Source organism: Adiantum capillus-veneris, chromosome 27, assembly GCF_014529385.1.
Source record: "Adiantum capillus-veneris isolate H3 chromosome 27, ASM1452938v2, whole genome shotgun sequence".
In the NCBI taxonomy this organism is placed as follows: Eukaryota; Viridiplantae; Streptophyta; class Polypodiopsida; order Polypodiales; family Pteridaceae; genus Adiantum; species Adiantum capillus-veneris.
This window is the reverse complement of record NC_140957.1, coordinates 128,582,577-128,726,755: the sequence shown is the minus strand read 5'-3', so window position 1 is coordinate 128,726,755 and position 144,179 is coordinate 128,582,577. Positions and strand designations below refer to the sequence as shown.

The 144,179-nt window shown below is 42.9% G+C and overlaps 3 protein-coding genes and 1 long non-coding RNA gene across 6 annotated transcripts; 3 read left to right on the top strand and 1 right to left on the bottom strand.

Moving 5' to 3' along the window:
• Window positions 1-1,183: 1,183 nt before the first annotated feature.
• On the top strand, window positions 1,184-1,668 carry LOC147422749 (uncharacterized). Its single transcript, XM_086503476.1, has 2 exons — window positions 1,184-1,386; window positions 1,479-1,668. The coding sequence occupies exons 1-2, from the start codon at window positions 1,184-1,186 to the stop codon at window positions 1,666-1,668; spliced, it is 393 nt and encodes a 130-aa protein (XP_086359602.1).
• Window positions 1,669-3,498: 1,830 nt separating this feature from the next.
• Window positions 3,499-5,589, bottom strand: LOC147422748 (O-fucosyltransferase family protein). 2 transcript variants are annotated; one of them, XM_086503486.1, is made up of 3 exons: window positions 4,827-5,589; window positions 4,510-4,730; window positions 3,499-4,380 (listed from the first exon to the last, which is right to left on the bottom strand). In XM_086503486.1, exons 1-3 carry the CDS (start codon window positions 5,501-5,503, stop codon window positions 4,136-4,138), a joined length of 1,143 nt encoding a protein of 380 aa, XP_086359612.1. In that variant the 5' UTR covers window positions 5,504-5,589; the 3' UTR covers window positions 3,499-4,135. The 2 variants fall into 2 exon arrangements, with proteins under 2 accessions (XP_086359612.1, XP_086359611.1); XM_086503485.1 differs by having other exon boundaries at window positions 3,499-4,730; window positions 4,827-5,585.
• A 22,079-nt stretch (window positions 5,590-27,668) lies between these two features.
• LOC147422747 (uncharacterized) lies at window positions 27,669-49,009 on the top strand. Its single transcript, XR_015186750.1, has 3 exons — window positions 27,669-28,028; window positions 48,509-48,610; window positions 48,723-49,009. It is a non-coding gene; the product is annotated as an uncharacterized LOC147422747 (long non-coding RNA).
• An 18,636-nt stretch (window positions 49,010-67,645) lies between these two features.
• Window positions 67,646-132,401, top strand: ATERDJ2A (DnaJ / Sec63 Brl domains-containing protein). 2 transcript variants are annotated; one of them, XM_086503700.1, is made up of 11 exons: window positions 67,646-67,803; window positions 67,969-68,163; window positions 68,340-68,435; window positions 87,586-87,706; window positions 87,787-87,893; window positions 88,044-88,264; window positions 103,685-103,862; window positions 130,628-130,747; window positions 130,818-130,904; window positions 131,021-131,134; window positions 131,227-132,401. In XM_086503700.1, exons 2-11 carry the CDS (start codon window positions 67,978-67,980, stop codon window positions 132,046-132,048), a joined length of 2,052 nt encoding a protein of 683 aa, XP_086359826.1. In that variant the 5' UTR covers window positions 67,646-67,803; window positions 67,969-67,977; the 3' UTR covers window positions 132,049-132,401. The 2 variants fall into 2 exon arrangements, with proteins under 2 accessions (XP_086359826.1, XP_086359827.1); XM_086503701.1 differs by having other exon boundaries at window positions 67,660-67,803; window positions 67,966-68,163.
• Window positions 132,402-144,179: the final 11,778 nt, after the last annotated feature.

Below are 144,179 nucleotides of genomic sequence, written 5' to 3'. Positions count from 1 at the left end.
GGCATGATGACATTTTAAGTCCATAAGGTAGGACCATAACTTAGAACCTATCTTAGGCCACTATAATTCTATGGTGGATTTCCTTAGTAAAGTAGGACTTTTAAAGTAGACAGAGGAGCTAATGAAAAGCATACCATTTTTTTGGATATTATCGGATGCCTCTTGTAATACACATAAAAATGTGACATTAGGAGAACGTTGCTTCAATTGAGTGCTCGATAAATGCGGTTGGGAGGCGGTTGTGCAATTGCTTATATATTAATGTCTGGTATCTATGCCAGTGTAGGCATGGAAAAGGATGTGGCAAGAATACAAGCCATGAGAAGGTTCTCAAAAGTATGGAAAAATGATACGACAAGATTTATGTGAATGGTGTATCACCATCAAGATGAATATTGTTTGACCTCCTGCCCATGAGAGACATTTCAGATCAACAAGTGAGGTGAAGGCTTCTCTTTCGACAAAGTCTCTTGTTGAATCTTCAAATGACACAACCATACCCACACAAATGACAAGAATGCAGACAATAGAGTGAGATTGAATCAAAGAATTAATACAATCTAAAAGGTAAGAACATATTTAGACATATCAACATTGGGACATGAAAATCGTGGAGCTGTCAAAATAGGATTATGTCAACTGAAGGTAATAGGATTTGCGGAAAACAAAGCACAAGCTCTCTCGCTCTCTCTATAGTTTTTTCTTCTAGGTTCTTGTTTTCTCTTACCCTCAGACTCACTTCAATTCAATACAAATGCGGCTAACGATGCACTCTAGTTTTTGGTTATTTGAGCCTAGAATCGGCCAGCTATAACCAAAGAAAAAAAGCAACGAGCGGAGGGATAATAAAGACGCACCACAGAGAGTAATTAGTGGGTGTGGGGGGTTTGCAACGGCGAGCGAGCTACTGAGGAGGCCTCTTACAAGGAGGAAGGCTGAGAGGAGAGCCAAGAGGGAGGGCAGGCTTCTGCCATGCTAAAGACGAGGGTTTTCGACAGAGGATAGGAAAAGAAAAAAGAGCAGCTATAGGAAGAGGTGAACGAAACCAAGGTTACTGGGATTTTTTTGGAGGCAAGGACGAGCCTAGCAGAGAGATGTTGGGGGCCGCTACAATACACCAAAGATTAAGGAGTGGCTAGCTGCGAGCAGCACGTGTGAGCATCACTGCCAGGATTGAGAATCGATGAGCTGGCGGTTTTTTTGGAGGAGTTGCAGAAGCCGAGACAGTGCAAGGAAGATTGCAAGGAGCAGCATCGATACATACAAAGAGGGACTAGCAACTGAGAAGATAGCGCAAATAAAGGGGGTTCATGAGCCCGCCAGTACTAGCGCCGCATGCACAGACGATGTGGAGCTACAACTGCAACTGCAAGAGGATTTTGACTTGTTTCTAACGGCTAACATAGATTGGTAGGCTCCTAACAACCACATGCTGCTCGTGAAGAGTGAGGACTTTTTTTGGGTGGTGAATATTGCAGAGGTGATGTCGCCCATGGACATGCTAGAGGAGGTGTTGCTCAAGCACATGTACCTCATGCACCGTTGGAGGTGGGTGTTGCTCGGGCAGAGTCCAGAGGAGGAATTGACAAGCATGACACTCATGAGGTCGTGGAGCTGCAGCTGCAGAAGGATTTTGACTTGTTTCTGACAACCAACATAGATTGGTAGGCTCCAACAACCGTATGCTGTCTATGAAGAGCGAGGATTTCTTCTGGGTGGTGGATATTGCAGAGGTGATGTCACCCGTGGACATGCTAGAGGAGGCGTTGCTCAAGCACATGTACCTCACACACTGTAGGAGGTGGGTGATGCCCGTGCAAAGTCCAGAGGAGGAATTGAAGGTGTTGACAAGCATGACACTCACGGGGTCGATTGCACAACCACGACTCCAACTCGACAACACTGCAAGTTTCATTATCTACATCCACTTCCTCATGTCTATGCATTCACTTGGCGCAACACATAAACGCTACAGGGCAAGGCACGACTTCTATTTCTTATAATTTTTGGAGAGATCACAGTGCCAACTCTCCACCATACTGTTGTATAGCACTTCTGCATGACATGCACTATATACTTTGCACTTTCAGTCTGTTACGTTTCATTGCAAGACGATATGTTCAACTATTCACAATGCTTTTCTAAAGCTTGACTCAAATATCAGCATGTAGATTGGACAATGGAAAAGCACCAATACTACATTGCAAGTTAGTAAAGCACTTCATTTTTTGTAGCAGTTCATTGATGCTTTAAACATTTTCTTCTTTCTTTGGAGCCACGCTCGTAATGAAAATAGCGCTTGGATCAATTTGTCGACAGGATTAACGCAAATAGAATCGAGGATAGACAAGAGGAAGGACTGCAAGGTATGCTGCTACAACTCTCTCTCTCTCTCTCTCTCTCTCTCTCTCTCTCTCTCCAATGTATGGTGCTGCCGTTAGCAAGTTAGTGACAATCTTGTTTACTTTAGTGCTTAATTTGTTTATGTCCTATTACGTTCTATTAGATGTTTTGTAGCTATGCCCACCAAGCAAGACTAGTTTCTACTCTAATTTCTTGATCAACTGTGAGGGATTCCTACCATGCATGTCAATCAGCATAGACAATTAGAAAATATTATAGCTAACAAAAGCACGAGGCCATCAAACTACTCTCACGTAAGAAAGCCAACCTCCCTCCACCACATTCAAAATTGAGGGAGCTAAAACAAGGCGTCTAGAGAGCATTGCCTTCCACTCCGGTTGGGGAGAGAGAGAGAGAGAGAGAGAGAGAGAGAGCGCATAAACAATTTGAAAATGTCATAGCTAACAAAACCATGAGGCCATCAAACGACTCTCACATAAGAAGCCAACCTCCCTCCACCACATTTACACCACCTGACTGAGGGAGCTAAAACAAGGCGTCTGGAGACAGATGCCGGTATTGTCTTCTGCTCCAGTTGGAGAGAGAGAGAGAGAGAGAGAGAGAGTATACCTTTAAAATTTATAAGGGTGTTGTACATGGGCTGAAACCCCCTCGGCATACACACTCCCCTTTCTGCCGAAAACGTAGCGCCAACAAAGATTTTACTAGATTGAAAACGATAACCACCCTGATCTTAGGTATCTTCATGAGAATGTTAGCTGTTATCTATACATCAAATTTCAAAACTTAGTACAGAACTCTAAGCACACAAAATACTACAAAAAAAGAGTCCAGTATGTCTACTATTACCACCAAAGGTTGACTCAAGCTATGCATGTGATCCCCTCTTTCATGGGTCACCAAGCAACCACTGCAAAAGCCATATCTGCAATTTCATCTGATCATTAAACACTCTTTCAAAAACAACTTTAAGCTAGCCCGAGTGTAATTTCAATCAATTCACAGATACTACTTATCAGCATAAAACCAGAGAAGACCAAACCAGAGATTGATGCATGGTTAGCTTTGATGGCAGATAAACACACCCACAGAATTAAGGGGCCCCTCAGAAAGGCCCATTCACTGTCAAGAGTAAGGTACAAACTTGCAGTACAAAGCAGTTGCATTCAAAAAGGTAAAACAGCGGTCTCCTTCCCTCCATGATCACAAATAGGCCACCCACATCGTAGTATCAGGTTTCATCGTTCTTTAGATCTTTGCGTGGTGGAAGACAAAAACGCAACTATAAGAGTCATCCACTTTCACCATCCTTTACTTACCTGTGAGCCACAAGACACAAGCACAGCCAACCGATTTGCTAGAGCGCCAAATTTGTGCATTGCACAGTGGATGCATAAACCTCAGACAACCCATTCTGTGCTCCAAGAAGAGCTTATTGCTACATGTTGGCCTCTAACGGAGCATAGACAAGCCTTTCCGGACCAAGGTTGTAATAACCGCCTAAACCCAAGGGAGGCTGTAAAAAAGCACATATAATTTGAGCAGGGGGTCGTTGCTGCTCACATTCATAGTCAAACAAACCAGCCCGCTCTGCTTTCAGCAGTTTGACAAAGCACCATCATGGAAGACTGGACTTCCATGGACTGGCCTGGCTTTGCATGGGACTGCCCATTGCGAAAAAAAGAAGGTAAAATCCTTGAGCAGCTCCAAAATTGTGTTTCAAGATGGGGCGCATAGTGCCCAAATGTGTAAGTCAGCAAAGCTAATGGTATCAAAAGGATTCCAATGCCAGCATCGACGCATCACAAACTATTTCATTCGTTCCATAGCTGATAGTTTGTAAAGAAACATCGGAAAGGTTAGTAACCCATAGCTGAGGGCCTCCGCTTGCATCCTGCACATTGTACGCAAATGAGAGATATGCATGTCCACTGCATGGATCAGCAGGCCTTGTCGCAAGTATCTTAAGTGTTCTCTCCAGTGCAATGAGGCTTGAAAATGTAGAAAAGCTGTTACCTACAAAAACATCAGCTCTCAGGCATACCTCATAATCTAGGGCTGATTGGATAAGATACGGATATTTCTTGTAAATATGCAGAATTCCTAACATCTTCTTCTCAAAGGGAACGAGGGTATCATCCCAACCTACTAACAGGCTCCTGTCCTCCAGAAGAACATCCGCAACTGCAAGGTAAACCATAGCTGGCCTTTGCAAATCCCGAATTCGATTCACCCTGTTCATGATCTCCTGCTTACTACTGCATATGTTGACAAGCTTCCCTTGTTGGGCTCTCATCCTCTCCTCTGTCTTCCGACAGTGTATCATCCAGTCTACCTCTACTCTCATATGTACAGCAACATATCCACTGTCATGCCCATCAACATGCTGCTTTAAGCTCTCACAATTATGGCCATCGCAAATTCGTGGTTACAGCTAGTATTTTGAGCAAGAAGATGCATACCTTGCACTATGGAGAGACGCAGACTTCTGTTTCAACTTGGAGACTATGTGATCCACCTCTGCAGATAAGTTTTTCACCAAAACGAGGCACTGAAAGATCCTTGCATAGTCCCGAGCTGGCCAATGGTCATGCCACAAGAAAGGATTCTTGCCAGATATCCTAAGAAGAGTATGGCTATGTATTTGAGGGGCCCTGCACTCCAAGAGCTGCTGCAAATCTCGCTCTTTTGTCCATCTTCTGCCAGACCCTTTCGAAACATTGAATGGCGAGTGTCTCTGGAAGAAACCTGCGGAAGGCTTGGTTATGGACACAAAAGCCTTGCAGTGCTTGTTGAAATGAGCCAGAGAAAAGAGGCGATCCAAGGGAAGGGGGGCAATGTGGGTTGTATCTTTGTATGTCAAGGAAGCAGAGAGGGATGGCAAGAGCAGGGAGCGGTTGAGGAAACGAGCTGTCAGCAGAGCACGAGCCAGGGCTATCTTCTGATTGTTAAGACCCCAAGCAATCTGCGGGACCTCCAGAAAACGAATCTCGCCATGATAACTATGTCCACCAGGAAGAGGAGCAGCAGCAGGAGACGAAAAGAAGAGGTAGATGAGACCAGTAGAGGCGAGGAAGGTTAACAACAACCAGCGCAGCGTTAGCCAGTCACTGCGTGAGCTCGAGCTCGAGCTCGTCATGTCGAGCCTTGAGTTTTCGCTGGCTCCGATCGACCACAGAAGCAGCGGCCGGTAAGAGCCCAAAGTTCAATAGGCTAGATGTTTTAACCGAAGAAAACTAGAGTGCTTCCTTAGCTGCGTTCGCATCGAATTAAGATTGACCAGAAACTAAATATGCCACTTCAACACTTCTCAAATGGAAAAAAAAAAAAATCGATTATTTGATGTTATTAATTATGTCTAAGATATTCATTAATTGAGAGGAGAAACATCAGAATGAAGGAGAGAGAGAGAAAGAGAGAGAGAGAGTTTTCATCGAAGGGTGTTAGATTTTTTTACCCGAGAGAGAGAAAATGAGACACACATGCACAGAGAGAGAGAGAGAGAGAGAGAGAGAGATAGAACTTTCTCATCAAAGCATGTTAGATTTTTTTACCTGAGAGTGTGTTTGGAATATCGATCGTCGTGGTTCAAAGATGTACCTCGCAAAAATGGGATAACGATCGTAGTGCTTCAGAGGGGTACCTTGCAAAAACCACGAGGGTTAAAGTTTTGTCAAGATCAATGTTTGTCATCATACAAAATGTCAATGTCATTGATTGTTTGTTGTTCCATTTTTATGTTTCAAAAAAAAAGAAAACATGCAAGTCTCCTTGCATGGGAGAGTTTGCACATTCCTCTCCAATTTTTATAGTGCGAGGAGACATGCCATTCCCACGACAACGTGCAATTTTCAGTGCGTTCATTAACTGCATTCTCAGTGTAAAAAATCGAAAAATGATAGATAATGCTTACTCACCACGCGATTGAATGTCTATCGCCGATGCACTTCCTTACATCAATGATCTCGTCACCAGTGCATTCCAATGCTTTGCATCCGTTGAAAATAGCCTAGAGCTTTTTGGCCCTACTCTTGTTGCGCACATCCCGCAATCGGTGCATTCAAAGAGGCGACATTCCAAGCAAGAAGCTCCTCAGGCACTTTTTGTGCTTTCTCAAGCGCACCACGTCTAGCGTACATATCGACCAAGGCATTGCCAATCACGACATCTTTTTTACTTGGTGAGCCAAAGGCCCTTTCCCCCCTATCTGATCGCACAAGACACCACGTGTCAGCTTCTCACTGGAAGCTTTTACGCTAGCAAAAAGCTTTAAAAAAACAAGTAAATACATAAAAACGCCACAGCACCTTCGCACGTACATTACAACGTTCGCAGACAGAGCAGTTTACCAGTTTGTGCAGTTGCAGTTCGCACAGAGCAGTTCGTGCGTTGCAGTTGTTAGCAGTTCGTGCAGTTTGCAGGTTCTCGACAATTAGCAGTCAAGCAGTTCACAGACAGAGCAGTTTGTGCAGTTCGCATGTTCTTGACAATTAGTAGGCTGTTCTAGTTCGCAGTTTCTCGACAATCAGCAGGCAACTCGCAGGTTCTCAACAATCAGCAGCCGTTCTCGCAGGCACCACAGGTAGCTCGCAGGCTATTCCACTTTGCAGGTTCGCAGAAGCAACAGGTGTGGTGACTCGAGTCCAGATTATGCCAATTGATCATCGATTGAAATCTAATATCTTCTGTTTTAGTAGCACTAGAACAGACCTCTGCCATGGCTTGATCGCACGAAATATCTGATATTTTCTGTTTTAGTAGCACTAGAACAGACATCTACCATGGCTTGATCGCACGAAATATCTAATCTTGATCCACACTCTAGGTCGCTTGTCTATAGCCTACCATCGATGTTCGATGCCATCATGAAAGAAGGCACTACCCCGTTGCAAGCACAAAGAAAGGGGTGGATTACGCAGCTGATTTTAGCGTTTTCACGAGCTTCTGACGACTGGAAGATTTGGTGATGGTGCGGAGGAAGAAAGACGAGCAATATGGAGGAGCCATCGCCACGGTTGATGCAAGAGTGAGGGTGCTGAAGGCGCTGGTGACGAGGAAGGGAGGAGAGAACCAGCAATAGCCAACTGGAAAAGCACCAGTGTCGAATAAGCAGATCATGTCCTATAGGCATTCTTCGCGCCTGGAATTTTCTTGGGTGTTGGTTTTGTCGGTAGTCTATCACGACTTGATGAAGACTCCAAATGAGAAACACGGTCAAATTCATCTTTTTGTGCACTCTATGTCCCTTATGGCAGAAGGAGAGCCAAAGGTATGCAAAACAAGCTTGAGCATGAGGCTGACAAGTAACAAATTAATCATTCAAACTCACTTTTCCTTGGGCTTTTTTAGGGAGAATCAAAGATCTGCAAAATGAGGTTGGACATGAAGCTAAGCTGAAAGAAGAGGAACAAAACATATGTATGGGTGATGGTAGACATGATAGTATAAGTGAAGGCAAAAATCAACACGATACAAAGCTATTGTAGGAGTTTAGTCCACAACAGCAGGTAGGATCTAAATATATACCAGCATGCCATGCGATATGAAAGAGAGTGTGACTAGCTCAACCGCTTACTTGTTTTTTACTTGGTAAGCCTAATCTGCTCTTGTGATTACTTGAGTCCACAAGCAGCCGGTTTGTATGACCAAAGACATTGCCCTTGACCTTAATCAGACAACTTCAAATAATAGGGCATGCTTTTATATTATCTAACGTAAAATCAAACCGGTGACTTGATCTCCTTATCCCACAACTGTCTCCTTTTCTGACCTCCTGCATGGATGACATTGTACGTACTACCCATACACGATTATCAAGTTGGTAGTACAATATAAATTTTCTAATTTGTTGATGCTTTTTATATTTTTCGAGTTTGTAAATGCTCAGTCTTGATCATTGTATCTATTTAAAAGTTTGCCAATGCACTTTGCATTTGTTTACTTAAGTGCTAGATGCTTGATATCAATATGCGTATATTCTATTATGTTGCATTGATGATGATGATGAATATTGTCTAGCATTGTTACGACAAATATGGAGCAACCCCCTACGCTCACCGCCGACATTCATGTTGTGCATCGTCCTAAAAGCAAGGCTCTAGATGAGGAAAAAGTAAGCATTCACATTGAGTGCTTTTTAGTGTCCCTTATGTGTGTGTGTGTGTGTGTGTGTGTGTGTGTGTGTGTGTGTGTGTGTGTGTGTGAGAGAGAGAGAGAGAGAGAAGCTAATATTGATCAAAGGACATAGAACATAAAGTTATATCTGCTTCTCTTTAAGCTTAATCAATATCCTACATCTTCTGTATTTGTCTTAATGTGTGTTCTGTGTATGGCAAGGAGGACATATATTCACAGCACTGGACGTTGTGATTGCAAGTGCGTCTCCATCTCAACAACACTACAAGGTCCGTTATTTGCATCCAATTTCCAATGCGCATGCGTTTGCTTGGCACAACACATAAACGCTACGGGGTAGGGCACGGCTTTTGTTTCTTATAATTTTTTGGAGGGACCACAGTGCCAGCTCTCCACCATACTTTTGTATGGCACCTCTGCATGACGTGCACTATATATTTTGCACTTTCAGTATGTGAGATTTCATTATAAGACAATATGTTTAACTATTCACATCGCTTTTTTGTAGCTTGACTCAAATATCGGCCTATAGATTCGACAATCCACAAAAATCACAAGTACAACATTGCAAGTCAGTAAAGCACCTCATTTCTTGTTGCAATTCATTGATGCACTTTACTTTGTATCCTCCCATGAACACAATAACAATTTTAAAATGTGCGTGCTTCTCTTTAAAAATCAACTGACTCTCTTAAAAATCACCCTATAATCTCTATTAATTAATGCCACTTATTTATCTCTAACCAAAAAGATAATAACATTTTTAAAATGTATTTCCCTCTCAATCCGTTGCCGAGTTAGACGCAATCTTGTTTCCTTTAGTGCTAGATGCTAAATGTCAATTTGCATATGTCCTGTTACATTTTATAGTTTTCGCCTCCTTCTCCCTCTCGTCGGCGCATCTTCGCTTATTCCCTTCAATTGGGAATAAATCAAAATTGAGCACACATACAGCAAGTCCCACCAAGCAAGACTAGTTCATCAATAGCCCCTGACTAACAATATCAACTTGAATTTTGTGTCTATATTAGCATCTTGCGTAGAGCCACGTGTCTTCAAGAGGCACGCGTACTGGAAACAGACTAGAGATTTCTCCTATGGAAAATCCTGCAATCAGTGCATTCTAAGAGTCCACACTCTCATAGCAAGTTGAAAACGGCCTAGAGCTTTTTGGTCTTGTTCCTATTGCATTTCAATGCTTTGCATGCGTTGAAAATAGCCCAAAGCTTTATGGCGCTACTCTTCTTGCACACATCCCGCAATCAGAGCATTCCAAGAGACAACTTTTTGGACAGGAAGCTTCTCGAGCATATTTTGTGCTTTCTCAAGCACACCACATTTGGCATGCATCTCAACCAAGACAGTGCCAAGCACGACATCTTTTTTCCAACACCCTCTGGAGCTGCTCTTGTTCCGCACATCCCGCAATCAGTGCGAGATAGGAAGCAGCATAGGTGATTGCATCTGGAGAGAGGTCCTCGCTTCACATACATATCGACCAAGACAGTGCCAAGCACTACATCTCTTTTCAATGTTACCATATACATGTTGTCATAAATTATAATATCTAACCAACCCAAATGATTTTCTCATATTAAACTGATCATTTAATGTGGGAGAATAAACGGGAATAAGGGTTAGAATATAGACATGTGCTTGCAGATCTATCTCCACATGGGGCCAATGTTAAAGGGGCCCAAATGAGAGATGATTTGTCAAAGAGCAAGGCTAGCCAATGGAGCTTAAAGGGCCTTAGGGTTAGCTTCATTGAAGACCTCCAAAGGTTAGTGTTAAAAGTCATTTGACCTTAGGTAAAGCTTGAGGTGGGAACCCGGCCCAAGCTTTAGGTGCTTGTCGTGCTTGTTGACTAAGGTGCCTGAGGTGTTTGTCATGCTTGCCTACTAAGGTTCTTGAGGTGCTTGTCGTGCTTGCTGACTAAGATGATTGAGGTGCTTTGTCATGCTTGCTGAAAGGTGGTTGAGGGTAAGGTGTTCAAAAAGTCAAATCCAATCCCTACTCAAGAGGGGGCAAGCCCTAAAGCTAGGGGGATGAGAGAAAACACACACACATACACAAGGAAAGCCCAAGCCTCAAGCGGCAGCAAGGACACATGTCAAGCCCCTATCCATGTTGCCCTCATGTTGTGCCTAAAGCCTATTGGTTGGCCTCCCAAGGGGTCCAATGATAAATTAGTTAATTTAATTAATTGTTTTTGCATTTATCAAGTCCTCTCTCTCAAAGGGGAAAGGGGGACACTTGTCCCAAGGCTACCCTTTTTGCTTGATATGCCTCTTGCATGTGATTGGCTAGGCCTGGAAGAGTCCAATGAGCTTCAAGCATGAGCTACAAGCGGGGGGGGGGGGGGGGGGTCGACCAAAGCAAGAAGAGGGGTTGCTTGGGGTGTATACTCTCCCACACACACACTCATTGTGGGGAAGTGTAAAGTGCAAGAGCTCCATCTCCTTCTCCAAGCTAGTAGAGAAGTTTAGAGCCTACACCAACACTCTCGGATATGGAATGCAAATCCAACCAAGTGCCAGGCTTCAATGCTTAAGCTTGCCATCTTCTCCATCTTCATTACTATGCTATTATGTATACTAGCAAGAAGAGTGATGATAAGTGAGGAACTATTTCTTTCTCCTATGGAATGTTTCTTCTTCCTCTTCTCTACCCTCATTCCCCGCTAGCTCTCTCCACCTTCAAAGGTGTTTGAGGCCTTGGAAATGAGGCTTGGGATAGTTAATGTTTTTTGCAAAGTTTATGTTATGCTCGTGATGCATGAAGCTTTCCATCTTCATTGCATCACCTAGGTTGCAAGGAACACAAAGATTGTATTGTACCAAGCCTCTCTTGATGGGAGAATCTATAATACAAATTGCCAGCTCCACATAAATTCGGTCCTCAATTGTTGTCATGTTCTCTAAACTCTCTCTCTTGTATTGTTCATGCCAAGATAACTAAGTACTATGTTTATGTTGCTACAATCAGTTAAGTTCACCCTCTATGCTCTCAAAGTAATCTCACAAAATTGCTTTCTCTAATTTTCCTAATTCCGCTACTCTCATAGTTCATCGGCCATTTCCATTACATTGGTGTCAGAGCATTTGGTTCTCTTTTCTTGCTTAAGAAGAGAGGTCCTTACGTAGCCTAATAATGGTTGATTTTGTTAATTATATTAGGGTGAGTGGGAGTGGGATCTATTATCGGTTTTGTTGAGCCCACTATGTGGGATATGGTGCACACCTCCAGAGCTTTGGTTTTAATAATGGGGTCTTTTTAGACTTGCCTACGGCTTTATTATTATTGAGCCATAAGAAGTCCAAAAGGAGCTATCCCTTGGCAACTTTGCAATATTATACCCACTCCACTACTCTCGATAATTAACCAATTTGAGCCATGGGTGTAGATACTTAAGTGCTGATTTTCAAAGGCTAAGAGGAGTAGCAACTAAGGTTTTGAATTGCTAAAGAATACACTAAGTAAACACATAAGTTTAATTAGCATGGCTGAGAATAACCAAGAGAGTAGAATGAACATTGATAACTTTGATTTTGCACATAAAGGTGCTAATGATGATGCTCCCATGTTTGTCAATTATCTTGTTACTAGGTTGCAGCAAGTTATGGGAAACCTTGCTTTGCAAGCCGAAGTTAACAACTTCGCGCTTATGGGATTTCACTTCCTCTCCAAGAGGAGAGAGATATTAGGAGGCCGCTTGAAGAGACCCCCAAAAGAAGACTCTCTCACATACGAGAGGAGGAATCAAAAGAACAAGAAAGTAATGAATCCCTAAGTTCCTCTGAAGATGTGGCTCCACGAAGATGGCAGTCTAGACGGTCGCCAACTCCTCCCAAGAGGAAAAGATCAACCCACAGACCTTCTCCTCGTCACTCCGAAAGGGAAGAGAGGAAACAAAGGAAGAAAAGGGCAAGAAAGAGGTCACCCTCTTCTCCTTCTTCTTCACCTTCCTCCTCTTTCGTTGAAAGGTATGGCTATTCTCCTAGAGAATACAAGAGGGAAGGCCATCCCAAATCTTACCCTGCATGGCAAAGGTCACAAAAACTCAAGAAGTTCAAAGAGGGTGGAAAGAGTATCTCTTTTCTCACCTATGATGGCACCTTTGGTGCTACCGACAAAGTACTGGCCTTCATCCAGCGATTTGATGCAGCCTTTGGAGAGACGAGGGCTTCACAGAGTCCTCCAAGCTATGCCATGTAGCTATGCACTTCCAAAAATCGGCTCGTCAATGATGGCCTAGCCTTCATGGCAACGGCGAAGCCCCAAACACATGCAAAACTCTACAAGTTTCCATCACGAAGCAATTCCTTGCAAGAGATGCAAAGGACAAAGTGCTTACCGAATGGTGCAGTTTGAAGCTTCTCTCTCATGAGTCTATCCACAAATATGAAGACAAGTTTTGGGATTTACATCTCAAGGCTATTGTCTTTCAAAAGATAGACATCGTCGAGAAAAAGAAACAATTTTGTGCGGGATTACCTGAAGAGATGGTCGAGTACGTCAACTTTCAACGGCCTAGTTCTATCACTGAAGTAATCCACCACACCATGGTTGCTTCACGCATCAATTTCCAACACACAAGGGGCTAGACGGAAAATCAAGCCCATGAAAGACAAAGATAAGAGTGATGCAAAGGGGAAAACCACTGCCCAAAATTCTTCCCAAGGAAATTCCAACAACAACAACAACAACAATCGGTCCAAGGAGAAGGGAGTTTACAAAGGTAAAAACAAACTCTCTCCTGAAGAGCTTGAAGCTTTTTGCAAGGACCATAAGTGTTTTAAGTGTGGGGAGCAAGGACATGGCTATCATTCTTGCCCCAAGAGAAATGCTCACAATGAGACTCCTAAAGCTTCCACCATCGAAGCTCCAAAAGAGGATGCTCATTACAAAGGATCACCTCTCTCGTATGCTTGGGGAAAGGTAAGGGAGCATGATGCCTTCATCTTGTTTGTCCCTAGCTCTACTCACAACTTCATATCAACGGAGTTGGCCACCAAGTTGGACATGATGGGAGATACTGTATTGGCCGACACAGCTTTCAAGGGACAACAAGCCTCCATTACTCCCTTGATTGGGAAGTTGAGGCTTCATGTCCAAAGCTATGTCGACAAAGAAGACTTTTTCATCTCTCCTCTCCAACGTGAGGATGCTATCCTAGGGGCACCATGGTTCAACTGCATCGCTGCCAACATAAAGTTCCCTGAAAGGAGAATCTACTTCATCTACAGGGAAAAGAGCATGTATATAGATGCTAGTGAGTCTGTTCATACTATACCACTTGTAAATTCTCCTGCTTTTGATAAATCAATGAAGAGCTCCGTTTTTGCGTACATGATTTTTTTCAAAGAGTCCCTAAAAGGTCCTAATGTTTCATTAAATGTAAATGGTAGGAATCAAGAAGAGTTAGACTTGTCTAATTTTCTAAAAGGATTCCAAGATGTGTTCATTGATGATATCCCTATGGACTTACCTCCAAAATGAGGGGATGATGACCATCGAATTGAGCTCCTTCTAGGAAGCTCACCGCCTAACAAGCCTCCTTATCAAGTTTCCCAAGCTCAACAAGAGGACATCATGAGGCAAGTACAAGAATTAGTAGACAAAGGGATGGTGAGTCCTAGCTCCTCTCCCTTTTGTTCTCCAGTCCTTTTAGTGCAAAAGAAAGATGGTACATATTGTATGTGTGTGGACTATCGAACACTAAACCATATCACTATCAAAAACAAATTTCTCGTGCCTCAAGTAGAAGATATGTTTGATAAGCTACAAGGCTCTACCTACTTCATAAGGATTGACCTTACAAGTGGCTATCATCAAACAAGGATAGTGGATGAAGATATATAAAAGACCACGTTTTGTACAACGCTTGGTCTTTATGAATATCTAGTCATGCCTTTTGGCTTGACTAATGCACCAGCCGCGTTCAATCGATTAATGGAGAAAATATTTAGACCCTACCGCAAATTCAATGGAGTATTCTAATGATATCATTATCTACTCCAAGTCATTGGAGGAACACAAGAAACATCTCCAAGTGATTTTTCAAGCGTTAAGGGACAACAAACTTTTTCTCAATCAAAAGAAAAGCGAATTTTTCCTTCAAGAGATTCAATACTTAGGTCATATTATCTCTCAAGATGGTATTTTTATGGATCCATCAAAGTTAGAGGTAATAAAAGCATGGCCTAATCCAAGGAATCTACAGCAGCTAAGAAGCTTTATTGGTATGTGTGCATACTATAAACGCTCCATAGAAAAAATTTCTCAAATAGCAAGACCATTACATGACTTAACAAAGAAGAACGTTAAGTATTCATGGACTGCTAAGGAGCAAAATGCTTTTGACAAGCTCAAAGAGAAGCTTACCTCCCAACCATTCCTCATGCTTCCGGATCTCTCAAAGCCATTTGAGGTCCAATGTGATGCTTGTGGTGATTGCCGTGGAGCAGTCTTGCTTCAAGAAGGGCATGCCATAGCATATGAGAGCCAAAGGCTCAATACGGATGAACCAGTCTTAGGCATTTATGAGAAAAGTCTTTCAGCTCTTCTACATGCCCTAGACACATGGAAGCACTATTTATTGGGGACTCCATTGATTTACGAACCGACCACCAAAGTCTCAAGTACTTTATGAGAAAAGTCTTTCAGCTCTTCTACATGCCCTAGACACATGGAAGCACTATTTATTGGGGACTCCATTGATTTACGAACCGACCACCAAAGTCTCAAGTACTTCATGACGTAAACCAAACTTTCTGACAAACAAATGAGGTGGGCCAATTTTCTTTTGCAATTTATTCATATTGCTCACGTTGCTGGTAAGCACAATCAAGTGGCTAATGCACTTTCACGACGACCAAAAGTTAATGCGATGTCTATAGTAACTCACAATGATCCATCTTCTATGATAGATGAGTATGCTACTGACCCTGACTTTAAAGACATAATGTCGGCCCTTGTTTTGGGAAAGAAAGAGGAACTATTCACCTTGCAGGATGGTTACTTACTCCCTTCATGAGAAATTCATGTATGAATCCCATGTTCCTCCCTATGTGGGACATAGAAGCATTCAACCTACTCTCCGAGGAGTAGAAACGTACTTCTATTGGCCTACCATGAAAGTGGACATACAAGAGTAAATTTCAAAATGTGTAGTATGCCAAAAGACAAAGTATGATAGAGGGAAGGAACCTAGATTACTCCAGCCATTGCCTATCCCAAATTCACCATGTAGAGTATGCGTACAATAATAATGTCCATACTTCTACGGGAATAGCACCTTTTGAAATCATTGAGGGGAAGACCTAAAAGTCCCTTGCTACATAAGGTACATGGGAAGATCCTCGTTGTCGATGAGTATAGCCGTGACCTACAAGAATCTTTTCAAAAGATTAAGGAGACTATATCCATCTCTCAACAAAGGAAAAAAGCTGTTGCTGGCAAGCACAGAAGGGCCTTAACGTTCAAAGAAAATGATTGTATCTTACTTAAGTTTCCCAAGGCTCGATTGAAGCAAACGATGGGCAAAAATCCTATGGGCCATCAAAAGTATTATGCTAAATTAGCAAAAAGATACTATGGTCTTTTTCAAATCTTGAAGCCAATCAATGAGATGGCTAATCAACTCAAGTTGCCCAACCATTGGCTCATACACAATGCTTTTCATGTGAGCCTACTTAAGCCCTACAAAGGAGAGCCACCACATGAACCAATTATTGAATACCCTCTCAAAATCAAAGACAAAGAAGAGGTGCTACAACCCGAAGCTATCCTTCAGCATGAAGACAAGGTACTACAACATGGTAAGATTATCCGACGGTATCTTATTAAGTTCAAAAATTATCCTTTTGAAGATGCTAGATGAATGCAAGGAATATAGTTTAAGGATAGTATGAACCTTGTCAATGCTTACAATGCTACATTAGAGTAAGCAAATGTACAAATTTCTTTCAAATGACCAATGTTTTTTTCTTATAAGACTAATTCTCTTTTTATTGTGCACAAATTTAAATAGTGTGCATGCTTAGAATCATGTTTGTGATGACGACGTCTCTCAAACACTAAGTAGAATTTGTCACTCTACTTGGGAGAATGAAATGGACTAGCAGACATGCTTGCAGCAACTAGCCAAGCACCAAATGGATTACTCATTTATCTTGGAAAGATGTTGTAGGGTAAAAAGGGATCCTCTGTCCACTAAGAAAGATTGACTAATGACTAAGGCTTTATCTCTTCTACCTCATAGCCGAGGACGACTATGATTTCAAGAGAGAGGTAATGTTATGAAATCTAATATCTAACCAACCCAAATGATTTTCTCATATTAAATTAATCATTTAATGTGGGAGAATAAACGGGAACAAGGGTTAGAATATAGACATGTGCTTACAAATCTATCTCAACACGGGGCCAATGGTAAAGGGACCCAAATGAGCGATGGTCTATCAAAGAGCAAGGCTAGCCAATGGAGCTTAAAGACCTTAGGGTTAGCTTCATTGAAGACCTCCAAAAGTTAGTGTTAAAAGTCCTTTGACCTTAGATAAGCTAGGGTTGAGCTTGAGGTGGGAGCCCGGCCCAAGCTTGATGTGCTTGTCGTGCTTGGTGACTAAGGTTCTTGAGGTGCTTGTCGTGCTTGCCAACTAAGGTGCTTATCATGCTTGCTGACTAAGATGCTTGAGGTGCTTTGTCATGCTTGCTGATTAAGGTGCTTGAGAGTTAGGTGTTCAAAAAGTCAAATCCAATCCCTACTCAAGAGGGGGGGAGCCCGGAAGCTAGAGGGATGAGAGAAAAAAAAAAAAAAAAAAACACACACACACACAAGGAAAGCCCAAGCCTCAAGATTTTTTATTGTGGCTCATTTCGGCCTCCGTTTCCACTACAGGTAGTATTGTGCAAGCTATTTTGTCATTTTGTGCAAAATTTCTATCAGTGTCGTTTTCTGCAGAACAAGTCCCTTATAGTCTTCTACAATTTTTGCTATAAAGCATGTATGGTTCTCGCTTTGTTTCTCCTCTTTTTGGATAGTTTTCACATCAGGCGCAATATTCTCAATGGCTGGCAACAACACAAATGTGTTCAAGATGTTTGTTGTTGAGGACAGATTGGATGGGGACAATTACCCTATATGGGCTTACATGATGCAACATGTCCTTGTGTCAAAGGGCGTTTAGAACATTGTGCAGGGCATTGATGTACGTCCTGGTTCTAAGGATGTAGACGATATTGAGGATGTTGCAGATTTTGGTGGCAGGATTTTTTCTGTCAGAGTTGTTTTGCCTACGGCTAAGCAAGCTCGTTGGGATGTAAAAGATGCACAGGCTCATGCATTGATTGTGTTGTCTGTGAAGTGAACTATTACTCCTCATATTCTTTCAGCAAAGTCTGCAAAATAAGCTTGGGATATTCTGGCTGGTCTTTATGCAAGTCGCAATGAGGGAAAAATTGCATTGCTACGTAAAGAGCTAGAGTCAAAGATTATGCATGAGGAAGATGATATGGACACTTTCCTTACTGGTGTCAAGGATATCAATGAGCAACTTGTTTTTGCAGGTGAAGTCATTTCAAACAGTTCCCTTGTGCAGACTGTTCTTGATGCTTTGTCAGATTCTTACTAGACTTTTGCTAGTACTTGGAGACTTATGACCCAAGGAAATGTTGAAGTTGTCAACTTTGATTCATTATGCACATTGTTGTTGCAAAAGTCACTTTCCATAAAAAATAGGACTAGACAGTGTGCAACTGAACAAGCTTTTATTCTCTCCATCTGGGCAATCACTAGAAATTGAATTTGCTTATTGAGAGTAAGGCCTCATGCAAATTCGATTTCGACTAACATCAAGTTTACAGATGGCCAGCAAACTGAAACGTTGAACCATAAAAACGAAAAAAGGGGATCCTCAAAAAAGCACACGGCATCCAACAAATGCGAGATCGTTTTGATGCTCGGTGACATGCATAGAGAGGCTTACAAGAAGACTAAGCTTGGCTTTGCTGTGATGGTACTAGCGACATTATTGTTGAGAAAGGAGCATATGTTTGGAAAGAAGGTATACCATACAAGGGCTGAGTTTGAAGAGAGTGGATCTATGTATGATATAACCATAGAGTGTCATGTGGGTGTTGATGCTAAGGACCCGTGGTTGTGTGTGCGAGTTGAAAAGCAAGCTATGGTGCATATCAACCAGCTTATGTGGAAATTTCAAGGCAATCGGATAAAATACCAGGCACTCGCTCATCACAAGAAGCCATGTGCTCTCAATCAAATCACTCTTGCCTCCTTCCCTTAAGGGTAAGGCACAAAAAAATACACTTTATAAAACAGAATCTTCCCAGGTGAACTCATATGTTCAAAATACCAAATTGCAAATGCATTAATACAAATGGAAACCGAATCCTTTAACCCGCACAACGTTTCTTTGAAAAAACTGGTTTTTCACTTAATGGACAGAAGTCTGGAGAGTACCTGTGGACCTGCGGATGTGAGTTAGCCTCTACATATTTGAGCCAAAATGATGCCGACAACCTGAGCCAATGATCTCAGCCAACGATGCCGACGACCTGAGCCAACGACTTAATGCTTGTTTGGTGCGGATCTGAGATTACGACCTAAAACGTGCGCACAAATTGATTTATTCCCACAAGCTCGCAACTCATCGGCACATGCGGACGAGTAGCAAGCTCGCCTCTGTGGGAGAAGGAAGCGGGAAAAAAACTATAATACCTCCAAACCATAGCCAAACACACACAGGTTACCAAAAAACCCTCACAACTCAAAATTCCTAAAGTACCCTTCATATTTTCCCAAAAAATCCCAAAGTACCCTTCATATTTTGTCATAAATTCCCAAAATTCCCTTTATAATTTTCAAAATTGAGATTAAATTCCTTCAAAGTTACCAAAAACCCCTTACATTTCAAAAATTCCTAAAGTACCCTTCATATTTTCCCAAAAATTCCCAAAGTACCCTTCATATTTTGTCATAAATTCCCAAAATGCCCTTCATATTTTTCAGAATTGAGATTAAATTTCTTCAAAGATAGTCTATATCATAGCTTTTCATAAGAAGACTGATTGTCTATCATTACAAACAGATTTTGAGTTTGTTATATAGGCTTTTGAGATGCATTGCTTTATTAATTTTAGACATAATTGCTTATTTACAAGGTAATTTGTCACAAATTATATGCTAAGCACTCAAGAATGGTTCTCAATTGTAAAAAAGGAATAAAAACTTACAAATCTTGAAATATCCAACCAAAATAGATACAAGGGTATTTTGGGAATTTTCACAAATTCTAGGGTTTTTTTTAAAATTACCCCATTAAAAAATCTATTAAGAGCTAGTAAGAAGCCTAAGTTAGAATAAAATCTCTTTTATGACTAATCTCAAAATAAATTAAAAAATTTCCTAGATTAAACAAAACCTTTTTTAAAACCAATCAAAAAAAAGGAGAGTATCCGAAATCTCCTCTTTCAATGAAAATTTAAGGGCTTTGACACAAAAATCCACAAGGTGACCCTACCATTGTGTACTATTTTTTGTGTTTGTGTGTGTGTGTGTGTGTGTGTGTGTGTAGGTGCACGTAAGCACTCTTAAACAATTAAAAATTAATGAAAAAATTATATGCTCCATAAAGTTCTCAAATAAAAAAGAGAAAACAATTTAGTGAATCATTCTCTCTCTATGTTGACGGCTACACAATTAATGTCCATTACTTTTTAGTCATGTCACACAATCACTCATTTTATTCTGTGAGATCTTCCCACTTATTGCATTATGTGAAATGAAATTCATTTTTGTTCCTATCTGTGGTACATATAAATGTACTCACACGATCGATGCTCCAAAACCAAAATTATATTCTTGAAGAAAGAGACACAACATCAATTGCCCAATCTCAGAAGAAGAAGAAAACATGAAAGGAAAAGATCGCAAAAAGAAGCGAAGTCAGACCCTAGTTCAAAGACCAACATAAGGCAGGTGATGACCCCGTATATATGAACGAGGCTGAAGTAGATTCTCATTCAAATGAGACCATGGAGACTAAAGCGACCAATAGAAAAAAAAAAAAAAGGAAGATTGTCATGAGCCACAATGGTCAGAACCCAAGAAGAAGATAGAAATTTACCCAAACCCTATAGAGGAGATCAAGCGAGTCAAGCAACTAATGAGTTTGGTGGAAGAAACCCAAAAGAATCTGGAGCCAGAATCTAGGCAAATCCAAATTACCAACACAGTGTTTCCTACTTGAGGTCAACCTCACAAAGACCATAGACCACTAGCCATACCTAGTGTCATCCAAGAAGAAAGTGACTTCAAGTCATTGGGCATACTCCCTTCTTGTTGGAGAGCATGTTTACAGAGGGATTACCTGACCCTATCAAAGAAGTGGAGATCCCATCTTCCCCATGTCAAGGGACTGAAGCCCAAAAATGCCGTTAAATATTGCCAAATTGATGGATTTCATGGCTTCAAAAGTTAGAACCACCATCATGTCCAAATGGAGACCCCAAGCTATTCTTAGCTCTTTGAGCTTTCCTCAATGGAGAACTGAAAGTCGGCTACCACAATTTGCACAGATGGATGGAGCTAGGGAGGTGCCAATAGAGGAGGAACACTTAGATCCACAATCCAACCTAGATGATAACTCTATTGTTGAAATACATGTTAACAAGTTGGGACAATACTTTGAAGGCGATGAATCTAATGCGACCATACCAATCACTACCAAGGGATTAACTGTGAAGAAAATCCTTGATGGTGGCACTAGGGTTAGCATTGTAACTAAAAATTTCTGGGAAACTATGGGAAGACCCCACCTTGGGACTACAAACATAGTGGTAAAGATGGCCAATGGGACTATTGTTAAACCTATTGGGATGCTAGAAGATCTCAAGATCAAGGTCTTTGGACACAAAATAAGGCATACCTTCATTGTTATATGGATTTTTCCAAGCACACTATGTCATCTAAGGTGATCTTAGGACGTCCTTTCATGAGGGAATCAAAAATGGTGCATGATTGGTCTAAAAACCATGTCTACTTGCAATTCCAAGACTTTGTCATTCAACTTGATCTTGTAATTGGTCGAGCACGTCCTTTAGGAAACAAATTTATAATTGATCATAGATCTGACACCACAATTCACTCGGTCCCATTGCAGTATTGTTCCGTGTAAAAAGGACACTGATGTTGAGGAAGGTTCCCTTTATATGGATGTTCTACCTAGGATGATTGAGTCTGACAATGTGGATTGGGTCCACCTACTAGCAGCAACCATAGACACTTGGGGAAATAGGGGGATGACCTGGGTAACACCTGAGGAGAATGAAATGCCACAACTCGTACCTTTAAATATGATAGGAGCTATGCATATAGCTTCTCATGACCTACTAGATGAAGGTTTGACTGACATTGGGACATATGTACCTATAGCCCACCAACCCTATAGAGCTTCAACTTTTGTAGCTAAAACAAAGCATGAGACACCCAAGACTCATCATAATATGACAAAGATAACATACAAATAGGTCCCTAAGGCTTCTTTAGTGACCATTTTTTATGCTAAAAACCTGCTAAAAAATAGAAGCCTTGTAAGAGACGCCCCACTCGCTCCAAGAAATGTAAGAAAACATTGTGTTGGATTCCTAAACAACTATGCTACTATAAAGGGAATGATCAAATCTGGGTGCCAAAACGTAAATTGTGTTCTTACCTGTCACCTATAGACCCATGTGAGTCAAATCTTGTAACGATTAAGTCGATTGAAGATCGTGGGAAGGGAAAGATCACAAAACAATATACACCTCATTCAAAGCTAGTTTGGGTGCCCAAGCGAGAACGACTTGTTTCGTTCGGCTCAAACATAGAAAAAACAAATGAATCTTCTTGCTCTTCATGTAGTTCTTCTATAGAAACACAAGCTTCTTCACAACCTCCACCTACCCTTGTAAATATCCATACAAACAAGAAAGAATTTGCACCTCCTGTTGTAAGTTCACCACCTACAACAACGTGGCAAGTAAAATCATGGGAGAGTACCTTACCACCATTGCAACTAGATGAAATGCTTAGAGCAGTCGAAAATTATTGGTCAAAGTCTTCACCCATAACAACTTGGAATGATTAGTTTCAAAAGGTGACGACATCGCCCCAAAAGGTATGACCTACCCAAGGAAGGGGGGAGTGTTTGCTGACATCCATCACTCACTTGCTCCCCTCTTAACCTTCCTCCTTAATCTCTCAATCTTAGGGAATGTATATATATAGCCCTATACTCGAGAAAACAAAAATAAAAAAGTAATATAGCAAGAGCCACTAAACAAAAATCTAAAAACCTACAAATTCTAGTACAGGACCCAGAAATCATAAAAACACACTATGCACAAGGACACGACCTTTTGACACGACCCTTATAACATTTGCACACTAACCAAAATCTATTTGTGTGTACAAATATGGCTAGTATGCTAGAGTCATCCACTCCTACCTTGGGTGAGAGGTACCCTCTTTACTTTTCACAAGTGTTTCACATAGTCTACCCAGTGCTTGCGTGTGAATGGGATTTGGTACATACACTAGCGTGTGAGAATAATTTCGAGGAATTAGAATGGTTGATATGTCTCTTGACCACAACTGATCTCTACTTACTAGAGAACGTCTCTCCAATTGCACAAGCTTACCCTTTTGACCAAGATGACTATAGATGCCTAGTGACATTCTTAGTGAACATTTGTGCCTCTAATGATGAGGAAGATCATACATGATTACACAGATGGCACATATGGTCTCACGGATGATGAATTTGGTTTTCTCAATGATGATGAGGATAAGGGTTTAGACTTAGGGCTACCCACCCATCTATTCAATATCCTGTTTCCTTGACTCTCTAGGGGGATGCTAATAATTAGGTTAGGGTTTCTTAGGTTGTTTTGATTGTGTTCAATAAAGGTTGGTGCCTCTTTCCATTGATGTGCCTCCTAGAGCTATTCCTTGTGTTTTCTAGTGTGTGTAGGAATGCATTGTAGTTGTTGGGATTTTGAATATTTGTCTAGTTCACTCTTCGAATCGAGCGCAATCATCAACCCAAACAAGTGTTTCTTGTCCATTATTATTGCCTCCTAATTTTTTTAGCATCCATGTTTGTCTGCTTTAACTGTGGTTGGTAGCATAATATTCATCACATGATTCAATATAATTTTATGTCATAGTCCCTTCTCTAGGTTTGTGAATCAAGCAGTCTAACTAAGCTAGTTTGTTGACCAAGATAGGTGTTAGATATCTTCCCTTAATACCATGGGAAATGCCTTCCTACTTGTCAATGGTTACTTTAGGTTCTTAATCCAATTTAAACAGCATTGTGTGCAATGTACTAGTGCTTTTTAGTGGGCTTAATCCCTCTTGACCTTTAGTTTAACTATTATAAAGGGAGTTTACTATTGTGATGAGCCTGGGGAGGGTAACAATGTCAATATGAACCCCCAAAATTACAAATTGAAAGGCAATGAAAAACAAAAAAACAAACAAAAGTGCTAAGAATGTAAAATTTTAATTTGGTACTTCACTCACATGTATTGCCTATGGTACTAGAGCCCTAGAGGTTCCCAGTGTGGGCGCTTTTCCTTGAAATGCAAAAAGCCCAAAGCATACAAACACACATCAAAAATTGAATCAATGTGAAAAAATTTGGGGGGTCAAAGAAAAGGAAATAATTCAGGCGTTGATTTCATAAGCAATTTCTTTTATCGTAGCTTAACTAGAAGGTCTTCTAGGTATAGCCTCTAGTCAGCCCTCGGACATGAAATACTTTGCTCTCGCGATTAAATAGTTTAATTGACTAGAGAGAATTGAAAATCTTGTCCAAGGTATTAATAGTTGACCTCTTGATCGTTAAATTAGCGACCCCATACTTGTTTATTTTTTGACCTTTACAACAGCTTATGCGTTTGATTATATTATAGTTGAATGTTTACTTTTGACAAATTGGTTAATATTCTGTTACCGATCAATTTGTGTGCCTACTCATTGCATATGCTTTTTAATTGTATATGAGAATGCAATTATTGTGCCATTTTTGGTTGATTTTATAGTGTTTGAAGAAAGCTCAAGACTAAAAACTCAGATGCTCTTCCACCTCGACAAACAGGCTTCATCTCACTAGCTTCCAAGGACGAAATCTACATCAGGAAGGGGGGAATGTTAACCCTCACGAACACCCTATCACCTTCATTGGATACCTTATCATTTATTTGAGCAATGGACCGGGCTTGTCGGTCCAATATGTGTGTAGGTGATTGTCGATGAGAGGCGCACCACTTATCCATTTTTTACATGATTTTTACTACGACCGGCCACTGTGGGCGCCCATGTGTGAATGGGTCAGATTGTTATAAAAGGTCCATTTTGACCTAAAATCCTCATTCTTGGAGGTGCATGCTAAGAAGTGCTCTTGCTCTACCTCTATCTCCTTCTCCTTCGTGTGCTCACGGGTGTGTGTGTGTGTGTGTGTGTGTGTGTGTGTGTGTGTGTTGTATGCTTGAGAGAGAGAGAGAGAGTGTGTGTGTGTGTGTGATTGAGCATTGCGGCAGCATCGGCAGTGGTGGCAAGGCAGTTGAGCGCGGTGGCCACGGTGGCTCCTTCTTCTTCGCGGCACATGATCCTTCACGACGGAAATCATTGAGCGGTGAGTGACACACCATTGCCTCTTTGAGCTTGCTAGGACTGTCTAGTTGTGTGCTTGCATCCGTTCGTGGCTCGCCCTTCGTGGCTCGCACACGGTGTTTGGCAAGTTCCATGCCTCCAACATGTGCGGCAAAGCGCACAGGTGGAAGCAGTGGATTGATTTTGGATCCAACGAGGGCATCAACAATGGATTTTCTTCCCACTCTCAACGAGGAGAGTTGCACGGAGGCGAAGCCGGAGGCTGCCCAATTTCTTCGTGCTCGATGTTGCCATGCAGAGCCGGTTCTCAATAGTAAGTTTTCAAGGTTGTTTGTAGCAAGCATTTTTTGCCATAATCAAAGCAAACCCTATCAATTTTTTGTGTTGTTTCATCCCCTTTCCCCCCTTTTTCTCTTTGCTCTATTCCAACCATCTGGTGCCGGTGTTTCAGATGTGTGTGCCTCCCTGGGCCTCTGAGTGCGTGAGAGAAAGAGAGAGCAGCGTGTGCTATGGCATGGTCATAAACATGCAAAAATTGGTGTGATATACTGTCGATTGTGCTCCCCCTTTCCTCCCATCCGTCGGTGTGGGGGACAGGTAAAGAAGGGGGAGGTAAGGAGCCTCGATGACTATGAGGCGGTGTGGAAGCGTCAATGGTGCCCTTGCCACAGCAGCTGCTGCCTCCACCACTAAAGTGTTGATGCCTAGGGGAGTGTGTAGACCGTCTAGTCAACACCGAGCTCTCGGAGTGTGTTGATCACTCTGAAGTAGACAGAGACTCCGAAGGAGTGGGACGACACGCTTGTGTACTGACACCATGGTGGACGTTGTACCACCTTCTCTACTCGGGGTCCAAGGAAGCGTAAAACGCATCTGGATCCATACCTACATTAAAAAAAACACATTTGAAGTTAAAACATGTTAATGATAACAATTTGGAGTTAAAACATTTTGATTCAAAATTTGAAGATTTACAAGTTTAGTACAAAGACAAAAGGGGGCAAATCCGCTCAAATACAAAGTCTATGACAAAAGGAAGTAAAATTGGTTAGATACAATGTCCGTGACTTTAAGATCGAGGTCTCTCTTTCATCCTCACAAAACTCAACATAACTACAAACCATAAAACGATAGATTTGCATACTGATGACGCCCAGTATTTTGTGCACTTTGGCACAATTTTATAAACTACATCGGCAAACCATTAGCATTTTGGCTACAACCATTCATAAAATGTGATGTAAATTGGCTTGGCATATTTAGCGGGTCCGCAAAGTGTAAAATTCCATGTCCAATATGTAAGGTGTATCTCAAAAATTGAAGGGTTCTAGGAGTTCTTTTTTAGGTGCAACATGAAAGGTCAAAGACCTTAGCCAATATTGTACTCATTTCAAAATTTGAATATCAAGAAAGAAAAGGGAAAGGAGAGGAGCCGTGTGAAGGGTGGTTGAGGAAGTTGGAACCTCCCTCTTCCTTTATCAACCTCTCTCACGGATCTTTCAAACCCTCTTGAATTGGCACAACTCTTGCTTCTCTCTTCTCTGCGTGCTTTCTTGCCATATCCATGGAAGGTGAGGGAGAGAGTGAGGATGATGGGGATGATGATTTTCTGTGTGCCATAGCCAAAGCTTGATCTCTTGAGTGTGTGTGGGGATTTTAATGGTTATGGGAGTCTTTTCTTGCAGTTTTCATGGTGAGAGGCCAAGCCTCACACATACATTTTGCTGCTTGTAACCCGGGTTTTGGGTGCATTGAGAGCATGGGTGAGAGTCGTGTTCATTTTGGTTCCGTTGCCGGGACAAGCTAGCCATGGAAGCTACATTTTCTTGGCGGTTATGAATGCTTTAACAAGTGCAAGTTCCAAATGTTGATGAAGTCTGCGACATGGAAGTCACCAGCTTAGTCAATTGGCTACCCTGGTTTGATATTCTTGAGCCTCAATGGAGGAGGTGGATGGGGTTCTTCAGGTATGGTTGAGTGGGAACTTGCATTCACAAGGAGTATTTGGAGCAGTCAAGAAAAGCTAGAAGATATCCAAGCCAAGTCTGCTGTGAGACCTAGAAGGGAAATTTGAGGAAAGCGAAGCAGATTCGTATTAAGGGGAGCATAACAAGAAGACATAAATTGGGCATGGGTTTTTATTTACTGCAGTACAGGTAAAGGATCCATTTGCAAGGGCATATGAGCATGGCGGATGTGGGGCCGGAGAGAGGGGCAGTGCAGGTTGAGGGTTTGGCCAGTTTGGCAATAATGGGGGGATTGTGAAAGCCTTGTGCCGTAGGTATCGCTGCAGTACGCAGAGGACTTGGAGTCGATGAGAAAGGAGGCATACAGGAGTTTCATGATGAAGTGGTTGACAGGAGCGGCATGTTGCTGTTGTGGGGCAAGTAGATGGTGAACGAGGACTGCTGGAGCCGCGAGCGCTGCAGGGTTTGATGGGCAGACAGTGGGAAAGAGCAAGAAGAAGAAGAAGAAGAAGAAGAAGGGTTTCATGAGCCCAACGTCGTAGAGCGGTGGGTGAAGCAGGGAGGCTGAAGATTTACTAAGGCGGCCGTTTTCTGCATAGATGCATAGCACTGAGGGAGTCTTACACGGAGATCGTGAAGACCTGTGCGAAACAAAGAGATGAGAGAGAGAGAAATCGGCTCTGCACTGGAAGCCCTTTTTCAGAAAGGTTCAGTTTTTTCTATCGAATTATACAATTCATAAGTGGCCCACAGCTGGCTGTTCCCACCAGAAGCAACTACACACACCCATTGGCGTTTTGATGATGCTTCAAATCCTTACGCCCTAATATTTTTCCACAGCAAGGACAAAATTTTCAACAGCGAGATTTTCCATGGCTGAGGTATCTTACCACACACAAAATCAAGGTCAAACTTTGCCTTCAGAAAACGTAAAAAAATTAAATAAAATCCAAGTTCTTTTTGTTTTATTTTCACTTTAATCAATAATAATCTTTTTTATTTGAGAGATACATATACTATAAATATTCGGGTGGAGTGCTTCTAAGTAATATCATTTATGAGGGTGAGCTTTACTATAATATCTTTATTTTGGGAATTTTTGGGCTTCAATGTGGGTTGTTTCATTCGTTTCTCATTTGGGAGTGGTGTGTTTTTGTGTGTTGGGTTGGTGAGGGAACCCTATCATTTTGTGGGCGTTAGTTTAAGTGAGTGTGAGAGACGGTGTGAGAGAAGAAGTGTGAGTTATTGTGTGAGAGTGTGAGTAAGAGATGTGTCTTTGAGTTAAGTGTGGGAGATGAGTGATTTGTGAGTTTGGGTTTGAGTGATGTTCAACAAAGTGAAGCTAAACAGTGGATTCTTCATCAAGCTTGCTCGTGAGGACACTTCGCATTCAAGTGTGGGAGAAATGATGACGCCCAGTATTTTGTGCACTTTGGCACAATTTTATAAACTACATCGGCAAACCATTAGCATTTTGGCTACAACCATTCATAAAATGTGATGTAAATTGGCTTGGCATATTTAGCGGGTCCGCAAAGTGTAAAATTCCATGTCCAATATGTAAGGTGTATCTCAAAAATTGAAGGGTTCTAGGAGTTCTTTTTTAGGTGCAACATGAAAGGTCAAAGACCTTAGCCAATATTGTACTCATTTCAAAATTTGAATATCAAGAAAGAAAAGGGAAAGGAGAGGAGCCGTGTGAAGGGTGGTTGAGGAAGTTGGAACCTCCCTCTTCCTTTATCAACCTCTCTCACGGATCTTTCAAACTCTCTTGAATTGGCACAACTCTTGCTTCTCTCTTCTCTGCGTGCTTTCTTGCCATATCCATGGAAGGTGAGGGAGAGAGTGAGGATGATGGGGATGATGATTTTCTGTGTGCCATAGCCAAAGCTTGATCTCTTGAGTGTGTGTGGGGATTTTCTTGGTTATGGGAGTCTTTTCTTGCAGTTTTCATGGTGAGAGGCCAAGCCTCACACATACATTTTGCTGCTTGTAACCCGGGTTTTGGGTGCATTGAAAGCATGGGTGAGAGTCGTGTTCATTTTGGTTCCGTTGCCGGGACAAGCTAGCCATGGAAGCTACATTTTCTTGGCGGTTATGAATGCTTTAACAAGTGCAAGTTCCAAATGTTGATGAAGTCTGCGACATGGAAGTCACTAGCTTAGTCAATTGGCTACCCTGGTTTGATATTCTTGAGCCTCAATGGAGGAGGTGGATGGGGTTCTTCAGGTATGGTTGAGTGGGAACTTGCATTCACAAGGAGTATTTAGAGCAGTCAAGAAAAGCTAGAAGATATCCAAGCCAAGTCTGCCGTGAGACCTAGAAGGGAAATTTGAGGAAAGCGAAGCAGATTCGTATTAAGGGGAGCATAACAAGAAGACATAAATTGGGCATGGGTTTTTATTTACTGCAGTACAGGTAAAGGATCCATTTGCAAGGGCATATGAGCATGGCGGATGTGGGGCCGGAGAGAGGGGCAGTGGAGGTTGAGGGTTTGGCCAGTTTGGAGATAATGGGGGGATTGTGAAAACCTTGTGCCGTAGGTATCGCTGCAGTACGCAGAGGACTTGGAGTCGATGAGAAAGGAGGCATACAGGAGTTTCATGATGAAGTGGTTGACAGGAGCGGCATGTTGCTGTTGTGGGGCAAGTAGATGGTGGGGTATCATCATCATCATGTTTACCCTCCTGGTGGTTATGTCCCATCCCTTCCTCCTCAGGCTCGTGCTCATCCTTGTCGTAGTCCTCATCTTGGTTCTTTTGATTATTGAGGAACTCAGTGATGGCCTCGTTTACCATTGCAATATTTCACTCCTTTGTCTTATGTTGTAGATCCAATTCAATAGACTCTATGACCATCTATAGGTCCTTCAAATTGAGAGTTAGGTTCCCATCTGCATCCACAATCTTGATCAAGGATTGATAAATATATCTCTCCAAAATAGCCTTTTTCATTAAATTATCGGTGTTGTGCATATTTTTGTAGCCAGTCTTTTGCCATTCAAGATAGCCCTGAAGCGCTTTGCTAATTTCTGGGAAATGTTCTTCTCTTCTTCCATCACAAAATTTTCAGCAATTAAACTGTCTATCTTCCTCTCAAGAGTTGAATTTGTCGAATACTTTGATTTTGCTTGATCTGGTAATGCAAAATCTCTTATACTCATTCAACTTTTTCCTTTTTCAGTGTCTCTACCTCTGCCTTAGTCTGCTAGAGTTCCTTTTCTAGAGCGGCTAGTTATGTGCTAAAAATTGGTGCTTGGGCCTCCATCGTTTTCCCTATAGAATTATCTATTGTATTCCACCCGGACTGGATGGTGGACCCTTGTGTAATGGTATCTGGAGCCATTTGATCAGTTTCACATACTATCCTTGGAAATGAATAGGAAAGTAGAGCTCTATCTGGCCTTTTCATAACTAATCGCCCCTTCAACGACTGTCTTTGTAAGCATTGTAACCTATCCAATTTGACCAATGGAAGTTGTGTTTGGTTTGCATCCTGGGTCCATTCTGTACTGCTACCCAATGCTTGATTTTTCCCTTCATACTGCTGGGTACTGATCTAGGTTGGAATGGTACTAGCTGACTGATGGTTTCCCAAATCAGTTGCATCCTTGGGATCCGCAAGCGTACTGGTTCTCTCATGGGTTGTTGCTGTCGGAGGGGTAGATTGACTCATACTAGCTAATTTCTGTACTCGTACCTAAAATCTCTCCAACAAGGCTGTGGTCTTTGGCTCTTACTAGATAGGCTTGCGTCCATTTGGGAAGATGATTTTTTGGAACCGACTGTTTCTATTCCCTTTCCTTTGCCTTCAACTGTTTGCTCTACTTTTATGTCTTTTGAAATTGATGTTAGACTAATTTTGTGTTTGTTGATACTCTCACCAGCTGCTTTTGCCCAAGTCGTCTGAACATTGGAGTGTGGTGAACAGCAGTGTGCCCAGTAGAGAAATTGCCATACGTACCAGGCCTTGAATAGGTTTTGAGACTGAACCTTAGCTGTCTGTTGCATGACACTTGTGTACAAAAATTGGTTGAAGTTGATATTGGCTTTAAGGTTGAGAATTTTAGCCAAAAGTAAGGTGAACAACTTTTCAAAATGTAGACTAGATTATTCTTCAAGTTGATGCCTTTAGCAACCATGAACCTATACATAGGTGTGCATTCCAATGTTGCTACTAGAATACCCTATCCCCCTGACTTCCTCTTTTTCCTCATCTGCTCATCCTCTTTCATATGTTGACTGACCTGATCAGCCAACTCCCATGTGGTAATTTCCAATGAGATTCCATTGACTTGTGCCATGCCCTTATCCAGGTTGAAGGTGTTGAGGACTTGTGGATAATGTTTGGTTCACAAGGGATTTGTGTAGCCTTGACTACAACCTCCTAACTCCATAACTTGAGCACTTGTTGTTCTTTTTCTTTGAAGACATACTTCCCAATTTTTTTATGTGCAATAAAACACATTTCTTCAGCAATAGATGCCAAGAGAGCCTCATTCAATTCAGTCATTTACTATATATGGTGTCCTTCATTTGATAATATGTTTTCTTCTTGCCCATACAAAAGTGAGGTGAGCAGTCCTATGTGGAAAGAGAGTACTCATGTGTAGATGTAGGAGAGTCAAAGAAGAAACACATGAGGAGTATCGGGCAGAGCAACACCTAATGTTGAAGGAATAGGTGTGAGTGGTTAGAAAGTTTGTTGCTGCAATTGTGAAGTCATCGAAGGGGAAGGAGGAAGCTCTACAAAGTACGGCATGAGTTGCACAGGTTTTTGTGGGTAAAGTGAGGAAATGCGCACCGATCTCATTGTTATATGCACACGCACCATGAATGCTCCACTTTGTGTGCATCATTTGTGATGTGTCATTCATGCATTGGGCGGGCTTGGTCATTCTTACTCACGAGATTTGCTTACTGATTGTTGCATTTATTTCCATTGGGTGACTGTTATATGGTACTCGACTTAATGTCTTTTCCCTTCTTTGGATCTAAAACTTCCCGGCTGGTTCGTCGTGCATCTGATTCTAAGTTGTGTTTTGTCTATGACCGTTGAAAGGGTTAAATTGTATTGTCTTTTCTTGTTGTTGAGTCTAAACCGAAATTGATTTCATACAATCTATTGGTTCTAACATTTGCTATGTCTCTACTAGATTGATATGAAATAAGTCAAGAGGTTCATCTTTTGATTCTAGATGTATGTGGTATTGGTGTCGATTGGAGCTCATCTAACCTAGCATAGTATAATTTGATCTTGGTCCCATTGTATACCCTAGGCAACAATAATCCTGATAAGTCTCTTAGTCTCATTGTGCCATTGAAGAACACTCAGTCAACCTCATAGGGTCCGGACCATGCTATCTTCAAGTTTGATTTCTTCGGTCCCAGCTTTGGCTGATAGAGTAGTACCAGATCACCCTACTTGAACTCTCTGACCTTGATTTTGCTATCATGCCAGTATTTCCTTCTTTTCTAGACAACTTTCCATTCTAGCATGGCTCATTATTTGAGTTCATCAAGCTGTAGCAAATCATCCAACCTTTGTTTTAGATTCTAATTGCAATCCATGCCGTGTTCTACTACCAATCTGAGACTGGAAATTGCAAACTTTATTGGAACTACTGCCTCCATTCCATACACCATCCTGAAGGGTGTCATACCAGTGGTAACCTTGTAGGTAGTCCAATAGGTCCATAATGATGTCTGGAGTTTGGCAGCCCATTGCCGTGGTTCTTTCTAAACAATCTTCATGAGAATTGTCTTAATGGTCTTGTTGCTACTTTTTGTCTGGCCATTACACCTTGGATAATATGGCATTGATTTCTTGCGCTTCACTTTTTGCCTGGCCATTACACCTTGGATAATATGGCATTGATTTCTTGCGCTTCACTTTTTGCTTGGCCATTACACCTTGGATAATATGGCATTGATTTCCCGTGCTTCACTAAGAAGATCTCAATCAGTATCTGAATAGTTTCATTTATGAAATGGGTTCCCTGATCTAGGACAATCTCAAAAGGACATCCATATCTACAAATGATATTCTCATACAAGAAAACAAATGGTAATCTTGCAATGTTATATGGTAAGGCTTTAGCTTCCACCCACTTGCTGACATAACATGTGGCCATAATGATGTACATGTTCTTTCTAGGAGTGATCTTCTTGAATGGCCTCATAAAGTAAAATCCCAATATACACCAAGTGGCTGAATTGGAGTGAGAGGTGTCATGTCAACTGCTATTGTTGGCCTTCCCATCCTCTAAAAAATGTCACAAGTCTTGCAAAATGCCCTGACATCTTCCACCATAGTTTTCCCCTAAACACATGCTTGTAAACTTTTCTTATAAGTGATGTCAATGGAAAAATTTCCACTTGCATCTCCACTATGAGCCTTAGTGGATGACTTGCATCCTTCCTTGCATTAGCACACACCTGTGAAGCACACCATCAATACCTTATCTATAAAGGCCTCCTCCAATGATAGCAAAATTCAGACTCTTTATAATTAGCACCTTTTTCTTTGCTTGATACCAGTCCTCTGGAAATCCTCCCTTCTAAAGGAAATCATATACTTCTTGTCGTTTTGAATCTGGTCCATCTTCAACTGTGCTCTGGAACAATTTTTTTGTCTCTTAATGATATTTCTGAACAACCTTGTATGCTTCTCAAAAGAAAATCAGCACCACAATGGGTATTTCTTGGTTTATGGAAGATTTTGAATTCAAATTCCATTGAAAACATCATCCATCTGATCAATCTTCCCTGAATAATGACCTTGTTGATTAGGGAAAGCAAAGCTTGATGATCTACGTAAAAGTGAAAAGACTTTCCCAGTAAATAATGTCTGAACTTGGTAGCATTGAACACCATTCCCAATGCTTCTCTTTTAGTGGTAGAGTATCCTTGTTCAACTATGCTAAACCTACGAATGAAAAAGTAAACTAGGTAGTCTATCTTCCCATCAGGCTGGGCCAGTATAGCTCCCATCACCATTCCAGATGCATCAACATGCACATGAAAGATCACATCCCAATCTGGCTGACAAAAAATTGGCTTCATGCTGATCACATCCCTTAAACACTGGAAACTTTGATCACATTCCTCGATCCAAATGAACTTATTGCCTTTCTTGGTTTATTCATATAAAGTAAGTGATTTGGCTGCAAACATATGAATAAACCGTCTATAAAAGTTGATGTGTCCTAGAAAAGAGCTTAATTCAGACATTGTGGTTGGCACTCGGGCTTGTTGAACACAAATAACCTAGTCACTTGCCATTTCAATACCATTTTTGGAAACAATATGTCCTGAAAGATCCTTTCTAGACCATGAATATTTACTTGAAAGGATTCAAGCATATCCTTTTCTCTCTTATTCAAAAATAATGGTTAACATTATGTGTCAGAAATATCATGCATCAAAATGAAAAAATTATAAACTTAAATAACTAAATTTTCTTATGCTTGTTGTCATCCACATGGTCTGCTCTTTAGGTGCTATCTTGAGTTGATTGTAGCCATTTTATCTATCCATAAAATAGTGCATTTTGTGGCCTACAATCTTGTCCAATAACATGTCTATGAAAGGTAGTGGGAAAGGGTCCTTGATGGTTTGAGTGTTTAACTTCCTGTAGTCCACACATACCCTCAGTTTTCCATTCTTTTTAGGGACTACCACTATTGGAAACAACCAGTCATTGGTTGCTACCTCTGTTATGAACCCTACCGTGAGAAGATTTTATATCTCCTCCTTGACTCTCTTGGCATGATTTGGGTTCATCCTATACCTTTGTAAGACTGGTCTGGCATCATGCTTCAGTGGCATCCTATGCTAGCACACTTCTGGATCTACTCCTTTTAAATCAGTATGTTTCCATGAAAATACATCCTTGTATTTTTGGAATAGTACCTTTGCTTTCTCCTTGATCTCTGGCTTCATGTGTTATTGATTTTAATCATTTGTGGGTTTTCTTTTGAGCCAAGATTCCACTCTTTGACTTCTTCATGGTCTAGGAGCAACCAGTTTGGGCCTCCTCCCTTTTGTTGAGCCAATGACTTACCTTCTTTATCAGTTCTAATACCATTAGCGTAATTTTTGAAGGGATTGTCAAACTCTAGTAGTCCATTTTGAATCTCTGTTTCCTCAATTGCTAGGTTCCCTTCAATAGAATTCGCTCGAATGGTCTCCCCTTCTGGTCTGAAGTCAAATTTGTTTGGTGCTGGTTTTTGTGGTGGTCGACCATCTAAGTGGACTGATCTTTCCCCAGAGTTCAGATAATTAAATTGGTCTAGGTACTATTTCCTTTATCCTTAGCCTACTCCTTGTCCATCGGCACAGCACTCGGATCATGTTAATGGAAAGATGTTCATTGAAGCAAGCATTCTTTCTATCCTTTTTGTTCCATATTTCTTGCACAGCTCTTTTGGTCTGAAGGCTTTCTTCCTACTTCTTGTGTTATTAGTCTTGATCTAAATTGTCCTACTAGTCCCCAAAATTGTCAATGTCTGGTTCGCATAGTCATGTATGGCTCCAACACTTATGAGCCATGGTCTACCCAAAAGCATTCCATATGCGCCCTGTACATCTAAGACTAAGAAGTTGGTTTTGAATTTTTTTTGCCCACTCTTATCTGCATATTTTTTATTAAGCTAGAAGCTTGAACCACTCTATGGTCAACCATTCTGACCTTGAATGGTGCTAGTTTTAAGTCATTAATTTCCAATTCTTGTCTTAAATGTCCTCCAAGTATATTGACACCAACTCCCCCATCCAATATCACACGTGATAGTGGTTCCCACTGCTTCCTCAACTTAGTCAACCTGAATTATTGAAACCTCATCATCTCTAATGGCCGCCAGGTCTACTGCTCTTGCTTCAACATCTACTTTTCTCTTCTACTATCTGATAAACTTTGTAGCCTCTGGTAATGTGCATCTGATGTTATCTAGCTTCACTGTCAACTTCTAGATGCGTTCATAGACCTTCACATAAATTTTATCTTGTTCATTCCCACAATTGTAGTCTGAGCTGAAAGATTTCTCTTATTGGCTATCTTCACAGTTCCATTCAAGTATCTTCCCTTGTTTGTTTGCTGGCTGAACCTAAGATGGATCCTTTAATTTGTCCTTCATCAATTCAGTGGCTCTAGCCTCAGCCAAGTTTGATCTGACTTGTTGTACTTCATTTTTTAGACTCTATTCTGTAGTGATCATGGACTCATTTGGTCTAGATGATGTTGCCTTCTCTCTATGGTGCTCCTAAATCTGTAAAGACTAGGGCCGTATTTTTTGAAAATTACGAGCTTGAGAACATTATAGCTGTTTTGGTAGTTTCTTGGCCAGATTTTCAGTGATCTTAGCTGCAAGCTCATGTTGTTCCTACCATTCATCCGCTACCTTCTCCTTGCCCTTTGCATTCCATCCTGCTCTCTCCTACTCCCACTTCTTGGTTTCATCAGTTTTCTTTTTTTCATCTGGAATCTCTTCAATGATAGCACCCTTGCCTCTTGTCACAAGCCTGACTGGAACTGGTTCCGGTGGCTTTTGGTCAGGTACTTTTGGTTTTAGAATGTCTAAAAACTGGGATGCAAAGTGACCATACCTTTTGCATGTGTAGTTGTTCAAGCTTCGTTTTGTAAAATCTCCTCTACCCCTCCCCTTGCCAATACCTCCTTGGTACCTACCCCTATGCCAATACCAGTACATATGCTAGTCTCATTTGCCTTGGGCCCTTTGGCCCCATATGATTTTGTTGCCTCGGGGTTAGTTAGCACAATCACTGACATGTCCTTTCCCTTCTTAAAGTGATGAATTTTGATGCCGCAACTGTTCCAGACATGACCATAAGCTTTATAGTAGGTACACTATGAACACTCATTAGACCTATGATCTCTTGACCTGCACTTTGTTGGAATTAGGTTTGCAGGAAAAAATACGCAGCTTGGGGAAGCTCAAGGCACACAATAGAGATTGATAGCCCTAGAATGATGGGCGTATATACAATGGACGGGGGGACAAACCTCCTAGTGAGGGAAAAAATACATCACTACCACATGTATATGGTAACAAGTCCCCCCTGGGAGTGATGCAGTGAACGAGAACTAGCACCTAGGGTAGAGGGAAGTGCCATGGCCTTTGAGGACATGCTCAGTCCACGAAGGGGAGTAAGCCCAAATCTTTGCGGAAAGCTTCGAACTTCTCACAAGACAATGCCTTCCTGAAAAGATCTGCAGGGTTGTCCTATGTGGGCACATAAGCCAAGTTGATCTCTCTTGTTGAGAGCCTCTCCTTGACATAGTGGTTTTGCACCCCATTGGCACCATAATCAATGAAGATACAGTTGTGCAACTTGGGATCTAGCTTCTTGCAACGTTATTTGGAGATGTGTGAGAATGCTTCGTAGCCAAACACACATAATCTATCATAATTTGGCTTCTTGCCAATGTTGGAATTAGGGTTGCAAGAAAATAGACACAGCTTGGGGATAATGAAGGAAGCTTAAGGCACACGACAAAGAGTCTTCTACTTAGTGTGCAATGGAAAGATAGATAGCCCTAGAATGATACGCGTATATACAATGCACGAGGGAAAAAACCTCCTAGAGAGGGAAAAAATGCCTCGGAGGTCCTAAAGTGTGTTTACACACATCACTACCATATGTATATGGTAACAAATCCCCCTTGGAGTGATGCAATGAATGAGAGTTGGCACATAGAGTAAAGGGAAGTGCCATGCCCTGAGACATGATCATTCCACAAAGGGGAGTGCGCCCAAAGCTTTGTGCAAAGCTTCAAACTTATCATGAGATAATGCTTTTGTGAAAAGATCTACAAGGTTGTCCTGTGTTGGCACATAAGCCAAGTTGATCTCTCTTGCTGAGAACCTCTTCTTGACATAGTGGTAATGCACGTCAATGTGCTTTGTGGGAGCATGAAAAACTGGGTTCCTTGCAACTGTCAATACGCTCTGATTGTCAGTGTAGATAGTGTTGGCAGTGTCCTGTCCAACACCCAAATCAGCCATAAGGCGTTTGAGCCATACACACTAAATCGTAGCTGTGAAGACTGTCCTGTACTCAGTCTCACAACTGGAAGTGGACACTCACGTGTCAGAACAACTAGCCCAATCTGTGTCCAAAAAAAACATATAAGTCTGGCAGCAATGATCCCCCATTGGGATAAAACAAGCCAAGATGTAAAGTGCCACTCAAGTAGAAAAAAATACTCTTGATAGCCTTTCAATGCTTAGACCCTGGGCTATGCATAAATCTGCGGACCTCTGAGGTTGTAACCTGAATATCCGGCCTAGTGTTGCATACATAAATGAGGCATTCAACAGTAGTTTGGTAAAGAGTGACATATGTAGGATCACCAGCATCATGAAGACTCAATTTCAAACCTATATCCATGAGAGTGGCAATAGGTTTGCAATCTTCAAGTCCAAACTTACATAGCAATGTCTCTATGCAACTTTTCTAACACAAGGAAATACGACCATCACATTGCTTAAAGTGTATACCCAAGTAATGATGCAACAGCCAATGCTTAGACCCTGGGCTATGCATAACTCTACGGACCTGTGAGGCTGCAACCTGAATATCCGGCCTCATGTTGCATACATAAATGAGGCATCTATTAGCAATTTGGTAAAGAGTGACATCTGCAGGATCACCAGCATCATGAAGACTCAATTTCAAACCTATTTCCATGGGAGTGGCAATAGGTTTGCAATCCTCAAGTCCAAACTTACATAGCAATGTCTCTATGTAACTCTTTTGACACAAGGAAGTACCACCATCACACTGCTTAAATTGTATGCCCAACTAATGATGCAATAGCCCCAAATATTTCATCTTGAAAGTAGCATTCAAATCAGCCTTAGATTCAAAAATATGTCTCTCATTTGGTTCAATGATCAGCAAATCATCCACATAAAGAAACACAATGAGAAGTACATCACCCTCACGCTTTACATACAATGTGCTTTTTGTTGTTCTGTAACAAAAGCCTTGTTTGACCAAATGAGTGTAAACCTTCTCATCCCAAGCACGAGGAGATTGCTTTAACCCATACAAAGCTTTCTTACATATGCACACTTTATCCTCTTGTCCTTTCTTGACAAAATCGTGAGGCTCCACGTTACATAAACTTCCTCAAATATGTCAACATTCAAGAAAACAACAACAATGTCAGCTTCATGTACATCCCGACCAAAATGAGATGCCAATGCACATAGAAAATGTAAAGTAACTATACGACAAGTGGGAGCAAAAGTCTCTTCATAATCTATGCCTTTTTGTTGTGCATAAACCTTTGCAACAAGTCGAGCCCTATAGCGATCAATCTCACCACATGGATTACGTTTCAACTTGTAAACCCACTTCATAACAATGGACTTTTTGCCAGGAGGCAAATCACATAAAGTCCATGTGTCATTTTCTATAAGTGCATCATAATCAGATTGCATGGGAGCCATCCGATTTTTTGAATTCTGTGCTTCATCAAAAGATAGAGGTTCCTTAACATCATGTAAGCTAGACATAGCCAAAGCATAACAATCTGACGCATAAGATGCATGGCAAGAACCTGAATGAGTACGACTAGACAAAGGTGCATCCAATTTACTATCACACAAAGTATGTACTAGCCATTTAGGCATACCTCTAGCCTACTCATTCTCAGCCCTTTCCTCATCAAGTACATCATGTACATCTGCATCAGTAATAGGCTGATTTGTAACATTTTTAGCAACCCCTATAGGCTGTATATTTGCCTCATTGGAATTTACATTTGAACCTCCACCACTGAAAAGAGGCAACAAAGTTTCATAATTGTCCTATGAGCTGACATTATTGTCTCTATTACATGACAACAAGGGCTGAACAGAATCTCTCACAAAAGCAACATCCCATGAGACCAAGATATGCTTTGTTTGTGAATGATACAACCTGTAACCTTTGCTTTCATCACTATAACCGACAAAAATACATTTGAGAGCCTTATCATCCAATTTTCTCTATTGTGTTTGTGGCACCAAAGCATATGCCAAATAGCCAAAAACATGCATGTGCTCAATAAAAGGCTTTCTATCATGCCATGTTGCATATGGAGTAATAGAATACAAAGCTTTCATAGGACACATGTTAAGTACATAAGTGGCACACATGATCGCCTCAAGCCAAAACGAATGCCGCAAAGCTTGACTTTTGACCATACATCGTGCCATTTTCGTAAGTAACCTATTTTTCCTATCAAAACAACACCATTTTGCTGAGGTGTATAAGGCACTATACATTGGGGTTTTATTCCATGACTAGCCAAAAATGCATTAAATTCATGAGACATATGCTCCCCCCTCGATCGGAACGAAGGGTGCCCTTAGTACATTTTGAGACATTTTCAGCCATAGCCAAAAATTGTTTGAAGCACATAAATACTTTGGACTTTGCTTTAAGAGGACTAGTACGGCCAGCCGCCTTCGGCAGCCTCTCTCTCTCCCCCTCTCCCCCTCACTCATATAAACCGAAACTCACCGGATGCAGCAAACTTTGACACGTGGCACTGGAAAACCAGTCTCCTTAATATATAGTAGATATACCCCTGCATGCTTAGAGTAATCATCAATGAAAGTCACAAAGTAAAGGTAATTTCCCAAGGACGGAGTTTGCATGGGCCCACAAACATCACGATGCACAAGCTGCAACCTACATGTGGCCCTAACTAAACCATCCTTTGGAAACTTTGAATGCTGCTACTTACCCAAAATACAGCCTTCACAAACATGTTTGACAAGTGCTTCAAGAGGCGGCAAGGAAGCAACCATATCAGATTTTTGCAAACGTAGTGAACTGGCAAAATTCAGATGTCCAAAATGTGCATGCCAAAATTTTGCATGTGAATTTTTTTAGAAGCCACAATTGCATTTGCAAAATTTTGACCACACTTGTCATATAAAGTGAGCTTATTCAGCCCACGGCATTACCAAAACTAAGATCATGCATGGTACATCTACCATCCACAAATTTGACTACAAGTCCAAGTGCAGATACAGACAAAAGATTCTTCTTAATCCTAGGTACATAAAGTGCATCAACAAGTGTAAAAGAACTGCCATTTGCAACAGTAAGCACAATCTTTCCAACACCCTGAACTAGATAAGATGCATTGTTGGCACAAGTAACTGAATTCCCATGAGGGACAGACTCAAGAGAGCTGAACAAATCATGATTTGAGGTAATGTTCTTTGTAGCACCACTATCAAAATACCACACATGTGAATCAGCAGCAACTGACATGCATGCATCATGGACATCATGCTTATAGGTACACTCTGCACTAAAAGCCCATTCTGCATCAACATCAACATTACAGTCTCCTTTCGCAGAAAACGCAACAATAGTTGCATTTGTAGTGGAACTAGTATTAGTAGTGGAACCAACCTCTTTGGCCTTCAACTTAGGACACTGCTTGATCAAGTGAACATTAGCTTTACAATAATGTCAATGCATCTTCTTTTTGCCCTTATCACCAGAATTCCAAGACGAATTGCTTCCGGTAGAAGCATTAGGAACATGTGATTTTCCACTCACAAAAGAACCATAAGAAGTGGTTGCAATACTGTTACCACCTTTTCTTTGAGCAGCAATAAAGGCATGTTCAACTGCACGCTGTCTAGTCCCTTTTTTTTTTGGAAAGAAACTCTTGCAAGAACGATGTGCATTATTTATCAAACTTGACAACTTCAGGATTTCCTTGGGTCATAAGTCCCCAAGTACTAGCAAAAGTCTCGTAAGAATCTGGCAAGGCATCAAGACTGTCTGCATAAGGGAACTGTCTAAAATGACATTTCTATAGAAATAAGTTGCTCATTGATATATTTGACACTAGCTGTCCATGTCATCTTCCTCATGCACAATATTTGACTCAAGCTCTTTACGCAGCAATGCAGTTTCTACCTCATTACGACTTGCATAAAGACCACCCAGAATATCCCAAGCCTTTTGCAGATTTTGTTGAACAAATGTGAGCAGTAATGGTGCGCTTCAGAGACAACACAATCAATGCATGAGCATGTGTATCCTTTACATCCCAACGAGCTTGCTCAGCCATAGGCAAAACAACTCTAACACAGCAATCCTTGCAGCAAGACCTACAACATCCTCAACATCACCTCTATCCTTAGAACTAGGATGCCCATCAATGCGCTGCACAATGTTCCAAACGCCCTTCAACACAAGAACATGTTGCATCATATAAGCCCACATAGGGTAATTGTCTGCATCTAATCTGTCCTCAATAGGAAACATCTTAAACACGTGTGTGTTGTTGTCAGCCATGGTAAATGTTGCACATGATGTGAAAACTACTCAAAAAGACGAGAAGGAAAGCGGGAACAACACGTGTTATATAACACAAACCGTAGAAGACGGTAAGGGACCTGTTATGCAAAAAAGACACTAACAAAATTTGTGCACAAAATGACAAAATAGCCTATGCACTAATGCCTGTAGTGAAAACGGAGGCCGAAATGAGCCCAAATTCAAATTCTAAGCAAACCGAGCTCTTTGAGATTCCCTGAAATTTTGGTCGACCTGCAAACCCTCGCCAAAGCTCACAAAAATTGTAGAAAGTGAGCAGGCCAATGTTGGAGCTGTTGGCGACTAAGCCTGGGAGGACGCAACCTACTCTGATACCAATTGTTGGAATTAGGGTTGCAAGAAAACACACACATCTTGGCGAAGTTGAAGGAAGCTCAAGGCACACAACAGAGAGTATATTACTTAGTGTGTAATGGAAAGATTGATAGCCCTAGAATGATGGGCGTATTTATAATGCACGAGGGAAAAAACCTCCTATAGTGAGGGAAAAAATGCCCCATCGGTCCTAAGTGTGTCCGCACACATCACTACCACATATATATGGTAGCACACTTTGAGCATCAAATCTCCATCTTCTTAATTGAAGGTCTTATCTTGGCTATTTCAACAATCTATTTTGACATTTCCTCCAGTTTCCTGGTCTGTTATCCCTTTTTCTTCCCTTTGCCTTTGTCGTTTGCCTCACTTTTAGATGAACTGGAACTGGTACTGGATTTTGACTCTTCAGTCGTTGACTCACTATCATTGGATTGTCTCTTCTTGTGACCTTTCTCTTTCTTCACTTGTTGCTCTAGTTTCAGTGCTCTTTGCACCATATCATTGAACTTCTTGATAGGTGCTAGTACTTCTTGTTCTTCCCATAATTTTTTATTTCTTAAACCATTCAAAAACCAGGCTCTCATTTGTTTCTCTGATGGAGGTTCTTACAGATGTCTGGTTAACTCTTATCTTTTTCACACAGCTCCTTACTAACAACTTGCCTTGTTTGATTTTGTCTAGCTCACATAGAATGTCCTCATCTCCCATGTTGTGTGAATATATTAATCAAAAAGACTTAATGAGATTGTTGCATGACCTGAACTGTCCGGCTGGGTAACGGTACTACCAATATTTCCCTCATTCATCTTTGTCGATATCTTTGAGTTTTGCGTATTGCTCAAATGCTTGAATATGGATATCAAGCTCATCCTTCTTGCGTCCTTTGAAAACTAGAAAGGAAATTTTTAGATTAGTGGAATACTTACTGTGACTGCTTTTGGTTTTGTGAAATGGTGTCTTGTCTTTGGATCTCCTTTTACTGTAATCATCTGTGTTAGCTTCCCTGTCATTATCTTTTTTAGTCTCAATCATTATGTCCTCTGTCCTCTTCTTCACTAGTTTGTGTTGTGATCTATGACTCCTCTTGCTGCCCTTGCTTTTGTCAGTATGTTTCTGGCTATGCTGAGATCCATGAGGCATGTTCTTTCATTTTGCTCGATCTGCTTGTCTATGCCTAGAATGAGTTGAGTGTTGAGAATCCTCTGATTTATCAGTTGTTCTTGTCCCTGGAGGAACATCCATCTCATTTCCAAGTTCCCTCTCAATCTTAGAGCCTCCAATTATTCATGGATTGGATTGGCATCGTCCAGATTATCCATGAATCTGGTAGTTGGTCTTGTACCTTGCAACTCTTTTGGGCATCATGACTGATGTCTGATGACTCTAACACCAACTAGGAGGTAGTTTGTCTGTCAAGAGCAACTTAGCTCAATCCACCTTGATCGCCAAAATGCAATGAGTTGAACACTTTCAGACTGCTATTCCACATCGGTAGTTGGAGTTAATTCAAACTTCAAATCATTATGAGACTTTAGATCAAATGACGGTGAAAACGAAACACAATACTGGAACTCAAATGACAATGAATACCAGAAGTGGGAACTAAAACTAGAATTGTATATTCAAATCAATAGACAAGTACAATGACAAGTCAAGTATGTTGTTAACTTTGAGCGTCATCCTTATTATTACTTGTTTTGGGTTATGGGCTGAGCTTGTCGGTCCCATAGGCTTATGCTCAGGGATGGTAATTGCCGATAAGAGGCACACTAGACTATGCACCAAACTTGTTTAGTGCTAATTGGTCGAATGTGGGCATCCGTATGTGAAAGAGACAGACCCATAGATAAGGATTGTAAAGCTAGTCTTTTGCTTATTCTGAAGGCACAAAGCTTGCTCTTGCCTTATCCTCTTGGTTTTCTGTCTATGTGTGTGTGTGTGTGTGTGTGTGTGTGTGTGTGTGTGTGTGTGTGTGAGAGAGAGAGAGAGAGAGAGAGAAAGAGAGAGAGATGGAATAGGCAATCGAGTAGTGGCAAGTACGGCGGCAATGAGGAGGATGATCAACAACGGTGGCTTCTTTCCTCTCAGCGCACAGAAGGATTTCCTCAGTGACAAAAGCGTAGGAGGTGAGTGACATGCCAATCTGTAGTTGTAGAGGTTATCTGTGTGTTTGTAGCCTTGTGGCTCACACATGTTGTTGAGCTAGTTCCCTATAGTTCACTTTTGGCGTTGTAGCCGGGGAACCACTCTGCACCGAACTCCCACCGCAGCTTGCATTCTATGTTGAGGGTTTTTTTGCATGTTAGAAAGGTCAAAAAGTGTAAGTGTGTGTGTGTGTGTGTGTGTGTGTGTGTGTGTGTGTGTGTGATGTATGTGTATGCAAATTTGGATGCGGAGATGTCAGGTATTCTGTTAGTTTTTTAACAGTAGTGTTAAGGCATGGTAATTTCAGTTTTGATGTAAATGTAAGTTTTGTTGAGGTCAAAGTAGAAAAAGAAAAAAAACAAATAACAAAAATAGAAAACAATTGCACCCTGTAAGTGGTTGTGATTTTTGAATCGACCAAAAAAAAATGACTCCATCTAGCCCTTCGTGCAGGCGAGAAAAAGAAAGAGCCCCTTTTGCCCCAGCTACAACCTCAATCTTGATTTATATATTTAGGAAGCAGGGTCCTCCATAGCTTCCTTTCAAGTGAAGGAATAGTGTGCCTCATGTTTTTTGTTTTGGCAAATCGCACAACTCTCGTGCGAGGTGACAAAGTACATCTACGAGCGCCGACGGGCCACTTTGCCGCATTCAAACCAAGTGAATAGTGTGTATCATGTTATATATATACCCCACTTCTCAAGGGCAAAAGGAAGCATGTGGGATATAGGCTTCACCTTTTCCCTCCACTAGCTTCCTTTAGACTTTCCCTCTTGTGCCTACACGCCCAAGTAGAAATCGACTATTTTGGGGGTTATGAGAGTTTCGCCCCATTCCTCTAAATGATACACTCATTTTGAGCTATCACATGACCTATTCCACATCACACACATGAAAAAGGGTTAGAAAATCAAGAAAATTCAAGTAAAAATGATAGAAATAGCTAGTGGTGGCGAGGCCTCTTAGGGTACTTGTCAACACTTTTAGGGTATGTGCATCACATATATTTACACTCTATATGAGTGCTAGAGTTTGAGAAATTAGAGAGTGCCTCAAATTACACAAGAACCCATTATCCACCCATGTTAGGTTTTGGGACTTCAACTGGGACCCAATGTAGTGCAACCCAAGACCCACACATCGCGGTGGCTAGTGACTCTTCCTCTGATTGTGACATGATGGAGGGACACATTACCCCATACCCAAAAAATACAAACCAAAATGTACCTCTCTTGGCCCCACAACCAAGTGCTAGTGTGTTTAGTCTCCTAATGGAAACCATTAGTCGAGCCACTCGTTGAGAGCCTACAACTAGTGAAATAAACAAAGGCGACGAGGAGGTATATTCACCGTTCACTTCTCATGTAGACCCTATACTCCCCAAGACTATCCATGTTGATATCCTACCCCCTCCATTCACTAGAGACCCTACCAAGCCATCACCCTTTGAATTTCTACTACCCGATGGAAGGAGTCTTGTTGAAGTACAAGAGGTCGAACGATATATGCAAGCAACTAGGGAGAGGGAAATTAAGAGACTACGTTTAATGGAACAATGTCGAGCCATGAAAGCAAAGGCCCCTATGACAACAATCATGTCAGTCGAGCAACCAAGTGCTCCTAAATTAACAGTCATTGAGGGTCAAACCATAGGGAGCCATAATACCTCCACTTCAAGGGGAACCTCCAACATGCCAAGCTTAGAGGGGATAATCCTCAATGAAAATTGGGAGTATGGCCTGCAAACCAAGACTTGGACCAACATGTACATGGGCTACACATACCATGTGGGTTGGTTATAAAAAGTAAACCCTGGACCTCATTAGTTAGTAAAGCACTGCTACCTAGTAGCACAATGCCTACAACAATACCTACAAGTGTATATCAATCATAAGTACTTGTTGGCCCTCATGCCCATGTAGCTCCTACACTGCCAATTGTTTTGATAGCTTACGCTCCATGATCACCCTATCCAAGCCATTATTCTAATGGGGCCATACCAGCTAGCATTAACATGTCACATCCTACGTCTGCTATGCCTAGGGCCACAAATATGAACTTTGGGCCACCACATGGCGCAACGTCCTACAAAGCTTGGAATCCAAGGATTGCCCATATGCCAAACTCAATGCCAACCCCCATTCCACATGCAGTCTCGGGAGCGCCTCTACCCACTATACCTGCTCACTTGGGTGACTTGTCAACATTTTCTCAAGCTATCGGTCGATTTATTGTTGAAAATATGTGTAGCATGCCTGATAGAGAGCATAGAAGTAAGGTAGTACAATTGGCCAAGCTCACACAAAAATTAAATGGAGATGGAGAATTCGAAAGCATATTGAATTATTTGAACACGTATGTGAGTCCCTGGAAGAGCACAATGAACTTCATAACTACAAGGCTTTAAGCTTGACTCTAAGTGGGAAAGCGAGGGATTGGTATAGAACGCTAACGAATGAAGAGTGCATGCACTATCATACACTTAGGAGATTGGTATAGAACGCTAAGGAATGAAGAGTGCATGCACTATCATACACTTAGGAGATTGTTCTTGAAAGTGTATATATGAGGGTCATATGAGAGGGAGTGCTTTGGGGCATAGCATCTTAGCTCTAGAAAGCCCAATAGGAGGAAGGTGAGTAAGTGAGAGACTTTATTAGTCGCTTGAATTCTCGTTGTAATCCAAATGATCATTTCAACAATAACCAATTGCTTGATTGATTCATTAGGGAACTGTGATGTGAGGATATCTATAATGGCTTGGCCTAGTCATTAGAGGTATCACTACTTGGGAAGCAATCTAGTCACCACCAATGCAATCCAATTGGAAGACAATACAATGATTGAAGGAGAAAGTGTGTCTTTGAGTCAAAAGCTACCAGCTCGCAAGCAATTGGGCATGAGTCAGTGATCCTGAAGCCAATCGTAAAGATCCAAAGATATTTGAGAGGACTTTGGCTGTTCTCACCAAGGCTATCCAAGAAAGCCTTAGGGATAATTGTACTCCACAAAATAATCAATGTGTCCACCAAGAAGGGAGCAACAATGGTCAAAAGTGCCCAATGGTCAAAAGTGCCCAATGATTAAATAAATGGTCAAAAGTGCCCAATGATTTGAAATAAAAAGTCGTCACCATGTTGCATGATGAGTTTCCTGTGGAAAATCGGGGTGAGCGCTTCAATGAAGACTTAATGAGGGTGCGGATGCGCGCCTACTGCAAGTGCTCCCATGTGAAGAAAGCAATAAAGCATGGGTGGAGCAAACCAACTTGTCTAAATAAAGAAGATTGAAAAATTACAAAGCGAAAAGCGTGCGAGAATCCCAATAAGTGGAAGTAACAAAAGAAGGCGTCTAGAGTGCGAGTAGAGGCAAGGAGCTCGCACCAACTGGGAAGCCGTGGATGGGCGTCATGTGAAGCCAACTTTGTAAGTGTTGTTGCATTGCTCTCTAGGTTTAGTAGTTTTGGATATTTGTAATCTTTAATTTTGACATAACGTTTCTTTGTATGTCTTGAACAGTGGTTGATGACTGGACGTGATCCCACCTCATACACGTGCAAGTTTGCGGGCAAAAAGTGCTTGAATTTTCCAATGGAAATTATAAGCTCTCGACTTGGCTTGGTAATTTACTTAATTTTAAGCTCTAAAATTTATTGTATTTTAATAATAAGTTGTTAGATTGTTTTATATTTGTATGTTTAAACTTACAAAAAATTTATTGTTTCTTTTGCAGAATCCGATAGATATGTCGTTGGGTCGCAAAGAGACGTCAGATTAGCCAACATCAGACTAGCCCTAGCTAGGACTAGCTAGTCTTACTTCTATATAGCAGGAGATGACGTGTATACATCAAATTTGTAGATTGTGAACAACAATGTAAATTGGTTCTACAGTTTTTCATAATGGCTTTTGGTTCTACAATTTTTGTAAATTGTGAACAACAATGTAAATTGGTTCTACATTACTTTTTTGTAGGCTGTGAACAACAATGTAATGTAATTTGGTTATATAGTGTTGTTGTCAATTCTTTGTTTTTATCAATTCCCATTGCTTTTGTTAATTCTATGCTTTTGTATTATGCTCAATATATATGGTTAATTGGTACTAGGGCATTGTTTGCCCTGCCACCAAAAAAAATTATGCTCTGGAGTCGCTATTTAGGGGTCTGCAAGGTCGTTATCACCGTTGCTATTTGGGCATGCAATCTTGTTATGTGTGTTTCTACATAGCGACAGGTATAGCAATGCTTATAACGATAGTTTGTTTTTTACGCTTATATCGATGTTTTTAGCAACATCGGGGATAAAAATGTCCCAATAAATTTTTGTCACGCTAAGGCCGTCACAAGCCTTCAACGCCTCTTGTAGTGCTCAACTTCGCCTATATCCACAGAACAAGGACGTACGTTAAAGCCCTGCACAATATATCAAACTCCCTTTGACACAAGAACATGTTGCATTATATAAACCCACATTGGGTAATTGTCCTCATCCATCAACAACAAACATCTTGAGCACATCTGTGTTGTTGTCAGCCATGGTGAATGCCTACTCCTGATGTGAAAATTGCCCGAAAAGAAGAGAAACAAAATGGGACCAACAAGTGCTATATAGCAAAACCCATAGAAGATTGTAAGGGACCTCTGATGCAAAAAAAGGCACTGACAAAAATCATGCACAAAATGATAAAATTGCCTACACAGTCCTGCATGTAGTCAAAACAAAGGCCAAAATGAGCCCGAATGGAAAATCTAAGTAGACTCAACTCTACAAGCTGACCCGAAGTACTTATCGACCTGCTAATACTCACCAAAGCTCACTAAAATTGGAGAAAGTGAGCAGGCGTGTGCTTGTGATGCTAATGACTAAGCCGGAGGATGCAACCTGCTCTCATACCAATTGTTGGAAATAGGGTTGCAAAGAAATAGACACAGCTTGGAAAAGACGAAGGAAGCTCAAGGCACACAACAGAGAGTAGTATTACTTAGTGTGCAATAGAAAGATACAATAGCCCTAGAGTGATGTGCATATATACAATGCACGGGGAGAAAGACCTCCTAGCGAGGGAAAAAATGCCCCGGTGGTCCTAAGCGTGTTTACACACATCACTACCACATGGATATGTAGCATGCATGACCCGTCTATTGATTAAGAGAAAAATGCAAGTACACATACTCAAATTAAGTGGGTTGGTTATCAGATAGCCCCTCGATACGAAATTTCACAATAGAACATATTTCTATACCTTTAATGACAACATTGGAATTTTCTTTGATGAGTAAGTAATTGTTCTCTCTATAGGCCCAAATGCCATATGTAATGGACCATCCTAGTGTAAATTATATTCTCTTTATTTGCTTACGATCTTCATATTACATACCATCTTTTACAAAATATTCTTATACAAAAACTTTACGTCTACTATATGCATTTGATAAAATGATTACATATTTCCTAGTAAGTTAATCTCTTTGCAGATTTACCCAAAATGATTACACTCAAGCAATGTTGCAACAAGGAAATGTACAGCTAGACACTTTACCTACATTAGCTTATGGACTATGAAAATAAAAATCTCTAGCATCATGGCTTGTACGTGCACTAAATGAAATGTCTATTGAGATGCTTTTTCATTAAGCTATACAGCTACTCATATGAGCTCAGGTGATTTGGGATGATCGTCGATAGCTTTACATACTTCAGTACTCAAACCTACTCCAATTTGGCATCAAAAAGTAGTAAATGTTTTGTTTTTTATGCCTTGTCTATTCCATTGGTCACGTGCACGCAGGTTCGCCAATTTATGTAGTGTGTAAATTCTCATCTTGGTCTAGATTCGTCAATTTGGGCAACACTAATTAATTGTGCAAATTCACTGATTTAGGCAGCACCATTTTAGATTCGCCGATTTATGCAGCACACCAACAACTCTCTAAATCACTCATTGTCATATTTTTCCTAGTTGTTAATTACAATAAATCTGGTCAACATCATCCCTTTTATTATGTTTACCACAATTTTATGACAATACAATTGTCCATCTTGAATGACATTCACCAACTACTTTCAATGATAATCATTTCTTTTTCTAATATTGTTGAGCTTCTAATGATTCACAAAAGAGCTATATAGAACGAATTGTGGCATACTTCCCTTTTCTGAGCTTACTGTGAACATACCATTCAGGACACAAGAACTTGAAGACAAGTGCTCAATTAAGCTGGTTTTTGTTTCTTATTTTTTTTCAAAGTCATTTACAAAACTTTAATCATAATACACTAACAAATACGATACCAAATTTTATAATAATGTCTTTCCATGTTACACATCAATATCCAAAATAACTATAAATTATAGCACTCAATTCGTTCAATATACAAAATCTCTTGTGCATTGTTGGAAATAGGGGTATAGAGAAACGCACACAGCTTGGAGAAGACGAAGGAAGCTCAAGGCTCACAACAAAGAGTAGTATTACTTAGTTTACAATTGAGAGATAAGATAGCCCTAGAGTGATTGGCGTGTATACAATGCACGGGGGGGGGGGGGGGGGGGGAACCTTCTAATGAGGGAAAAAATACCTGGCGGTCCTAAGTGTGTTCACACACATCACTGCCCCATGTATATGATAACAAATCCCCCTAGAGTGATGTGGTGAACAAGAGTGAGTATAGGGAAGCGCCATGCCCTGAGGACATGATCAGTACACAAAGGGGAGTAAGCCCAGAGCTTTGCGAAAAGCTTCAAACTTCTGATCACAAGACAATGACTTTGTGAAAAGATCTCCAAGGTTGTCGTGTGTTGACACATAAGCCAAACTTATCTCTCCTGTTGAGAGCCTCTCCTTGACGTAGTGGTAATGCACCCCAATGTGCTTTATGCAATCATAAAAAATTGGGTTCCTCGCAACTGCCAATGTGCTTTGATTATCAACGTAGATGATGTTCGCACTATCTTGTCCAACACCCAAATCATCCATAAGGTGTCTGAGTCATACACATTAAATTGTAGCTATGAAGACTACCCTGTACTCAGCCTCACAGTTGGAAGTGGCCATAGTTGGTTGCTTCTTACTCAACCATGATATGCATGTACTACCAAGCATGAAACAAAACCACTCGTAGACACTCGTGTTTCAAAACAATCATCCCAGTGTGAGTCCGAATCTGACGGTAATGATCCCCCTTTGAGATAAAACAACCCAAGATGTAAAGTGTCACTCAAATAGTAAAAGATCCGCTTGATAGCATGCCGTTGCTTAGACCCTGGGCTATGCATAAATCTGATGACTTGTCAGACTACAAACTATTTTATTGTGTCTATATTGAAGAGCATGGGTATCCCTTGCTCTTCAATATAGACACAATAATTATTTATTAATGCACTAACAATTGATTATTGCCAATGACGGGTGGAAAAAGCACGGCCCCTCATAAAAATGCAAGCACTTACTATTGAGGACTTCACTTTGTATTAAACAAGATTCATGTATGAGCATTACTATTTTCATTCTAGTGATTTACAAGACATTCCTACTTTTAAAGGATATGTTTGCAGGTTTCTATAACGCTTTTTCTAATTTTGGTGTTAACAATCATAAAAGTCCCCCATGTGCAATCAAATTTAAAATTTTATATTGAGTCTTTTATCCAATTGTTTCACCACAGAGGCTAAATGGCACTGCTATTCTTTTTAAGTATTATACTTTGGTGCGAGTTTGATAGTTGCATCTCTCTCGTACTTGTATCTGTCTCCACACGCCCACACTGCTTACATATTTTTTTAGATGTGATATATCGTCCACGTATGTACATCAAATACCTCACTTCTCTTTTCATATTTTCTTTACCTACATTATCTTATGAGCTATGAGTCCATCTATCTCTCACATCGTGGCTTAAGCTTGCACTAAATGGAATTCTCATTGAGATGATTTCACATTAAGATATACAACTACTCACATCAGCTAAGATGCTTTGGGATAGTGAACAACAATATGTAAGTGAGGCAAGCAGGTGGTAAACATTTTTTTTCTATGCCTTGTTTGGTCCATTGGTCACCTACACATAGATTTACCGATTTAAGCAATGTGTATATGCTCATCCTAGTGTAGATTCTACGAGTGCATATTTGCCAATTTAGGCAGCACACCAACAAACAACACATTCACTAGTTTAAACAATATCAGTGCAGATTTGTTGATTTAGGCAGCACCGTTCCATTGGTGTTGATTTGCCAATTTAGGCAACACCGATCACAAAATCATGCTCCAGTGGCTGGGCTACCAGTATCCCTAGTAAGATTTTGTTACTCAAGTATATAATGGACGAAATTTGGACTTGGATTTGGAATTTGAATTTGATTTAGTCTATGATAATTTGTTGTCGATAATGTTTATGAAATAGAACTTGAAATTCATGAGAATTAACTATTGAAGGATGAATTTGACCAATGATATTCTGATACAACAGGATATTACATATACTGCTTATTCTTGTGGTATGGGACTCTAGAATATGTGGTATGTGGATGACGACAAGCATAAGCAAATTCAGTTGTTTAAGTTTATATTTTTTTTCATTTTGATACATGATATTTTTGACACATAATGTTAACCATTGCTTTTGACAAGTATACTTTGTAGATTCTTATCTTAGCAACTGAGGACAAATGTTTTTCTAACGAAGAGATATATAATGGAAATGGAAATATATTTATTGCACGTAGCTGACAGTTGGCAAAAGTTTAAGCGATCAATGGAAAATACAAAAGGATAGCATATTTATTGATATTGTATTTTTAAAGAGCTCTTTATGAGCTATGGTCACTTTACATTCGGGCTAACAATTTGTAATCACTTTTGAGCATTTATCAATCTATACATAAATATGTGTAAGAGAAAAATGCTCACTCTTGCACACAGAGAATTGCACCCAATGTCTGTGTTGTCATTCTCTCTACTCACACCTCCTCCCTCTTCGTATCGATGTAGCACTCCGCTCTATGAGGTGCACATGCACGTGTTCTCCTACTCTCTCTCTCTCTCTCTCTCTCTCTCTCTCTCTCTCTCTCTCTCTCTCTCTCTCTCTCTCATATTTTGTATAGCATTGATTATGTGCTCATGCGATACATGAGGTATGTAGATCTGTTGATTTTGTATTTTGCAGATCCTTTAAACTCCTATATGTAGCATTTGGTGTAGTTGGTTTCAATCCGGATCCTTGTATGGTGATTCTTTAGCCTATATAATCATGTATGGCTCCTGCACTTCTCAAGCTTGGCCTTCCTAAAAGCATGCAATATACACCTTGGACATCTAGAATGAGAAAATTTGTTTTGAACTTTGTTGATCCAACTCTGATCTAGATATTTTCAATCAAATCACTAGCCTAGACAACTCTTTTGTCTGCCATCCTAATTCTAAAAGGAGCAGGTCTCATTTCTTGAATCCCTAATCTCTTTTTGGCATGCCCCCTAGAACCTCGACTCCAACACTACCATCAAGAATGACTCATGACAGTGGTCCCCACTGTTTTACTTGGTTTGGATAACTAGTACTTTGTCATCTTTGATTTTAGATAAGTCGAGTGTCATTACTTCTGACTCTCTCTTCTTCTGCCTTCTGATGACATTGGAAACTCCAGGTAACGTCTGTATGATATCATCAAGGTCAATAGTCAGCTTCTAAATCCTCTCACATACTTCGATATATATATATATATATATATATATCTTATTCATTCCCAAAGTTGCTATCTGAGCTAGATAACCTCCACTCTAGAAAATTATCTTCACACTGCCATGCCTCTGTTGGCCTCCTGCATCCCTTAGCTTATCGATCGTTTTTGTGGAGGTTCGGATTGTTACTATTGCTGAACATTTTTTGTCTGTAGATCCTATTTATTAGCTTCGGCCATATCCACCTTGACTTGCATACCTCTTTCTCAGGATGCTCCTCCAAGCCTTTAGTTGGTTCCTCATTTCCTACTTACCAGATTCATAAGCTAGGATTCCTTTCTCTAAAGCTTTTGAAGCTTTGGACAAAAGCTTTTGAATGGTTCTAGCATCTAACATTCTGGACTTTCTAGTATCCTCTTCTCCCGATCCTGAGTGATTTGAGCTACTAGTCCCCTATGCTCCTACCACTCATCCACTTCTTTGGTCTTTTCCTTGGCATTCCAGACAGCTCTTTGCTTTTCCCACTTTTGAGCCTCTTTGGTTTGCCTTGTTTGAATGGATGGCTCATCTAGTAACACTTTAGAAGTGTTGGGTATGCAAGCCCAATTCTGGGAATGTCCAGTATGTCAAGTGTCAATTGTGCGAATCGCCTCATAAGGCATGCAGTTAGAAGACATCGTTTGCATGGAAAGTTTGTTTAGCTTATATATGTAACAAGAGTTTTTAATAAAAATAGAGTGTGTCCTTTCTTTTGCAGTGTGGACTCTCTCTCTCTCTCTCTCTCTCTCTCTCTCTCTCTCTCTCTCTCTCTCTCTCTCTCTCTCTCTCTCTCTCTCTCTCTCTCTCTCTCTCTCTCTCTCTCTCTCTCTCTCTCTCTCTCTCTCTCTCTCTCTCTCTCTCTCTTTCTTCTGCACCCTTCTCGCCATGGCTGTACGCCATCATCCTCCCTAGGCCACAACTCCAACACCTAATATCAGAGCATGAAGGTCTTGGAAGCCTTGAATTGACTCGACTGCGACAACCGTCGCATGCACAGGGGAAAACTTGTGTGTCGACCTGCATCAACCCGTTCATAACCAACATCAAACAGCTCGCGTTGGCTTGAGACGAACTTTTTGACACTATAGCTCCTGCAAATTCCGCATTTTTAGCCTACTGCAAGTGCAATTGATCATCCACGCCATCGTCGTCGACTGTCTGCAACAGAATTCGTTAAAGCTTGTGTTCATACTATATTTAAAAGGGTTACCCCATTTGGTCTTAGGCCTCTAAGCAAGTGGGTATTCACACCCTCGATTATTCCATGCTTACAGGGTGCACAACATCTTCCGTGCTTGGCTCAGTAGCATATTGGCTCGTAAATTTGAAGGCCTCTTTTCAAGCTCAAGAACGGTAAATTGCAGTAATATGGCGAATTTGTCAAACCCTTTAGCTACTAGTTTATGCAGTATCTCAATACGCTCTCTAAGGTGCATGCATAGACCGTTGGAGACGAAGGCAACCTCTCCGAAGGTTCCGGTGCAATAATTAACAACACAATCTTATTATCAAGCGTCTTATTAAAGACTTCAACATGGCGTCGAAAATCGGCAAGTTTAACAAATTCGGCTTCCACACCTGGAAAATCAAAGTGAAGAGATATCTGATGCGTAAGAATCTCTAGAGCGTCGTCAAGCCGCTATCAACCGATGAAGCAGACACATCCATTGCAGTTACCAGAGCGTTATCTGCTGAGAAACAATACAAGGATGAACAAGCATTAGGTATTATTGTGACATCTCTCAAAGATGATTTTATTCATTATTTGGATGACATGCAATCTGCAACTGCTTGGATGGAACTAGAGAAAGTGTTTGGTCCTAAGCCAAATACTCCAAAATGAGCCTTAAAATGGAGTTGTATTCTCTTTCAATGCGTGATGATGAAAATATTGCAGTTTTAGCTAACAGATTAAAAAGCATCCGCACTCAGCTAATTTATGTTGAAGCTCTTGTCCCAAATGAAGATCTTATAGCCGTTTTTTTGAATAGCCTACCTACATAATTTTGTCAAATTGTCACTATTTTAAAGAAGAAGGAGCAACTGCCTTCTTTGGATGGTATTGTTAATTCATTGCAGGAAGAAGAGAAACGAGTACCACATATTAGTTCTTTCGTACCAACTGCATATGTAGCTCATGGTTGCACTTCGACTACAAATTCAACCAAGACTGCAACTTCAACCAGGCCTACTACCAGCACTAGACCTTGTGCAATATGTGGACGCAACAATCATCAAACCAAGGATTGTTTCAGCAAAAATCCTTGCATCCACTTATAAGCGACAAATCAACATGGTTGAAAGTGATGAAGATGGTGAAGCACCAAAACTTTTCGTAGATAGTGATGTTCTGTAGTTTTTCTTATGTTTTATGTTTCTGTTTATGTCAGTCATATGTCAATAAAATGTACAAGTTATAGACACTGCCACACATCAGTGGTAAGACCACCCTTTTATGTTTGGTTCTGAGTTCTGTTTTGTCTCACGCTGATAGTTGTTTGAGAGAAGCACACACACACACACACACACACACACACCTATGTTATTGTCAAGGGGGGGACTTCTACTCATAGTTTCAGGTGATTGAACTCTGCCATGGTCTGTCTCGAGTCCATTGTCAATGGTTTGGGCTTGGGGGGGGGGGGGGGGGGGGGCGGTTGGGTATGCAAGCCCAATTGTGGAAATGTCCACTGTGTCAAGTGTCAACCGTGAGAATTGCCTCATAAGGCATGCAGTTAGAAGACATCGTTTGCATGGAAAGTTCGTTTAGCTTATATATGTAACAAGGTTTTTTAATTAAAAAAAAGAGTGTGTCCTTTCTTTTGCAGTGTCGACTCTCTCTCTCTCTCTCTCTCTCTCTCTCTCTCTCTCTCTCTCTCTCTCTCTCTCTCTCTCTTACCCTTCTCGCCATGGTTGTACACCATCATCCTCCCTAGTCCACATCTCCAACAATAACAACAACATTCCTAATACAGAAATATGGGTCAATACCCATGTTTCGAGTCATTGTAGCGCTAGAGTGGAGAAAATACATAGTTGAGTACTTAGAAACTAAAACATTATCAAAAGCGGTTAGCAAATTGCGATAGGAATACATTGAGATGAAAGCCAGAGAGTTTTTTATCGTATACAATCACCTCCATAGAGAGGAAGAGGTGGGTATCGCGTGGGTATCTCAATATGTGTGCCACAAAAAGAGAGTATATACACCCATCCTTGCAGAAGCCCAAGCCCATGATAGACCTGTAGGAATTTATTTCTTTGCTGACACTACAACCAAGGCAATCGAAGTGGTAGGGATTTGGTGGCCTACTCTACACATGGATGCTAACATCTATGTCAAATGATGTGATTAATGTCAACGAATCAAAATACCCAATAAGAGAGATGAAATGCCATTGAGACCAATAATGGGGGCTGGCTAGAGCTTTTGCAAGTGGGAAACAGATTTTGTAGGACCCATGACTCCACCAACACACCAGACACATGCCCAATACATCATAGTGGTTGGCAATTGATTATCTCATAGGACCCTTAGCTCCACCAGCACACCAGACACATGCCCAATACATCATAGTGGTAGGAAATTGATTATCTTACGAAATGGGCAAAACCAAGAAATGATGCAAAGATTAATGCTTAGTTTTTCTGTATAAAAATATTTTCACCAATATACGGACTTTCGATAGAAATTAACAGTGATCAAGGAATGCACTTCTTACACATAGTCATCAAATGTCTTTTAGATGAATTTCTGGTGATTCATCAAAAAATTGCAACATAGCACCCTTACGAAAACAAATAAGCAAGAACCGCCAACAAAATCTTGTGCACTGGACTCACCAAAATTGTCAGTCACGCATGCACACATTGGGACTAGAAATTACATTCCACCGTCGCATTTAAAATTTCTATGAGTACAGCACCTTTGAACATGGTCTATGGACTTAATTCCATCTTACCTCTAGAGTTTTTGATTCCAACTTTGAGAGTAGCTAAACAGCAAGAGTGGACTAGACATGAATTTTCTGCATGGCTTGATCAACTTGAAACCTTGGAAGAGACCCGACTATGAGAAGTTGAAAATATTTATGCTAAAAAAAGATTCACGAAAGAATTTCATGACCAAAATATCAAGAGTAAAGAGTTTTCAATGGATGATTACGTCCTTTTATACAAACTAAAACAACATGCTAAGAAATTGAAAAAGCAGGGCGATGGACCATTTGTGATTCATATCATTGAGTGGTGCTATTAAAATTGCAACACTAGAAGGACAAGAGATGTCTAATTGGATTAGTGGTCGTAGACTAAAGAAATACCATCTACCTCTAACCCCAGAGATGTTGGCACAAACACATGGAGCCTGTCAATGAAAAACGGATTGACAACTGCAGATTTGGAAAGCAAAAAGAAGAGGCAAGGATTAGGATCTTCCAAAAAAAGGCCCAGGCCCAGGGATAAACACCAATAGAGCCCCCAACACCACCTATTCAGGTGATTCAATCCTCAATAGAATGGCTAGGTGGCATCAATGTACACATTAATGTGCAATTTCTCGATGCGACTATAGGGGCCAAGAGAAAATGTTATGAACTACACTACCTAATGCAAGATTACCACTGCAACTCTCGCCACCCAACAACTTATTCTCAAGGTTGCAAATCAAAGCATTATGCTAGTATTTTACAAACATATTTGCTACTTTTATAAGGATAGGTTAGAAGATGCATCAGCCCATCAAATGGTAATGCTTATGCACCTATCCATATGGAATTATTCCACCATTCTTGGAATCTTACCTTAGTCTTATGCTAGTGATCGTTGAGTCAAAATGACCCTTTGCCCCTGCAATACCTCAAACACCCATTACCATTAGTTAAAGTAACCCACCATTTCAAAATGTGAATATTAACACACTCAACTTCTGTTGTATGCCCTTTTGACATAAACTAATGCCAACCCCACCAAAGACTTGGAGCATCAAAAAACACAATTTTTCTCTTTTACAAAACCAATAGAGAAACTCTTAAACTTGCCCCAGAGTAGAACAACCTTTCAAATAACTACAACCATTTACCTTTTCAATAAATCCACATTCTACCTTGTATCTTTTTATTGTGTAGTTGGATCCAAACTTTTCCATAATACCCTTGTGTCATAAGCTCTCCCTTTATACCCAAGTTGGGAAGCCACTCCTCCAAAAAGAGACTCAATGCACACTCAACCATAGATCCTTACTTTCTAGATCAACATGAATCCCATGATCCTTCATATTGTACACTCCATTTCTCTCTAGAGTTTAGTAAACCTAGATCTTAAAATAACTTAACTTATAAGCCACAAAACTACATTAAAATGATCTTTCAACCCCCCCCCCCCCCCCCCCCCCCCCCAACACACACACACACACAAGCCTACCCTCTTTACCATATGCTTCTTGGAGATTAACCAAGTATTCTTCTTGAAATCTGGCCCTGCACTACACCAAATGTATAATTTCTCCACCATGCGGCTCATCTCTCATACTCTGTGACTCATCAGTTATGCACTTTATGTCCCCAAAAGGTTTGCGAGTTTATCGCACCCTACTTTGAGTGCTCAGCATTTGACCACATTAGAGATTTCTCTCCCCACATTTTTAGCCATGAGCTCTCCCTACACGCATTCCTCTCCCCAACCACGACATGGACCTTCAATTGTTATGTTCATTTCCACAAACTCTGAACATCAAAAGTCATTTATCAACTCTACATGCCCCACGTGATATGTTTCTTTAAGTCAAGTAGGCCGGTTTTTACCAAGGATGATAATGAAATCTCTCTCTCTCTCTCTCTCTCTCTCTCTCTCTCTCCCCCCCCCCCCCCCCCCCCCCCCCCCCCCCCCCCCCCCCCCCCCCCCCCCCCCCCCCCCTTCCCACAGCCTAGACCCTTGTATCCATCCTTTCATTTACTTCTTCCTTGGAGTCTATAAGCCTAGGCCTCTATTGTATGGCCTAATTTCTCGAAACTTGAGAGAGATTTTATTCAAAACATAAGGAACATCCTAGAAGAACCCAAAACTAAGCCTAAAACCTCACCAAAGGCTGATGAGAAAATACCTTTTGGAGTTTACCCCCCTCTGTTTCAGCATCCAAGACTTTAAGACTAAACCTTTTACATAAGCTTTAATCCCACTAATAAACCTTACAAAAGCAACCTTAGCCTACCACAAGATAACTAAACCAAAGTTTTCACAAACCCAAGCATTGAGCATCGATGGATCGATCCATTATTAGAGTGATCATGGAGATGGAAAGGGCACTTGGGCTTCCCATTTGGCAAACTCAACAGAGAGACCTCCTTCTTCATCTCTTTCCCCACCATGGCTTCACATGCAACTTTTCTAAAAATAGGACCATGCCTTGCTTGAATTAGCTTTGATACCACTATGAGACCAAGGAATTTGTAACGTGTCTCACCACCGAGCCTCTTGCCCCTTATATAGGCCAACCCTTGAGCTCGGTTCAAACTAGCCCTTGACCTATGGGCTCTTGGCTTGACATCTGGGGTAATTGATATTTTCTTAAAGCAAAATGCTATTTGGGCTTACGATGTAAATGTTACATATACATGTGGTAGTGATGTGTGTGAACACACTTAGGACTGCCAGGGCATTTTTTCCCTCACTAGGAGGTTTTTTCCCCCGTGCATTGTATTCCCAACATTCTAGGGCTATCTATCTTTCCATTGCACACTAAGTAAAACACTCTTTGTTGTGTGCCTTGAGTTTCCTTTGTCTTCTCCAAGCTGTGTGTTTTCTTGCAACCCTAATTCCAACAATTGGTATCAGAGCAGGTTGTGTCCTCCCGGGCTTAGTCGCCAGCAGCTCCAGCACATGCCTGCTCACTTTATCTGACCTCTGTGAGCTTTGGTGAGTGTTCGCAGGTCGACAAAAATTTCAGGAACGCTCGTAGAGCTCAATCTGCTCATATGTTTGATTTGGGCTCATTTCAGCCTCCATTTCCACTACTAGTACTAAACATGCTATTTTGTCATTTTGTACATAATTTTTGTCAGTGCCGTTTTCTGCATCACAGGTCCCTTACAGTCTTCTACGGTTTGTGCTATATAGCACGTGTTGTTCTTGCTTTGTTTATCCTCTTTTCGAGTAGTTTTCACATCAGGTGCAGCATTTACCATGGCTGACAACAACACAAATGTGTTCAAGATGTTTGCTGCTGCTGGCTGAGGACAGATTGGATGGGGACAATTACCCTATGTGGGCTTACATGATGCAACATGTTCTTGTGTCAAAGGGCATCTCGAATATTGTGCAGGGCATTGATGTACATCTTGGTTCTGAGGATGCTGCAGGTCTTGTTGCAAGGACTATTGTTGTTATAGTTGTTTTGCCTACGGCAGAACAAGCTCATTGGGATGTAAAGGATGTGCATGCTCATGTGTTGATTGCGTTGTCTTTGAAGTGCACCATTACTCCTCACATTCGTTCAGGGAAATCTACAAAACAGGCTTGGGATATTATGGTTGGTCTTTATGCAAGCCGCAATGAGGCAAAACTTGCATTGCTACGTAAAGAGCTGGAGTTGAAGATTATGCATGAGGAAGATGATATGGACGTTTTCCTTGCTGGTGTCAAGGGTATCAATGAGAAACTTATTTTTGTGGGTGAAGTCATTTCAGATGGTTCCCTTGTGCAGACTGTTCTTGATGCCTTGACTCATGACCCAAGGAAATCTTGAAGTTGTCAAGTTTGATGCATTGTGCACATTGCTGTTGCAAGAGTCGCTTTCCAAAAAAAAAGGACTAGACAGCGTGCAGTTGAACAGGCTTTTATTGCTGCTCAAAAAAAGGGTGGTAACACCAATGCAGCCACTTCTTTTGGTTCTTTTGTGAGTGGAAAATCACTTATTCCTAATGCTTACGCTGGCAGCAATTCGTCTGGAAATTCTGGTGAGAAGGGTAAAAAGAAGACGCGTTGCCATTATTGTAAAGCTAATGATCACTTGATCAAGCAGTGTCCTAAGTTGAAGGCCAGAGTGGCTAAGAAGAAAGAGCGTGGTTTCAATGCAAATGCTGGTTCCACTACAAATGTAGCTACTGTTGAGTCTTCTATGAAAGGAGACTTTGATGCCGATGTTGATGCAGAATGGGCTTTTAGTACAGAGTGTACCTATAATCTTGTTGTCCATGATGCATGCATGTTAGTTGTTGCAGATTCACATGTGTGGTATTTTGACAGCGATGCTACAAAGCACATTACCTCACATCGTAATTTTTTCACCTCTCTTGAGTCTGTCCCTCATGGAAATTCAGTTACTTGTGCCAACAATGCCTCTTATCCGGTTCAGGGAGTTGGAAAGATTGTGCTGACTGCTACAAATGGCAATTCTTTCACACTTGTTGATGCACTTTATGTACCTGGGATCAAGAAGAATCTTTTGTATGTATCTGCACTTGCTAGACTTGGTCTTGTAGTCAAAATTGTGGATGATAGATGTACAGTACATGATCTCAGTTTTAGTGTGATGAAATTGTTCCCTCTGGCATTTTATGTCGTGGGCTGTATAAGCTCACTTTGTATGACAACTGTGGACAGAATTTTGCAAATGCAGTTTTGGATTCAAAGGCTATTTCAAATGCAAAACTTTGGCATGCATGTTTTGATCATCTAAATTTTGCCAATTTGCTGCGTTTGCTGAAATCAGATATGGTTGCTTCTTTGCTCCCTCTTGAAGCACGTGTCAAACATGTTTGCGAAGATTGTATTTTGGGTAAGATGCAGCGTTCTAAGTTTCCAAAGGATGGTTCATTAAGGGCCACATGCAGGTTGCAGCTTGTGCATAGTGATGTTTGTGGGCCCATGCAAACTCCGTCCTTGGGCAATTACCTTTACTTCGTGACTTTCATTGATGATTACTCTAGGCATGCATGGGTATTTCCGCTTAAAGCAAAGTCCAAAGTATTTATGTGCTTCAAACAATTTCTAGCTATGGCTGAAAATGTTTCAAAATGTACTATGGGCACCCTCCGTTCGGATCGAGGGGGGGAGTATACGTCTCATGAATTTAATGCATTTTTGGCTAGTCGTGGGATAAAACACCAACATACAGTGCCTTATACGCCTCATCAAAATGGTGTAGCTGAGAGGAAAAATAGGTCACCTTACGGAAATGGCACAGTGTATGGTCAAAAGTCAAGCTTTGCCACATTCTTTTTGGCTTGAGGCAATCATGTGTGCCACTTATGTACTAAACAGGTGTCCTACGAAAGCTTTGCAGTCTATTACTCCATATGAAGCATGGCACGATAGAAAGCCTTCTATTGAGCACATGCATGTTTTTGGTTGTTTGGCACATGCTTTGGTGCCACAAACACAATGCAAAAAATTGGATGATAAGGCTATCAAATGTATTTCTGTTGGTTATAGTGCTGAAAGCAAAGGTTACAGGTTGTATCATCCACAAACAAAGCGTATTCTGGTTTCATGGGATGTTGTGTTTGTGGAAGATTCTGTTCAGCCCTTGCTATCATGTACTAGAGACAGTAATGTAAGCTCACAGGACATTTATGACACTTTGTTGCCTCTTTTCAATGGTCCAAGTACGAATGTAAATTCCAATGGGGCAACTGTACAGCCTATGGGGGGTTTCTGAAAATGTTATAGATCAGCCTATCATTGATGCATGTGTACATGATGTACTTGACGAGGAAAGGGATGAGAATGGGCAAGCTAGAGGTATGCCTAAATGGCTGGTGCATACTTTGCATGACAGTAAATTGTATGCACCTTTGTGTAGTCGTACTCATTTTGGTTTTCGCCATGCATCTTATGCATCAAATTGTTATGCTTTGGCTGTGTCTAGCTTACGTGATGTTGAGGAACCTCTGTCTTTTGATGAAGCACAAAATTCGGAAAATTGGATGGCTGCCATGCAATCAGAATATGATGCACTTATAGAAAATGACATATGGACTTTATGTGATTTGTCTCCTGACAAAAAGGCCATTGGTACGAAGTGGGTTTATAAGTTGAAATGCAAGCCGGCTGGTGAGATTGATCGTTATAAGGCTCGACTTGTTGCAAATGGTTATGCATAACAAAACGGCATAGATTATGAAGAGACTTTTGCTCCCACTTGTCGTATGACCACTGTGCGTTTTCTATGTGCATTGGCAGCTCATTTTGGTCGGGATGTACATCAACCAGACATTGTTACTGCTTTCTTGAATGGTGACATATTTGAGTAAGTTTATGTAACGCAACCTTGCGGTTTCTTCAAGAAAGGACAAGAGGATAAGGTGTGCAAATGTAACAAAGCTTTGTATGAGTTGAAGCAATCTCCTCATGCTTGGTATGAGAATACTGGCACTTATTTGGTCAAACGAGGCTTTTGTAATAGTCCAACAAAAAGCACATCATATGTAAAGTGTGAGGGTGATGTACTTCTCATTGTGGTTCTTTATGTAAATGATTTACTGATCACTAGACCAAATGAGAGACATATTGTTGAATTTAAGGCTGATTTTAATGCTACTTTCAAGATGAAAGAACTGGGGTTGTTGCATCATTACTTGGGTGTACAATTTAAGCAGTGTGATGGTGGTATTGCCTTGTGTCAGAAAAGTTACATAGAGACATTGCTATGTAAGTTTGGACTTGAGGATTGCAAACCTATTGCCACTCCCATGGAAACAGGTTCAAAATTGAGTCTTCATGATGCTGGTGATCCTGTAGATGTCACTATGTACCAAAGTGTTGTTAGATGCCTCGTTTATGTATGCAACATGAGGCCAGATATTCAGTTTGCAGTCTCATAGGTCGACAGATTTATGCATAGCCCAGGGTCTAAGCATTGGCAAGTTGTTAAAGAGGATTTTTCGCTACTTGAGTGGCACTTTACATCTTGGCTTGTTTTATCCCAACGGGGGATCATTGCCGCTAGACTTACATGCTTTTTCGGACTCAGATTGGGCTAGTTGTTCTGACATGCGAGTGTCCACAAGTGGTTTTTGTTTCATGCTTGGTAGTTCATGTATATCATGGTCGAGCAAGAAGCAACCTACTGTGGCCACTTCTAGTTGTGAGGCTCAGTATAGGGCAGTATTCACAGGTACGGTTGAGTGTGTATGCCTCAATCGCCTTATCGCTAATTTTAGGTGTTGGACAGGACACTGCCAACACTATCTACACTGACAGCCAGAGCTCATTGGAAGTTGCGAGGAACCCAGTTTTTCATGCTCGCACAAAGCACATTGAGGTGCATTACCACTTTGTCAGGGAGAGGCTCTCAGCAGGAGAGATCGGCTTGGCTTATGTGCTAACACAAGAAAACCTTGCAGATCTTTTCACAAAGGCGAAGTTCGAAGCTTTTCGCAAAGCTTTGGGCTTACTCCCTTTGTGGACTGATCATGTCCTCAGGGCATGGCACTTCTCTTTACTCATGTGCCAGCTCTCGTTCACCGCATCACTCCAGGGGGGATTTGTTACCATATACATGTGGTAGTGATTTGTGTGAACACACTTAGGAATGCCAAGGCATTTTGTCCCTCACTAGGAGGTTTTTCCCCCTGTGCATTGTATACCCAACATTCTAGGGCTATCTATCTTTCCATTGCACACTAAGTAAAACACTCTCTGTTGTGTGCCTTGAGTTTCCTTTGTCTTCTACAACCTGTGTGTGTTTTCCTACAACCCTAATTCCAACAGTAAATTCCATGAGGTGAGAACATAAACCTAAATGCAACAAGAAGCGAGTTTAAATTTAAGAGCATGTTAATGGGGATCTCAATGGTAGTAGAACTAGCTTTTTAATAGTTTTGTACCACTTGTAGAGTTATACTGTGGAAAGAGCATGTTTGTTGTCATTACATTTAAAAATAGAAGTGATGGTTAGGTATATGGGAACCTTCCCTATGCTAGCATCCTAGACCTGACCTAATCTATGAAGTCACCATGTCATTTTGCACAGCATGTTGGCTCTAAAGCCCTCAATTGTACATTCTCATTGTTTCAATTATTACACCTATTCTAGTTATTGATTAGAGCTCCATCTTCTATCTACTCTCTCTCTCTCTATCTCTAACAACGAACACAACTTCAAGATACAAACAAATGAGAATTTTATGAACTTGAACCAAAGAGTACAACGGGAGTAGTGCATTTCAAAGGGGGACTTTGATGATGTCGTATATGACTTCTGCTCGAGCAAGGGCCATAAAGATGAGGGATGAATTCCACGTTGAGGACTTCCAAAGGTAATACAAAAAGTAAAGGTTTACTTGGTAGAGAAGTGGATAAGCTTATGGTTACCCAACACTACTTGTCCTTCCCATTCCCTTCCTTTCTTGCCATAGTGGTACTAGATGTTGAGGAGAGCTAGAGGAAGTCCATGTTTGAATGACACATAGATAAGTGTATCAAAAATGTTTCTGATTGATCGTTATTTCCAGATTTTTTGTTTGAATAGTATCATTTGACTAAATAATAACATACTCTAAAGTTTGCATAACCTTTGAGTTGATTGTGATGCTCTTCACACTTGATTAGAGTTGAGCATTTACACCATCTCTTGCTTGGGTGGAAGCATGTGTTAGAAATCCTTGTCTTTGAGGTAGTCCCCAATCTCTCGACGATGATGGTACCCATTAGATGCATACTAGAATCATCTATACTGTGTACTAGTGTGGCCAGCGAGCTCCGCTTGCCTCTCTCGGATTTCGTGCAGGTTGCCTCTCTCTCTCTCTCTCTCTCTCTTTCTCTCTGATCGTTGTGCGCCCGGAGTGTAGGCCGCACCCGCCGGATGAAGGATGTTATGACGCTTGGCAGGGAGGGGGGCCCGGAATCCCTCCCCCCATTATAGATAGTATAGATGATGACAGTTTACTCGAGGAGCATCATATCAAAGGTTGAAATTTTATTATGTCTAATTGGTTAATTCCACCACGACTCAACACGTTCTTCTCGTCTACCTTTAACATTTTCTGAACACAAATGCAGTGTCAACTCTGAGGAGGTAATCTTTTTGCAATTCACTTACTTCAGGATCAAGCCCCTTCAGGATCAAGCCCATAGCGAGGAGCTCTTCTCTTCAGCCAGGTAAACCGCCTCACCTCCAGCTCTATTTCCGGTTTTAGGGTTCCTGAAGTCGGAACGACGAGACACATGATAAGCAGACTTCTCAGTGAATGTGCCGCAGTCTGATTGTTCGGATCTGCTCATTTTCGTGAATAATTTGGGGGCGTTTTTTCCCTTTTAAAGCAGCTTGAAGCCATGGCTGCGTCTGAGGAGATGAGCTCTCTCTTTCCCATTTTCATCCTATCAGTTTTGGGCCTCTTTGTCATTCCATGGACTATTTACCGACTTGCCAAAGCTGCGGAACGAAAGAACAAAAACATCCATTGCATGTGCTCACTATGCTCTAGATCTCCCAAATATCGAACCTCACTTATAAAAAAGGTTTGTCCTTTATCTTCCTCGTGTTATTGGAATTGGCATTGATAGTGCATATTGAGGCGTCTCTTGATGACTTGATATAATACTTTGTTGGCTTGAGGGTTGATTGACTTTTTAATTTTGATTCTAACTTTGTTGTTGACGATTTTGCAGCTCACACTGACTTTCTTGTGCTACAGGTGGGAAATTTTTCTACTTGCAGTAATGTGACCCTCATCCTTATGTGGGTGATCATGGCATTCTTGGTTTATTACATCAAGCTTATGACTCAAGAGGTATTATCTCCTTTGTTGTTGTTGTTGTTGTCTCTTTAGAAAGGTGCAGCATGCTCATTTTGATATTAAGAGCACAATATGCTAAATTTGATGTCAAGGAGATCTTAAAATCATATTGTGCATTCTGTATTAATTTGAACATACCGTTCCAAATCGAGCATGCTGTTCCTCAAGGGAATAGTATCTCCTCAACATCAAATTATTGCTCCAAATTTCATTTACTTCCTTTTGATCTGGATTTTAATAGCCCAAGTTATTAATCGGAGTGTCAAAGATAGGATACTTTTTGGTAGGAACTGTTCGATTATTGAAGCTAAACCGAGTAAATTGGGCTTTTATCTAATGGTTGATGCCTCCGTGCTACTTCATGATTCAAGTTGAAGACTCTTACACAGCCTACTCATTTTCACATTTCTCATCATCTCACCACACATAACTTGCCCTTTGTTGCGTATCAAAATGAGAGAGACTAACTTTTCTATACTAGAAGGTGAGCATAAGAGGGGCTGGAGCCTGGAGGGCCACACTACTGGACGTTTACCTCCATCCTCTGTTTCATCCAGTTGAAGGGGTTTGGGGACGTTCTTGACAGACTTAAACACAGTAAAGCTACCCTGGGATCTCAGTTTTGAGGCTTTATACGTTAGGACATTTTAATGGCATGTCATTCTTGTTGCTTGCTCATCCATGAAGCCAAATGTTTCGAGTTCTATGCTGTGAGTGGTTCTTTGGGAAATAGGGACCCTTGTTTTTGTGGTGTTCATTCCTTCTCCAGCTGATTTTCAATCTGATCCTCCAGTGACTCTTTCAAGTTTTTGTGGAAAGCCGTTGACAACTTTGTTAAAAGTCTTCTAATTCCCAAAAGATTACATGTTCTAACCTTGGATTAAAAATGGGAGATGCCATGTGATACAGTCGTAGAACATCATTATACCGTGTTAACCAAGCAACGAACTCTATACAAAGCCTGGGTCTTGAACCAATCATATGCCCCCGATCTTGTGGAAATTGAATGAGCTACTCAAATAGTATGCAAATAAGAGAGAGAGAGAGAGAGAGAGAGAGAGAGAGAGAGAGAGAGAGAGAGAGAGAGAGAGAGAGAGAGAGAGAGAGAGAGAGAGAGAGAGAGAGAGAGAGAGAGAGATATGATATATTAACGTCTACAAAAGGCCAAAATGACCTATGAGACCAACAAGTTACAAAGTGGTGAATCTAATACGAAGTCTGTGTGCTGAAAGAAAGACTAACATCCTAAACAAAATGGGGGAAAGACTAGAGACACTATAGTCAATACAAAGGTAAAAATAATAAGGAACCTAAGCTACTAAGAAGGAGACAATCCTCCAACTCAAAGTAAATCGAGCATTGGTCGGTGTCGGATCTCCTCTATGTCCTCCATGTTCAAAAACCTGACTCGGTATCGTGCGTGGCCCGCCAAAATAATCCGAATTCTCCTCTGTAATCTCTGTCTATGCTGGGTAGCCCTCCTCTGTAACCGTGGATGCCTGGATCTCTCTAGGTCCATTGCACGGTCAATCAGTGTGCCTCTAGTGGAGGTGGGATCTGAACTCTGCTGTCACAAACTGGTGACGTGGCTGGCCCTTGGACACACTTTGAGTGGGCAGCAGATACACACCCCCTGGTTGGCAGCACCGAGAAACGCGGGCAGAGTGTTGACGTGGCAGACCCAATTTTTGCTAACAAGCTGACTTGGTATGCGTACGGAAATCCCGCGATTTGCGGACAGCTATACAGAAAGTTACTTTTTGTGCAGTTGAAATTCTACGCAAGCTAATTAGTAGCTTTTGGAATAGATGCTTTATTTTTAAGAGCTTTTGAATTGAGAAGCTTTTTGGGGCTTTTGGCATTCCTTGTAACTTATAAATAGGTGGGCAGGGCCCTCACAACTCAGAGCATCTGGACGCAGAGTCCGAGAGTGAGAACTCTCCCACTCTCTTGTACTTTGAACACAGATTAATACAAAAAGAAATACTGAAAGGGGCGCTAGTCTTTGGGGCCAACATCTCTAGGCACGGAACTCCGCCGGGCCGTGTCGAATCAATTGTGAATTGTGAACTGTTTTGAAGTGAATCTCTGCGGTGTCGCGGAAGAATCTTGACTTGGGAGTGTCCAAGTTTGTTACAGTGGTATGAGATCCGAATCGCGCCGGGAGATGCCTATAAGACAGCTTTTCGGATGAGCTTCGATTTATATGAATTTTTTTGGTGATGCCTTTTGGCCTTACCAATGCTCCAACTACTTTTAACCGAATGATGGACAGGATTTTCACAGAGTACAAATCTTTTGTTGGCACTTTCTTATAGTCTTCTCCAAGGATGAGGTAGAACATAGGGAACATCTATTATAGGTCTTTCAGGCATTGCGAGATCACAAATTGGTGATCCATGCAAATAATTTTTCTTATTTGAGATACACTTTTTGGGACACATTGTCTCCGCAGCGGGAGCGCAGATGGACCCGCCCAAGTTTGAGACTTTATGTGATTGGCCCGATTTGAAGAATGCCCATGAAGCTTCTTGGGCTTATGTTCTTACTACAGGTGGTTCATTCGAAAATTTGTAGAGGTTGCTTCCCCTTTGCATATCTTGACATAGAAAGGAGTCCCTTTCTCGTGGGGACCCACAGAGGTGACTGTCTTTCTGACTTTGAAAGAGAAATTGACTACAGGACCAGTTTTGACTTTGCCGAATTTGCAAAAGTCATTCGAAGTATATTGTTGTGCTTGTGGTCGTAGTCTGGGTGTCACAAGGCGGGCACCACGTGCCAATAGAAAAGAACAGACTGAACAGACTTTTAGCACTTCAATAACAACTGAACTGAAAGAGAGAGACGACACGCGACACGGAGTGGCGGAATTCCACCCTAGAGAGTATTGGCCCCAAACCTTGGCGCCCCTTTCGGTATTTCTTTATATTGCATCATCAAAGTACAAGCCGGTACTCCAGACTCTGCACCTTCTCCAGGAAGCATGCCAGAGAATGAGCCCTAACCTCATATTTAAAGGCCCTTTGCCTAAAAAGCAGTTTACATGAAAAGCTTTGAAACTCAAAAACTTATGGTCCAAAAAGCAGTTTACATGAAAAACTTTCAAACTCAAAAGCTTCTGGTCCAAAAAGCAATGCCAAAAGCTGCCAGCGTAAATCATGGAAATCCGTACAGCCTACCACGTCGCAAAACGCAGAAATCTGTCCTTAGGGTTAGGGTTAGGGTCTCTGCAGGTTTTAGCGTTAGGGTTTCCATAATTAGGGTTTTTGGCAAAAATTAGGGTTAGGGTTTTTGCTCTCGGGCAGCCACATCATCTGTAAGTTGGCTCCATTCTTTAGGCTTTGACACGTCAGCAGTTTGTTACACTGGGTGCGATCTTAATGCATGAATTCCATGTCATTGCCTATGAGAGCCGATTGTTTTCAAGGCCGGAATTGACAGCACAGATATATAAGAAAGAGCTTTTGGCGGTTATCCATGCTCTTACTCAGTGGCGATATTACCTACTCGAAGCCGATTTTACAGTCTCACTGATCATCAGAGTTTACGCTACTTCTTGTCACAAAAGTAGTTATCGAAAAAGCAGATGCGATGGGCTAACATCTTGTCACAGTTTCACTTCCAGATTGTCCATGTGCAGGGACAGAAGAACTTGGTGGTAGATGCTTTGTCCTGGAAGCCATTGGTCTTGGCTATTTCCACGATACATCATAGAAGCTTCGAGGACATGGTCGATCAGTACGCCACAGATTCCATATTTTTCAGATGTATTCGATCGAATACAGAATGGGTAGGTAGTAGCGGGATATTCCATTCGGGATGGCTACTTGATGAAGAAAATGGTGTTGTGCATCACACAGCCGTTGAGGGAAAAGGTTCTAACCGAATGCCACTGTCCACCATTTACGTGTCACCGCGGCATTGACACCACCTTGAAAGGTGTGGAGCGATACTTGTTTTGGCCGAGACTCAAGAAGGACGTGGACGATTTTGTACCCAGTTGCTTGGTTTGCCAGAAGGTCAAGTTTGACATGCATAAAGCACAGGGATTGTTACAGCCTTTATCCATTCCCACCCGCCCCTGGGAAAGTATTGCTATGGATTTCATTTTTGATCTCCCGAAGACACAGAGTGGGCACGATGATATCTGGAATGTTATTGACAGATTTAGCAAGCAAGCTCATTTCATTCTACTGAAGAAAACAGTCAAGCCGGATCATTTAGCGAGACTGTTCATTGCCCAGATATTCAGATTACATGGCATGCCTAAGACAATTGTCTTTGACAGAGATTCCCGATTCACGAGTTTGTTTTGGAAGGCTATTTGGGAGAACATTGGCACGCGGTTGCAGTTCTTGTCATCTCTCCACCCGCAGACAGATGGGAAATCTGAGATTGCAAATTCAGCTGTACCTGATTTATTGAAGTCTTACATTTCGGATCAAAAGACTCAATGGGAAAGGTTTTTACCTTTGGTGGAATTTGCCTACAATAACACGATTCACTCTTCGACGGGGAATACGCCATTTGGGATTATTGAAGGTGCTACGAAGGTTCCATCCGTCCTAAGCACGAAAGATAAGATTTTTGAAGCCAACCAATACACGAGGGACTTGGACACTGCTTTTGCCAAGGTCCGGGAGGCTTTAGAGAAATCTCAGGAAAGACACAACAAGGAAAGACACAAAAAGGCAACAGATCGACACCGTCGCGATTTGAAAATAAAGGAAGACGATTGGGTGCTCTTACGTTTTGAGAAGGCACGCCTGAGAAAGAAAAAGGGAAAGGAGCGGCTTTTTCCAAAGCTTCACATGAGATACTATGGACCTTTCCAGATAAAAGAAAAGATAAATGATGTTTCCTTTAGACTGAAGCTGCCCGATACTTGGAGAATTCACAATGCTTTTCATGTGAGTCTCTTGAAGCCTTTTAAAGGCGATGTGCCCGATGATGGGGAGCCATATGAGCAACCCGAAGTGGAGGAAAGCGAGGAGATACTCGTTCTAGAACAGTTACTGACATATAAAGATAGAAAGATTAAAGATAAAGTGATGAGGCGGTTCTCGGTTAAATTCAAGAACTATCCCGCATTGTACACGAAGTGGATGGAGAAGGAGGACCTAGCAGATACTCCTCAGATTGTGAACCTTTACCTTGAAGCATTCGGTTTAGCATAGTCTACTCCGATAGAACCCCGATTTCAGCATGGGCGAATCTAGTGCAACGGGTATGCACAGGAGGGGAGTCATTCCGCTCCTTTGTCGATAAATTACCTCGATATTTTAATATAGAGTCATTGTCACCAGCGTGTGACTACTATCTATCCTTTTTGTTGATTTCTTTCTTATTATCTATTTACTTTCACTTTTTGGAAACACCCCTCGGGAAATCTAATTGCCCTGCATTGCATAGCTAGTGTGGAACTGTCCAGAGGGAGTCCAGGCCTGAGGGCAAGAGAGCACTAAGGTTGGACAAGGACTATGGTTAGCCAAGTGGGGTCATTGACTAGCCAAAGTGGAATCCTTTGCTACAGGGGCTACATTTCAGTTTTGGATGTGGCCGCAGTGTACAAAGAGGGTCGGATGACCTAGAAAGATATAATGGCAGCATCTCCTAAAATTTAGGGAACTGCTATTTTGGGACCTGAAAATGTGTTGGCGTCATTACCTCCGGAATGACAAAGGGAACATTTTCTTACTCTGCCGTGAAGTCAACTGGGCAACCGGTTGGGATATTTTTAGGCGGCAACCCCGAAACGGGAAAATGCTTGTAAATGTGCCAAGTGGCACATTCTGGTGCAGTTTCCAATGCAAGAAGGAGTTGGCGCTGAATTTGAAGGGAAGAAGGGCTCATTTGCTGATTTTGTCACAGGCTAAGAGCTATGGAGTGCTTGCTTTCCCTCTTATGCACAGTGCGGTGCCAGGAGTGATGCCCTGCACGCTACGCACTGCCCTCTCTCTCCCCTTTGGCAGTATGTTATGCCCCTCTAGTGGGCTCTTCATTTGACCAATGTACAGTTGTGTGGGTTCATGCGCGATTGCCGAGGCAAGAGCCTCTTGCACAGGTACTGGATTAGCTAGCAGCTAATCCCCCCCGCAGGTACAGGTGAATTCGGAGAGGTTTCACGCCAGAAATCTCGTCCGATTCAAAGGGCAAGTAGCCCTACAGGTGCGGGAGCTCGAGGACTTGCTAGGGATGCGACCGGCACGCGAAACGGAGCCCGAAACAGCGAATTACAGCCTGCTGTGTATTTTTGCAGGTTTAGGGTTTTGGCCCTAAACGGACCCTAATACCCCCAGGAGGTTCGGGGACGCAAGGGGACCGCTGTACAGGCGATCTGGCGCATTTTCAGGGCTGAAAACAGAGAATTCAGCGTGCTGCAGATTCTCGCCAGGTTTTGCAAAGTGCCCGTATGCGTCGGGAAAGTCAGTCAATGCGTGGGAATACTGATCGTGAAGGGTTCTAGTACAGTTATGCTGCCGAAATCGGGCTGGAACAGTGGAAATTCAGCCGAGTTTGTGCGGGGCAGCTTGTAGGAACCACAGCGTTTATTCCCTCTTTTGAACAATAAAGAAATACCGAAAGGGGCGCCTAAGTTAGGGGCCAATCTGGTGTCCGTCTACTCATACAGGTGCAATCTAGCAACCTGTAGCCCTCTCCCCTCTTGTTGTGTCGTGAAAGTACAGGTAAAATAGACAACTAATAATGGGTGAAAGCTAAATCAAGGTTTAAAGTAAAGTCTACCGCCCTTTTTGGCAAGAACAGGTCGGTTACATGGTTCCATCGACGGGATTGAATCACTTTTTCCTATAGAAGTGAGCCTTGGTCAGTTTTGGCCTTGAAGACACAAGGGATCATAGACCAGACACAGGGAATTGCAATTATGGCTGACAGACCAGATGATGTGACTGAAGAGGTTTCCTCTTCACAGGGTCAACAGACACATGAAGTGGGTGAGTCCTCAAGACCACCACAGACTGATGATGATATATTCAGGACCCAGTTGGCTACTGCTGTGGCTATGTTCACACAAGTAATGCAGAATCCGAGGTTTTTAGCCTTTCTGCAACCTCCTGTTCCGTCTCAGCAAGTTGGGTCACTGGATCATATTCAAAAGCATGTTAAGACTCGAACACAGGTGATTCATACCGCACAGTCAATGGAAACACCTGTACACTTGACGGAGAACATGCAGTCTCCACAACGTATGCCTAAGGTGCAAGAACAGGTGGCTGAGATGCCAGTTTTTCAAGCTGTACCAATTCAGCCCGCCACCTTTCAGCAGCCTATAGCTGGTTCTAATGGGCAGGGAAGCAACCTACAGGCTATGCAACAGGTCTTCCCACCACCTTCACTACACCCTGGCTATTTTGGAGGTGGATCCGTATTCCAAAGCATGGCTGGTCATGCACCTGGAAATCAGTTTTATACGCCAGGAACAGTGTTTGCGGGTGCTCAAACGATGATGCCTAACCCCATGTACAGTGTCATGGGTATGCAACCAGGGTTTCAAAGCACTCAGGGACAATTTGGGATGCCACAAGCAAATTTTGGTATGGCTGGAATTACAAATCAGCAGCCAAATATGGCATTTCCAGGTCAAGTTAATAGCGGCCAAGGAACACAGATGAACCCTAATAGTGTTCCCATGTTTCAGTCACTTCCATATGACAATTTAACGCCGCTGGAGAGGCCAACTCCGTACAAAGAAGGTGGCAAAGGTGTGTCATTCACGACCTTTACAGGGTTTGATGACAGGAAGAAGGCTCTTTCATTCCTCCAGCAGTTTGATAAGGCCTATGCAGGGGGAAACTTTACAGAGGCTTCAAAGGTCCGCAAGGCAGCCACTTTCTTGACAGGGAATGCGGGACAATGGTGGACAACTTTATTGCTTCAAGGGCAAGCTCCGTCCACATGGATTTACTTCAAGCAGATTTTTGCAGCAGCATGGTTATCTGATGATTTTGAAGCAGATGTCATGACAGAATGGCACCAGCTTAATGCTGCCACTTGCAGAAATCTGGATGATTACAATCGGAAGTTTTGGAAAGCTCTACTTCCAGTAACTTCCTATAGGTTTGTGCCATTGACAGAACAGATTGAAAAATACTGTTGTGGCCTACCTAAAGGATTGAGAAAGTACTGCACGAAGACAAAAGTCACTACTTTGACGCAGCTCATCGAGGTAGCAAACATTGGCAATGGTTTGCTCAAGGGAGAAGATTGTGAATTTAACACTGGCGTCAAGGCAGGATCAGGCAAGAAAAATTCAGCCAAGAAGCACGTTCCCAATGAGGCTCCAAAAGGGACTCAGGAGTCGGCCAATGCAGGGAAAGACAAAGCTACGGCTGAATCAGAAAAAGGACCAGCAAAGAAATGGAAAAGACGTTTTCCTCGCAAGTCAGAAGAGCAAAAGAAGGTCCTGAGGACAGAGAACAAATGCTTTATATGTGAGCAGCTTGGCCACATTGCTTACAACTGTCCTACAAAGAAAAGGCCAGCTGATTCTGAAGACAAGGAGGACAGGAAGGGAAAGAAGCCCATGGCTGGTCTAGTGCCAGATATGGTGGGCGACAAGCCAAATTCAGATGCAAGTGAGCTTTGCAGAGCATGGGGAAAGGTCAGGGATCAAACAGTGCTTATCTTCTTTGATCCAGGTGCCAAAGCCTCCTTCATTTCCCCAGAATTGGCTTCAAAGTTGGGAATCAGACCTGAAGAGATGGGGTATACAGCAGAGGCAGGTTTGGCATGTCCTGGCCATACAGAGGCTGTGACACCCATCATTGGAAAGTTGCGTCTACATATCCAGTCCTATGTAGATGCTGAAGAATTTTACATCATGCCACTGGACGGATGTGATGTGTTGTTAGGTATTCCTTGGTTGTTTCGTGTACAGGGAATCATGGATGCCTACAACAAAAAGATCACTGTACAGAGCAGGGGAAAGACTCACATTCTGGATGTAAAGCTTAAAGGGGAGTCTATTCCTACTGTATCAGCTTCTGCTATTACTTCTGTAATGAAAAAGCATCTTTCTGCGTACTTGGTTTTTGCACGTGAAGTGTCAGATTGTGATGAATCAAATTTATCTGTGCTAGATAAAGAAAGGTCAATGTTTTTACAACAGTATAGTGACTGTTTTTCCGATTCATTACCGTCTCAATTACCGCCAGAGAGACCCGAGGACCATGCGATAGATTTGGTGCCAGGCTGTAGCCCACCAAATAAGCCTCCGTACAGGGTTAGTGCGGCTCAGCAGAAAGAGATAATGGGCCAAGTACAGGAGTTGTTAGAAAAGGGGCTGATTCAGCCCAGTTCATCTCCATTCTGTTCTCCAGTGTTGTTGGTGCAGAAAAAGGATGGCTCATGGCGTATGTGCATCGACTACCGTGCACTGAACAAGAATACCATCAAGAATAGGTTCCCTATACCTAGAATTGATGATATTATGGACAAATTAGAAGGAGCAGGTATGTTTAGCAGGATAGATCTAAAGAGTGGGTACCATCAGATCCGCATTAGATCAGAGGATGTGCACAAGACTGCTTTTAGAACGACGTTTGGCCTTTACGAATTTTTAGTGATGCCCTTTGGTCTCACAAATGCTCCTGCTACGTTCAATAGGATGATGGACAGAATTTTCCGTCCACACTAGCAGTTTGTTGGTACATTCTTTGATGACATGATAGTCTACTCAAAGAATGAAGAGGAGCATAGGCATCACTTGGCCATTGTGTTCAAAGAGCTACGCAGTCATAGGTTGCTCATCAATGCAAAGAAAAGTGAGTTTTTTCTGGAAGAGATTCACTTTCTGGGACACATTGTCTCAAAGGACGGTGTCAGAATGGATCCTGCAAAAGTCGAAGCGATCAAGTCATGGCCAAATTTGAAGACGGTGCATGATGTCCGAAGCTTTTTGGGACTATGCTCCTATTACAGAAGGTTTATCCGAAATTTCGCTGAGATTGCTTCACCTTTACATGCTCTTCAAAAGAAGGCAGTCACTTTTAGATGGACACAGAAAGAGATTTCAGCTTTTAATCTCTTAAAGGAAAAGATGACTTCAGATCCAGTCATTGTGTTGCCAGATGTTAGGAAGTCATTTGTGGTCCAGTGCGACGCCTGCGGTAGTAGCATTGGTGCTGTGCTAATGCAAGATGGCAGGGTAGTAGCCTATGAGAGCAGAATTTTACAAGGGCCAGAGATGACCATGCAGGTCTATGAGAAAGAGTTACTGGCTGTGATTCATGCGCTCGTAAGTTGGAAACACTACCTGCTAGGTGCAGATTTCGTTGTCCAAACGGATCATCAGACCTTGCGATACTTCTTGACACAGACAAAGTTATCTGAGAAGCATATGCGATGGGCAAATATCTTGTCCATGTTCCATTTTCAGATTGTGCATGTCGAAGGCAAGAAGAACGTTGTGGCTGATGCCTTGTCAAGGAAGCCACAAATTTCAGCTGTGTCGATTCCTTATCATCATGAACTTGATGATATGAGAGAACAGTATGCAAATGATGAAGATTTTGCAAGGGTCTTCGAGCAACTAATGGATGGACAACGTCATGAACACTATCTTCTTAAAGACGGGTTCATGATGATGCATGGCAGATTGTGTGTCACAAAGCCATTGCGACGCAAAGTTATGGAAGAGAGTCATGTCCCACCGTATGCAGGGCATCGTGGTATCGATGCTACAGTTAAAGCGGTAGAGACATTCTTCTATTGGCCTACATTGAGAAGGGATGTGGATGCCTTTGTGCGAGAATGCCTAATATGCCAAAAGGTCAAGTTTGACAGGCAAAAGGCACCAGGGTTATTGCAACCACTACCTATTCCAGATAAACCATGGGAAAGTATTGCTATGGATTTTATCTTTGATCTTCCGAGAACGCAGACAGGAAATGATGGTATTTGGACCATTATTTGCAGATTCAGCAAACAGGCTCATTTTATTCTTGTCAAGAAGAAGATAAAGCCAGATCAGATGGCACGCTTGTTTATGAGCAATATTTTCAAGTATCATGGCATGCCACAGTCGATTATTAGCGACCGTGATCCACGCATGACTAGTTTGTTCTGGAGAGGCTTGTTTGAGAATATGGGTACCACACTCAAATTCTCTTCGTCATTTCATCCTCAAACAGATGGGCAGTCAGAAGAGGCAAATTCTACTCTCCTAGATCTGCTGAAGTGTTATGTGTCAGAGCATAAAGGAAAGTGGGAGCAGTATTTGCCATTGGTGGAGTATGCATACAATAATACATTGCATTCATCAACTGGCAAGGCACCTTTTGAGATAGTTGAAGGTGCCAAGAAAGTTCCTCCCATACTGCATACAAAGGACAAGATATTTGAAGCAGATAAGTATGTTCAGGACATGGATGAAATGTACAAAAAGGTCAAAGTGGCCTTAGAAAGGACTCAGGCAAAGCAAAAGAAAGCAGCTGATCGTCACCGTCGTGAAGTAGTATATTCACTTGGTGATTGGGTGCTTTTACGCTTTGAAAAGGCAAGGTTAAAGAAGATGAAGGGCAAGGAAAGACTGTTTCCAAAGCTCAGCATGCGTTACTATGGACCTTTTCAAGTGTGCGACATAATCAGTGATGTTGCATATAGGCTGAAATTGCCTGACAGTTGGAAGATTCACAATGCGTTTCATGTGAGTCTTCTCAGACCCTATGTGGGTGATGTGCCAGAAGATATGCCAGCTGAAGATCAGCCGGAAGTCGAGGAACTTGACGAGATCTTGCTCCCTGAACAGATTTTGGCACACAAAGAAAGGAAAGTGAAAGGCAAGGTTGCTAGGCGTTACTTGGTAAAGTTCAGAAACTATCCACCAATGGATGCTAAGTGGATGGAAGAAGGTGAACTTGCAGAGTCACCAACTGTGTTATCACTTTACCTTGAAGCCTTCGATTTGCAACCTACCTTGACCCCTTGAGTTTCAAAGCTACATGGATTGTCAGTGTGACAATGGCTTTTGAAACAAATGATGTACATGGTATTTAAAGTGAGCTCAAATCAAATACCTGTTACATGAATGTTAGAGCTGTACAGATTGTCAGTTTGGCAATTGCTCTTATGGAATGTCCAAAAGTTTAGTTAGTGCTATAGAAGTGAGTATTTCTTGTCAGTTTGTCAAGGATACAGTGATTGCTTCTATTGAAGAGTACATGTGTAACTGCATTCTTAAACTGTCGGTTTGGGTATGCTCGAAAGTGTTACGGGATCCAACGTGTACTATAAGACAGTGGCAAAATGTGCAGCTACCATTTTGTCATTGGAAAGTTAGTGACTCAAAGCAATGGCAGAGTGCGCAGCTACCACTATGTCATTGCGACAGGGTTCACACGCAGGCAATACATGAGTCGACAAGGTGTTGAATACACCAGGGTTGACAATGAGCATGTATGTGCCGTATATGTGTCGACAGGTGTTGAATACATTAGTGTTGACAGTAAGCATGTACGACATAGATGCAAACGAGGACGTTTGAGATTTCAAGATGGGGGTATGTCACCAGCGTGTGACTACTATCTATCCTTTTTGTTGATTTCTTTCTTATTATCTATTTACTTTCACTTTTTGGAAACACCCCTCGGGAAATCTAACTGCCCTGCATTGCATAGCTAGTGTGGAACTGTCCAGAGGGAGTCCAGGCCTGAGGGCAAGAGAGCACTAAGGTTGGACAAGGACTATGGTTAGCCAAGTGGGGTCATTGACTAGCCAAAGTGGAATCCTTTGCTACAGGGGCTACATTTCAGTTTTGGATGTGGCCGCAGTGTACAAAGAGGGTCGGATGACCTAGAAAGATATAATGGCAGCATCTCCTAAAATTTAGGGAACTGCTATTTTGGGACCTGAAAATGTGTTGGCGTCATTACCTCCGGAATGACAAAGGGAACATTTTCTTACTCTGCCGTGAAGTCAACTGGGCAACCGGTTGGGATATTTTTAGGCGGCAACCCCGAAACGGGAAAATGCTTGTAAATGTGCCAAGTGGCACATTCTGGTGCAGTTTCCAATGCAAGAAGGAGTTGGCGCTGAATTTGAAGGGAAGAAGGGCTCATTTGCTGATTTTGTCACAGGCTAAGAGCTATGGAGTGCTTGCTTTCCCTCTTATGCACAGTGCGGTGCCAGGAGTGATGCCCTGCACGCTACGCACTGCCCTCTCTCTCCCCTTTGGCAGTATGTTATGCCCCTGTAGTGGGCTCTTCATTTGACCAATGTACAGTTGTGTGGGTTCATGCGCGATTGCCGAGGCAAGAGCCTCTTGCACAGGTACTGGATTAGCTAGCAGCTAATCCCCCCGCAGGTACAGGTGAATTCGGAGAGGTTTCACGCCAGAAATCTCGTCCGATTCAAAGGGCAAGTAGCCCTACAGGTGCGGGAGCTCGAGGACTTGCTAGGGATGCGACCGGCACGCGAAACGGAGCCCGAAACAGCGAATTACAGCCTGCTGTGTATTTTTGCAGGTTTAGGGTTTTGGCCCTAAACGGACCCTAATACCCCCAGGAGGTTCGGGGACGCAAGGGGACCGCTGTACAGGCGATCTGGCGCATTTTCAGGGCTGAAAACAGAGAATTCAGCGTGCTGCAGATTCTCGCCAGGTTTTGCAAAGTGCCCGTATGCGTCGGGAAAGTCAGTCAATGCATGGGAATACTGATCGTGAAGGGTTCTAGTACAGTTATGCCGCCGAAATCGGGCTGGAACAGTGGAAATTCAGCCGAGTTTGTGCGGGGCAGCTTGTAGGAACCACAGCGTTTATTCCCTCTTTTGAACAATAAAGAAATACCGAAAGGGGCGCCTAAGTTAGGGGCCAATCTAGTGTCCGTCTACTCATACAGGTGCAATCTAGCAACCTGTAGCCCTCTCCCCTCTTGTTGTGTCGTGAAAGTACAGGTAAAATAGACAACTAATAATGGGTGAAAGCTAAATCAAGGTTTAAAGTAAAGTCTACCGCCCTTTTTGGCAAGAACAGGTCGGTTACAGTCATTGATGTCCCTTTGGGTTTTAGGGATACTGTTGAGTTGGCAATATTCTGCTGTATGACTTTATGAACTGGAATTCCCGATAATGAAAATGATATTGATTGATTTGTGCTTGACTTGTTTGAGTGTAGGAACTGATAGACGAAATGACTGCAGCATTTCGGTCTGATAAATCTCTATAGACATGATTGCAATAAGGATTAGTCAATCGGGCATCTGAGAGGTCCCGACAGGATCTAGATATGTGATTGCTAAATATGTTGCCGATTAATCATGGTCTGAGATTGGAATGATTGTTGAATGTGATTTGTCATGTGATGTCCTGTGATGTGACCGTCGATTGGTACATGTGCTAGATGTGTTGTTCCTAGTGCATCGGTACTAACAATCAGTGTCTGCTAAGACAGTTTATGGCCTCTGTCTGTTTTGCAGGCATAATTGAGGGCGATTACAATGCTTTCAAGAGGGGGGTATGTCACAAACTGGTCACTTGGCTGGCCCGTGGACACACTATGGGCAGCAGATACACACACACACCCCGGCTGCTGAAACCGGCCCGTGGGGCCGTAGGCTTAGGCTCTCACCCGAAACTTTACTTTAGACTTTAGGACACAAAGGAACTTTACGAATAAGCTTGTGATTGGAATACAACACTTCAAGACAAACCATGGCCTGGGAGCTAGAGCGCTACCAAGCGGACAACGACACCCTGTTGGCCCCAAAGACTGGTGCCCCTTTCGGTATTTCTTTATTCTTATGATACTTGAGAAAAACTTGTAAACTTCTACAAGCTGTCCCACTTTTATCGGGCTGAAATTCCTTTACTCTAACCCGATTCCGGCAACATAACCACAGTAGAAGTCTCCACGGACAAAATCCCAAGTAAACATTGACTTTCCACGTACTTTAGAGCTCTTTGCAAAACCTGGCGAGAAATTGCAGCTCGCTGAATTCTCTGTTTTGCACTCCGATCCGCGTGCCGATCACTTTTGTGGATAGTCCTTGAGCTCTCTCACCTGTAGGGCATAGTCACAAGGGACGCATTTGGGAAGGGAAACGAGGGACGGGGCTCAAATGGATTTTTAATGTAAAAAAGAGGGCGGGACGGCAAGTGGGGACGGGAAGCCCGAAAAAGGGCGTCCCCTGTGACTATGCTGTAGGGTCACTTGCCCCTTGAATTAGACGAGATTCCTCACGGGAAATCTCTCTAATTTGTCTTGTGCAAGCACTCAATGCTTTCCCGAGGCTCCCCTGGCAAATAAACGATCTAAACGCTTCCACCTAACCCTCACCAAGCTGTCCAAACCTGTCCATGGCTGTAATCGCAGGTTTTTGACCCAATTCCGCCAGCATAACGACGAAAATATCCCTGTAGGTCAAAAGTACACGTCAAGGACACTTTCCCTTGCGGTATGGAAGCTTTCTAGTGAGCTGCATGTCAATTTCAGCATGCTGTAATTTTCTGTTTTGCCACTGTTAGGTGCCTACTGCCCTGTACACGCATCCAAGGCCTTTCCGAGGCCTCCCTGGGGATTCCCTGCAGTTTATGTGCGAAACGCTAAACCTGCAGAAAAACACAGCAGGCTGTAATTCTCTGTTTTGGACTGTTTCGAGCGGAGCGAGTAAGTTTACGCGTGTCTCAGGTGCTCCCGCACGCAATGGGACAGTTCCCTTTCAAATCGGACGAGTTTTCACGCGAGAAAACTCTCCGTTTTCGCATTCTTGAAGGGGATTAGCAATTAGCTAATCCGGTTCCTGTACAAAAGGCTTTGGCCTTGGCAAACACGCATAAACCCCCAGAACTGTACATGGTCATCTGAGAAGCCCCACTAGTGGGCCATTACCATATGTGCAATGGGGGGAGAGAGATGCGCGAGAGCAAATCGTCGCGCTACACAGAGCAAGGGAGAAGGCAAGCTTTCCATTAAAGCTGTGAGCACCTGCACCCACTACTCACACACTGTAGCACACACTAATAGGCTGAAATCAGCCCCCTCTCTTGAAATGGTGCTTCTGGCAATTGCATATGGAGCCGCCATGTGTCCAATTTGCCTCTTTTCAGTTAATTCCCTAGTACCCACCAACTTATAAGTGTCGCGAGGGGCCTAAATGACTTTGAACTGAGCCTAGACACCCTTTTACTCCTCGGATTCAAGCGCCGACAAGCCCGACCATCTCGTGGCGACCTGTCCTTCTCGACTGCGGGTGAAACTCTCGGCCGTCGGCCGTTTCACACTGGCCATACAATGTCTGGGCATTTGCAACTTCAAAAAGAGGGTCCCAAAAATTAAACAAAAATCATCGAAAAGAAACCAGCAACTCAAGTTAGCAATTGCCACGTCCTCGTGACACTGGCAGCACCGAGAAACCCGGGCAGAGTGTTGTCGTGGCAGACCCGGTTTTTGCGACGCAATTTCTGTTGACAAGCTGACCTGGCATGCGTATGAAAATCCTGTGATTTGCGGGCAGGTGTACGGAAAGTTTCTTTTTGCGCAACTGAAATTCTACGCAAGCTAATTGAGTAGCTTTTGGAATAGATGCTTTATTTTTAAGAGCTTTTGAATTGAGAAGCTTTTGGGGCTCTGCTTTTGGGCATCCCTTGTAACTTATAAATAAGTGGGCAGGGCCCTCACAACTCAGAGCATCTGGACGCAGACTCTGAGAGTGAAAACCCTCCCACTCTCTTGTACTTTGAACACAGATTAATACAAAAAGAAATACCGAAAGGGGCGCCAGTCTTTGGGGCCAACATCTCTAGGCACGGAACTCCGTCATGCTGTGTCGAATCAATTGTGAATTGTGAACCGTTTTGAAGTGAATCTCTGCTGTGTCGCGGAAGAATCTTGACTTGGAGTGTCCAAGTTTGTTACATTTGCTGCAAAACCTGTCTGACTAGCTGTCTAGTGGTAATGGCTCGCTTGAGATAGTCCGTAACGTGCCGCTTGAGTCTGTCTCTTTGGTCGCCTCAACAAGCAATCTCTATGTCTCCTCAACTCAAGCAAGAACAGACCCAAGCATCTCTGATCTTGGTATCTTATAACTCTGGAAAGTGGTCCAAAAGCCCCCCCTAAATAAGCAATGGAATCGCCCGCAAATCTCATAGTATGCGGAGCAATGACATATGTAATGCAGCTTTGTCTCTGGCTCCCGGTATACACTACATACCCTGGCCTCAGCCGGAACTCCTTCATATCTACACAGGATGGAGCTAGCTAGATCGATGCATTTGCATGGTTGTACTACCCTCATCATATAGACATGCATATATCCCTAGTACTAGTGCTCCACCCATCCCCATAGATTTCATCACCCACCAGACATCCTTCTCTCTTTTATTTTGTACCAGTCTGAACTATTTTGTCTTTTCCGATAGACAGAAGACATACACACATGTATACTTGATTTGTCTCATAGGCCAACTTCGGCCTCACATAGACGTTAAAAAGATTTCCTTTCCTTTCCTTTCCTTCTCTCTCTCTCTCTCTCTCTCTCTCTCTCTCTCTCTCTCTCTCTCTCTCTCTCTCTCTCTCTCTCTCTCTCGCATGTTGAGTGATGGGTCGCCTGTGCGCAAGAAACCCTAGTGCTGCCTGGTGGCGAGTCGCCTACTTGCCTCCCTTGCAACCTGCCTGCTCTGGACAGCCATTGCGCTCTGCGACGCCATGGACAGCCCATGTGACCTGCACACCATGGACAGTTGGCGCTGCTATCTGTCCTGCCTTCTTGCCTGCGCGCTCTTTCTGCCCTGCCCGCCTGCCCGATTCAGTGCTGTCCGAGCTGCCCGCTCGGCGCTGCTACCCGACCTGCCAGCCTGCCAGAGCTGCCCAGATTGTGGCTGCCTTACCCGCCCTGGCTGCCTTCACCAGATGTCTTTGGTCTAGGTTGGGAACCTTTACCCCGCTACACATGCTGCTATTTGTTACCCAAACATCTTGAGCATTTGGTTGTGTCGTCAGCCTCCCCCATGCAGTGTAGAGAAAACCGCTTGGAGGGTCTCCCTGGTCCTAACTCCTGCTTAAGCCAGGGTTGCAGTGAACCCTGCAAGCACTGGGCCCTACATCGAGTCGCGGTGGTTGGAATCTGGGGAGTGGAAGTTTCTCACCTTGGCAGATCTTGGGAAAAGCTGCTAGGCAAGTCTGCTTTCTTTGTTTGCTTTGTTCGTTTGTTTCTTTCAGCTTGCATTGCCTCCGGCCCTCCTCCCCTGCTCCATGTGTGCGTGTTGAGTATGTGTGTTTTGGATGTGTAGAGTTGATATTGCATTCTTCTTCATACTCTTATCAACTGACTTTGGCGTGAGTGAGTGCGTACGTGTGAGTGAAGTTTGGTTTTTTGAGTATGTTTCTTTTGGTTGATTTCCTGGTTTCTTATTTGCTGTTATTTATCTTGTGGAGCCACCTTCAGCAAGTGGACTGGTTTCTGGACATACAAAATGTCCATGTCTTTTTGTATTAAGAAAAATGACAAAAAAGATGTATTTTTATTTGTGCAGTGACCACAGATGGCTAGTTAGGCATCCTATCTCTATGTGATATAGGTTTACAATTAGCATGCTTAATGGATGTGAATAACCAGCCTAAGGATATGGAGGCTCTGGGATGAAGTACTTAGATAGTGGCTCTTCCTCTTAACGCCATTGCTGATTAGATACTTGGGTGGCCTACCTCCGGTCGGCTAGAATCCCCATTCAATTTCTAGGTCTGCAATGATGTTTCGGTCCGGAGGGCCTCGGTTGTCTGCCTGTTCTAGCTCTCAAAGCCATATGCAATCTGAACCCCTCCATGTTCAAGTGTGGATTAGTCCTGATCTAGAATGTTAGGCTCTGTCAGAGGTCCGGTTATGGCCGCTGTGCAGCTACTGTCCTCTCTAGGAGTGCCTGTAAAGCTGTGTCCCAGTGCATCTGTTAATGAAGTTAGGTCCTAGATATCCTTGGTCTGGATGCTTTACGAATTTCCTTGATGGGCAAAAGGATCTCTCGTCAAGAAATTCTATGACCCTCCTCAATAATGGGTAGAACCCCTCTCAGAGTGTGTATTTGCTGAAGTTTTTGTTTATCTTTCTTACTGCTTCTGACTGGCAATTATTCTCGAACAGTTGCACAACAAGACCTTTTGTGGCTTAATAAGCTGATGTTACTATTTTTCTAAAAACAGGTCCAGCCTTTCGAACCATTTTCAATCTTGGGTTTGGAATCAGGTGCAACTGATGCAGAAATAAAGAAAGCATACAGAAGACTGTCTATTCAGTATCATCCAGATAAAAATCCAGATCCAGGTGTGTAACACTTTTTTTCATTTGTGGAACAAAACATGGCTGTGCTTACACTGCTAATTGTTTTACTGTTATTTTTTTAGAGGCACATACATATTTCGTGGAGTTTATCTCGAAAGCGTATCAAGCTCTTACTGACCCCGTTGCACGGGAAAATTATGCTAAATACGGCCATCCTGATGGCAGACAGGTTATTAATGTTTACCAAACTTGCTGCAATGTTTTGGTGCATTGGCATACTCTGTTGTTAGTTTGTCAGTTGCAGAAGTTTAGTCCCGCACTCCCCCCCCCCCCCCCCTTCTTTTTCTGGGAGAGAACTAGATATTTGGTCTTTTTGTAGGGTATGCAAATGGGCATAGCGCTCCCATCATTTCTGCTAAACATCAATGGAGGAGCTGCCTCAGGAGTTCTCTTGCTTGGCCTGGTTGGGCTGGGTATTCTTCTTCCTCTCCTGATTGCAGTGGTGTACCTTTCACGCTCATCAAAGTACACAGGAAACTATGTTATGCACCAGACACTGTCCAGTTATTACTATCTAATGAAGCCTTCGCTTGCCTCAAGGTGTGTGTTGTTTTTTGCTGGCCATTTGGTTATTTTCTTGTCTTATACCTTCATGTCATGTTTTGGGCGATTTTTGTTCGGAATTTGTTGCTTTGCAGGCTCCACATTACAAGAGATGTAATAGTTGAAAGTAATTGTTGAAACTGCACCATGTGGTGTTTTATAGAGGCAACATGCAGTGCATTCCTTGTGTCTTGATTCACTATGCACTGCTGTTCTACACAGTGATGTAATTTTTGTTGCTGCAATAAAAATACATACCTACTTTCCACATTCTTTCTTCATAAGTTGTCCAGTGACTTGAGGTGCCATTAGGTGAAGTGCGATCTTCCTTGTTACCTTTTCTTGCCTCTGTTAGGATTTGTTACAATCTACAGCAAGAGGCTATTATGTGAATTTTCTCAAATGCATCGAGCTTGTCTTATGTGTTCTGATGCTACTTCTGTATGAGTGATGTGCAAGGAAGCCGGTGTTTCACCAGAAAAGCTCTTGTTATTTTACAATTTTGTGGGTGTAAAACAAGGGAAGCTGAGAGTGCTGTTATAGAGGCTGTAGATTTAGTTTTGGTTTACAATGAATGGGGGACCAAAAATCAAAGAAGCTCTTGAGCATAAATCATAATTTATCCCAGTGAGAAGAGTTTTTGATAGAGAAGAACTCTTGTTTTTAGTGACGAGCAATCATTTACAAGCTGCCTTGAAATCATGAAGCACTCTAGTTTAAGCTATACCATCGTTTCTTTGAAACGCTTAGATCTTTTTGTCCTGAGTGTCTTGCCTTCTTCATTTCAATATCAGTATTTTCTAGGATCTCACTCATGCAAGGTTTGATGATGTTGGATATTGCAGCTCCTTTTATCAGCTGTTTTTTGAGATTCTTTGTTTGGACACTTAACTAGAATGTGCCCAACCTCTCCACAGCCACAGCATTTTCCCTCTTTGAAGTAGTCTGCATGCTATCTACTGTCAATCTAGGCCCTGTGGATTGCTTCTGTTTGGACACTTAGCCCAACCTCTCCATGGCCTAGCATTTGCCGTCTTTGAAGTAGTTTTCATGCTACTCTATTGTCAATCCTATGCCCTGTGGATTTCTTCTTTGACTTCTTGCCCTTCTTTTTCTCCTTAGAAGACTCTTTCTGCGATGACCTGGATTGTAATGTGCAGTGAAAGTGACTGATGGTGAATGCTCAGGATGATTGCTGAGTGCATACTCAAGGTTCCTTTTTACTAAATGAGAGTTCCTTTTACTTCATGAGAGATGTGCAAAGACTAGAGAGAGAAGAGAATGATACTAAGTGAAGGTTCTGTGAGTGAAAGAGAGAGAAAAGAGACTTACACTAGATGGGGTCCCAAACCCCCCTCCAAGGGGCCCGCTTTCTATGGCTAGAGAGGTATTTGCTTTAGATTGCACAAATGCTGATACAATGGTCCTAGATGCTGATGGAATCTTGCTATAGATGCTTGGATCTGCAAGGCTAAGGGCTGAAAATGCAAAACGCTAGGGATGTTGAATGGGATCTGCAAGCTGGACGAGGCTATGGGCTGATTTGCTATGGCCGACGTCGAGGATGGGCTGAAAAGTGAAAAACGTGGCTGATCTGAGACTGAATCTGGAAACGTTGGGACTATGGCTGAAATCTGCAACTTTTAAAAGTGCTTGGGTTGATTGACGATGATGCAGATCTGGTAGTGTAGACTTAAAACGCTGGTGGGCTGAGGATGCTGATGGAAAAACGCCATGGATGCTGACGGTGGTACTGCTAGCAAAAACGCTATTTGCGGGTGCTTGTACCGTAGGTACTGGTCTTATGCTTGAAAAGTGACCCCTAGGGTCACTTATATATAGGATTAAAGCTGGGTTGGGCAATGCCAATAAAAACCCACGATTCTTAGGATGTCACTTATTAATGAGTTAATAACTCACCCATAAGAGGTGCTTCACGTTCAGATAAATACCTAGGCTGGGTAATGCAACTGTATGGAACACTCCCCAATGCATACACCTAGTAGACATTGGCTGTGCTCATGTGTAATCAAGAGGGTGTGAAACTACTTTAAAGTGTTTGGACATGTACGTCCTGCATTCAGACTCACAAGGGTGCTAGAACACTACCTAGGTTGTCCTAAAGCCTAGAAATAGGTGTTAGCTTGTCCACATGCACATAGGGTTAGATGTGCAGGTGAGGCAGACTACACAAAAGCCATGCAGCTCGGAATCAGTACCTCACCTTGAATCTGCGAAGAAATCTTTGTCGGCCCATTCTGTTGCGTGGGTGCCGCGATACTTACGGTCACTCCAAGGTGTACTCGGTACAGACTCGAGCCACTTGAGGGCTTGATGATCCTCACGAACAATTTTCTCTCTATTATGCAAAAAATGCTTCCCATGGTGTAGAGAATGAATGACAGAGAGAGGTTCCTTTTCATGCAATGACTATGACTGATTCTTTCTTGAATTGTGTGACCGTGTACTGAGAGTTGCTATGTCACAAACCGGTGACGTGGCCTTTGTACACACACATTACCCCTAGCCATGGACAATCCTCGCATGGGTAGCCCTAGAAAATGGCATCTGCTGGCAGCAACCCAGGAAAAAGCGCTGAATTGTTGACGTGGCTGGCTGCCCGGAAATTGCGGCGCAATATGCGGAAAACACATTCATTCCACTGCACCTTACATGGCGTCATTGCCTCGACTAGTATTTGGCAAACCAACGATGAAGTCCATGGAAATACTCTGCCACTTAGCATCTGGGATATCCAATGGATGTAGCAGGCCAACTTTCTTAAGGTGCTCTGCCTTATTGATGTAACAAACTTGGACACTCCAAGTCAAGATTCTACTGGGATACAACAGAGATTCACTTCAAAACAGTTCACAAATACGACACGGCCCGGGGTAGTTCCGTGCCAAGAGGTATTGGCCCCAAAGACTGGCGTCCCTTTCGGTATTTCTTTTTATATTAATCTTGGTGCAAAAGTACAATGGAGTCGATGGGGACTCAAACTCAGACTCTGCGTCCAGATGCTCTGAGTAATGAGGCCCAACCAACTTATTTATTGGTACAAGGGATGTCCAAAAGCAGAGCCCTAAAAATCTAAAAATCAAAAGCTTTAGAAACTTTAGAAGTTTCTCACAAATTAAAGCATAGGGCCCAAAAAGCATCTCAGCTCAATTTACGGAAATCCGTACGCTTGTCAGTGAAAAGTGGAATGTCCGTATAGTTGTCTGTACGGCCTGCCACGTCAGCATGTTAGCGCGTTTTGCGAAAACGCGACGGATTTCCCGTTGGCTGCTACGTCAGTCTGTCGCGTCAGCGCATTTCAAGGGAGCCCGACACGTCATCAGTTTGTGACATACCCCCCTCTTGAAAGAATTGTAATTGCCCTCGATTACTCCTGCAAAACAGACACAGGCCATAAACTGTCTTAGTAGACACTGAATGTTAGTACTGACGCACTAGACACAACACATCTAGCACTTGTACAAATCAACAGTCACATCACCGGACATCACTTGACATCACATGAAAAATCACATGCAAATTCATTCCAAATCTTAGACCATGATTAATCGGCAACGTATTTAGTAATCGCATCTAGATCCAGTCGGGGACCTCACAGATGCCCGATTAACTAATCCTTTCAGTTCGTGCACTCAAACAAGTTAAGTACAAATCAATCATTTTCATTTTCATTTTCGGGAATTCCAGTTCATCAAGTCATACAACAGAATACTGTCAGCCTATTAGTATCTCTGAAACCCAAAGGGACATCAGTGACCCTATTCAAAAATCGGGGTAATCCGTTGACAAAGGAGCGGAGTGACTTCCCTCTTGTGCAAGCCCGCTGCACTAGATTCACCCACGCTGAAATCGGGGTTCTATCAAAGTAGACTATGCTAAACCGAATGCTTCAAGGTAAAGTTCCAAAATCTGAGGAGTATCTACTAGGTCCTCCTCCTCCATCCACTTGCATCCAATGCAGGATAGTTCTTGAATTCAACCAAGAACCGCCTAATCACTTTATCTTTAATCTTCCTATATTTATGTGCCCATTTCTATTTTGAAACGAAGATCTCCTCGCTTTCCTCCACTTTGGGTTGCTCATCTGGCTCCCCATCATCGTGCACATCGCCTTTACAAGGCTTCAATAGACTCACATGAAAAGCATTGTGAAATCTCCAAGTATTGGGCAACTTCAGTCTAAAGGAGACATCATTTATCTTTTCTTTTATCTGGAAAGGGCCATAATACCTCATGCAAAGCTTTGGAAAAAGCCGCTCCTTTCCTTTTCGTTTTCTTAGGCATGCCGTCTCAAAACGTAAGAGCACCCAATCGTCTTCCTTTAATTTCAAATCGCGACGATGTCGATAGCTTGCCTTCTTATGTCTTTCTTGAGATTTCGCTAAAGCCTCCCGGACCTTGGCAAAAGCAGTGTCCAAGTCCCTCGTGTACTGGTCGGCTTCAAAAATCTTATTCTGGGTCTGGGGAATGTTCTGATCTACGAGTTGATTCCCATTTTCTTTTCTTTCCTTGTGCCCCGGACCTCCGGGTAGCGTCTTTCTCTTCCATGTCCATTGGCACGTCAGAGTCAATCATCGAAACCCTAAGACGCACTATCATCTGATTCCTCTTTCTTTGGAATCCTTTGATGAACTTGCATACGGTTTCCTTAGTTCGTCGGAACCCTCTAATTCGCCAGAATCCTGTGATGAGCTATCATCTTGTTCCCTTGATTCATTCTCTTTACTGGAAGACTCTGCTTTTTGGGCCAATAGCTTTTGAGTTTGAAGCTTTTTGGACGTAATGATTTTGAGAGCCCTTGGGCCCTTTAAATTTGTATCGAGAGGGCCTTCTGTACGGAGACTTGCTGACTAGCAGTTGAGCAGAGAGGGCCCTCGGTCTTTGTACTTTGCTCAAAACATTAATATAAAAATAAATACCGAAAGGGACGCCAGATTTTGGGGCCAATACCTCTGGGCATGGAACTACGCCGGGCCGTGCCGACTATTTTTACTTTGTGATAAAGTTTGTGAAGTGTTTCTCTCATGTGTCGTGCCAGATTTTCGACTTGGGGTGTCCAAGTTTGTTACAATGGTATCAGAGCTTCAGGCTTGTGCTTTTCTGAAAGTGCACTGGTCCTCCCAAAGAGCAGACAGAGCAAGACGACGCTAAGGGATTTCACATAAATTTTTATTAAAGAATCTTCGTGTCTCGATCCCCGACTTATTAGCCACTCTCACACTTTCTCCATCGCGCATCGGGCGCGCTCCCGTCTTCATCGCTCTGTCTTACAAGGCATAAGCCATAAGGATTCAAGATCACTCGCAAGAGAAACAAGATTTCGTTTTTCCCCTAAAAAGCTCTAAGAACATGCTTTTTGACGCTTTTCTGCGTTGTAGAGACTTTTAAAAATCTCTTCGATGGTTGAGAATCTGAATATGCGACAGAAGGCAAAGTTGATTCTCTCAACAAGCTCTACGCATTGACATGAATGGATTTTCAACTTTGGAAAATTAGGGTTTCTGCAGAAAAATTTCAGCATGTGTGAAATTAATGTTTTTGGAAGATCTTGTTATTTGTGTAAAGATAACATGTAATAGGAGCGAGGAACTTGCATTTGTAAGCATTGGGAAGCATGGAGCTGGACATTCTATCTCTTGCATTGAGGTGAGCCATCTCCTTGAAATTTTACATGTTTTGCAGGTGAAATCGAGGATGAGATGGTAAGGAATTTGCATATGAAAGCAATTGGGAGCAATGACGGCTCAAGAATGAACCCAATCACGATTCAAGATAAGAATCATGAATTTTGAATAATGATGATGACTGATGATGAATGAGATGACTGGATACTGTGGTGAGCGCATCAAGAGTTCCCGAGGGATGAGATGGCTAACACAAGAATCTAAGTGCATCAAGACTTCTGAACGGATGAGATTGACTAGATTGAATGATTGAAACATTGTGTACAATATGAACTCAGTGTGTGAATGGACTTTGAAATTGGAATTCTCGGAAATGAATTTGATTTTTGTGCTCACTCATGTGATTTTGTTTGAGTGCAGGTTTGAAAGACGAAATGAGTGCAGCATTTCGGTCTTGAGACTCTATGGACATGATCGCAATAAGAATTAGTTAATCTGACATTTGTGAGGTCCGATGTGGATCTAGATGCGATTGCTAAATACGTTGCGAGGAATCATGGTCCTAGATGTGGATGGATTTTTATGTGATATGATTTGAATGTGATGTGAAAGTTTAGTGATTGTCTTCTTTGTGCAACTGCCTGATTTGTGTCGTCTAGTGCGTCAATATTTAGAGTCAGTGTCTACTGAACTAGTTTGTGGCTTATGTTTGATTTTGTATAGTCTTTTCTGGCCCTTGCAAGATTCTGCTTCCATAGGCTACTACTCGACCATTTGTATTAGTACTGCACCAATACTATTGCCACAGGCGTCACACTGGACCACAAATGACTTCCTGAGATCTAGCTGTCACAATTGTGACTATGTTGCAGTATTACATCTACTCCTAGTTGCAGATACGCAAAGTGCCATGCCAAGGAGAACCCCTACGCATGGATGGTTGCGACCCTTCGCCCCAAAGACGTGCCTCTTCGCCAAAAGCAACACTCCTTCGATGACTGGTCACACCTCTTCGCTCTACGGGTGCGACTCTTTGCCCAATGGTTGCAGCTCTTCGCCGAAAGGATGTGTCTTTACGTCTAAAGTCGAGTCTCTTCACCATGAGACGCGTCTTTTCATTTGTGTCTCTTCGTCTCCTATATAAGGAGCCTATTGTACTGAGTTTTCAAGCATTCAACACAGAGTCTTCTGAGTCTTGTTTCCGAGTACAGTTCAAGTTTCTGTTAGGGAATAAAGGCCTAAGTGCCTTGTACTTATAACTTATAAGTTAAAAAGACTTATAAGTGAGGGGGCCCAAGTGTGAATGGCCCCCTAGTCACTTACTCATATACTCAAAGGTGAAGCCCAAATGAAATAGCGTGGCTTTTTCCCAAAAAAATTCAACGAGCTCTCTCTCTCTCTCTCTCTCACGTTTTCTCTGCGTGAGCTTCTTCAGCGCCTCTCTTCTCTTCTCCTTCACTCTCATTGCATAGGACAGCAAGTGGGCTCTCTCTCCTGCTCCCCCACACATGGTATCAGAGCTTTAGGGTTTCCAAGAGAGCCATCTTCGCAACACAGATCAGAATTCTGTTTTTGCTCGCTGCGGGAAGGATATTCAACCGTTTTTGATCAACTCTGTCGCGAAGGGATCCTCTCACCGTGTAGAATCGACCTCCGGTGACAGTTTCCCCAAAATTAGGGTTTCAAAAATTGGCGAACAGCAGCCTATTTCTGCTGAAATTGACCAATTTCGGGATCAATTTGATGCAATTTCATTAGGGCAAGGCTCACAGGTCAATCTTACAGGTGTTTCCACCAACGAGGTTCTGAAAATTCAGCAAAACAGGTGTTTACAGGTCTGATTTTTGCCCTAAAACAGGGAATTTCAACAAGCAAATGATGTATACACCTTGTGGAAACCTTTGGTAAGGGCTTGGCAGTGAATGTACGCCGTTTTGGGGTGATTTCGCGTGAAATTTGCTCGCTGTTTTTCTGTAACAGCAAGCTGTTTTTTGCCCGATTGCGCACATTTGGGCGTGTTTAGGTCGGCAAAACAGGGTTTCAGTGTTTGCAATCACTCAGAATGGCTTCTAGCAGTGAAAGTGGCAATTTGTTGCACATTCGCAAGCTTGAAGGTGCCCATAACTTTGCTATATGGAAGAAGCAATGTTATAATGTGATGTTGCAGAAGAAACATGCGAAACCTATTAAGTTACAGGGTGTGAAACCGGTTGATATGGAGGTTGAAGAATGGGAAGAAGTGGACGAGTTGGCTCGCTCTACGATCATGCTTCGGTGTCTGACAATTTACTCTTCAATGTAGAGAATGAGCAGACAGCATGGGGCATGTGGAAGCGTTTAGACGAGTTGTATGCACAGCAGAGTGCTGCCAGTAAAGTGTATTGGCTTAAGAAGCTTATGGATTTCCGCATGAAGGAGGGTACGCACATGTCAGTGTACCTCAATGAATTCAATTCTATTTTCAGCCAACTGACAGAGCTGAAATTCACGATTGATGAGGAGTTCAAAGCTACTTTTCTGCTATGCACATTGCCCGAGAGTTGGGATGTATTCCGGACAGCTCTTAGTAACTCAAGTGCGTCACTTAAGTATGCAGATGTAGAGAGTTCTCTCTTGATGGAAGAGATGAACAGGAAGAACACCACAGGCGGGTCTTCTAATGCATTGCACTTGAGAGGCAGGTCTCAACAGAGGGAGAAATCTGACAGTAAGGACAGGGCACGCAGCAAATCTCGTAGGAAAGATGTTGTGTGTCATCATTGTGGAAAGAAAGGGCATTATAAACGGGAATGCTATGAGTGGAAGAAAGAGAAGAACAAGGGTGCTGAAACTGATGCAAAGGACAAGGGAAATGCCAAGAAGAGCACTGTGTTGATTGAGGAAATCAATGTTGCTAGTAGTTGTGACAGTGACAGCAGCACTGACGTACTCAATGCCTCTTCTGTGGATGCACATACCCTTGCTATGGGTTCTGATGTGGACATGCATACTTGGATTCTTGATTCAGGTGCCTCCTTTCATGTAACACCTCATAGGGATTGGTTTACACAGTACTCAGGTGAGGTGCAGGGCACTGTTTATTTGGGAGATAACTATGCATGTGACATTGCAGGTATTGGCAGTGTCCAGTTTTCTTTTGCTGATGGTATGACTTTTGTTTTGCACAAAGTGCGTCATGTGCCACAACTCAAGAAGAGTTTGATTAGTACAGAGCAGCTAGATGATGCAGGCTATCACACCACTTTTGGTGATAGTAAGTGGAAAATTTGTAAAGGGGCCCGGATTGTAGCCAAGGGTTGTAAATCGGACACTTTGTATCCTTTGCATGTATCTAGTGTACGTGACCATGTTGTCGCCGTAACCGAGCAGCCAAGTGTTTCTTTGTGGCATGGCCGGTTGGGACACATGAGTAAAAGAGGAATGGAAACTCTGTCTCGTTGTGGTTATTTGCCGTGTTTGAGGTATGCTGATTTTTCTCATTGTGAGCACTGTATTTACGGAAAGCACAGTCAAACACCGCACAAAAGGTCACTTTCTTTGAAGTCTGACAGGTTAGACTTAGTGCATTCCGATGTATGTGAAATGCCACAGTTGTCTTTAGGGGGAAAGAAATATTTTGTCTCGTTTATCGATGATGCTACACGTAAGGTGTGGGTGTATCCAATACGTGCTAAAAGCGATGTTTTGGATACTTTCAAGAAGTTTCTTGCGTTTGTTGAGAATCAAACTGACAAGAAGCTTAGGTCTTTGCGCTCAGACAATGGGGGGGAGTATGTATCAAAAGCATTTATTGACTTTTGTGCTACTAAAGGTATTAAAAGAGAGCTCACGGCTCCTTTTAATCCCTCTCAGAATGGAGTTGCAGAGAGATTGAACCGGACTATCCAAGAGAAAGTTCGGAGTATGCTGTCACATGCTGCATTACCTCATGGTTTTTGGGCGGAAGCTGTGCAAACAGCTATTCACTTGATTAATCGCTCACCTAGCAAGGCTTTGGGTGGAAAGGTGCCTGAGGAGGTGTGGTCTGGCAAGCCACCCTCATATGCACATTTAAGAGTCTTTGGTTGTGAGGCCTATGTTCACATCCGGAGTGAACTGCGCACCAAACTAGAACCAAAGTCTCATAAATGCATTTTTCTAGGATATGGTGAGGATGGTGAAATGGGGTATAGATTATGGGATCCCGCATTACGGAAAATCATACGCAGCAATGATGTCATCTTCAATGAGAATTGCATGCACAAACAGCCCACAAAGGTCGAGGAAGTGCGCCGGGTTGTTTTTCGTGAAGATGTTACATATGGACAGCCAAGAAGGCCCAATGTTCAGCAGCCTTTACATGCTGAAAATGGTGCTGAAAATCAGCCATTAGCTGCTGAAAATCAGCCCCAACAAGTTGCCATTGATGCACCACAGGTAGAGGAACAGGTTGATGCTCCTAGACCGCCCGTTGTTGCGATGCAACCGGCTGAACAGCCTGCTGTTTTTGATGGTTTACAGGCTGAAAATCCACCTGTTATGGATCATTGGGTGCGTAGGTCTACTCGGGTGACAAGGCCCCCCGATAGATATGAACCGTCTTTGGACTATGTCATGCTTACTGATTGTGGTGAGCCATCTTGCTATAAAGAGGCTATGCAACGGGAAGACAGTAAGAAATGGTTCAAAGCAATGGTTTCGGAAATGCAGTCTTTGGAGAAAAACCATACATGGGACTTGGTTGATTTGCCTAAAGGGCATAAGGCTCTGCCATGTAAATGGGTTTACAAGACCAAGGTCACATCTGATGCTTCTTCTAAGTACAAGGCACGTTTGGTTGCTAAAGGGTACAAGCAAAAGCATGGTGTGGATTTTGATGAGATTTTTTCTCCTGTTGTAAAGCTTGCCACATTACGTCTTGTTTTAGGCCTGGTTGCTTCTGAAGATATGGAGTTAAAGCAAATGGATGTCAAAACAGCGTTTTTGCATGGCGATTTGCTTGAGATGATCTATATGATGCAGCTAGAAGGTTTTGTGTCAAAGGGGCAAGAGAAGAAAGTATGTAGACTCTTGAAGAGCTTGTATGGTTTGAAACAGTCTCCCCGTGCATGGTATCACAAGTTTGATACATTCATGAGGTCTCAAGGATACAAAAGAAGTAATTCTGATCACTGTTTGTATATAAAAACGGCAAGTGATGGATCTCTTCTATTGCTGATTTTGTATGTTGATGACATGCTTATTGCGGGTAACAATGTCACGGAGTTGGATGCATTACAACAAATCTTAAAGAATCGCTTTGACATGAAGGATCTTGGTGATGCTAATCATATTTTGGGCATGCGTATCTCTCGAGATAGACCTAACCGGCGTCTGTATCTATCTCAACGAGATTATGTTAATAAGGTGCTACATCGTTTTCATATGGATGGGGGAAAGGCACTTGGTACTCCGCTGCCTCCATATGTACAACTGACTGCACATGACTGCCCAAACACAGATGATATGCGGGCTGAAATGGCCAAGATTCCTTATGCATCAGTCGTTGGCAGTTTGATTTATGCTATGGTTGCTACACGTCCGGACATTGCATTTGCGGTGGGAGTAGTAAGCAGGTACATGAGCAATCCTGGCAAAAAGCATTGGGAAGCAGTGAAGTGTATCTTGAGATACTTGAAAGGCACTAAAGACTTGTGCATTTGTTTTGGGAAGAGTGAGACATCTGTGCATGGCTTTACAGATGCAGATTTTGCTGGACATCCTGATTGCAGGAAGTCTACCTTTGGATATGTGTTTACTTTCACAGGAGGTGCAGTTTCTTGGATTTCCAGACTGCAAAAATGTGTTGCTTTGTCTACCACTGAGGCTGAGTATGTGGCTGCCACTGAGGCATGCAAAGAAGCTTTGTGGCTCATGCGTTTGGTAGAAGAGCTTGGCATTAAGTCACCGGTTCCTGTGCTACACTGTGATAGTCAGAGTGCTATTATGCTTGCAAGGAATCCTGTTTTTCATGCCAAGACAAAGCACATAGAGGTGAAGTATCATTTTATCAGAAGTGTGCTTGATGACAAGAGCATTACACTTGTCAAGGTGCACACATATGACAACCCTGCAGATCTTTTGACCAAGAGTCTTCCAGCAGAGCGGTTTGCATATTGCCGTCAGATGATGGGTGTTGGATGAGTAAGTGCATGATCAGCTGTTGTATCATAGTTAGCTGATTCTTTGATCTCCCAAGGTACATTGCCTTTAGGTGGGAGGTTGTTAGGGAATAAAAGCCTAAGTGCCTTGTACTTATAACTTATAAGTTAAAAAGACTTATAAGTGAGGGGGCCCAAGTGTGAATGGCCCCCTAGTCACTTACTCATATACTCAAAGGTGAAACCCAAATGAAATAGCGTGGCTTTTTCCCAAAAAAATTCAACGAGCTCTCTCTCTCTCTCTCTCTCTCTCTCTCTCACGTTTTCTCTGCGTGAGCTTCTTCAGCGCCTCTCTTCTCTTCTCCTTCACTCTCATTGCATAGGACAGCAAGTGGGCTCTCTCTCCTGCTCCCCCACAGTTTCTTAAGTCTTAATCATGAGTTTAAGTAATTAATGAAGGATTAGCAACTAGAATCCTCACAATGGTATCAGAGAAAACTTTTTTCCCGGGCCTTTGGACTTGGCGTCTACCTAACTTCGTCATTGCCTACGCTTCCTGCAACCCTCACCTCGTGAGTTGTATGGCAGCAGAGGAAAGATGGTGCCCGATTGCCTACGTGTATGAGGTAACTCTCACCTGTTCTAATTAATTCTATGAACATCATATTAGCTAGGTTTGTTTTAAAAGTCATATGTTATTGGAAGGTTCAACGCCTTTGGTCATAACAGTGCATGCTGGCTTAAGTTTGTAGCGCTTTAGGATGTGGTATCAGCAAGCATAAATGCTTTAAGCGTGGGCCAGGGGGTTGGTTGCCCACCAGCATAGGGACCACCTAGCCTACCATCGGTACTCGTCAGGCTCATGACCTGAAGACTGCAGGTTCGAACCCTGCCCCCGCACTACATGTTGTCAGCAGGCCCTACGTTGCTGTGCGCTAGAGAAAAACGAAGTATAATTATAAACCATGATCTAAGAAAACTAAAAAAGGGCAGACAACAATGTGTGTGAGTGTATGGCGTACCCGGAGCATGTGTGTGGCGTACCTGGAGAGTTGCGCACTGCGTGTACCCGGAGGCTCGTGTGCATAGTAAGTACTTGTAGAGTGATGCCCCTACGCCACACCTCTTCCCAAGCGGCAGCACCATTTCCACCCCAAACGTCAGCAAGTAGGCAGCGCTTGGTTTTTTTTTTTTACGCTTGCTGAAATCTGCAACCTTTCGTTGGCTGAGTTATACGTCGCTGAGTTTTCAGTTTACGTAGGTTGACCTTTTTATTATAAGCCTTATAATTACCTATTATAAGTGACCAGCCCGCCCCAAATTTGGGGTGATCGGCCAAAAGGGGGTGACTTATTGAAAAAAAAAACATAACTAAGATAATTTATGCAACTCAAATGAAAGCAACGCAACCCGCTGTACGAGCCCGCATTGCAGAGGAAAACTCCAGCGCTTGCATTCTTGCGCGTATGTAGACGATCTGTCGGAAGAAATCCTTCTAGAGAATCCTCCTTTGTCTTTATTGACTCCTGCACGAGAACCTCTTCCTCCCCGCGAGATTATCATCATCTCCGATTCGTCGAAACCCGACATCATGCTCATTCTGGATTCTCCAGAGCCGGAAATTGCAGAGATTCCTGCACCAATACCTATTCTTGCACCATCCCAGAGTAGGCAGTCTCGGAAGTACCCGTGGGGATTCCGTCTCCCATGTCTCTCCCGAACCTCCCAACCCTCTAGAAAGAGAGTACCTGGTGCACATCTCGCAACGCCGTTTCGGGTTCCAGAGGTGGTCGGTTTGGCGGATTACCATTCGGTGCGAGCAGACAGAGTTACCACATTACGAGTTCCTTTTGAGTCGGATTGACTAGTTTCCCATTCGTCGCACACCACATTCTGGCCTGTTACTTGGATAACCTATCCGAGAACCTGTTCCCGACCAAGATCCTGCACCTGCTCGTTATTTCCTTTGAGACGTAACCATGCCAAAATACTTCTCGGAGTCGTCCTATGACTTCTCGAACAACTAATGCTACTTCTCCACTACCTTCTTCCGAAGCTTCAGTGGACGAACGAAACCTTTGACACTATATGCCCCCGAAAGTGGATCTACCCTCGAAAGTGGATGTCTTAATTCACTTTTCTTGCCGTTGATGAGCAACCTGTTATTGCGTAACTCTTTGAACACAATGGTTAAATGATGCCTATGCTCCTCTCCATTCTTCGAATAGACTATCATGTCATCAAAGAATGTGCCCAACACACTTTTGATGTGGACGGAAAATCTTGTCCATCATCCTATTGAACGTAGCAAGAGCATTTGTAAGACCAAATGGAATCAGTAGAAACTCATATAGACCGAATTTTGTTTTAAACACGTTCTTGTGCACATCCTTTGGCCTAATACGAATTTGATGGTATCCACTCTTAAGATCTATCTTGCTGAAATTTGCCGCACCCTCTAAGCGATCAAGAATATTATCAATCCTTGGAATGGGAAATCTGTTGTTGATGGTATTATTATTCAATGCACCGTAATTAATGCACATATGCCAAGAACCATCTTTCTTCTGCACTAGGAGCATTGGAGAGAAAAAGGGTTAAGAACTAGGTTCATAATCTCTTTTTGACCGTGTATGGAAGCCTATTTGGTGGGCTACAACCTGGTACCAAATCTATCTCATGATCCTCAGGCCTCTTCGGCAGTAACTGAGATGGTAATGAATCAGAAAAACAGTCAATGAACTCAAGCAAAAAAGCTGACCTTTCTTTATCTAACAAAGAAAAGTTTGACTGACAATTATTTTGAAACTTCTCGTGCAAAAATCAAATATGTAGAAAGATGATTTTTAGATTTCCTCTTCGTCGAATGTTTGGCAATTATTGCAAGATCCTCAACCAGAAGTTTTACATCACAATGAAGATCAATCTCTTGTTGCAATCAACTTGATTAAGTCACATTCCTTTGAGAAGTCTTTGAATGATGCAATGAGTCAAAGCAAAAAGTTTTGCAAGAAGCAAAACTTAAAAGTTCAAGACAAAAGTTCCAGCTAACTCAAAGACAGAAGATTTTTGGAGATTCAATTATTTTCCAGAGTTCTATCAACGTCAAAAGTCATTTCTTTAACCGAAGCTCTCATTTTAGATGGGAGGGAATGTCATGATTGTGACGTTCACTTCATCCACATGGTACCTTCTTGCACTTGATCCTGCTGCACATACAAAGATGGGCCAGAATGGAGACCCCGTCCTCGAAAGGGTGTGTCTCTTCGTCCAACGGATACACCTCTTTATCGAATGGTTGCACCCTTACACAGAATGGTCACGTCTCTACAAGGACTATCATAACTATTGGTCAAAGGATGTAACTCTTAGTCTAGAGTCATGTCTCTTCGTCAACAGACATGCCTCTTCGTACATGTCTTGCCATCTCCTATATAAAGGAGGCTATGTATTCATTCAATCAATCAAACATCTGTGTTCAAGTCTCTCAAGTCTACTTTATAGCTTTCAGTCTTAATAACACAAGATAAATAGGATGAAGTACTAAGTAGCAGCAGTAATCCTCACAAGCATTAATCATCTAAATGAAATTATGAGTTGCAATTTTTTATGATGTCTTTTGGCTCAGTGAACTGGTTTGCTTAATATTGCAGCAAAGTTATGGATGTCTTTATAAAGGCAGCAGAATATGTTGAGATGCCTGTTCGTCGTAGCGATGATGAACCGCTGCAAAAGCTTTTTATGATTGTGCGGAGTGAGTTGAATCTAAATCCGAAGAATTTGAAACAAGAGCAAGCAAAGTTTTGGAAGAGACATCCAGCTCTTGTTAAGGTATGCATCTTTAGAACCCTGTAAATCTTTGGTGTATATGCTTTCTTTCGACTCAGCTACTGCATAAATTTTAAGTGGCAAATTGCAGCAGAAAAAGTAAAAGAAACTTATGCAGTGTCACTGAACGGTTTAATCTATAAAGCATCTAATATCTATTGTCAGTGAGGCCTGCAGTTAGCCATTGTTGTGATGGGATATGCTGTTACTTCTGTTTCCCACTAAAGGTTGTTTTGGGAGTGAAGGAATAAGATTACCATCACGAAGTCTTTTTGATAGTTGCTGTGATGGACAGTATGCGATGTGTAGTAGCACATAGAAAGATTTTGATGATGGTGGCTATGCCATCATATCGTGAGGTAAGAGATTTGAGAGTTTTTTGGAGCAGAGTTATGTGTATCTGGCTGGCGGTTACACGGCCCTTTATAGGACAACAATCAACTCTTATTTGATTGCAAAACTAATTTGAATGTTGCATATATAATGTTGATGTGGCAGCTCGTGTTGTGCAAGGAGATAGCTCTCTCTTTGTGGAAGTGGTTTTGGTTGACAGATTTACATTCTGCACTTGAATCGCTTTATTTGTATGATCATCCCTCCTTTTTCAACGAATTAGAAGTAGATTTTGTGGATTGCAATAATCTGCAGCTCCCTTGATCAAGTATGGAATTACTGAGCTTGAGGTTTGGTGCCATCTGTGTGTGTAGAGATTCAATCTGCTGTCTTAGCAGTAACACACACTCTGATGTGGTACTGATGAAAAAACGTCTCTCTCTCTCTCTCTCTCTCTCTCTCTCTCTCTCTCTCTCTCTCTCTCTCTCTCTCTCTCTCTACAGTTAGCCATACAAGGAGATACAACATGCTGGTATGGGGAGATGACATCATGGTTTCAGGCGCATGGGTTCAGCATAGACAGGCTGCCACCATTCCAGTACTCATTGGATGCACCATCTCCCATTCTTACACGGTCGGAGATCACCAAGCTCATCCGCCAAGACCTGACCCAGCTAGACACCAGGAGGACATGGATACAACCAGCACAAGAACTGGGCACGAAGATGGCTTTCTACAGCGACCACCTTCTCCAGCTTACAGAAGATGGTTTTGTGATGAGACCCAGATACATGGATACCCACCTGTCTCATGGGATACAATGTGCTATTGGCCAATTACGCACATCGTCTCACCAGCTGCGGATTGAAACCGGGAGATACAGCGGAGTACCAGCAGAGGCCAGGACATGCCCCTTGTGTGACATGGAACCTGAGACAGAGCTGCATTACACATGCCGCTGCCCCGTCTACTACGAGATACGAGGCCGCTTGCATTGTTTGTTCAGAGAGGGTTTTGGACCACTCTCAAGAGTAATGGGATACGAAGATCAAAGATGCCTGAGTTTGTTCTTGCTCGAGCTGCGCAGACGCAGAGAGAGCTTGATGAATGGCGAGGCTAACCAGTCTCAAAGACGGATTACAGACTTCTTCAGAGGAGACACGGGACAACCGCAAGAGCCACTCCCACAACAGGGCTCCCCCCCGTCTCACACCAGAGGCACACTGATTGACCGAACGATTGAACTGGAGAAATCTAGGCGCCCACTACTGCGCAAGACTACACAGCATCGACGGAGGCTACGTCAGAAGATTCAGAGCACGCTGGCTAGGCATGCACGACGCCCGGTCAGACTACTAACCATGGAGGAAATTGATGAGATTCGCCAACGACCAATGCTAGATCTTTTGTGATTCGGCTATCCCAACTAGCCGCCCATTTTTGCTTAGTTTTCGGCTTAGCTCACATCGACCAATCTAGAGTCCCATAATATATATCTTTGTCTTGTACTGTTGATTAGGTTATTTTGTTACTCTGACTTTGTATCAGATCCACCACCTTGTAACTTTCTGGTCTCATAGGTCACTATGGCCTTTTGAAGACGTTAATATAACATTTCATTTCATTTCATTTCTCTCTCTCTCTCTCTCTCTCTCTCTCTCTCTCTCTCTCTCTCTCTCTCTCTCTCTCTCTCTCTCTCTCTCTCTCTCTCTCTCTCTCTCTCTCTCCTACCCCGCGCGCTGTCCCCCCCGCCGCCTCCCCCCCCTCCCCCCCGAACAGCGCTGCTCCTGCTGCTGCTCCCTGCTCCCTGCTCCCCCGCCCCTTGCTCTCCCGCTGCCCCTGCACCTGTCCCCTGCCCGCGCACTGACCCTGCACCCGCCCCCTGCCCGCGCGTTGTCCCTACACCCCCGCCCCCTGCTCCCGTCCTCTGCTCACCCGCTGCCCCAGCACCGGCCCCCCGCTCACGCGCTGCCCCTGCACTCCCGCCCTCTGCTTGCGTGCTGCCCCCCAATCGAGCATTCCGAAGAGCCCTGCAAGAAATTGAAAACAAACAGAGAGCGCAATATTCGGAATTTTACAGGGAATTACAGGAAACTCAAAAACTGCAGACCTCGTTTCTAGCGGCGACCAAGCATGAGGAAGCAGAATGATAAACCCGATCCTTAAGAGGATGCAATTCAAAAATGCAAAGAAGAAATGACAGAAACTATTAACAAGATCAACCGCAACCTGCTAGGCATAATAAAAATGCTTGAAGATCGTGTGTTTGCCCAAGAAAGCAAGATCACTGCAATGGGAGATCGTGTGACGGCCCAAGACGAAGAGATTGCGTCACTCAAGAAGGCGCTCGTAGAGGCACAATCACGAAACACACTTGAAGAGGTAGAACTGCAACCCTCAGTAATAGAAGAACTAAACTCAATCAAAGAGCAAGTGCGAGCCATCAAAGAGGGGGAAGAGCAGCACAAAGAGATGACGACTTCCTGGGTGGACGTTATTACAAAGACTCAGCAGAAGGCAGATGAAGCCCAGAAATGGATTGAGGTGGCCAAGAAAGGGAAAAGCAAGGAAACAACGTCGATACCCACCATTATCAACTTGACCCTAGAAGAGGAGCAAAGACGACGTGTGCGCTCTCTACATGTGAGAATTTGCGGTCTTAAAGACAAAGCTAATGTAGACGAAGAGGTAAAAGAACTCATGGCTTTGATGGGGGTTCATGAGCCGATGCACTCAAGAGCTTGGAGAGTGGGCAACAAGAAAAATGGGAGCAATGGGGAAACCTCGAAAGAAAGGGCACTCATCCTCCATTTTCTCTCCATGGAAGCAAAGAAAGACTTTTTGAAGAAAAGACCAACTCTTAAAAAAACGGGTATCTTTCTCGGGGATGACCTTACCCTCTCACAGATCGCTCATATGCAGGAGGTAATGCCAGAGTTTAGAGCGGGAGATGGAAGAGTGGTGATATTGGAGCGACACTCCACATGATGGTGTGAGGCCTATGGGACTGCACTCAAAGTTGCTACCTGGAATTGTAATGGATCTATGCGTCTTGATATAGGTGCTTTTGAGGAGAGTTTTTCGGGGAGAGACATCATCTTCTACTTTGAGACGCATCGGGCCCCTGGGCAGTCTATACCTCACATTAGTGAATACAGATGGGAGACAGCCTGTAGACAGGAGACACGATCGGAGCACAGAGGGCGGGGCTCGGGAGGAGTGGCAATGTTATTCAGGGAGGAGCTGCAGCCATTGATACATATAGCTCGCAGGGATGAGCAAGCTAGGTACATGTGGGTGAGATTGAGAGCAGAGACAGGCAGATATCTTTACATTGCTATTTGCTACTTTCCCCCGAGTACGTCAGTATATGCACCACCTAAAGGACAATCCCCCTTTTCTATCTTGGATGATGACATATGGGAGTTCTCTAGAGATGGTGACATTATGTAATGGTATTTGCCTATTCAATTTGAGAATAGCGGAATTTAATGAGAGTACTTTCAAGAAATGATTTTGTGAGCATAGCGGGTATACATAATTGAAGATAGCAACATAATCATAGCAATTAGTTAACTTGGCATAGACAATACTTTTGCAAGAGAGAGAGTTTAGAGAACATGACAACAATTGAGGACCGGATTTATGTGGAGCCGGTCCCCCCTCCAATAGGCATTTGTATTATGATTTCTCCCATAAAGAGAGACTTGTTACAATACAGTCTTTGTGTTCCTTGTGACCTAGGTGATGCCATGAAGATGGAAGGCTTCATGCACCACAAACATAACATAAACTTGAAGAAAGCTTTAACTATCCCAAGCCTCAGTCCCAAGACCTCAAACACCTTCGAAGGTGGAGAGAGCTAGCAGGGAATGAGGGTAGGGAAGAGGAAGAAGAAACATTTCGTAGGAGAAAGAATTAGTTCCTCACTTATCATACTCTTGTTGCTAGCATACATAATAGCATAGTAATGAAGAAGAAGGAGATGGCAAGCTTAAGCATTGAAGCATGGCTCTTGGTTGGATTTGCACTCCATAGCCAAGAGTGTTGGTGTAGGCTCTCAACCTCTACTTGCTTGGAGAGGGAGCTCTTGCACTTTGCATATCACACAATGAGAGTGCTTGTGAGTGTGTGTGGGTGAGTATACCCCCTAGGCACCCCCCTAGCTTGCTTGGGTCGACCCCCCCTTGTAGCTCATGCCTGAAGCTCATTGGACCCCTCCAGGCCTAGCCAATCACAAGCAGGAGCCATTACAAGCAACATGGGTAGCCTTGGGACAAGTGTCCCCCTTTCCCCTTTGAGAGAGAGGACTTGATAAATGCTAAAACAATTAGATAATTCATGTAATTTATCATTGGACCCCTTTGAAGCCTAGCCAATAGGCTTCAAGCAACACATGAAGGTAACATGGGTAGGGGCCTGACATGTGTCCTTGCTGCCTCTTCAAGATGGGCTTCCCTTGTGTGTGTGAGTGGGTGTTCTCTCTCTAGGCCCTAGGAAAAGGGCTCGCCCCCCCTCTTGTAGGAATGCTTTTGACTTTTAGGTGATCAAGCACCTTACTCACCAAGCATGACAAAGCACTTGAACTAGGGGGGGTTCCCACAAGCATCTCAGGCAAGCTTCTCAAGGCACCTCAAGTACTTTAATCATGCAGCAAGTCAAGCACCTCAAGCATGGAGCCAGTCAAGCACCTCAAGCATCTTAATCAAGCACCTCAAGCATGAAAAACACCTCAAGCATGACAAGCACCTCAAGCAGGACAAGCACCTCGAGCTTGGGCCGGGTTCCCACCTCAAGCTCAGCCCTAGCTTACTTAAGGTCAAAAAGACTTTTACACACATTTATTGGAGGTCTTCAATGAAGCTAACCCTAAGGTCTTATGCTCCATTGGTTAGCCTTGCTCTTTGATAGACCATCTCCCTTTTGGGCCCCTTTACATTGGCCCCGTGTTGAGATAGATCTAAAAGCACATACCTATATCTTAACACTTGTTCCCGTTTATTCTCCCACATTAAGTGATCAATTTAATATGAGAAAATCATTTGGGTTAGTTAGATATTAGATTTTATGACACATTATCATTCTAGGGGACTTCAATGCTAGGACTGCCCATCATCAGACAGTGTTTTATGATACCTCAAAGGAGATGCTGAGAGAGTTGGATGTGGTGGAGATAGGCCTATCTAGACGATCGCAAGATGGGGAATATACTGAATATGGACGACACTTGATGGACATGGGGACTGCACATGGATTGGCCATCTTGAATGGCCTACAGAGATTTCCTGTTGCGGGAGGTTTCACATGCTTTCCACACAGACACGGAGCCAGCACAGTGGGTTATGTCATGGCACAGCGGAGCCTCATCTCTAGTATCCAGGATCTCACTGTTGGGCCCATACCTGTTGGGGTGGCAGTGGATCATGCTCTTGTGTCATTGACCATATCTTTCCAGTTCAGTGTAGCACACATGCCACGAGCAGCTGCCCCTACTCGCTACACCTTCACGCGGGAGACGGATTCTGTATACATAGATGGGATATACAGACGCTTGTGCACTGAGGAGCCAGGACGACCTCTGGAGGAGCTTACTACTATACTGACACAGACTTTACATGATGCAGCAGCAGAGGCATACCCACACACTCAGCCTGAGCAGAGACGCCGTTCTGGTAGCATGCCCCAGAACAACCGGTATGATGCGGAATGCCGCGAGACTAGAGCTAGACTTCAGAGGGAGGTGCTTCTGGGAGACATCACTCACAGGCAGTCACAGATTGACTTCCGACGCCTAGTGTGGCGGAAGAAAAGGGCATTTTTGGCTCGACTAGAGCAGGATCTTTACCAGCTATTCTTGAGTCAGGACTCACGTGAGGCGTGGCGGCTCTTTCATGAGCAATCCCCCCCACCTGCCATTACCTCTACAGAGACTTGGGGCCAGTACGCATCATCTTTGTACACAGTTTCTAGACAGCTGCCCCTCCCCGACCCCCCCGATCCATGCCCACACACGTGCTTTTTTCACCGCTGAGACGGTGAGGAAGGCCATTGACAGGATGAGGACTGGGAGAGCATATGATCATGATGGCTTAGTGGCTGAGCATTTCATGCATGCCAGAGATCTACTAGCAAAGCTTCTAGCAGTTATGTTTAACCGTGCCATGTGTGAGGGCTTACCTGATACTTGGAGCCTTTCTACGATTGTACCCATCTTCAAGTCAGGAGACCCTATGGAGCCTGGGAATTATCGCACTATCATGATTGGACACACATTGGCACGATTGTACTCATCCATTCTTGAGCAGCAGCTGAGTAGATGGGCAGAGACGGAAGGGATACGTGCAGCTGGGCAGGTAGGTTTCAAGAGAGGCTTTTCTACTCTTGACCATATCTTGACACTCAGAGCCATCATTGAGGAGGGCAGATCACATGGGAGACGGATCTATTGTAGCTTTGTGGACTTCCGCAAAGCATTTGACACAGTATCCAGAGCTAGATTGATGCGTAGATTACAGGAGATGGGAGTATCCACAGAGCTCATTTGGGGGATCATGGCATTGTACAGGTCAGTAGTGGGGCATGTACGCACCCCAGAGGGTTTGTCTGCACCGGTTCACTCCACTATTGGTGTGAAGCAAGGCTGCCCGCTCTCTCCTACTCTATTTGGTATGTATGTGGATGAGGTTGCTGACTACATTGAGAGAGATGGTGATAGAGGTGCACAGCTGGCAGGGACATGGATTCCACTATTGCTCTATGCTGATGATATTGTGTTGATCTCCGACTCTCCAGAGGGGATGCAACGTCACTTGGATGCTCTGCATAGATTTGCCCACGAAAGTGGTTTGTCTGTCAACCTTGGTAAAACCAAGGTCATGGAATTTAATAAGACCCCACAGTGGATCAGGAGGTCAGCGCCCGCATTCACATACGGCCAGGAGACGGTGGAGTACACAGATGCTTACACTTACCTTGGAGTGGTTTTTAGTGGACCAGCATTTTCACTGAGGAGATTAGTAGAGACTAGATTGACCAGAGCCCATGCAGCATTGGGCAGATTAGAGAGGATGTGTTCATAGGTTCAGTTTCAGGAGCCTCGGACGAAGCTCTGGCTATTTGACACTTTAGTGGCGTCTGCATTGCTCTATGGAGCTGAGATATGGGGGCCTTCATTAGATCTTCACGGGAGGACAGGTCGCACTGATGGGTGGGGGGACATGGAGAAGCCTTTGGTCTCTATGATCTCACGGCTCATTAGAGCCAAGGCTTCAGTACCACGTGCCATTATCCGAGCAGAGATTGCTGCCCCCCCACTTGTAGTGGAGGCGCTTACCAGATCTGTCTCCTTCATACACCGCATGTGGGAGCTTCCAAGAGACAGATATGCCCGCCTTGCACTTGAGTCCTCTCGACAGTTAGCCATGCAGGGAGATGCAGCATGTTGGTATGGTGAAATGACATCATGGTTTCAGGCGCATGGGTTCAGCATAGACAGATTGCCCCCCTTCCAGTACTCATTAGAGGCACCCTCTCTGACTCTTACACAATTCGAGATCACCAGGCTCATCCGACAGGACCTTGCTTAGCTAGACATCAGGAAGACACGGATACAACCAGCGCAGGAGCTGGGCACGAAGATGGCTTTCTACAGAGAGCATCTTCTCCAGCTTACAGAGGACGGTTTTGTGACGAGGCCCAGATACATGGACACTCACTTGTCTCATTGGCCAGATACGCACATCTTCACACCAGCTGCGGATCGAGGCTGGGAGATACAGTGGAGTACCAGCAGAGGCCAGGACATGCCCCCTGTGTGGCATGGAGCCAGAGACAGAGTTGCACTACACATGCCACTGCCCCGTCTACTACGAGATACGAGGCCGCTTCCACTGCTTGTTCAGAGAGGGCTTTGGACCACTCTCTAGAGTCATGCAGTATGAGGATCAGAGATGCTTGGGTTTGTTTCTACTCGAGCTGCGCCAACACAGAGAGAGCTTGATGAGAGGAGAGGCTAGCCAGTCTCAGAGACACATCACAGACTTCTTTAGAGCAGACACTTGACACCCGAAGGAGCCACTACCACAGCAGAGCCCGTCGCCTCACACCAAAGGCACACTGATCGACCGGGCGACCGAGCTGGGGAGATCCAGACGCCCACGACTGCGGAGGACTACACAGTATCGACGAAGGCTGCATCAGAGGCTTCGGATCACTTTGGCCCGACATGCACGACGCCCGGTTAGACTACTGACCATGGAGGAGATTGATGAGATCCGCCAGCGACCGATGCTGGATCTCTTGTGATTTACCTACCCCAGCTAGTTGCTCTGCCCCGTTTCACACCTAGCAGTCCAGGATTCCATAGTATATTTGTTTTGTCATTTTGTCATTTTGTTACTCTGACTTTGTATCAGATCCACCACATTGTAACTTTTTGGTCTCATAGGTCACTTTGGCCTTTTGAAGACGTTAATATAACATTTCATTTCATTTCATTTCTCTCTCTCTCTCTCTCTCTCTCTCTCATCCATACCTAGAGATAGCTATTTTCTTTAATGCAATGAACCCCATTGTAATCACAACTTTCAGGAGTCCTAAGAGCTGTCAAAGCATTTTTTTTTCAGTTTATTTTTGCTTTATGCCTTCATAGCATTGATACCCAGGGAGGAATGTGATATGGATGTATCTGATGTGTCCTATAGGTCAGCTTAGCCTTCAAAGAATGCTAATAGATTCTGTGTGTGTGTGTGTGTGTGTGTGTGCATGCAAACCCTAGACCACAGACTTCTATCTTCCACAGTCCCCCCTTGGGCGAGGGGCAGTCGTGTGGGGGGGCGTGTAGGCGTAGCCCGGCCCTGCCCGGCATCATGTACCCACCCTAACAGCAATCATGGCCTGTCTCTGCACGAGCAACGCGAACTTGGGAGGTACAGATCAGCGAGTGTGGCTGTTCTGAGCTGCAGGCACAGCTATGCTGCTGTCTTAGCACTAACAGGTTTTCCTTGTTTCCAAGCAGAGGGCGAAAAGCTCGTCTGTTCTGAGCTTTTGTTTTGTAGTGTTGGACAGAGACTCCGAGTTGGAAGTGTACCAGGTTTTTGAACCTTTGAGTATTAAGTCTTTTTTTCGATAGAGTTTTTCTAGCCCCATTGAAGCTTCAATGTCTTCCTATGGAACTCCAATATCCCGCACACACAAGAGTTTTCTTGGCAAGAGTTTTCTTGCGGTGGCAGTTGTGCCAAGGAAGGACCCCATCATCCGCCAAGGTGCAAGGATTACAGCCCTAGAGGCTCAAATCCAAGAGCTCATCGGGGAGAATGAAACATGGAAGCAACGCTTGCGTAAGCTTGAGGATACAAAGGAAATAGAGAACCAAGCTTTGCTTGCAAAAGCATATGAAGTCGAAGCCTCCCTCACCAAGACCGGAAAGAAGCCCACGAGGCAACACATAAGAAGATCGACACCGAGATACAAGCGGTCTTACAAGAATGCTAGCTACAAGAATCCCTTGGTCTCATGGTCAGTATTGGGGGGGGCATGGTGCACCGATGAGGACACCCTTGAAGAAGCAATCACCAAGCTCAATGAAATTCTTCAACTAGTTTACATCAAACCTGAAACTATCTCTTGGATCAATGACACATATAGGCATGTGCCGCCTGAGCATTGTATCCTCAATTTCAAAAACAAAGAAGAGTGGATGAAGATACTATGCCAAATCCACCTACTCAAGGGGAAAAGGTTTGGATCACTGAGAAACTCACCACGAATCAACTCAAGATTAAAGCAAGCGAGCTTAAAGAAGATGCACGAAGCATGGAAACAAGGAAAATGGGTAGTTTACGGAGGTGGGACAACCATCATCCAAGAGTTTCGAGCTCCCAAACCAACTCCTCTTTCACTTGTCCCCCCTTAGGTTTTTGTTCTTTTCTTTAACTCTCCCAATGGATCCTTGGTCCTTAATTGATATGTATCTAAGGCATTCACTTAGAAGGAGCCATTGTAATGTTTCCCGTGGCTCATATATGACCTCGATGGACGATAATTCTCTCTCTCTCTCTCTCTCTCTCTCTCTCTCTCTCTCTCTCCAACTCACGCTGGATGGTTTTGTGATCAGACCAAGATACTCATCTATCCCACGGGATACGATGTGCTATTGGTCAGATACGCACATCCTCACATCAGCTAGAGATCTAGACAGGCAGATTTAGAGGAGTACCCACTGAGTCTAGGATTTGTCATGTGTGCCAAATAGAGCCAGAGACAGAGCTACATTACATATGTCACTGCCCAATATACTATGAGATACGAGGCCGCTTTCACTCTCTATTCAGAGAGGGTTTTGGGCCTCTTTCTATAGTCATGACATACCAAGATCAGAGATGCCTTGGATTATACTTACTGGAGATTCACAAACACAGAGAGGACCTCTTGAAGAGGGGCACAATGAGAGAGATCCAGCGACAATGGAAGATCACAGATTTCTTCCAGTCACAGACAGAGGAGCTCGAGCAGCATCCACAGCATAACAACTCCAGAGGTACCAGAGGCATACTGCTTGATCGGGCGATAGAGTTGGGATGGTCCCGTCGCCCACGGATGAGACGGCCCTCTCGATATCGACGCAGACTGCGATAGAGGATTCATACCATATTGGCGCGACATAGGAGCCGTCCCGGATATTGATGTATATGTATATGATGCCTCGATTGTCAGAGAGCTCCATTGTATCAACTCACCCTTTGTCTTCCCTTTGTATCAGCTTTCACCCCACACCTACCCACTATTTTCTTTTGAGTTCTTTGTACTTTTGTACCTAGACTTGGTATTAGATTCACCACATGTAACCTTTTGGTCTCATAGGTCATTTTGGCCTTTTGAAGACGTTAATATTACATTTCGTTTCATTTCATCTCTCTCTCTCTCTCTCTCTCTCTCTCTCTCTCTCTCTCTCTCTCTCTCTCTTTATTAAAGTTCAGTGATTTAAAAGTGAGCCCATCCTCACTTGGACAGCTACCACGAGGAGAACACAACAGAAGAGTTGAGATTTTAACTATATGTTAAAGAATCTTCGTGTCCTGACCCTGGATTTATTAGCCAATCCCACCCTTACTTCATCGTGCATCGGGCGTGCTCCCATCTTCATCGCTCTGTCTTACAGGGCATAAGCCATAAAGAACCCGAGATTACACATGGGAATTTGACAGAGAGAACACCTCTTGGTGGGTAGGCAAAGAAGATTTGGACAAATTCTTGGCGGAAAAGTTTGCCAGAGTGGAGTACAAACATCAACTGCAGGTTGACACATTGATCATACCCCAGAGACCCAAGATCTATGAAACACCTGAAGAATTACCCGATTGATGAGATTTAGTCGAGATGGCAAGAGGCCATTGATTCTCCTCTCAGGTTGGGAGAAAAGCTGAAAGGACAGACGAGTGTAGAAAAGCAGAACCTGTACTCACAGAAAGAACTGGACAAAATTCTTGAAAAGAAGAACCAGAGGACCACCAGAAGACAAGCCATGGAATTCCAGAGCAATTCCAGAGCAGCGAAGAGTGCAGAAGAAAAGGAAAGACGAAAGCCGAAGTTGTACAAGACCTTGTGAGGACCGACCCTGATCAGATGGAAGAAAGTACCGAACTTTGCAAAGCATGGGGCAAAGTGCCAGTCTCCAGACCAGAAAGCCCGTATCTTCTTTGATGGAGAAGCCAAGACCAACTTCATTTCAACCAAATTGGCGGCTTGACTTGGAATTACGCTCGAGGAAATGGGGCCACTAGACGGGATGTTGCCATTACACCTGTCATTAGCAAACTACGTTTGCATTGTCAGGGCTAGGACACGAGGACTTTTACATCATGCCTTTGGAAGGGTGTGACGTCCTTCGAGGAATCCCTTGGTTCCCCAAGAACAGTACCGTGGTTGATCAGAGGGCAAGGAAAGCCATGTTGAAGAATGAGAAGGGCAAAGAGATTGTACTTGATGTAAAACTGAAAGGCGAGTTCGTCCCACTTGATGAAATCCAGTCTTTTTGAAAGAACTGAATGATGATCAAAGGTCAAATATGTCTTGACCTCGAAAAGGAACGACAAGATTTTTTGTAAGCTCAGACTGACTATTTCCTTGAGGGCTTACGAGGCGAGTTTCTTTTTTCTCGTCGTGAAGATCACACGATTGATTTGATTCTTGTAGTACTCCACCACCTTACCGAGTTAGTCGAGCCCAAAATGAAGAAATAATGAACAAGGTAAAATAACTTCTTGAAAAGGGTCTCATCCAACCTAGCACTTCACCTTTCTATTCATCAGTGTTGCTAGTACCAAAGAAAGATGGATCTTGGAGAATGTGCATTGATTATAGAGCTCTCAATAAAATCACCATAAGAACGGATTACCTATCCAAGGATCAATGATATTCTTGACAGACTTTAGGGGTCCTCTTGTTTTAGCAGAATTGATCTGAAGAGTGGATATCATCAGATCCGAATTTGCTCCTAGAGACGTCTACAAGACAGCTTTCAGGACGACTTTTGAGGTTGTATAAATATTTGGTGATGCCATTTCGCTTTACGAATGCTCCAGCAACATTCAAATTCAACCGTAGGATGGATAGGATTTTTAGAGAGTACCGATCGTTTGTGGGCACTTGCTTTGACGACATCATCGTCTTCTCCAAGAGTGAGGTAGAGCATAGACACCATCTGTTATAAATTTGGCAGACACTGCGACAACATAAACTAGTTGTAAATGCAAAAAAGAGCGAGTTTTTCTTGCGCGAGATGCACTTTCTGGGACACATTGTCTCAGCGGAAGGTATAAAGATGGACCGAGCCAAAGTTGAGACCATTTGTGATTGGCCCTATTTGAAGAATGTTCATGAAGTTCGAAGCTTTTTGGGTTTCTGCTCCTATTATCGGCAGCTCATTCGTTAATTGGCAGAGATAGCTTCTCCTTTGCATTGGTTGAAGTCTTATCTTTTGGATTAGAAGACTCAATGGGAAAAGTATTTACCCTTGGTGGAGTTTGCCTACAACAACACAATTCATTCTTCGATGGGGAAGGTGCCATTTGAGGTAGTCGAGGGTGCTAACGAGGTCCCATCATTTCTGAGCGCCCGATCCCCTTCCTTGAACTCCTTGGTCTTCTTACTCATCTGGTCACTGTCAGAAAAGGACGAGCTCTCTTCCTTTGAACTGCTAGATGGCCTTCCATGCCTTCTAGACTTTTTAAAAAATCTGCTTTTCTTGCTTTTTCTCTGCTTCAAAAATGTTATCTTTGGTGTCAGGTTTGAGACGTTTTCAGGCTACTAGGACACCCATCAAGCCCTTGAAATTGTACAATAGTTGACGTTGCCTTCTTTGGAGATCGGTTCACAGAACACTCCAAGGTGCGAAGGGCAGCATCTTACTTGAAAGGAGCTGCACAAACATGGGGGTCTACTCTGTTGTTACGCACAGAAGCACCCCTCTCCAATTTCCACAAGAGGACTAAACTCAACTCGGAGGATAGAGGAGGGACTTTGGATCCGTGCCTAGAGAGAGTCTGATTAGAGGACCGGCAATATAGTCTCTCTCTCTCTCTCTCTCTCTCTCTCTCTCTCTCTCTCTCTCTCTCTCACTGCAGGGGAGGAACAGGGCCACTTTTATGCTAGCAGGAGGGCAAGTAGAGGTTGTCACATCATATGTATATCTGGGAGTCACTTTCTCTACTGTAGGAACACACTTCACCATGGGGTTAGCAACCTGCGACAGACTCACTAGAGGATACGTTGCTCTAGCACAGCTTGAGAGATAGTGTCACCAGACACACTTCCAGGAGCCCAGAACGAAGGGGTGGCTATTCGACACACTAGTCACACATTCATTGATATATGGAGCAGCCTTATGGGCACCAGGCCTCGCCACATCATGGTGGACACGGATAGAGCGACCACAGGTCATTATGCTCTCATGCATGATCCGTAACAAACCCACTGTTCCAGACTATCTGCCTCATCTATAGACTTAGAGAGATGTTACCAGTCCAGCTTTCACACAGAGCATTCATGGCGTCCAGAGAGCTAGCCGAGGCAGGAAACACACTCATGGTATGCATAGGTCAGAGCATGGCTCAGAGGACATGGACTAGAGATGGACAGACTACCACCCTTTCAGTATGATATGAATGCCCCACACCTATGCCTCTCACATAGTGAGAGAAACAAAGTCATGCGACAGGATCTTTGGCAGCTCTACACACAACGGACATGGATCTCAGCTAGCCTCTCATCGAAGAGGCTCTACTACAGAGAGCATTTCATGAGCCTGTCCACAAACGGGTTCATACAGAGACCGAGGTTTTTCGTAGCCTTCCTGCCACATGTCGCCCAGTTAGCCTTGGGACAGCTTAGAGTAAGCTCACATCGCCTTGAGATAGAGACTGACAGACCGGTTGGGATCCCCCGAGAGGTGAGGATATGCAGACCATGCAGAGTAGAGATAGAGTGGGAGGAGCACTTTGTATGCAGATGCAGCGCATATGCAGCCATCAGAGAGCGGTACCCATCCCTCTTTGGAGAGCCATGCTCACTTCGCCAGCTCATGGGGACAGCAGATCAGCACACACTGGGCCGCTTCTTGATTGAGATCTAGAGGCATAGAGAGAGATCCCTACAGACTACACAGAGAGGAGGACTACAACAGACCCACTTCATAAACTTTTTCTAGAGATTACCTCCACCATCTGCTACCTGTAGAGGGGTGACACTAGAGCGAGATGACAGACTCAGAGCTAGCCGCAGAGAGCGAGTCCCGTAATTTCGGCTCCCCAGGCTCCACTACAGAGAGCTAGCAGAGATCATAGCTACATATGATCGAGAGTGCACAAAGTGACTCTCTCGCTTTTGAGCAGACCCCGACGGATTTATTCGAGCGGTGCTCGCCTCCCCCTCATTGATGTACGCCATCCTCCAGCCCATGTATGATCTTGGATGGACCTAGTCTATGCATATCATGCTTTGTATACCTGGCGCATATAGGATGCATCTTCTTCTAGTGATAGAGCTCCATTCTTCGCCATCCTCACACTCCCCAGATGATACCTACCCACTAGCTTAGGTGTTTTATTTTCATTTTCAGCACTGTTTTGTTTTGCTGATACATGAGGACACGCTACAGTTGTACATTGATTTGTCTCATAGACCGAGTTTGGCCTTCTGTAGACGTTCATATATTTCTCTCTCTCTCTCTCTCTCTCTCTCTCTCTCTCTCTCTCTCTCTCTCTCTCTCTCTCTCTCTCTCTCTCTCTCTCTCTCCCCCGGTCTGTATGCAGATGTCCAACATGTGAGCATACAGAGCCTATATACATAATCGCTTTTCACAAGACAACTCACGCTTAGAGTGGTCTCGGAGTCGACATACCAAAAACAATTGGGTCGCTTCTTGATAGAGATTCAAAGATAGAGTGATTAAAAGCCCCACCTACTGACATTTAGAGAGGGGTCCCCCTATTGCAGTCAAAAACGCCCCAGAGAACTAGAATACAGGGGCCTCTCTAGAGAGTGCATCATAGGGCCATCCGAGAGAGACGACGACGACAAGAGTAGACCAAATAGAGGGAGATAAAGCTGGCTTTCTCAAACCTTGCTGTTATGCTACAAGGGCTCTTTAATCTCTCTCCATACAACTGTTGAGAGAGAGAGAGAGAGAGAGAGAGAGAGAGAGAGAGAGAGAGAGAGAGAGAGAGAGAGAGAGAGAGACGTCCCTCTTTGAGTACACTGTCAGAATTGGAAGATTAGCATTGATGAGACAGCAACCACAACAGCCCACTCGTATGCGTTTCTGGTTACATTTAGGTCTCTCCCATGTCTATCTGCAACAGTTTTGGTTCGCCATCTCGTATTTACATGTTGCTCGTCGTATTTCCTTTTTCATGTGGATGATTGCTCATGCGGGACTACCAGTTGGGACTTGGCTAGCTACTATGGGTCACGATCCATTATGTACTCGATGCCCTTTGCGCCAACTTGAGACACTTGCCCACTGTCTTCGGTCATGCTCAGCTTCCCATGTAGTGTGGCTTGCAGTTTGCTCTCTACTCAGCAGAACAGGTGTTCAACATGGATTTCTTACTTGGGGATCTGTCTCATGGTTGATGCCAATGCCCGGCCCGCATCTTTTCTATGAGGGCTCAGCCACAGATCCATCCTTCATGCTTACCTCGACTGGTTATCGGCGAGGGACTTTGGCTATGCTACCACAGATTGCTTGGCAGGGGGATACTCAGACACGTGATGCAATTTTCTCAGTCATCACTAGTATTACACTATGGAATATTTGGAGAGCTCGTTGTCTTCACATTCTCAGTGCGGCTCCACAGCTCCTTCAGGACATCCTCACTGCCATTTGGCTGGACATCATTCACACCCTGATTTGGCAGTGGGATTCGTCCTTCGGTACATCTAGAGCAGCTGAGGCTCGTCGATTTTTCTTCCTTCGGCGTTGGGCAAGATCCCCACTCTTCTTCACACTGATAGGTGGTCAGATTATTAGGGGCATTATGCCCCTCCTCAGTGGTTTCTCCTCCACTCCTCACACCGACCACCATGAGATTGTTCTAGTCGAGTAGTCACTATAGTGGCTCTCCTCCTTACATTCAGCTTGTACACCCCACGTGATAGGCTATTTTGGCATCCGCTGGGATTATTTTGTACTCAATAATATACAACCCTGACTTTTTCCAAAGAAATAGAGAGAGAGACGTCCCCAGACATCAAGATGGGCACCTGCAGTATGTCCGGCCAGTGTGAACTTGGACCTTTGGTTATGAAGTCTTGTAAATAGGACTTGAGAGTGGCGAGCCTCATTTGTGAGACATCTTCTGTGATCACCAGACTTGGACTCTTGGCCCTTTGCAGCTTTGTCCGCACACCCATATTGGTGTGGGCTTGGTGGTATGGGACAATGGCCCTCATGGTAGAGTCTAGCCCGCTTGGCTGCAGGTTCCCAGGCTCGGGGGTGAGCCCGTATTGGCTCTATGGCTGGGAGGTGAGCCTAATGTCCGCTCACTACGTGTGTCTACTAGGTGTGAGTTTGGCTTGTGTCATGTCATGTGTGCAAGATGGATCTGGTGAGGGACCAACATTGGTATTAGAGCTTCTTATTGCTCGTATGCACGACATGGTGAGTGGATCACAGGTTTCACCATTTTGTCAATAGTCTTTAGAGACTCCCAAAACTCAGGATCCTCTACCTTCCCTGTACAAACGATCCCTACGACTGTACTTGCACGAGAAGTCTCAACAAACTCTGTACTGATGAAGAGCTGCCGCACTGCACTTTGACACTCTACAAAGCGGCTTAGCATTAGATAGTTGTAGGCAAAGCGGGTCTCACAATACTTTAGAAGCACTTTGCTCCCCGACCGCTTCAAGAACTCGGCTCGAAGTATGTTGTGGTTGTTGATGAAAGCAACCACCTTGGACGTGGATGCAATGAGAGGCTCTATCCAAGGTAGTTTCTCACATTACTTTAGAAGCACTTTACTCCCTGACCGCTTCAAGAACTCGGCTCGAAGTATGTTGTGGTTGTTGATGAAAGCAACCACCTTGGACGTGGATGCAATGAGAGGCTCTATCCAAGGTAGTTTGCCGAAATCCTTCAAGAGGTTGTTAAGACAATGTGCCATGCAAAAGGACATCGTGATGAGGATAAGCGCCTTCCAAAATAGCTCCAACTGCCCTGTTTGATGCCTCCCCATCGGTGACTAGACTTGTCACAAGGTCCAACCCAATGGTCTCTATGGCGGAGGCCCATTCACCCGCAAGGACATCTGTTGATTTTCCGGTTTCCGTGGCGTCATGGGAGTGGGCAAAATACATCTCCCCTTTGGAATAGGAAACAATGCCATGGATGGACCTCCTCTTAGTGTCGCTCCATCCATCTGCAATGAGGGTCACGCCATACTTCGTCCATTGCCTCTTCATGTTGAGGGTTGCCATCTCCATAACGGCCTTCTCTCTATCGAGTAGAGTAGTGCGGAGGGCCTCGGAAGAGGGTGGCACGTAACGTGCCCCATACTCTCTAATCTTCGTGCGCATGGTCTTGAAGTATTCCGACCTAGACATTGCACAGAAGAGGTATTAGGATTTACTATTTAGATGAGAATGAGAATCGAGATGATTGATTGTATGAAAATGATAGTAAGTCTTACCGAGCCTTTATGAAGGGGATGTGATCATGATAGAAAAAGCGGGTAACACTTGCATCCACATCCTCCTCCTTTTTTGAGAGAGAGAGAGAGAGAGAGAGAGAGAGAGAGAGAGAGAGAGAGAGAGAGAGAGAGAGAGAGAGAGAGAGAACTTGACACAAGGCAAGGAGCAACATTTAATGATAATGATTAGATGGAACCATGAAATTTACATAAGTGGTGGCTCATATAGCCCCAATGATTTGCAATTGACATCGTGGACTAGTGACCTAATCAGCTATGTCAGGTGGAGAGAGCTAGGCTAGAGAGGTATCACATAGAGCTAACAACTACGTCCTCATTTTGGCATCAGATGTACCTAGCTAGTCTTTTGCATATTATGGTTGTACTCCCTTACACATATAGCTCCTCACCCTTAGAGCTAGAACTCCATCCCCTTCATCTCTTATACAAAGCGTATACACCCAAACGTTAGTCTGTTTTATTGTAGCCCTTATTTCCTTTTTTCCCGATATCCAAAGAACACACACATTGTACATCATTTTGTCCCACAACCGACTTGGACCTCTAGAAGGCCTTTGGTCTTGAAACTACTATAATCATCAATGCCCACATCAACCTCATTAGCTTGAATTTTCCTTGCAAATTGTGGCGAAGTACGATATCACTTTCCATACGGGTATGGTTCATCTTACGATATGAGCATGGTTGCAACTGTGATCGGGTATCAGGCTATTAACATCTCCTTGAAGAATATGCCCCAGAGAGAGAGAGAGAGAGAGAGAGAGAGAGAGAGAGAGAGAGAGAGAGAGAGAGAGAGAGAGAGAGAGAGAGAGAGAGAGAGAGAGATGAAATGAATGTTATATTAACGTCTTCAAAAGGCCAGAATGACCTATGAGACCAAACTGATACAAAAGTGGTGAATCTGTTACAATGTCTGGGTACCTTAGCACTAAGGTACTAAGTGTGAAAGTGTGAAAAAGAGAGAGAGAGAGAGAGAGAGAGAGAGAGAGAGAGAGAGAGAGAGAGAGAGAGAGAGAGAGAGAGAGAGAGAGAGAGAGAGAGAGAGTGAAACCGGCCCGTGGGGCGGTAGGCATTGGCTTTCACCCGAAATTCTTTACTTTAGACACATACAGAGCACTTTGCAAAAAGAACCTGTGACGGAAATTAACACTTGAATACACACACGGCTTGGAAGCTAGAATGCCCTGAGCAGACGCCGACAACCTGTAGGCCCTAAAATTGGCGCCCCTTTCGGTATTTCTTTATACTTTGAGAGGGTAAATTTACTAAGTAGAGTCCTGGGAATCCTTTACCTGTATCCAGCTAGATACCACAGGATTTGGCCAAATTTCGGTAGCATAATAACCCCAAAACTTGCGCGAAACCAATTCCCGTGCTGGAACTCATTTCCACTGGCATAAACCCTGTGATTCCAGTAAATTCAGCACGCTGTATTTACTGGTTTTTGCCCTGGTTTCAGCCCCAAACAGTTCCCTAACTGTCCTTTGCCAGTGGGGCACTATTCCCAATGGTTCTAGCGTCCGTATGGCTGAAAAACAGTCAATTTACAGCGCATACACAGCGCTGAAAACGCACCTGTACGGTGAGGTTATGACCCTCACCGGTGCCTGCTTTGGAGTAGCAGCTACCCCTGTTCCTGCTCAAGGAGGCTCAAGCATGAACCCACACAGTTGTACATCAGTCAAATGAAGAGTCCTCTTGTGGGGCATCACATAACTGCACGTAGGGGGGAGGGAGCAGTGTGCAGCGTGCAGGGCATCACTCCTAGCACCACACTGTACATGGGAGGGAAAGAAAGTACTCCATAGCTCTTAACCTGTGACAGGTTCTCAATGAAGCATTCCCCGGCATAAATCGAACGCTCCCTCTGCTGCCCTTGACTAGTAATGCATCTGTGAACAAATAGATGCAAAAAGGGAAAGATTTCCATGTCTGGCAGAACCTGCGTATCGCTGAAAACACAGCAAAACAGCCCCGCAAACACGCATCTGATGCCTTCCAATGCTAAAAATGAGCTCCTTGGTCCTAGATGGAGTCATGGGAAGCTCAAAAATGGAGAGAAATGGCTAAAAGCCACAGTTATCAACCTCCAAAACTGCTCCAGAAAGTCAGTTACAAGTTCTCTTCTCCCAGACTTGGTAAATTGGCCAAAAAGTGCCACTTGGCACTTATACATGCAATTTTCCCGCATTGGGCTTCCTGCTTAAAAATCTCTCAACTGGTGCATCAGTTGACTTTGCAGCAGAGTAATCAAATGTTCCCCTGGTCATACCGAAGCTAATGACACGAATAGATTTCGTAGCCCAAAATAGCAGTTCCCTAAATTTTAGGAGATGCTTCCGTTGGGCTCCCACTGGTCTTCTGACCATCTATCCTCATTGGGACCGCATGAAAAAATGCAATGTGGCCCAATTGTCGGATACTTTCCTTTGGTGATCCCACCTTGACTTTATGCCTTTATTGAGTTCACTTCCTAGTATCCACCAACTTGCTAAGTGCGATAAGGGGACCTACATGATCTTGAACTGAGCCTAGACATCCTTTTACTTTACGAGTTCCAGTGCCGACCAACTTTCCGTCTGCGGGTGAAACTACTGTTCACATTGGCCATACAATGTCCGACCCTTTGCTACTTCAAAAAGAGGGTCTCAAAAATTAAACAAAAATCATTGGAAAGAAACCAACAACTAAGGTTAGCAATCGCCACATCCTCGTGAGAAATGAAATGAAATGTTATATTAACGTCTTCAAAAGGCCATAGTGACCTATGAGACCAGAAAGTGACAAGGTGGTGGATCTGATACAAAGTCAGAGTAACAAAATAACCTAATCAACAGTACAAAACAAAGATATATATTATGGGATTCTAGATTGGTCGATGTGAGCTAAGCCGAAAACTAAACAAAAATGGGCGGCTAGCTGGGATAGCTGAATCACAAAAGATCTAGCATCGGTCGTTGGCGAATCTCATCAATTTCCTCCATGGTTAGTAGTCTGACCGGGCGTCGTGCATGCCTGGCTAGAGTGCTCTGAATCTTTTGACGTAGCCTCCGTCGATGCTGCGTAGTCTTGCGCAATCGTGGGCGCCTGGATTTCCCCAGTTCAATCGCTCGGTCAATCAGTCTGCCTCTGGTGTGAGACGGGGGGGAGCTCTGCTGTGGGAGTGGCTCTTGCGGCTGTCCCATGTCTGCTCTGAAGAAGTCTGTAATCCGTCTTTGAGACTGGTTAGCCTCGCCATTCATCAGGCTCTCTCTGTGTCTGCGCAGCTCGAGTAAGAACAAACCCAGGCATCTTTGATCTTCGTATCCCATTACTCTTGAGAGTGGTCCAAAACCCTCTCTGAACAAGCAATGGAAGCGGCCTCGTATCTCGTAGTAGACGGGGCAGCGGCATGTGTAATGCAGCTCTGTCTCAGGTTCCATGTTACACAAGGGGCATGTCCTGACCTCTGCTGGTACTCCGCTGTATCTCCCGGTTTCAATCCGCAGCTGGTGAGACGATGTGCGTAACTGGCCAATAGCACATCGTATCCCATGAGACAGGTGGGTATCCATGTATCTGGGTCTCATCACAAAACCATCTTCCGTAAGCTGGAGAAGGTGGTCTCTGTAGAAAGCCATCTTCGTGCCCAGTTCTTGTGCTGGTTGTATCCATGTCCTCCTGGTGTCTAGCTGGGTCAGGTCTTGGCGGATGAGCTTGGTGATCTCCGACTGTGTAAGAATGAGAGATGGTGCATCCAATGAGTATTGGAATGGTGGCAGCCTGTCTATGCTGAACCCATGCGCCTGAAACCATGATGTCATCTCCCCATACCAGCATGTTGTATCTCCTTGTATGGCTAACTGTCGAGAGGACTCAAGTGCTATGCGAGCATATCTGTCTCTGGGAAGTTCCCATGTGCGGTTTATGAAGGAGACTGATCTGGTGAGCGCCTCTACCACCAGTGGGGGAGCCGCTAGCTCTTCTCGGATAATGGCCCGTGGTACTAATGCCTTGGCTCTAATGAGCCGTGAGATCATAGAGACGAGAGGTTTTTCCATGTTCCCCCATCCGTCTGTGCGACCCGGCCTCCCGTGGTGATCCAATAAAGGTCCCCATATCTCAGCCCCATAGAGCAATGCTGAGGCCACCAAGGTGTCAAAAAGCCAGAGGTTCGTCCGGGGTTCCTGAAACTTAACCTGCGAACACATCTGCGAACACATCCTCTCTAATCTACCCAATGCTGCGTGGGCTCTAGTCAGTCTGGTCTCTGCTGCTCTTCTGAGTGAGAATGTGGGTCCAGTAAAAACCACTCCAAGGTAAGTGTAAGCGTCTTTGTACTCCACAGTGTCCTGGCCGTATGTGAATGTAGGTGCTGATCTCCTGATCCACTGTGGAGTGGTATTAAACACCATAACCTTGGTTTTACCAAGGTTGACAGACAAACCACTTTCGTGGGCAAACGTATGCAAAGCACCCAATTGGCGTTGCAGTCCCTCTGGGGATTCGGAGATCAACACAATATCGTCCGCATATAACAAAAGTGGAATCCATGTCCCTGCCAACTGTGCACCTTTATCCCCGTCCCTGTCAATGTAGTCAGAAACCTCATCCACATACATACCGAAAAGAGTAGGAGAGAGCGGGCAACCCTGCTTCACCCCAATAGTGGAGTGAAACAGTATTGAGAGTCCCCCCGGGGTGCGTACATGCCCTACTACTGATCTGTATAATGCCATGATCCCCCAAATGAGCTCTGTGGGTACTCCCATTTCCTGTAATCTGCGCATCAATCTAGCTCTGGGTACTGTGTCAAAAGCTTTGCGGAAGTCCACAAAGCTATAGTAGATCCGTCTCCTATGAGATCTGCCTTCCTCGATGATGGCCCTGAGTGTCAAGATGTGGTCAAGAGTAGAGAAGCCTCTCCTGAACCCCGCCTGCCCAGTTGCCCGCAGTCCTTCCCTCTCTGCCCATCTACTCAGCTGTTGCTCAAGAATGGATGCATACAATCTTGCCAGTGTGTGCCCAATCATAGTAGTGTGATAGTTCCCAGGCTCCATGGGGTCTCCTGATTTGAAGATAGGTACGATCGTAGATAGGCTCCAAGTGTCCGGTAGGCCCTCACACATGGCACGGTTGAACATAACTGCTAGAAGCTCTGCTAGTAAGTCTTTGGCATGCATGAAATGCTCAGCGACTAGGCCCTCATGATCATATGCTCTCCCGGTCTTCATCTTGGAGAGAGAGAGAGAGAGAGAGAGAGAGAGAGAGAGAGAGAGAGAGAGAGAGAGAGAGAGAGAGAGAGAGCCTATTGTGCTATGAGTGCTTAAGCCTTACCATGTACAATCATTTTTGGTTTTTTCAAACGGAATCAGGGTCATGTATTTTTGAAGTTCAAGGGTAGAAACATACTTTAATCATACTTCCATACTTGTATGTGTTTGTTGTATGGAAAAAACTGTGTACCCAATCTTTGATGTGCGCCATACTACACCCCCAGTATCATATAGGATGGAGTTAGCTAGAGTGCATATCATACTTGTACACCCTTTGCATATAGTTCTCATTAAGAGCCCCTAGCGCTTACCCTTGCATATGGTCCTCATTAAGATCCCCTAGCACTAGAGTTCCATACTCCCTCCATCCATCATGGTTACCACTCATTGTACACCCCAGATCACAAGTTTATCAGTTGGCTTTAGCTATAGTCTTTATTTTCAGTTCAGCTTTTCATTCTTGGAATGACAGAGGATACATCACATGTATACATTGATTTGTCTCAAAGGCAGCGCACAATTCAACATTCCCAGCTCAATGATGGCAGTTGAGGCGACTGCAGCATGTGTAGTGTGCGCACTTGGGATGGCAGCTCTAGTGGTAAGAGTAACCGGTGGAGCTACAGGCAGCACACAGCAATAAGGGATTGGAACTGCGCTTGCGTGATCGACTGCAACTGCGCAAGTGCACTGTCCACACTCCCAGAAAAGTGGCTGATTTCTATTTCTTGAAAAATCCCTCAGAACACCCTAATGGTGCTGATTTTGAGGGCAAGTACATACCTATTTACAATGCTGGTCCGAAGGCAACAAACAGGAACTGTGAGAACAGTGTACAACTAGAAACATTGGCAAACTGTAAAAACTGAAAACCAGGGGAAAAACCTCTCCTAAAGAGAGTAAAAGGTGCCCTAATAAGCTGAATGGAGAGAGGATGACAGCAGCCTTTGAAAGATAGGCACTTCCACCGAAAGCGCACTCTGCAAACTGTAGAGCAAAAACCCGAACCATCAGGAAGCCATCAGCGGTGATAGAATCGAGAGCACCTGCAATGGCCAGAACTACATATCGGGCATATGCCCTCCAACTGGTATCATGTGACAGCAAGAGGTGGGGATAACAGAAGGGAGAGGGCAGTCGATGACCAAGATGATGGAGAAAAAACAGTTGACATCAACTGGAAACTGCGGGGGAAGCCACACGGTGTGTAACAAAGTTCTGCACTGGAGCAAACAAGGAGCTGTCAGCCAGTATAGAGACCAATCCACTTGCTGAAGGTGGTTCCTGAAAATTCGAGCTGGGGAGGGGACACCATGGAGATTGTGAAGGAGGCTCCGAGGACAATGACCTTGTGAAAACCGGCTGTAGAATTGGTAGAGAGATCAGAGAGCAGGGCAGCTAGCCAATGACCCACGAAAACCACACGAGCGTGCGCACACACACACGAGTGTGAAACGTGCTCAAAAAACTAACTTAATCCACCCCCCCCAACACACACACACACACACACACACACACACACACACACACACACACACACAGTTTTAAGAGCATGACGAAATCAAAACTTGCAAAACCAAGTTTCGCTACAGATCCAACACGCGCACACGCACATCATATACACGAGGACAAGGAACTGCAAACAGAAAGAAACCAAAAAACAACGCAAACAACAAAATGAGGTAGCAAGAGGACAAGCAAAATGAAACGAAACCCTGCCCAATAGCCAATAACAGTAAGCTGCCATGTTGAGCATCTGCTGCATCACCTAGAAAATCACCAACCGCCTCACGATGTAGGGCTCCTTTGCTCGCAAGGTTTGCTGCAGGCTTGGCTGGTGCAGGATTGGAGAGACCCTTCAAGGATTTCCCTCTGCTATACTTGGAGTGGACGAGGCCATGAAACGCAACCAAAACTTGCCTGATGTCCGAGCAGCACCTGAGGTGGCAGAGGGCAGCTGCCAACTGTGGAGGTGCAAGGCTTATCTCAACGGGGCTGCGGGCAGCCAGATAGTGTTGAAACAGGGGACATGCTGGTAGCTCGCAGGAGCGATTGCTGCAAGTGGCTGAGGCGGGGCAGTGAGGGAAAAGGTCTAAATGGTGAGGCTATAGCAGCTGAGGGAAAAGGCTGAAACGGCGAGGCTGTGCAGTGAACAGCAGCGCAAACCACCATGAGCAAGGGTCTGATGGCGGCGACTCCAAACTCTAGCGGGTGAGGTACCAGCACGGGGCAGCACGCTGTAACAGTTACTGCTTAGCTGATGTCAAACGTGTGAAGAGGTTGAGGGGGTGCAGCGTGAGCACACACAGCAGCACTCAAATCTGTGCTGAACATGGACACGGCCAGAGCTGACGGGAAACAGCGTGCAGGCTGACGTGGGCAGGACAGATCTGCGAGCTGGGCTAACATGGCCGGGAAGGGCTGGCTGTGGAACACAGGGTGATTGGGGTTTGCAGGGCGATGCAAGGGTAGGGTTCGTGCAGATTTGGAGCGTACACTCTCTTTCTGTCTCTCTCTCTGCCAATCTTGCTTGTTTGGAGTAGATTCAGTACTACTTCAATGCCTCTCTAATTGAGGCTAGATGCCTTTCTATGATCGTGAAACACTTTCATATTATAATGAAGAATAAGCTGATTTCAAGAACACAAAAGAATCTCTAAGAAGAGAAGACTGATTACTACAGCTATGTGATAGTTTTGGATCTGTAGAATGTGCTTGAATTGAGAGACGCATCTTAAATTGCCATAATAAAAGCAAGGGAAGTTCTAGTGTGTGAGCGAGTTCTGTCTGGCATTGCAAAAGCAAGGGAAGTTCATGTTTGTGCCCTGAAAGAATGTGCACTACACGAGTGAATGATTTGTTCAAGCTGTATAATGTGCACATGTGATGTACATGTTCTTCGATGGTAAACTTTAATTTGTCATAAGACCTCATATTGATTTTTAAATAGAACTATCTGTTTCATGTACAGACAGAGCTGCTCTTGCTGGCCCAGTTGAGTAGAAATGCAGCAGATGTTCCCAGTGGTCTACATGCTGACTTTGCCCAAATCCTTCGTCTTGCTCCTCGTTTGCTGGAGGAGCTAATGAAGGTAAAACATCGATCTCAATGATCTCATTTTTGGATGATTCTTTCTGTTGACGTGTTTTGGCAATTGACAGATGGCTGTTGCAGCTAGAAATGCAGAGGGATATGGCTGGCTCTGCCCTGCCCTCGGCGTTATGGAGCTTTCTCAAAACATAATACAGGCTAGTAGTTTCTGTTGTTTTCTTCAGCTTCAAAGTAGTAGATATTGGTTTTTTCGATACTCCACAGTGTTTTGCGTTTTTCTCTGGTGTGACGTTGAGCAAATATATCTGTGCAGGCGGTCCCTCTCAGTGCTAGGAAGGATAAAGCCGTTAGTGGAGCAGAGGGAACTGCAGCTTTTTTACAGCTGCCCCATTTCAGTGAACAAGTCGTTAAGAAAATAGGACGCAAGGTAATCTTCTTGTTCCTGTTAAAATAGATTTAAGTTCAATATTTATGATGGTAATCGGTATAATCTAGCTCTGGTGGTACTTGAACCTGTAGAAAATCAGAACCCTTCAAGAATTTCGCGAATTGAGCTATGAGGAGCGGAAGGACCTTCTTGTTTCCAAAGGAGATTTCTCAGAGCAAGAAGCAAGTGATGTGGAGGCAGTCTTACAGATGATGCCAGTCATCTCTTTGGATGTCACATGTGAAACTGAAGGAGAGGAAGGAATTCAAGAGGGTGACATTGTGACCATGAAAGCGTGGGTGTCTCTAAAACGAGGCAATGGGCTCATTGTGGGGCATCCGCATGCACCCCATTTCCCATATCACAAGGATGAAACGTATTGGCTGTTACTGGCAGACACGAGCAAGAACTTCATTTGGGTATCACAACGTGTCTCATTTTTGGATGAGTCGGCTGCTATTTTGGCTGCCTCAAAGTCCCTACAAGAAGCCATGGAAGGAACGGGAGCTAGTGACACAGAAGTTAACAAGGCTGTGAAGGAAGCGGTTGCTAAAGTACGGTCTGGTTCTAGGCTATCGGTGGTGAAATTCCAAGCACCTGCTGAGGGGAACTATAATTTGACTTCCTTCTGCTTGTCAGATACGTGGATTGGCTGTGACAAGAAGATGAATGTGAAGTTAAAAGTAAGCAAGCGTAGCCGGGCGGGCACCCGAGGGATGCTATCTGATGAAGGTGGGGCACTGGCAGAAGAAGTGGAGGAGGAGGAAGAGGAAGAAGCAGCATATGATGAAGATTATGAGAGTGAATACAGCGAAGATGAGGATGACCAGAAGTCGAAGGACTCCAAGAAGGAGCCAGTTGAGCAAAAACAGAGTTCTGATGATGATGAGGATGATGGGTCGGAAAGTGACTAGGCTTTCTTGAAAGCACTCCAAAGCTCTGTTCTATTGTGCTTCATTCTTGTAAATGTCATGGATGATGACACGGAATGTGCATAGATCCCAATCACGGGTGGCCTGTCGATGCGTCTTCGCTCTTTTGTGCGGAATGTAAGCTCCCGTGTGTGGGTGAGTTTCCTTGATTTTGCTGCTAATGACAGTCGTGAAACTTTTACTTGAGAACCTCACCCACTGCCCTGCGTGGGCATGCTGGTGGAAATTATAGCTGTTCAAGAAGAGCTGCCTGCTGACAAGGCCCTCAAGATTAAAGTTCTAACAAAATTTTTACCCCTAATTATTGCAAAAAAAGGAAACATTTTTCATGTTCACTTTGCTCTGTTGGCCCATTTGGAGTGGTGGGGTAAACATTTTTTTGAAGATTTTCCACACGTTAGAACTACGACCTTCTCTCTCTGTGTGTGTGTGTGTGTGTGTAGGAAAGGGTGGAGTCTTGAAAGCAATGAGTACATCTTTGTAAGAAGCTCTTCAATACATATTCCATCTAAAGCGTATTTTCTCAAGAAATTATGATCGTTGACGCTTGTGCATTATGCAAGAGAGAGTTGTAGTTATTGAGAAAACATAGCTTCATAAAGATTTCATTCAGATTTGAGCACCGGTATTGCTGAGATCCTTTGGTCCTTAGTTTTTACCTTGATTGTCTAAAAGGTTTTAGAGAATGCTAGCACCACGGTTTTCCGAACGGTTTTGTGCATTGGAAGAGACGACATTTTAAAAACACACGTGTAGTGGCATTGCCCCTAGGAGGCGAATATGAATGATATTTAGCCTAGGTTGGTTTGTTTCTTTATGTGGTGTTTGTTTTGACTTTTTGGAAAAACAAGTAAGTAGATTGTCTTGTTCTCTTATGTTACTGCTTGTGATCTATGCAGTCGCTAGCTATGAAAATTCTATTCACAAAAATGCAGTGCTTTGCAAAGGTTGTTTGCCCTTCATTTGTGTCACCAAATTTGTCATGGAATCTTTGTGTTCTATGGTATTCTATTCTTATGAAATTTTCATTTAAATGAAGATAGTGCTCCTAGTAAAAAAGATTTTATATTAATTTAGCTTCATGTTATAGGCTAAAAGATTAGGAAAACTTAGATGACTAGGTACAATATGTAGGACCTCATAATTTGATGGAAGATCATGTATTTAGTCTTTTGGATTTGTGCATGGTATGTACTCGGGCGATTTGTGTTCGCCATATGTGGTATTGGAGACGTGCACAAGAATCTTTGCAACACTTGTCGACAATTAAAAAAAGTATCACTTCTGTTTGGTGTAGTTTGCATCATTGAGGGGAGAGGGTATGATTCAACTTTCAATTTTTGAAGTTCACCTCTAAATTTTATGTTGGAAGGTATAAAAAAGAATCCTTACAATTAGGTACAAAGTTTATTTTTTTGTAATTTGGTGGGACTGTAGCCATAATTAAGAGTCTACCTATAATGTTGTGCACACTATTGACAATTATCATGCTCTTATACTTCTTTAATTATGTGGTAATACGTTGCATATACATTATGGATACACTCCTATTGATCAATGCAAAACGAGCATATGGTTGCAAAATAGACTTGATTCATTATTCATGAAGTTATACACCACAAGCTCTTTTGTAAAGCTAGATAGGATTTCCATATAAGCATATGTGACATGACAATATAATACATAGGATGTTGATAAGGATTCACACGTCTTTCACATGGGTTTTTCACACATGGCTTGACGCATAGGATGATGATATGGAGAGAAGGTTCACCCATGAGTTGAAGGTGAAACAAAGTCTATACCCAAAAAACCTCTACTTGTGGGTCTTGTTGATTGTTCTTACCACAAATGCAACAAAGATTCACTTCATAACAATCCTTCGAAAAGTGATTTGTGCGTCCACAATCTATACAATTTAAATTCTTTTTGGTGCTTCTGTTGTAATGATTGTTGGTGACAATTAGAGTGCCTCTAGTGTCTTTGGCTGTAAACTTCTTCTCATGCACTTGGAGAGAGTTTATGAAATCTTCAATTTTAGGCACATGGGTCTTTCTCTTTGAGCACTGTCACGATTTGCCCAAACTTTGCATAATGATTAGCCTTTAATATGATCAATTTGATTCTTATTTTCTACAAGACTTTGGATATAGGTGAGTTGTGTGCAGATGCTTTTGAGCTTGTTGACAAGAGGACACATCCTCCCCGGGCTCCATGACCAATCTATAGAGTTGCATTTCCAATGCAATCTTAGCAATAGCTCCGAAATGCCTCTCTAAGGTAATCCATGCATCGAGTACAGTGGTACAATCGTCAAGAAGTGCACAAAGTTGTCACCGAGTGCAATTAGAAATACTACCCTCAAGAACTGTGTGTGTGTGTAAATTAGAAAAGGGGTGAGAATGAAAGTGTTGAGATCATCTTTGTAAGAGTGCAAAGTTGTCACTGAGTGCAATTAGAAATACTACCGTCAAGAACTGTGTGTGTGTGTGTAAATTAGAAAAGGGGTGAGAATGAAAGTGTTGAGATCATCTTTGTAAGAGGCTTGTTATTACATATTCCATCTCGAGCATATTTTCTCAATTTCAAAAACTTTAATCCTCACCACTTGTGTATTATGCAAGAGAGAGTTGTGCTTCTTGAGCAAACATAGCTTCATAAAGTATTACTTACATGTTTTGCTCCTTACTTTTTACCTTGATTGTCCAAAAGGTTTTAGAGAATGTTGACATCACCATTTTCCACATGGAAGACAAGACATTTTAAAAACAGGGTGACTTAACACGCACAATTGCATTGCCCCTAGAAGGAGGTGAATATGGTGTTTAGGCTAGGTTTGTTCTAAGGATATTTTTTTTGACATTTTGGAAAATCAAGTAGGGTGTCATTTTCTCTTGTGGTATTGCTTGTTCATACTCGAAATGGATTATCTATAAATTTACCAGTTTTGAAAATTATAATCGCAAAATTTACTCTCAAATTGTGCTCCACAAAGGTCGTGAGACCTTTATCAATGTCATAAAATTTGTGTGATTGAAGTTTTTGAAATTTATGGTATTGTGTTTTTAGAAAATTTTCCTCAAAATGAAGATAGTGTTCAAGGAAAAAAAGATCTTACATAATGTCACTTGAGATATGTGTGCCAATCTTGCACACTTGTCAAAAGTAAAGGAGGAGTCATATAAAGTAACACTTCTTTGTAGAATAGTTTGTATCACTAAGGGGAGAGGGTAAAATTTGAAGTTTACCTCTAAATTTCATGTTGGAAGGTTAAAAAAAACATTACAGTTAGGTGCAAAAGATAGTTTTTTGTAATTTGATGGGAGTTTACCCATAATGATGTGCAGTTTGTTGTCATTTATCATGCTCTGTCTTCCTTTAATGACTTGGCAATATGGTGCTTTACACTATACTATTGGTTTGTTCAAAAAGTTACAGAATTGGGTTTACTTAAAATGCATGTGATGTTAGAGCTTTTACAATTATCAGTTTGTCTGTCTTATCGCCTTCTTATATGACATACATACTTTTTGGATGAGTTATTGGTAATCTCGCAACAATGTGATTATTCCATAAAGAAGAAAGGTTTACTTTGAGGTCCTTTTTATTTAAGAGTAATTGCAATAAATAAAGAATTATAATTTCAAATAAGAAAAAAAATTGTTTATGAAAGCAAGGCCATGTTCGGGTTTACTTTCTTTTTCTCGCATTCTAAAGTTTTACTTGCTTTGCAAACAGTTGCAACACAGTGACCATATCATCTATATTTTGAAATCAATGTGTGATCGGCACTCAATTTTTTGCCTCTTGTTTTTCTCACTTTACATAAAGTACTTCGTACGTAGATTGCTCCCAATTTGTCCCTTTTTTATATGGAATGTTAAATGTTAGATGAAAAAATTTCTTTTTTCATTGATGGTTTTATTGACTTGATAATGTATTATCGATACCTTTTTTGATTTTGTTTGTATGTATCTACATATAAATAAGTAAAGAAGAATAACTAAGGGCAACTTATGAAAGATACAACATTAGCGTTAAAAGCCTAGTGATCACTTCTAGCTAGCGCTTTACTCTTACTGCAACTATCTTTGCTTAGTAGAAACATACTATTGCATCCACCATAAAATTATATTTGGATGAAGTGTTGTAATTGAATTCTTTATTTGTCTAAATCAATAATGTGTAATCTTGAAAATGCGTGATATGTTTAAGACTGATATTAAAAGTAAGAATGCTTTAAGATTTTCTTGAGGTACCAAGGAATATGAAAATGTAGGGCTTACTCATTTTTGTAAGACAATCTAATATAACACTAAGTTGTAGCACCACAATTGTAGAATCAATCAAAATTTTATAGTAAGAATGCTACAAAATTTTATTGAGGTACCAAGGAATATGAAAATGTAGGGCTTCCTCATTTTTGTAAGACGATCTAATAGAATACTCACTTGTAGCACCACAACTATAGAAATTCTTGGATCAATCTAAGCGTGGTTGAGGTTGAGATATTTTTGTGGTTAGCAATTGGTTTTTTTTTGTCTTCTTCTATGGTACATGGATGGTTTCGGCGACCAAATATTTTTATTCAAGGAGGAGAAGAAAATTCTTGGTTTGTAGGTGCTTTGTATTACATGTAAAGAAATGTAAATATTAATAAAGAGATGCTTTGTATCTACATGTAAAGAGATGTAATTGTTGGTAATTAGAATAATAAAAACTATAGAATTACAAATCACAAGATGGAAGAAGGAATGTATATCTATGGTAAGAAGCATTTTTTTTGCTTAATTTTTTTCTTAATACTCAGTACTTTTACTTTATGTGCATTTGCAACACAATGTAAATAGCAATTCTTTGTTTAAAACCGATGTATGATTGATATCTTGTTGCTTTTTTCCCTATTAACAAGTTGCTTTGTATGACTTGACTTTGAGGTTAGTAGCATGTATTTGAGTAGCTTTTCCCATTGATACTTCCTCAAATTATCAATGCATTATTGATGCCCTTTTGATCATGTTTGTATATATATCTGCATATAAAAAGTAAAGAAGAATAACTAAGAGCAACTTTGTATAAGAAACAATAAGTTTGTGTTTGCAAAGGAGGGGGAGGAGTGCCTATATAATTGTTGGTTTTTCTTTGACAAAAAGAAGAAAGTCATTTTATGCACCTAAGTAGGCAAAGAAATTGACTATCATTATCTACAACCTTGATAATTAAAGTAATATGGTTTGAACTGAGGAAAGAGGAGTTTGTGATTGTCAGAGGGAGCTATGGAGGATTAGGCAAAGACCTATTAATAATGAACATAATCGCGAGTAATTTTACAATAGAGAACCTCGATTATTGAACCTAGAAAATCTCTTAGAAAAAATCTATATTCATAGCCTAGAGCTTGGCATATGAGGAGGTGAGACTAGTGTAGGTAGTGCTTCGTGAAAGAACCGAAGAGTCATGTGAGGAGGCTCCTAGAAAGGTGGGTTGACCCTACAAATGGGGGGAAGCTTTGAAGGCTAGTGAAAATGTGCATGCACCAACATTGGGTTTCATTTCATTGTAATGAAGTATCATCATGTAATGCCATATATGTGCATAAGGTAAGAGGCTATTCATAGGCTAAAGCTCATTCAAAGCAAACCTCCTCTTGGGGTTTAGACTATGTGAAAGCACTCATATGTCAACAATGGCTCCTTGCATACTCATAGGTGCCTATCAAAGGCTCATAATCATACTCATAAGAGCCTAGAGGTGGCTTAGTGATCATAAGGTAGTCATCGGTGCCAATGTGACTGATATTCATGTTTGTACAATTACCTCAAATGAGTGTTCATAATTAAGGCCAATCAATCATGGGGCTATCTCATATATGAAGATACAATAGAATAAAATAGAGGGTGATAGATAGTTATATGTGCTCACAGAGTGTTTGAATTAGAGTTTACAAAAAAAAGGGTGGATCCGTACTCCTTCACTTCTTCTTCATCTGCAACATTGAGCTCATTTTTGGTTGTCTTCTTGTTATGGATGACCTTATTCTTCTTCTTTAGTTGATCCTTGAAGTAATATCATACAAGGGATGCCTTGATTTGCCACAAAACTTGCACTTATTTTATTGTAACACTCCTTTGCTTGGTGGCCTAGCTTGCTACATATAAAACACTTGGTCTTTGAATTTGACGCTAGATGCACTTAATATGGATCAGTCTTAGCAACCCATGGAATTATATGTCCAATAGGTGCTATTGTCTAAACTATTTACAAGAGCATTATCAATAAATCATGCCCAAAGAATGATCACATATATTTCCATTGCTAATTGTGCTTGGATGCTCAAGTTATATATGTGTGTGTGTGTGTGTGTGTGTGTGTGTGTGTGTGTGTGTGTGTGTGTGTGTGTGTGTGTGTGTGTGTTGGTGCCTTGTACGTGTGTTTTGGCATGTCTTTTATTGTAAAAATTGTATCCATATCATAAATTGTCCATTTTTCACTAAAGTAGCACAATAGAAAATGCCATCAACTCTGTTTACAAGAACATCTTGGGTGTCATAGTTTTCATGTTGGATTGTAAGCCATCGGCTACACACGTACGTGTGTATCTACCCCTAACCAATATCCTCATTTGTGAGTCACCAATCAAAGCCCCAAGACTGAAGGCTAAAATCCCAATCATGTCCTAAAAGAAAGCATTATAAAAGGGCCTATTTTAAAGGCTAAATGAAGAAAATGTGGGTTCCCTTTTGAGCATCTTGAGCAGGTGCATCTACTTCTCTCACTTAATCTCTCTCGATATGGTACCTCTATGCTATGACCCTCACATAGCTTTCAACTTCAACAATTAGTCTCAAAGCAAGGTTCCATGGGAAACTAGAGACAATTATAGCTTTCCGATAAATTTAGGTTCTTCTACCATAGTTAGGAAGATCTTCATTTATATAGTAGCTACAAATAGCTTGGCAATAGGTTTGAAAACTCTTCTTTTATCATCAACTTGACCAAGCCTTTTGTAAGTGCTACTCAATTTGGTTGATCTTGTTATCAACTCCTCGTACGGGTTTGAAGCTGTTACAACTACTAGTGGGAGAATTTTATGGCAAAGACCACAAAAGAAAAGCAAGGGTAAATTAGCCAAAAGCATTAAGTCATAAATTTTGCTGGTTGAACTCATTTGCATGGTGCTTCTAATCAATCAATTGAAATAATAAGGGTCAGGGGTTGCATCAAATTTGTAGCATCATAGCTGCCATTAAGCTATGCTACTCACAAGCACTACAATATTGTGAAAATTTCTGGCCAGGTTATGAAAGAATGCTTCATTTCAAAGCTTACTTTTGTCAAGGCTAGGGACTTGCTACGCGCCGTGTGCGAGCCACAAAGGCTCCTAGCACACAGTCATACAACAGATAAGCTCACAAGGAAGAATGGTGTGTCACTCACCTTCCTGCGTAGTTGCGAATGAAGGATTCCTGCGCCGCGAAGAAGAGGGAGACGCCGCTATGCCGCGCTCAACCGCCTCGCCGCCTTTGTGCCGCCGCAACGCTCGATCACACACACACACACACTCTCACACTCTCTCTCACACGTACACACACACACACACACACACACACACACACACACACACACACACACACACACACACACACACACACACACACACAAGGAGATGGTGAAGGAGAAGGTGGAGATGGAGCAAGAGCGGCTTCTATTGCACAATGAGAGAATGAGTAAAAATTAGGTTTAGTGGCTTTTATATGAGCTCACCCCATTCACACTTGGGAGCCCATACTTAGCCAACTAACTCCTTGAATATTCCAGTTAGAGTGCGCCTGTCATCGGCGATCACCCTTACCCTGTTCCTATTGGTCCGACAAGCCCGGTACCTGACTCTAAATAATACAACGTTTATAGATCATAGGGTGTCCGTGTGCCGTGAGGGTTAACATGCCCCCCTTCCTGATGTAGATTACGTCCTCGGAAGCTATCCAGTCGAAGCTCGTTCGTCGAGATGGAAGAGCAGTCGACATGGATGTGCGTAGCCTTCTTCAATCACTGCAAAATCAAACAACATTGCCACAGTAATTGCATTCTCATATACAATTAAAAATCATATGCAATTTTAGACAGACAAATTGATTGGTAACAGAATTTTAGACAATTTGTCAGCAATAAACATTAAATTGCAATATAATCAAATGCATAAACAGATGTAAAGGTAACAAATTAAACAAGTACGGGGTCACTAATTTAACGGTCAAAAGGCACTAGAGCTCGACTATTAATACCATGGGTAACTTCTCAATTTTCTCTGGTCAATTAAGTTGTTTAATCGCGAGAGCCAAGTATTTGATGTTCGAGGGCTGACTAGAGGCTATACCTAGAAGACCTTGTAGTTAAGCTACGATAAAAGGAATTTCTCATGAAATCATCGCCTGACTGATTACCTTTTCTTTGACCCCCCAAAGTCTTTTCACATTGATTCAATTTTGATGTGTGTGCTTATTTTGTATGCCTTGGGTTTTTTTCTTTTTAAGGAAAAGCGCCCACACTGGGAACCTCTAGGGCTCTAGTACCATAGGCGATACATGTGAGTGAAGTACCAATTTAAACAGGGATTTCTCTTCCAGCTTAAAATTTTACATTGTGGCACTTTGATTTTTTGTTTGTTCATTTTCAGCATTTTAATTTTGTAACTTTGGGGGGTCATATAACACTGTCACCCTCCCCAGGCTCATCACATTAGTAAACTCCCTTTATAATACTTAAGCTAAAGGTCAATAGGGTTAAGCCCACTAGAAAGCCCTAGTACATTTCACACAATGCTGCCTAAATCGGATTAAGAACCTAAGTAACCATTGCTTATTAGGAAGGCATTCCCCATGGTATTAAGAGAAGATTTCTAATACCTAGCTTGGTCAAACTAGCTTAGTCGGACTACTTGATTTTTAAACCTAGACAAGTGATTATGACAAAACACTACATTGAATTAAATGTTTGATACTAAGCAAATGCGCTGAATATTATGCTACCAATCACAATCAAAGCAGACAAACATGGATGCAAAAAGATAAGGGCAATGCTAATGGACATAAAACACCTGTTTGTGTTGATGGGCGCGCTTGATTTGAAGTGTGAACGAGAGAAAGGTTCCATGAAGGTCCAAATCCTATCAATAGCAACACGCTCCTCTACACACTAGGAAACAAAAGGAATACCTCCAGGAGGCACATTAGTGGGAAAAGGTACCAACACTTATTGAACACAACAAAAAACATAAGGAACCCTAACCTAATTATTTGCACTCCCTGTAAAGAGTCAAGGGAATAGGATATTGTAGAGGTTGGGGGGAAACCCTAAGGCTAAACCCCTATCCTCGTCGTCGAGATAAACAAAGTCATCATCCATGAGACCATATGTGCCATCCGTGTAGTCATGTAAATTTTCTTCTTCATCATAGGTGCCCATGTTTACTAAGAAGGTCACTAGACGCCTATAGTCATCTTGGTCAAAAGGGTAGGCTTGTGCAATGGGAGAAACGCTCTCTACTAAGTATGGATCAGACGTGGTCAAGAGACGTATCAGCCATTCTAACTCCTCAAAATTCCTCTCACATGCTAGCGTACCTATCAAATCCCATTCACATGCAAGCACTGGAAAGACCATGTGAAACATTTGTGAAAAGTAACGAGGGTACCTCTCACCCAAGGCAGGAGTGGATGACTCTAGCGTACTAGCCATATCTGTACACGCAAATAGATGATGGTTAGAGTGCAAATATTACAAGGGTCGTGTTCTTGTGCATAATTTGTTTTTATTATTTTGTGTTATGGCTCTTGCTCTTTTACTTTTTTATCTTGTTTTTGTGAGTATAAGGCTTTATATATACATTCCCTAAGATTGGAGATTGAGAGGTCAGGGAGGAAGGTTGAGAGGGAAGCAAGTGAATGACAGATGTCAGCAAACACTCGCCCCTTCCTTGGGTAGATCATACCTTTTGGAATGATGTCGTCACCTTTTGAAACCAATTGTTCCAAGTTGTTATGGGTAAAGGCTTTAACCAATAGTTTTCGATCACCCTATGTGTTTCATCTAGTTGCAAGGGTGGTAAGGTACTCTCCCATGATTTTATTTGCAACATTGTTGGAGGTGGTGAATCTACAACGGGAGGTCCAAACACTTTCTTGCTTGTATGGATATGTACAATGGTAGGTGGAGGTTGTGTCGAAGCTTCTATTTTCGTATAGGAACTACATGAAGAGCAAGAAGCTTCATTTGCTTTTCCTGTTCCTGAGCTAGGTGGAACAAATCGTTCTTTCTTTGGTACCCAAACTAGCTCTGGAGCAGGTGTGTCGCATTCCGTGATTTTTTCCTTTCCACGATTTTCAATTTGTTTTGGAGCCACACGATTGGGTTTACATGGGCCAGGTGACAGGTAAGAGTACAATTTACATTTGGGCACCTAGATTTGATCATTTCCTTTATAGTATCCTTGGGCTTTTAATAGTCGTTTAGGAATCCAGCGCCACGTTTTCTTACATTTCTTGGAGCGAGTGGGACGTTTCTTACGAGGCTTCCGTTTTTTAGCATCAGCCATGGTTACTAAAGAAGCTTTAGGGACCCACTTGTATGCTTTCTTTGTTATATTAGGATGGTTCTTGTGTGTCTCAAGCTTTCTTTCAACTACATCAGTTGAAGATCTAGAGAGTTGGGCTATGGGGACATATGGTTCAACCTCCTGGACATGCAATGTCTTGGGTTTTATTTCCTTAGGCAATATCTCAGGGACTATGGCTTGAGTGGTAGGGATAAGAGTTGGTTTTTGCGTTGTGACACCCCCAGTCCCCTAATCAATAGTGCATTTGGTGGCTATCATCCACGTGCGTCCTAGGTTTATATTACCCTCCATAGTTCCAGTAGGCATGACCAAAAAGTCTTGAGCTACAATTCCATTGTCATAACTGACAGAAGTGTGCCAGATTCCAAAAACCGTAGTTTTTTTCTTGTTGACACCCTTGACTTGGATAATACTCTCAGATAGAGGTGGCTTCCCTAACTGACACCACACCCCATAGGATAGCAGATTATATTTAGCACCCGTGTCTAATAAGGCGTTATATAGCACTTTTCCATAGGCACTATTTAACTCAATAGGGTATCGTAGAGGTGTGTCAGAGTCCAACCAATCCTCTTCGATTTACACGTTGAATGCATTTGTGACTCCAAGGTTAGCCTCTCGTTTTTGTCTTATACGTTGTTGTCGCTCCTTAGCCTCAGCTTGAGCTTGTATCTTCTTTAACTCGGTTTGTGCTTTGGCGGCCTTCTTTTGATGAATGGCCCGTAGTTCTTCTTGGCTTAAAGGATCATAATATCTTTTGAATTTACTCCCATTGAGGAATCCAATGGTTTCAACTCCATCAAGAGTTTCCACACGAAGGGTACCTTGTGGGGTAATTTCACATACTCTATATGGTCCTTTACCAGCATATTTCAACTTTTTCTTCTCTTTACGTACTCCATACATAAGGACTTTATCACCAACTTTGATGTCCTTGTCCTTCACATGGCGATCAAACCACTTCTTTCTCCTATCCTTTTCCACAAGAGCATTTTGCACAGCCAACTGTCTCTCTTCGTCTAGTTTTTCTAAGATATACAAACGCTCGGTTAAGGGGTTACCATTCCATCCTTCTTGCGAAGCTACCCTAAGACTAGGAATGACAAACTCCCAAGGCATAACCGCTTCTTGGCCGTATACCATTTTGAATGGCGTACAATTAATAGCCACTTTATAAGCAGTACGATAAGCCCATAGAGCAGATGTCAACTTCAAATCCCAATCAGTGCGATGAGCTTCTACCGTCTTGGTTAAAATAGAGATTAGAGTCTTGTTGGTGCTCTCGGCTTGTCCATTAGCTTGCGGGTAATAAGGTGTAGACTTATGGTGGGATATCATACAGGTCATGGTAAGCTCTTATTACCTCATTTATAAAATGGGTACCATTATCACTAACAATTTCAAAAGGGCAACCAAATCTTGTGATAATGTTCTCAAAAAGAAACTTAGCTGTTGTCCTCGCGTCAGCTTTTTGTGAAGCCTTAGCTTCAACCCACTT

Coding starts and splice junctions, on each gene's coding strand:
- LOC147422749 (XM_086503476.1), top strand. CDS start 1,184: ATGAGCTGGCGGTTTTTTTGGAGGAGTTGCAGAAGCCGAGACAGTGCA. Junction 1,387..1,478: donor CTGCAAGAGGATTTTGACTT/GTTTCTAACGGC, acceptor TGAATATTGCAG/AGGTGATGTCGCCCATGGAC.
- LOC147422748 (XM_086503485.1), bottom strand. CDS start 5,503: ATGACGAGCTCGAGCTCGAGCTCACGCAGTGACTGGCTAACGCTGCGC. Junction 4,731..4,826: donor GCGTCTCTCCATAGTGCAAG/GTATGCATCTTC, acceptor TGGGCATGACAG/TGGATATGTTGCTGTACATA.
- ATERDJ2A (XM_086503700.1), top strand. CDS start 67,978: ATGGCTGCGTCTGAGGAGATGAGCTCTCTCTTTCCCATTTTCATCCTA. Junction 68,164..68,339: donor GAACCTCACTTATAAAAAAG/GTTTGTCCTTTA, acceptor CTTGTGCTACAG/GTGGGAAATTTTTCTACTTG. Junction 131,135..131,226: donor TTAAGAAAATAGGACGCAAG/GTAATCTTCTTG, acceptor TTGAACCTGTAG/AAAATCAGAACCCTTCAAGA.